This window comes from Canis lupus, chromosome 9 (genome assembly GCF_011100685.1).
Source record: "Canis lupus familiaris isolate Mischka breed German Shepherd chromosome 9, alternate assembly UU_Cfam_GSD_1.0, whole genome shotgun sequence".
Lineage (NCBI taxonomy): Eukaryota > Metazoa > Chordata > Mammalia > Carnivora > Canidae > Canis > Canis lupus.
Genome location: NC_049230.1, coordinates 17,091,508 through 17,228,984, shown reverse-complemented (window position 1 = coordinate 17,228,984; position 137,477 = coordinate 17,091,508). Strand labels below are relative to the sequence as shown.

Below are 137,477 nucleotides of genomic sequence, written 5' to 3'. Positions count from 1 at the left end.
ATACTGTTGAGCGTTGATAACACGCATATAAGGTTCACATTAGCACTTGAAAACACATATCCTTTGGAAAACCTGGTTTCTCCATAGAAGTCACTTGGAGAACTCCCAGTTACACACAGCCCCAACATGTGCGGAGTCGGTTGCACACAGTCATTTCGAGGGAAAGTTCTTAGCAGTTCAGAATTGTGAGCTTGTTTCAGGCGCTGTCTGCAGTTCCAGCTTCTCAGAGACTGCATAGTCCTGCGTTCAGAAATCAGGTTGTAAGTGGTAGCACAGAGGCCACCAAGAAGCTGAGGTACTTCGGTGCTGTCATTCCCTGGGGCCACTTGGGAGTTTTTATTTGTTTAAAATTTAAAACGGTAACACCGAGTGTGAACTGTCAAGGGTAATATTTTTGCTTGGTAAGTGTAACTTTTATTCACATGTGATGTATTTTACTAAGTTTGATATGTTTCAAATGGAAACTTCTTTTTCTTTTTTTTAAAGATTTATTTATTTAAGAGAGAGAGCAAGAGCAAGTGAACAGGGGAGGGGCAGAGGGAGAGAGAGCGAGCTTCAAGCAGACTCCACGCTGAGTGCAGAGCCCCACACAGGGCTCCATCTCACAATCCTGAGATTGTGGCCTAGCCGAAACCAAGAGTTGGACGTGTAACTGACTGAGCCACTCGGGTGCCCCCAAAACTTTCTAAATTGTTGAGTTATAGTGTTTAAAAAAATAAGCAATAAAGCAGTACATCTGTGGTACGATTTAAAGGTTGCTAAATTATAGGCAACTTTTGCAGATGTCTCACTTTTATTGAACTTCACTTACTAGTGAACAGTGATTTACATAAATTATATCAGGTTGCAACCAGCGATCAAAATTCAGTGGTATAAAAAACTAATAAGAAATTGTGCTTTTTCCCTATTTTGTACTATAATATTTACTTCTTCTTTACATTGTGGCATAATTATATGTGTACAGTTCAATAAAAGAAACATTTTATTATTTCTGTTTCTCTTCTGAGTATTATCTGATCACTTCATGACTATTTCTCCAGATAATTCTGTTGTATAAAGGTGGGGACAGGAAGTGGCTTATAGCACTGTTCTGGAAAGTGGCTTGATGAGTGAGCAACCCCCTTCAACAATCAGCTAGGTGCATTCATCACAGATCTGCAAGAGAATGAAGATGAATTCTTCCCCAGACTATAAATTTCCCTGCTAATGCTCAACATTCCCGTCTTTAAAAACCACATCACACAGTAGCCACAGTGACAGTGAGTTCTGGAATGTAAAACTCAATGATGTGAAGGTTCATGATAACTTTTCAGGGCCAGAGATGAGAAACCCAAGTAGAACCCGCAGAGAGTGGTGCTCCACTGGGATCTGGCCCCTGCCCAAGCCCGAAACCAGAGGCTGGCCCTCACAGCAGCCAGAGCATGTGGTCCCTGCAGCCATGACCTACTTCCCGGTCTTCCAGCAGGGGAACCGGGCAGGCATGACAAAGCAAAATTAAGTGAATTTGGAGTGAGCCCACATCAGAAAAGCTTCTAAACAGTGTTCACCTTTTATTAGGGACAGAAGGCAGATGTCATGAATAGAGGAAGAGTCTAATCTTGGAAATTAAAAGATTGATGGGCGGGGGAGGGAGGGAACGCAGAGTAGTAGAAAAAACACAGGCTTTGAAGATGAAAGATCTGGGTTCAAATTCTCATTCTGCAATTTATTGGCTTATGATTTTGGGCAAGTGACTTAACCATTCTGAGCCTCACTTTACTTGTTTGTAACATGGAGATAGAACCTCATTTCTCAAAGCTGTCCTGAAATGAAGCAAAATCGTATCTGAAGTAAGATGTGAGACCATCTTACTTCTCCTTTAGTTTTCCATAATGACATAAAATATTCTATAGGGACAGAGCCAAAGCCTCATGGGGCTAATGTATCAACCCCCCCTCACCCCGGCCAACCACCACCCAGGGCTGCCTTGATGTTCGGGCAGAGACTTCTCTAAGAATGCAGAGTACACCAAACTTTTCCCAGGAAGGAACTTAGCTTGCCAGAGGGTACACAGCTTGCCAGCAAGGGCTGGGCACCCATTACCAGTTCCCCTAGGAGCCTGTGCTCCAGAGATCTGTAGCAGCAAACAATGGCCAGGTATTTCTGGGATTTTAAATAAATAAACACGTGCAAACTGTGGGTAATGAAGTCATCCAAACACTCTGTACTTAGAAGGGGATTGGATGGCAGGTGGGAGAAAGTATTAAGACAAGAAGGAAGGCCATAGTTGTTATTTAATAAGTAATGGAGCAGGGGGCACCTGGTGGCTCAGTCGGTTGAATGTCTGACTCTTGATTTTGGCACAGGTTGTGATCTCAGGGTCATTGAGATGGAGTTCTATGTCAGGCTCAGCACAGAGTCGGCTTGAGAGTCTCTCCCTCTGCCCCTCCTCCTGCTCGCTCACTCTCTCAAATAAATAAATAGGTAAAATCTCTTTTTAAAAGAAAGTAATGGAAATTTTGTTTTTGTTTGATGGAGGAGCTAACATCTATTGAAATCCTTTACTGCCTATTTGTACCCCCTTCACCTGCAATAACTTCTCCTTGTCTGTACAATGGGTATAACCACATTGGGCACTGGGCCTGCCTCTCTGTAGGGTGCATAACAAAGCTTGGTTGAAGTGAAATATGAAATTTCATGAAACTAACATATTGTTACCTAGGAAAATATCCTTACCATCCTGCTTTTTGAGGAGGTTTAGGGAGATAAAATTTACAGAGATTTATTTATTCATTCAAAAAAAGTTATTGGGTCTATTTTTTTTTAGTTTTTTTTTTAAATTTTTATTTATTTATGATAGTCACAGAGAGAGAGAGAGAGAGAGGCAGAGAGAGAAGCAGGCTCCATGCACTGGGAGCCTGATGTGGGATTCGATCCCGGGTCTCCAGGATCATGCCCTGGGCCAAAGGCAGGCGCCAAACCGCTGCGCCACCCAGGGATCCCAACTTATTGGGTCTTAAGCACAATGCGGATTGGTGGTTTTCAAGCCTGTGCAGACAATTCCCTATAGTGTTTTTGAAAAAATACTTACCAAAAAGAAGAAGAAGAAGAAGAAGGAGGAGGAGGAGGAGGAGGAGGAGGAGGGGGAGGAAGAAGAAGAAGAAGAAGAAGAAGAAGAAGAAGAAGAAGAAGAAGAAGAAGAAGAAGAAGAAGAAGAAGAAGAAGAAGAAGAAGAAGAAGAAGAAGAAGGAGGAGGAGGAGGAGGAGGAAAGAAGAATATAACTACTGAGGTCCGGGCCCACCCTAGGGATTAGGATTCAGTTGGCTTGGGGTGGTGCCTGGGTATCGTGTGTTTTAAAGATTTTATTTATTTATTTATTTTGAAGAGAGAGAGAGAGTGTGTGTGTGTGCAGGGGGAGGGGCAGAGAGAGAAGGAGAATCTCAAACAGACTCCATGCTGAACACAGATACATCATGTGTTTTTTTTTAATTTTTTAAAAAAGGTTATTCTTTCTCTATTGAATTGTTTTGACACTCTTTTTTTTAAAGATTTTATTTATTTATTCATGAGACACACACACACACACACAGAGAGAGAGAGAGAGAGAGAGAGAGAGAGAGAGAGAGAGAGGCAGAAACACAGGCAGAGAGAGAAGCAGGCTCCATGCAGGGAGCCCGACATGGGACCCGATCCCGGGTCTCCAGGATCACGCCCTGGGCTGAAGGCAGACCCTAAACCACTGAGCCACCCGGGCTGCCCTACATCATGTGTTTTAAAGACCCCTCAGGTGAATCTAACGTGTAGTTAGGTTGGCAACCAGGGTACAGGTACTAGGACCACAGCAGTGAGTGACACAGGTGTGTCCCTGCTCTTGTGAAGGTGCCCAGTAGGAAGACAGTGGACAAGTGAAATAAGTGTCATAAGAAAGGACAGAAGGTCATGGGAGCATAGAATGGACACCAGGTAGTCTGGAGGGTGGGAGAAAGCTTTCCTGAGGAAGTGATGCCTAATGTGGAGGCCTGAGGGAGGAGGGCAAGTTAGCAAGGTGAAGACAGAGCCAGAGAAAGACATTCCACACAGAGGGAATACCACATGTGACGGCTCCAAGGCAAGAGATGGCAGAACATTTTCAAGCATGACCCATAAGGCTGGAAGATGAGGGAAGCAGCGATGCTAGACGTGTGAAGCAATCTGGAATTTGGGGCTTGTTTGTTACTGCAGCATAAACCTGGCCCTGCTGACTAATACACAGATTACAGTAGAATGACAGAGGGCCAAGTCCAGCCTGGATTCAGCTGAAGAGAGCAGGCACACTGGGAGAACACAGAGGTGGCAAGAGTGTCAAGGATGCTTTAAGAAACTTGGGGTGCCTGGGTGGCTCAGTCAGTTAAATGTCTGCCTTAGGTTCAGGTCATGATCCCAGGGTCCTGGGATGGAACCCAGGCAGAGACTGCTCAGTGGGGAGCCTGCTTCTCCCTGCCCTTCCTCTGCTGCTCCTCCTGCTTGTGCTCTCTTGCTCTCTCTGTCAAATAAATGAATAAAATCTTTAAAAAAAGGGGGGGGGTGCTTTAAGAAACAACCTGGCTGGAAGAGGAGGAGCAAGCCAGGAGAGTTGGCTGAAGGGGGCATTTGTTTTGTTTTAAAGAGATGAATCATCGAAATCTCCTAAACACTGACATTGAGGAAGGAATCAGGAGAGAAGGGGAGGATAGAAACAGGAGAAGGGGAAAAGCAAAAGCTAAAGAAGGCTCCTGAATGGGGGGAGAGGTGGAGGGATGGAATTCAGAGAACAGAGTAGAGGGGAACTTGGCCTTAGCAGAGCTGTCCAGGAGGGCTGCAGGGAGAGGTGCACAGAGCGAACTCTGGCCAGGAACAGAACAGTGCTGAATTAGCACCTGCCACTCAGGTCAGCCTCACAGAGCACTTTGATACTCTCCCTGTGCCCCGCCTCCCACCAGGGGATGGACCCGCCTCCCACCAGGAGATGGACATTGGCTCCTCTTTCTTAAGACCACCAAATCCCAGCACCACCTCCCACCGCCCTGCAACATTTAAGGACGTTTTCCCATAACAGAAAACAGATTAAATCAACAAATGTCATTGGTTATATTTTTAGCACTCCAAATGAGAGCTCAGGGATAGGCCTGAGTACTCCTGCCTCCCTCCATTTTTTACTTTGAACATTTTTAAATTTACAGACGGGTTACACGAATAATACAATCAGTTCCTACATGCCCTCCTGAACTCACCAACTGTTAATATTTTCAGCATTTGCTTTCTTTCTGTCATTCTCTGTACATATGTATGAATAGTTATTATACATACATAAAATGTAGTTTCAAACAATATTTTTCTTACTATAAAAGCAATATCTGCACATGTAAGTAAGTATAGCAAAGTATACAAAAGAAGTACTTACCTACAATCCTACCGCTGGAGCCATCACTATTAATATTTTCACACATGTCCTTTTTGTTGTTTTTAAATTTTTTAAAATTTATTTTAAGTCTGCTCCACACTCAGTGTGGGGTTTGAACTCATGACCCTGAGATCAAGAGTTGCATGGTCTATGGACTGAGTCAGCCAGTTGCCCCCCTATACATCCTTTTTGGATCTTCATATGCATTTTTTAAAAGATTTTATTTATTTATCCATGAAAGACACAGGAGAGAGAGAGGCAGAGACATAGGCAGAGGAAGAAGCAGGCTCTAGGCAGGGAGCCCGATGTGGGACTAGATCCTGGGTCTCCAGGATCAGGCCCTGGGCTGAAGGCAGGCGCTAAACTGCTGAGCCACCCAGGGATTCCCTTCATATGCATTTTTAAAAAAGATTTTATTTATTTATTCACCACACACACACACACACACACACACACACAGAGGCAGAGACACAGGCAGAGGGAGAAGCAGGCTCCATGTAGGGAGCCTGACGTGGGACTCGATCCCGGGTCTCCAGGATCATATCCCAGGCTGAAGGCGGCACTAAACTTCTGGGCCACCGGGGCTGCCCCTTCACATGCATTTTAAACACAGTCAAGATTATACTAAATATACAGTTTGTACCATGCTCTTCTATTACATCAGAAGTGTTTTCTCGAGGGATCCCTGGGTGGCTCAGTGGTTTGGCGCCTGCCTTCGGCCCAGGGCGCGATCCTGGAGTCCCGGGATTGAGTCCTGTGTCAGGCTCCCGGCATGGAGCCTGCTTCTCCCTCTGCCTGTGTCTCTGCCTCTCTCTCTCTCTATCATGAATAAATAAATAAAAATTTTTAAAAAAAGAAGTGTTTTCTCAAGTCATGTAAATTTTCATAGACAATTTCTAATGGCTACCTACCATTCTTTTTTTTTTTTTTTTTAAGATTTTATTTATTTATTCATGATAGAGAGAGGCAGAGACACAGGCAGAGGGAGAAGCAGGCTCCACGCCAAGAGCCCAACATGGGACTCAATCCCAGGACTCTAGGATCGCACCCTGGGCCAAAGGAAGGCGCTAAACAGCTGAGCCACCCAGGGATTCCCTATCCAAACATTTCCTGCCACTGGCATTGTATGGGAGCAGACCTAAGTAAATGCCATCACTGAAGGAGGGAGGTAGGGGGTTGTGGAGGCAGAGGGAGGTGTGGCCCTGGAGGGGAGGACCCATCCCAAATCACCTCCAATGCTGGAAACTGAAAGAAGGGGTGGAGAAACCATGCCTCTCAGGGCTTCTCATTCTGGTCCATTGCAGGCACTTGAGAAATGGTCACTACATGAATAAACAAATCCACAAACGTGTATTTCTGCATTCCTATCACATGTCCAACACAAGCGACAAGGAGAGAGAAGCACGAGAAAAAGCAAGGGATCATGGGACGAAAGACACTAACTGGGTGTGCAGGACTCGAAATTAAATTCACCCACATACAATATGGGCAAGTTTTCTTAGGACAACCCGCCCACTGCTAGCGCTGACGTCTGCAGACCTCCCTCTTCTACAGGCAAGTCTCGATCTGATTCAGCTCCAGAATGCAAGCAGTTAGGAAGATGGGAGATGCAGGAGGGAAGTCAGGTGTGGTCTCAAGGGCCAGCCCCCAGTGTTGCCCAGGGAAGGGCAGCAACATTACCTAAGGAAACAGGGAGGCCACTCGCAGCTGCTTCTCTGCTGGGAGCTGGTTGTCCCAGAGCAGGCCTTGGCCACAGAGGTGAAGGCAGTTCTCCACCCCAGCACTTTGCAGCGGATGTGCTGTCACTCCATTGGGATGATTTTCCATAAGTGACTCCTGGTTGTCACCCCGATTCCAAACCAGTAGGAGCAGCCCCTATTAGTGGAGATGGGCTGAATGGGGGCTGCAGGGAGGTGGTGGGCACACACTGGTGTAAAAGTGGGATGGAGCTGACACACACTGGTGTAAGCTGGGATGGAGGCCCCAGGGCCAGGGAGGGTGGGCGTGACATCACAGTCAGCCTAGGAGAAAAGCCAGGTCTGTGAAGTCATGAAGTTCTGCGGCCTTTCTCCCCACTGCTTTGGGCACTGGTTTTTTATCTTTTTTGCCTTCGAATGGCAAGGAATGGGTGAACAGGCTGAGAAGAATGGAGTGGAGGAGGCTGGGACGCCAGCCCGCTATTCTCCGACATTTGGGAGTTGATATGCACTCCTTCACTCCCCATAATGCCTGCTAAGTGAGGAGGAACTGAACAGCGGAGCCTTCAGAGTCACAAGTGACTTAAACCCTACGCTCACATTTGAGTGGGCTTTGGAGATTCCAGACTTTGAGCACCCGACAGGGCAGAGAGGAGAAGGCGCGTCCTGGGTTGTCACTACTGTGGGCTGGGGGCTGCTGTCTTTCCTCTTCCTGCAGATTTGCATAGGCCTGTCTCACACATGTGAAGCAGAACTTTGGTTACAGTTCAAGGGACACAGGGTTTAGTTGTGAAATGCAAAAAAGAGGGCTTGTGAAATCCAGAGAATGTACTTAAGGATCTTTTAAATGCAAACACTCAGCTATCACTTGGTACATGCAAGCTTCTTTTCTACACACATGACAAGTCTGAGTACATTTCATTCTCTTCCCAACCCTATGAGGTGGGTATTATTATTTTTACAGCAATTATACAAATAAGGAAACAGGCACAGAGAGGTTGAGCAACCTGCCCAAGTTCACACAGCTAGGACATGGTAGGGCTGGGATTTGAACCAAGGTACTTGGCTCTGGAGTGTGTACGTGAAACCTCACTGCCACGTCAGAGAAACTGTAGGACAAGTTTTCCAGAAGTGATGGCTGAGTTCTACTTCCCCCAGTTTGTACCCTTCAAGAAGGGAGCCTTTCTAAAGAAGATAGTAGGTAGGTCAAGGTCCCACACAGTGGTGACAGTGGCTGAGTCAATAAACAGCTTCAGTGTCATGTGCTGAAGAGGTGAGAAAGACTTTAATGACTTTAATGAGAAAGACTCAGATTCCCTTTTATGGGAGGAAACCAGAGCACATGGAGCCCTGGAGGCAGGTTGGCTCCAGGCACTCCCTCAGCACCCACAAGCAAACCTGGGGTGGTTAGACCACATCCAGGCTGCTCCCTCCCTGAGTCTCAAGAGTAGATGTTATGGGGCTCCCAGGTTAAACCAGCTATGGAGGGGCCACTGTTTCCTGATGGCCCAGGACCTGTCCTAGCCCTGGCCTGATGTCCTGGTAGGAATCCAGTCCCAACATCAGCCTTATCTCTGGGCTACTTTCTCATTCTATTCTCAGTTAAAATTCCTGAGTCATGACAGAGGACAAGAAATGCTGGAGAGAAGCCTTCAGGTACTATCTGTTCTAGGCATCCTCTCTTTTAAGAGAACATCAAGATTCCCAATTTCAGCTCAGATCATGATCGCAGTCATGAGATCGAGCCCTCCATCAGGCTCTACACTCAGCAGGGAGTCTACTGGAGGATTCTCTCTTCCTCTCCCTCTGCCCCTCCCCAGCACTCATGCACACCCTCTCTCTAAAATAAATAAATCTTTAAAAAAAAAGTCAAGATACCTCAACATAATAACATAACACCTTTTCATTGCACATATAAAACTAATAAAACCACTGTGTGTATGTGTGTGTGTGTGTGTATTTCTTCCCTAGCTAGACTTAGCTTCCCAAAGACCAACACTGAGTGGTTTCCAAGCATGTAGCAGGCATTCAATTGGACATGCTGAACTTTTTCAGACTTTAAGGTATAACTTGTTTAGACACCTGGGCTGGGAATTTTGATAAAATACCCCCTAGTTAAAAGATGGCAACCAACAAGTATCAGATGAATGGAACCCTCAAAGAGCAAAAATATAAGACCTTCAGAACAAGAGCACAGAGCTGCCCAGAGTCAGCCATGATACAGACCAGAGAGAGGACTCGGAGTACACATCAGTCAAAAACCATTTGCCGAGGATCATGGGCTTAGGTGCTCTGAACATCCCTAATAAGACTCTTCAGTTCCTGCTCCTTACTTCCAGCAGGATGGGTGGCACCAGAATACCCCAAAATTGACAAAGAGCAGGGCTTGGTCACAGACGTGAAGGCAGTTCCCTGCCCCAGCGCTTTGCGGTTGGTGTGCTGTCACTCCACTGGGATGATTTTCCATAAGTGGCTCCTGGCCGTCATTCCAATTCCAAACCTGCAGGATCAGGACCAAAAACCCCTCCCCCAAGGTCTCAAAATCCCCACCTCAGGAAGTTCTTGCTGTCTAGCTTTAATTCTTCCAGATAGAGTCTAACCCAGACAAACAGCCTATGAGTTATATTACAGAGTTTTAAAGAGTCTAAATTAGTAACCTATACTTGAATACCAGGAACATTTAATCAAAGTACATTTTTTTTAAAGTTGCTAAGAGAATGCATCTTTATTTTTATTTTTTTATTATTTTTAAAATATTTATTGATTATGATAGTCACACACACAGAGAGAGAGAGAGGCAGAGACATGGGCAGAGGGAGAAGCAGGTTCCATGCACCAGGAGCCCGACGTGGGATTCGATTCCAGGTCTCCAGGATCGCGCCCTGGGCCAAAGGCAGGCGCCAAACCTCTGCGCCACCCAGGGATCCCGAGAATGCATTTTTTTAAAAAAAAGATTTTATTTATTTATTCATGAGAGACACACAGAGAGAGAGAGAGCAGAGACATAGGCAGAGGGCTCTCCCTGCAGGAAGCCCGATGCAGGACTTCATCCCAGGACCCCCGGATCATGGCTCAACACCTGAGCCACCCAGCTGCCCCTGGATTTTTTTTTTTTAAGATTTTATTTTTAAGTAATCTCTATACCCAATGTGGAGCTTGAGCTCACAATGGGTATAGCTCACAATGCAGAGATCAAAAGTCCCATGCTCTACCGACTAAATCAGCCAGGTATCTCCAAAGTACAATGTCTGATTTATGTTGAGAAGTTGGAATGATCTAGACTGGGCTCAACTTGCACAAGACACTATCATTGGCTGGGGCCTCCCCATTGCTACTCCTGTGTAGGCATTTGGTGACATGCTTCTTGTTTGGGCTCTTCGTACCTTGTCCCTGAGGGTTCTAAGCAATTTGTTGTCACCTACTTACCTCAGCAATCATGAACCCCTTTGGATCTTCCTCCAAGCCCAGTGACCCCAGGCCAGGCACTGTGCTTTCTCCAGGGCACACTGCCCAGAGTGGGTTGTTAAGGTAAGGAGGGGCTGGCCGCAGGGTCCTATACACTCAGAGCCAGCTGGTGTGCATCGAGAAGTGAGAAGCCTCCATGCCGTGACCCCGTTTGTCTTGTAGGATACACTCCCGAAATGGCTGCCAGGCCATGGCCTCTGAGTCTAGAGAAGAGGATTTTCCTGCAAGGGATACTGATTGCCCATGTCGGAAGAGAAAATCTCCCATGGCTCCTTTTACATTTGCTCTCATGGACTGAAAAACACTCCAAATTGATGCCCAAGTCTACATGGAGGAGCATAGAAAGATTCTTTCCCAGTTTTTTTCATTATAAATCCTGTTGCAAGGGTAACTGAAGGGAAATGATCCTACCTTTTCATTTAAAAGTCTGGGAAGGGCAGGAAAGAGTAAATTTCTTTGCAATCCGATTTTCCCACGTTCACATTTATCCCTTATTAACCATTAATGGCCTGTTCATCATGCTGGAGAACAACTGTGCAAAGAGGCATACATTTACCACATGCTGGCCTTTCGGATGTTCATTATGAATTTAATTATTATTAAGTACCCACAGTGTGCCAGGTGCTAAACAGTAAATGAGGGGCAGACAGGAGGAAGGCTTCATGTCACCAGTCAGGTGTCACTGTAACTGGTCAGCTCTGCTGCTAGCATTCCCAGGCCCTGCAGCTGGAGCCTGCAGAGCCACCCTGCTGTCTCAGGACTTCAGAAATGTCTTCTGTGGGTTAATGGGTGACTGAGGAGGGTGTGTCTATGGATCCCCAGGAACTAGGAGGCGTTTGCAGGTGACAGGGCCTGTGTAGCCACCCCTACCTTGCCAGAGCGCTCCAGTCTGATGTCCCTGAAGGACAGGGAAGGGTCAGAGGGCAGAGCTGAGTCCCTGAAGTCAGGCACAGTGTTGAAGAGCCAGGCAGGGGATCCCTGGGTGGCGCAGCGGTTTGGCGCTTGCCTTTGGCCCAGGGCGCAATCCTGGAGACCCGGGATCCAATCCCACGTCGGGCTCCCGGGTGCATGGAGTCTGCTTCTCCCTCTGCCTATGTCTCTGCCTCTCTCTCTCTCTCTCTCTCTCTCTCTCTGTGTGACTATCATAAATAAATAAAAATTAAAAAAAAAAAAAAGAAGAGCCAGGCAGGAAGCCCACGGTTTGGGGTAAGCACCCCCCTCCAGGCAGCAGTGCTTAAACTGGACTGTCCTCCAGGCCAAGAATGAGGAAGGGGCTGCTGCACTGCTGAGCATGGCCCCTAAAGGCTGAGGGACTGTCAGAAGGTCACCTAGCCATCCAGAGCCTGTTTCCTCGTATGAAAAAATGGATAGAATTGCAAATTCACTGGGGCAATATAGTGATGAAATAAGATGAACCAGGAAGATGAGATGAACCAGGCTAACACATGTTAGCCCTCACTGGTTTGGTTCTGTTTTGTTGTTACTGTCAACTCCAGCCAGGCAGCTGATTAACAGTCAGGAGACAGGAGAACAGAGGGCTTGGGGGAAAGCCCAATCCGCCTCCTGAAACAAACCAAACCAAACATGAAAAGGGGACCTGAGGCTTAGGATCCATATAAAGCATGTGCATTGCACAGTGAATTACGGTGCATACAGAGTCCATGAAAGACATCTTCCAGCACCTGCATTCTCCACCTACAGCTCACCTGAAATGTTCCCTTGTCTACAGCAGCCAGGTGATCAGGCTAGCCCACAAAAGCCTAGCAAGAGAGCCCATGGGTCTGAGATAGGCCTTAGTAGCTTTGAGCTATCAGGTCCACCTTGTAGCCCTGTGAACCCTTTTGAGCTATGAGCCCACGGACCCCAGCAGTGGAGAACTTAGGAAAGAAAAGTGAACAAGGGGGAGTAACTGGAGTCTGCTCTGGTTAGGTGCTCACAGGTTGCCACAAGCTCGTTTGTGGGCGTGGCCACAGAAACTAACCTGAGCCGAGCTCTCGGCACCGGCACCGGCACCGGGTCTGAGGAAACCTCCAGGGTCCCCCCGCAGGGTAGGGGCAGGTGAGGGACCAGGATGAGGACTCTGGCCTCAGCAGGGATGAGGGTGTCCTGGGAGGAGGGCAGCGGCGGCAGCCCCTTCTTCCAGGTCCTAGCGAGTTCGGGCACGCTTGAGGCGGGTGGACACAATCCAACACGGTGCCCAGGTGGAGGGGGCGTGGCCAGGGCGAGAGTGGAGAGATCCCAACCCGCAGTGCTAGGGCACTGCGTTGCCGGCAGGTGGAGGGGCCGAAAAGACGCAAAACCACCGTAAGGACGGAAGATGGAGTTATTCAGAGGAATTTTTTCAAAATGATATCTGTATTTTTTTTCTGATTATCAGAGAAATTCATGCTGCTGTTGGAATTTTTGATAATGAGAAATTACTTGTGTTACTACTATAATAGCAAATTTTCAGCCCCGCGCACACAAAAGAAATACAGACCTATTGGATTTGGGGGAAAATGCAAGTGCAGAAGGTACAAAGTCCCTCTGTAATCCATCTTCAGTTCCACAACCTGAACTCTAAAAGCTTTTTTTTTTTTTTTAAGATTTATTTATTTATTTATGAGAGAGAGAGAGAGAGAGAGGTAGAGACACAGGATGAGGGAGAAGCAGGCTCCATGCCAGGAGCCCGACATGGGACTCGATCCCGGGGCTCCAGGATCATGCCCCGGGCCAAAGGCAGGCACTAAACCGCTGAGCCACCCAGGGATCCCCTGAACTCTAAAAGCTTAATAACACAGGGGCATGTTTGCAGATTATCATGGTAGGTGTTCAGGAGTCTAAGGGCTAGTCACTCACTCTGCTCTGTCCTTTCTACGAATGGTTGCCACTCCTTACCAAAGCCCTGAAAGGGATATGTAACCAGGCTAAGAGAGGTCAAACTACTTACCCAAGGTCACACAGCTAGGAGGGGGCAGCCAGGAGCCAACCTTGGTCTGCCCTTCTCCCAGGTGTGGACCGTTGTCCCCGCATCCCATCCACAATCCAGGAATACGAGGGCAAACTGCATCTCCTATCCATTTCTTGAGTAAGACATGGTAACCATAAATGATTAAAACAATACTTGGGGAAAACTGTTTGAGCTGCTAAGAATAGGCCAGGCAGGTACAAGGAGGGCTGACCTTCCAGGAGCCCTCATAGCAGCTTTTGTGCTAACAGGAGGTAGGCAGGCTTTTGAAGGAAGGTGGCTCCAGGAGACAGCAATGGAGGAAATGGTCAAAGTGGACAGATGAATGAGCCCACTCCAGGCTCTCCTGGGCTCACCACATGAGTGGGTGAATGGGTTGGCCATTGTGCAGCTCTTGCTCATACTACGACGTGTCCATGGCTGGGAAGTGCTTCATCTCCGTGGGCAAGGAAAACCTCATTAACCTAATGGATATTTTCCAGCAACAAATGTTGCTTCTGTACTTAAGCATACCCGAGGGGAAAGCTATTTCACTAGGGACACCCAGACATCCTCCAGGAATTGTCGACATTCTCTAGGAAAATTAGCAGGCGTTTTTAAGCAGGGTGTATGCTTCTCCTTTCAAAAGGAGTGAAGTCGGGGATCCCTGGGTGGCTCAGCGGTTTAGCGCCTGCCTTTGGCCCAGGGCGCGATCCTGGAGTCCCGGGATCGAGTCCCACATCAGGCTCCCAGCATGGAGCCTGCTTCTCTCTCCTCCTGTGTCTCTGCCTCTCTCTCTCTCTGTCTATGATAAATAAATAAATAAATCTTTAAAAAACAAAAAACAAAAAAAACAAAAGGAGTGAAGTCACTTCAGCCTGGCTGCTTTAACGAAAGATGACTCCCCTTGACTGGCCACATGGGTCTGAGAGTCCCCCCAACAGCCCAGCCATTGCAGGGAGGTAATATGGGTCCTGGGACATGATGCGCAAGGGAAGGAAGGAGACCTGTGCTACTTAGCTTTGCCATGAACTTGCTGTGTGACTCTGGGGAGGTCACTTTACCTCTCGGGGCTGTTGCTTCATTTCTCAAGTGGCTCTGGCATCTGTTAAAATGCCAAACTCGTGAGCCTTAACACCTTGCAGTGGCACCTCTGTGGATTTTTCTCAGTATAACCTCAGACAGCAGGGCAGGTGTGGGAGAAGGAAGGTCCCTCAAAGAGGAAAAAAAAAAAGCAGTGAGGGGAAAGTAGTGATTCACTTTAAGGATGTCACACATTTGGGGCAGCTCCCAACACTTTCATCTTTCTCTGTTGGACCCTTCTTTTTCCTCCTTCCCAGTTCCCCTGTCACATGGTTGAGAGAGGCCATGAGCCACTATCACAGGAATGCTGGTGACTGTCAGGAAGGCAGCAGAGGAGATCTGGGCCATGGCTAGTTGGTGGGACCAGGTGGCCTCTGGGGGCTCTTACACCTTCGTGGTTCTGGGAGTTCAGAGTCCTATAGGTCAAGCAAGAGTGAGCCCTAACCAACACCCAATGGGAAATGCTCCAGCCTGGGGGGCAGGCAAGTTACATTCTAGCCTCAGCTGTGCCTATCAGCCTCTTTGGACCACACGGTAATTAAAACTGAAATGAAGCCCTGGGAGGATTGGCTGGAAGGTCTCTGAGGATTACTGTGTTGAATCTGAAGGAGGAGACTGGAAGTGCCTTTTTGCTTCTCTGGGTGTGGGAAGTGTCCCCAAAGAGCAGGGTCTTGGTCCGTGTTCTATGTCCTTCAAGGAACATGGGGGATTCAGGAGGAACTCCAGACAGGCCTTGGAGCAAGGTGGGCCATCTACGCAAGGAAGCGACTCCAGAAAAGACAGGCATCGGGGCCAGGACACAGGCTCCTGCCCCGGAGGCAGGGCTGCAGCCAGAAAAGTTACCACTGCTTTGTCCCCACTATGAGATTCTAGAATGGCAGCTTCCGTTTTTTCCCCTTCCAAACAGGAAGTGCCACCTTGCCTGCAGTGGGAGGATGAAATGAGGTCATTTGTGTGAAAACACTAAGAGAGAAAATAGCATTAAAGTTGTTTTTGATATAAAAGGATTGGGCATGAAGATCGTCAAGTGGTGCATCATCTGGCCTCCCCACAGGGAAGTCACTCGCAGGGGTCTCACTTGAAATGCAGGCTCTATCAGGCACTCTGGGGACCAGGGTGGCTCCTGGGGCTAATCTGGGTTGTCACAAACAACAAGGCTTGGGTATTAACTAACACAGTAGCCCACCTCCCTTTGTCTTCCTGCCCCCTTCCCCTCTACTTCCGAGGGAGTACTCCAAAAGGTGCTATATTCAATTACACACTTTATATATGCTTTACACGTGTGTGTGTGTGTGTGTGTGTGCATGCGCTTCCAGTAAATTGTCTTCCTACAACTCATCTGGGAAGTCCTCTGTCTAAGGCAGTGAAGTGCCCAGGCTAGCCCAAAAAGACCTAGCTACAGAGCTTCCCTCTCCCTGAAATTAGAGGGTGAAGCCAGATCAGAGCTTCTCCATTAGGGGTGCCATGTCTATCAGCTTTGCCTGGGGGGGCCTTTGAAAGAATGTTTCTTCCAGATATTTTCATTCCTCTGAAGTGAGCTGGGGCCTAAGCATATATATGAATGTAGCTTTAAAAACATATACACATGGGGGCGCCTGGGTGGCTCAGTTGGTTAAGCATTTGCCTTCAGCTCAGGTCATGGTCCCAGGGTCCTAGGATTGAGCCCTGCATCAGGCTCCCTGCTCAGCAGGGAGTCTGCTCCTGCTTCTCCCCCAACTCTTGTTCCCTCTCTCTTTCTTTCAAATGAATAAACAAAATCTTTAAAAATATATATACACATGATTTAAAAAATCCGTAGTAGAGTACAGAGTGACAATGGTGTCTCCTGCCTGCACCCACGATTTATCTTCCTGGAGGCTACCATCAAAACCTGATTTTCATCTTTCCTTCCAGTCGGGCTCCATATATGTGGCCTCATGCACATACATTCTCTTTCTTTTTCTTTTTCTTTCTTTCTTTTTTTTTTTTGGAATTTTTCTTTTTATGCAGGTGGGAAAACATGTACAGCTGCCTTGTGTTAGCGTATCTGAGAGAGTGTCCACCCACAGCAGTGCATTCTGGGGGGACCCCACTTTAGCACCAACCAGTTTCATGTCAATTATTTCCAGACTTTTGTGGAACAGATGACTCCCCAGTGAATCCTCACACAGATTGCCCTTGCTTACATAGAAAGGATAAATTCTTAGAAATGGCAATGCTCAGTCAAAGGGTGTTTGCTGGATTGGCCACATTTCTGTCCAGAGGAGGTGACCGCACACCCTGGCCAGCTGCAGGTTACCTCCCCTCTGGATCTCCACCACCTGAGTCACTCACAGTGGCATCTTGCTGTGCTTTTATCAGTGGTCCTTTATCATTGGTGAGGTCGAGTATCTTTTCAGTCCCCACTGAAAACTTCTGCTTTTTTCCTGTAAACCCTGTTTTTCTCTTTGCCCAGGAATGGTTATTTTGGCAAAGCATCTGGGGGCAATTCTGGAGTATCCTAGGACTCCCCTGCTTGCTCTGGATGACCCAAGGTCCCTTAAAGTGCTAACATTGTGGATTCTGTGAGCATGATTAAAAACCCAAGAATCCGGGGACCACCTCATGTTCTGTATGGGCCCCAGCAGCCCTCAGTGGAGGGGTGCAAGATTCCCCGGGGCAGCTCTGGTATCAGAAATGTACCATGAAATTGCCTGAGCTCAGTGATTGGCAATATTTCATGTGATTTATCTTGCAGGGTTTGTCATGGATGGGATTAATACCCAACTCCTCCACCCTTACACAGAGCTGTTTTATAGGAAATGCTCAAGTGACTGTTGACAGAATAAATCATTAACACCTGTCTAATTGCCCCCCTCTTTTGTCCAGAGGGCGATTAGTAGGGTTCAAATGGGTTCAGTGGAACTGAGCTTACAACGACTCGTAGTGTAAGGAAGTCCACTTCCTGACAGCCTCAACCAGCTTTCTTGCAAATTTCTAAAGGCCCTGTCTTTGGCCCTGGCAATCAGGGTTGCCAGATAAAATACAAGGCGCCCAGTTAAATCTGAATTTCAGATAAACAACTGTCTTAGTGTTAGTATGTCCCCAAGACTGCATGGGACATACTTAGTGTAATAGTTTCCTGTGGCTGCTGTAACAAATTGCAAACTGAGAGGCTTAAAACAACGGATATTTATTCTGTTACAGTTCTGGAGGCCAGAAGTCCAAAATCAGATCACTGGGCCAAGATCATGATGTTGGCAAGGTCTTGCATGCTCCCACCAGAAGTTCTAGGAGAAAATCCTTTGCTGCTTCCAACTTCTGGTGGCTGTTAGAATCCACATCACTCCAACCTGAGCCTCCATCATCAATCACTGGGTCTTCTAATCTCTTTCTGCCCCCCTCCCCTCTTTTAAGGACACAAGTAACTGCATTTACCACCGGCCTAGATGATAGAAGATAATCTCATCTCAAGATGCTTCACTGAATGACATCTGCAAAGATTCTTTTTCCAAACAAGGTCATATTCATAGGTTCTGGGGATTAGGATCTGATATGTTTCGGGGCGGGGGGGGGGGCATTTTGTTGCCTATCACACTCATACTAAAAAAAAAATTTGTTGCTTATCTGAAATAGAAATTTAACCAGGCCTCCAGGGTTTTATATATATATTTTAAAACAGAAGATTTTTTTAAAAAAGATTTTATGTATTTATTTGACAGCAAGAGAGAGAACTAGCACACAAGTAGGGGGAGGGGCCGCAGGAGGGAGAAGCAGTTTCTTCAAGGAGCAGGGAGCCCCTATGTGGTGCTTGATCTCAGGATCCTGGGATCATGACCCTAGCTGAAGGCTGAGGCTTAACCGACTGAGCCACTCAGGGGCCCCATCCAGGGCTTTAATTTGCTAATTCTGACAGCCTTTCCTGGGCCTGAGTTTCTTTTGAGGTGGGAGAGACTTCAGTGGTTTGCCTTCACCTGCTCACCATCCCTCCTGGTATGAGCTTGGGGAGCAAGCCTTAGACCCAATCCTGCTCATCAAAATCTTCTCTCTTTGAAGTAGGACCCATGGTTTATGGTGGCATTCCTGTTTTCAGGAGAATCTAAAAGCTTAGACTAATCCACAGTCTTAGCTTTTTAAAGGATTCTAGCAAACAATGCATGCATTTCCACTTTTAACACTCAAAACTCCTGTTTCTCAAAAATGCTGACCTGTACATCCTTTCCTACTTCAGGTCATTGTATGAAAGCAGTAAGAGAAAAAATAGTGTTGATTATTTTCTTTGTTTTTGTTTTAAAGATTTTATTTATTTATTTATTTATTTATGATAGAGAGAGTGCTTGGGGGAGGGGCAGAGGGAGAGGGAGAGAGAATCTCAAGCAGACTCCCCACTGAGCTTGGAGCCCTTATGGGGGCTTGATGTGGGGCTCAATCCCGTGACTCCCATGATGACCTGAGCTGAAACCAAGAGTCAGACACTCAACTACTCAGCTACCCAGGCACCCCAGTTGGTGTTGTTTTTAAAGACTTTACTTTTAAGTAATCTCTACACCCAAAATGGGGCTTGAACTCACAACCCCAAAGTCAAGAGTTGTACACTCCTGGATTAAATGAATGACAGGTATTAAGGAGGGCACTTGTTGTGATGAGCACCGGGTGTTGTACATAATTGATGAATCACTAAATTCTATAACTGAAACAACATTACACTGTGTTAAGTAACTGGAATTTTTTTTTTGTTTTTTATTTGAGATTTATTTGTTTATTTTGGAGAAAGAGAGAGAACACAAGCAGCAGGGGAAGAAGGAGAGGGAGAGAACCCAAAGCAGCCTCCTTGCTGAGTGTGGAACCTAACATGGGATCGATTCCATGCTTCTGAGATCACAATCTGAGTGGAAACCAAGAGTCTGATGCTCAACTGACTGTGCCACCCAGATGCCCCAACGAACTGGAATTTAAATAAAAACTTGAAACTACAAAAAAAGAAAAAAAGGAGACAAAAGAAAAGAAAAGAGTTGTATATTCCACCAAGTAAGCCAGCCAGGTGTCCTAGAACTATACTTAATATAAAAGGATTGGGTATTAAAATCATAAAGTAGGGAGCACCTGGGTGGCTCAGTCAGTTGTTTCTGACTTTTGATTTTGTCTCAGGTCATGATCTCAGGGTCACCAGATGAAGCCCAACATCCAGCTTTGCACTGGGCATGGAGCCTGCTTAGGATTCTCTCTCTCCCTCTGCTTCTCCTTCACAACTCATGCATCTGCACGCTCTCTCTCTCTCTAAGTAAATAAATAAGAAAATAATCATAAAGTGGCACATCACCCACAAATTTATAAGTTAAACACCTGTTTTCCTTTCTGTTCTCGTCTCTTTTAAGAAAGGCCTTAAGTTTTAATCCAGTATTGAATTCATTCAGTCATCCATATATTCATTTACTAAACAGTTCTTGAGCGTATATTCTGTGCCATGTGCTATGCCAGGCATTGAGGATACAAAGATGAACAAAGCACTGCCCCACAGATGGACGTATTAAGGAGCCTGGCTCCCCGGGGAAGCCCAAAAAGTGGAATCAGACAAAGTTGTGGGAATTAAACACAAAATAACGGGCACTAGTGATGTGAAAGCAGAAAGTTTTAATCAATTTACTTTGAAACTAGTAGTATAGAGAGAAAATCAATTAACTTACTAATTATCTTTAAATTCTAGGAACTATTTTTAGCCATTAGTTATGGAAAAAATAGCTTGTGTTACAAGATGGGTTACTTAGGCATGATGGAGGTTTTTTTCCTCTCTCTGTGTCTTCCGGTCCCTGGAAATGCGAGTGATGGCGGCAAAGTAAATCATCGGGGCAAATTGTCCAGTTCAGCCCAGAACGGGGTTGCTTGGACTTGGTGATTTCTCCCTTCACCTGTATTGCCATTAGCTCTCCATTACTAGGGTGCAGGGTGCACTTTTGGGGGCACAAATCATGGTCACACCCCAAACACATCTTATGCTGAATAGATTTTGAGGAAGAAAAAGCAATAATTTCATTTATTAATCATAAAGCTAAAATTCCAGATCGCTGGCCTATCTATATATTTATGGGAAAAAAAAAAACCTTTTTTTGTCCTTGGGTGGGGTATGGGGAGCAGTGAGGTGTCTTCTCTCCCACCTCCTACGCAGGCACTGGCAGTTTAACAAGTGGTAGGATCCCTGAGGCTAAGGCAATGAATAGAGAACCAATGATGTTAAAGCCAGGGTGAGGTCTGCTTTTGAGAAGCAGAAGTTCTGGGTTCAAATCCCTCATTGGTATAAAACTAGCCATGTGATTTGAGGTGCCACTTAATTTTCCTGAACCCCACTTAACCTACATGAACTTCAGTTTCATAATCTGTAAAAGGGAAAAGAATTTTTACAGGCTTACATAAAAAACTAAATGAGATCATATAAACTGTAAAGTACTTTCTGCTTGTCAGCAATTTGGGTAATGCAGAGACCTCCTAGCACTCTGGCACCACATCATGTAGGCCACCCAAATGTGAGCCCTTCCCTGTGGCTAGTGTTTAAAAATGTCCCCAAATACTACTCCCCTCTCCCAAATACCTAGATGAGAGTGTTAACTCCGCTTTTTAAATGAGACTGACCATTCCCTAATTAGTCCAAATTAGAACAATTAATGTATTCAGAAGGCCAGATCATCCCAACTCTTCTTTGTAAACTTGGGCCCACTGGGGACAGGGTCTGTTCTACCAGAAGGGACCAATCCCAGGAGCCTCATTCTTGAAGTCCCAGTGATATAGGGTCTGGTGTCTATAACGTGGCCATAACCTTTGATGATGAGATCCCTGCAGCCAGCATGCCCTGGCCTGTCCAATAGGCAAGAGAGCTGCCCTCTGCCCAGTGTTCCCAGTCTCCTAACTTTGCATCCAGGGCTTTGTGCAAAGGGGCCCACACCCTACAGCTCCCACCTGGATCCAGGAGAGATAAGCCAGCCTGTGCTCAGTGCTGACACCAACAGTGTTCCTCCAGGTGGCCCCATCTTTCAGCATGGGGTGCTTTTAAGAATTGTCTTGAAGAACTAGTTACACCCTGAATACAATTTGTAGACTGAAATGATCCCCCCGCCCCCCAAAAAACCAACAAAACAAACTGGGGTAGGATCTCACATATGGCATACAGTTTACTTTATAGCTAGTGGATTAAAAAAAAGGTGGGGAGCAGAAAGGAGGCAAGAACAGAACTGAGAAATGGCTCTTGTTTTAGTGAGATGCAAGAGTGGCTGTGGGAAATGTATTTCGGTACCATAAAAGTGCCTGATGAGGTTGAAAATTCTTTTATATTTTTAAAGATTTTATTTATTTATTCATGAGAGACAGAGAGAGAGACAGAGACATAGGCAGAGGGAGAAGCAGACTCCCCACAGGGAGCCCAATGCAGGACTTGATCCCAGGACCCCAGGATCACGACCTGAGCCAAAGGCACTCAACTACTAAGCCACCCAGGTGCCGCGAGGTTGCAAATTCTAAATCTCCTGTATGTGTGACCCCTAACCCTACCTGTGTAAGCCCCTCTTCTCTGTTCCCCATCACTCCCCCTTTTCCTGGTCCTAGAGCGTGAACCATAGGGGTGCAGATATGGGGGTAATAAATTGGACTGACCAGTGAGGGGAATCAGATGGTACATTAGGAGTCTGGATAATGTCACCTATCCCCCTGCCTCCCTCCCACTGTGACCCTTTTCCATAACAGCCCAGGGAAAATACCCACTTGGAATTAAATTTCTCCCCATGGACACTGCCTGGGAACCTGTATGTCATCTCCCCTGAGTTTACACACCCAGGCCCCTCCTGGTCACCTTTCCCAGCCTTCCGTCACACATACCACTCCGTAGAAGTGTGGCAGGTATGGACATTTTTCATGTTTTGTGTGAAATGGAAGAAAAATGAGCTTCTCTATTGGATAAGTGTCGATCTGCCCACTACACTAAATTTGGTTCTGCCGTCACCGGCGACATGAAGCAGCAGCCCAGTTTAGAGGCTAGCTTTCGGTTTAAAATACTTTCTCCAGGATCGGGTTACATATGACCCATTCAGGGAGGCTGGAGGGCAGTTTCTCTGGTCATTAGTACTAAGGACACATCTGTTGGCATGGAGAGTGGACCCAGAGGGGAGGCATTGGAAACATGCAGGCAGCAAGGTTCAGGAATTGGGGAGAGGCATGATCTGGCTCCCTCTCCAGCTGTGAAATCTCTGTCCCTCAGTCTGCTCCCCTGCAAAGTGAGGATGATAATCCCTGCCTCGTGGGGGGAGTGAAGGGTAAAGGAGGCAATGTTTTCAGTGAAATAAATGCAACTGGCTGGTACCATTATTATCAGCATCTTCATATAACAAAACTAGTTTAGACCAATAGGGAGTTTATTAAGCTGATGTGAAGTAGGGCAGTCAGGCTGTCGGCAGGCTGGGGTTACACACATGCCTTGAAATACTACCCACCATCCACAAACACGAGAAGCCCTCCACTCCCAGGGCAAAGACAGCTCAACCATAATCCAGTTCCAGCTCAATTCAAATTCCAAGTGCAAGTGCTTCAGTGAATGACACCTCGCAGAGCTTCTTACCACCAAAGTCAACTCCAGCCTTTAATTTAATCACTTTTGCCTTAACCGGTTCCCAGGTTCCCATTCAGGGCTAAACACTGAGTACCCAGAAGAGGCTACCCCTGGGCATAATTAGAATAGGAGATCCTGTGCCAAGTACCTGTCTGATTAGGAAAAAACTGAAAACCCCATGAGAAAATGGAAAGGCTCCCAGGAAATTCCATCTGAGAGTCACAATAAAGGTCAGGGAAGCCCCAGCCCCTCTCCTGAGAAGTCCCCCAGAGATATCACTTGAGGTTATGCTACAGGCACAACCACCCACTGCCCTGTTTTGCACCCTGTCTTTAGGCCTCCTCTGCAAAGAAGGGAACAGACAAGATCAGTACAGGCTGGACTGCAGCCACCTGTCCATCCATCCTGGGCTCAGGTCCTACTGATGGGCCACTTACCCCTGGGAAGGAGCTTGCACCATCCTGCCAGCAAGAGGGGAGCAGAGTGGCAGGAGCTGAACTAGCTCAGGCACCAGGCTCCACTCAGCCCATAGAGACTTCAGGTCAGTCACCTGAGTCTGGCTCCCCAGAGGCATCCCCACTCCCTATGGCACTTGTCTTCTGGAGCAGCTCGAAAGAATTCTCATAGATGGCTTTACTTCAGTTCTGCAACTACCCAGTGAAAAGGGAGCCCACACTATCATCCATTTGTGGGGTGAGGAGGTTGCATAATCCCCATTTTACAGATGGAAAAATGGACGTATAAGAAATCTTCAACTTCGCCACAAGTCTCATAAGTGGGTAAACAGGGAAGATTGCGATTAAATTCAGGGTTTGGCAAGCCCACGCAACAGGTGATAACAGGCCCACAAAATGAGGCGATGGCTAGCCTCTGGAATTTAGTCTTGCCAGCAATAAATGATAGGGAGAGCTTTAAAAAAAAAAGAAAAGTTCTTTTTCACTTGGCCCAGATTGTCAACTTATAACATGAATCCTGCTGCTTAAAAAAAAAAAAAAATTTCCCATGCATTTCCCATCAGACATCAAGCATATTGGTTCATAATTATTTATAGCACTTTAGTGACACTGAAAGGGAATTATTTCAGTTTATTCGGCCTTTATTAACAGTCTGCAGGGAACAGAGCGCAGCCAACACCCCCTGCAGGGTTAAAAAGGGAGGGACTTGAGAAATACAAGAGGAAGAACTGAACCTAGTGGGGCCAGCAGGCATGTCCCACAGGATTAACCCTGAGGAAAGGTTAAAGCAGGTTCAGGTGAGTTTGACTGATCACTCCATTATTCAAGCAGATTTAGGGATGTTCTGTGAAATCCTTTGTTTCTAAGCTGGGCTCATGGTGACAGCACAGTCAGAAGGTGAGCTGCTGCACGTGGGTTGGGGCCAGGGTGGAATTTCCCTGTTCCAAGGAAAAAGACAAGACAACATGGATGGCAGGAGGGTTGCTGACTCTTCCAAACAGCTATTCCTGGTGATTCTTGGCAATGGGAGTGTTGAGAGGGACAGGTTCACACGAATTTATGCCGCAACTATTACTGCACCCCAACACAGCAGGTTATATACAAGTATTTTACTCATATATACAGCCTTTACTTGGCTTATTAACATACCTTGATTTAAATTCTGATGCATTAGCATCACTGAAGTTAAGGGCCGTCAGGGGTTCAGCAAACCTAATATAAAAAGTCTCAACATACAACAAATAAGGCAGTAAACGTTCACATTTAAATATATAATTACGGGGCACCTGGGTGGCTCCGTCAGTTGGGCATGGCTCGGGTCACAGGCTTGGGGTCCTGGGATCGAGCCCCATGTTGGGCTCTGGGCTCAGTGAGGAGTCTGAGATTCTCTCTCTCTCCTTCTTCGCCCTCCACTCCCCTCCCCCCCCCACACACATGCGTGTGTGCATGTGCTCATTCCCTCTCCAATAAATAAACAAATCTTTAAATATATATATATACATACAATTATAATATTAATATGTATATATATTTTAAGCCAAAGAGATTCTTTAAATTGTAACTTTCCCTCGGGCATTAAACCATTTGGTTTTAGATTATTAATTATCCAATAAGCCTCTTTTTGAGGGGTAGGCTGTGGGAGAAGGCATGAATTAAGAGAATAGTTTGGTGCCAATGGCCAACTAAGAACAACTGGACATAAGCACCTCTGAAATGACCTACAAATCAATGGCTGAGCTGGATTTGGTCCAGGACAATTCTGTTGACACATAATTTAGAACACAGGTTCTCATTCAGGTCCTTTACCCTGGAGGAGGGACACAGTTCCACAGTTTCATGAATCGGTTTTTGCCAGCACTTCCTTCTTGGCATTTTGTGTTGGCTGGAGATCACATGACAGCAATTATGCTCTCAGGGGTCTTCTAATATCCTTGGTGTCCTGGGGAGGAGGCCATGAAGATGAAAGTGCATCCCTCGGATTTTTTATGCTACAACTGCAGACTAAATCTGAAAACATCATCACCCAGCCTTCCTGGGAAAACAGAAAACCGGGCCACAGGTTGGTAGGCAAACTAGTAGCTGGGACCAGAGATCATTTTTTTTAAAGGATTTTATTTATTTGAGATAGAGCAAGAGAGAGAGAGAGCGCGAGAGAGCGAGAGAGAGAATACAAGCGGAGGAGGAGGGGGGAGAGGGAGAGGGAGAGGGAGAAGCAGGCTTCCCACTGAGCAGGGAGCCCAACGTGAGGCTCCATCCCAGGATCTTGGGATCATGACCTGAGCTGAAGGCAGATGCTTAACCAACAGAGCCTCCTGGCACCCCTCAGAGATAACTATGTTCCTCTTAGATGCCTGCCTGATGGAGCAGGAGAGTGGATAGGACCAAAGGAAAGGCTGTGAATGGAACATCATTTCCAATGGCTTCAGATTTAATTCTACCTTGCTGATTTTTAATCATTGGAGCTTAATCTAAAATCCCTTCACTAAGGAGAGTCAATATAATAAATAAGATTTACATTTATTTTGGGTCTTATGGGGAGAATTTTGCAATACCCCTTAACCTGGGGTTCTATGTGAATGAATTCAAAGTGCTGAGCAGTTCTGGAAGGCAGGCAAAAATGGGGGAGGGAGGATGACAGCCTATCTTTCACTTAATACCGAAGTCTCCACAGTAGGCCCCATCCCAGCTGACACTGTGTAAGAAATGGAAAGGAAGGACTGTAAATATTCAAGGCTGAGTTCACAGGGCCTGATGTCCACAGCCATGGCCTCCACCTACCACAGCCAATCTTCTATTTTCCGTCACACTTATTACAATAATCCCATAATTTAAGTAAGATGCAAGCTGATGTGTTTCAAGTACAAAACGAAAGACAAACTCTTAAAATCATTAATTGGTTTTAGGAAAATCAGGTTGAACACTCTGGAAAGACTTCATAAAAATGGTTTTTGTTTTTGTTTTTTTACTGTCAAACAAGATGTTAAAGACTGTGAATGAAATAGTAAAACTCTAGAGAGATTCTGCATTCAGATTACTCTGTAGTGTAAGCTGCTTTTACGAAGGAGCTAAAATCTGAAGTCCTAAACAATGTATTACGAGTGTGGCTTAGGTGAAAAGGACAAGAAATTCCAACTGGCTGGTCCGAACAGCAAGAGTATCATTTTGTAATGACTTTTCTGATTTAATGACTTTTTAAAAACTAAAGTATTATGACCCTCAGTCTTCATTTCATAGGTAAGAAGTCTTCTTAAATCAAATTTAGTAATTCAGATATGAGCATGCTCATAGAATGCTTGGAGAGTTCCTGGATTCAGAACATGCTGTGTTTGCTTTATTTAGCATCTTCTGCTTTACTCTTCTCTTGACCATGAGGTCCGTTTGCCAGTTTACCAACTTCAACACCCTGCTTATTTCATTTGTTAATCCTCTCCTCCACTGCCCTCCATTACTTTTCCAATCCCATCTGCACTCACTTTTTTTTTTTTAAGATTTTGTTTATTTATTCATGAGACACACACACACACAGAGAGAGAGAGAGAGAGAGAGAGAGAGAGAGGCAGCGGGAGAAGCAGGCTCCATACAGGGAGCCCAACGTGGGACTCATCCCAGGTCTCCAGGATCAGGCCCTGGGCTGAAGGCGGCGCTAAACCGCCAAGCTACTGGGGCTGCCCTGCACTCACTTTTAATTCAGTGAGTAAACTAGTCAGATCTCTGGACCCCACACACTAGCTAAGCCAGGACACCATTCCCAGGATGGGGGGAGGGCGTGGTTCGGCTCAGGCTGGTGGGGAGAGTACACAGTCTATTCCTGGCATGGAGCGGATTTCAGGAAGGAAGAGGACAGAAGTAGGGACAACGGATGATAAGTCACTCTGCTTGCCTGTGTCAAGAATTCTGTCTCTACATTTAAACACGGGTGTGTGGGATTTTCCGGGGACCCACTTCCACCCGAACAACAGCACCTGGCTCCAGGGGAGCTGGCCAGCTGCCCACTTCTATCTTGATCCCTGTAACAATTTATCTGTTACAAGTGATTCTATCACCAGGGTCAGTAGATGCCTTTGCATAGTCATCCAATCACAAGTCAACACTTGTTGCAACACCAGAGGCTGCTGCTCTTGAAACCATTCACTAAGCAATTTACTATGTGCCAGGCCCTGGGTTAAGTACTGCATCACCTCCTTATCCCCTTTAAACTCCACAGCAACCAGTGAGTTAGGTCCTGCCATACCCCCAAGGTGCAGACAACAAACTCTCCAAGAAAGAAGCTCATCAACACAGCTTGGGTCCCGTAGTGAGTGGGAGAGCTAGGATTTGGACCTAGGAGGTCTGATCAGTGTCTACACCCTTAACCACTGGCCCAACCTAATACCTCTATCTATAAGACACTGTCCTGTACCAACGGTCTATCAAGGAAGAAACAGTGCCTGCCTTCATGGTATTTTCACAAACCTTCCTTGAATACCTGAGGCACAACATATATTTTTTTGGGGGTGGATTCAGTTTTTTTTTTAAGATTTTACTTACTTATTCATGAGAGACACAGAGAGAGAGGCGGAGACACAGGCAGAGGGAGAAGCAGGCTCCATACAGGGAGCCCGATGGGACTTGATCCTGGGTCTCCAGGATCATGCCCTGGGCTGAAGGCAGCACCAAACCTCTGAGGCACCCGCGCTGCCTGGGGGGATTCATTCTATAGTGTCCCTAATTTGAGCAAGTACAGAGCCCACTGAAAAATCAACACAGCAAAAAGATATTCAGATAATCCACTTGGAAGTCACTCAAGTTTGTATTTTGTGGAAGCTGATTCTAGCTGCACATCTGCAGAATGTTTCCTAATCAAAAATTCCAGAAAGTTCAAAAATCATTCCAAGGTGGCCTCACAATGCTTCCCCACACTCAGGTGGAGGCCATCTATGCAGGAAAGGAACCTGGCTGAGGTGGCAGGGCATGGGGCCTGGAGACAGGAAAAGTGTTCTTAGACAGTAACCCCTTTGGTGAGGTAACTGGGGTGAGAGTGGCATGCATGGTGTATTGTATGTCTGATTGCCCACACAGGGTTCAGGGGAGGTTGCAGAATTATAGCAGCCTCCGATTTTCTCCCAAGGCAGAGTAGCAGTGAGTCTTGGGGACGAAGGACTCTAGGTACTTCTACGTCTATGCCACAGCATAAAGGAATATTTACTGCAGAGACTGGGCCCCAGGAAGCAAGAAAAGCCTCCAGGCCCACTTCCACCAAGGAAGCCCTGAGATTCTTGCGTGAGGCCGTTCCTATGTCCACCCAACTCAACTCAGCCACAGGCTCAGAGCTGGTCCCACAGGCTGGTGCCAAGGCTTTGATCCCTCTGGGGGATCTAAGATGAGGATCTGCTGTCCCTAAAACTTCACTGATTTGACCCGGACCATAGCTAAGTCTATGCCATGATCTCCTGATCTTGATTTCTAGCCTTCTCTGAGCCAATCAGAACCAGCTGCTCCTTTGTATGACAGAGGGGTCTTGAAAGCCTGGGTCTGGGGGAAGAGGTTTCAAGTTCCTGGAATATCTTCTCTTTGTTTTATAAACAGAGACACAGAGGTTGAGTGAAATCCCTTGCTCTGTGTGTCAGGGCTAGATCAGAAATTATGAGCTTTAGGTTGTGCTCCAATTATGGACTCTTTCAAAAGTTCATTTTGTGAGTCCGTGGCTTTGGAATTTGAATCTTCCACTGAGTCAATGTTACAAATCATGCTTGGGTTCCTAAGCTAGCCCACAAAGGCCTATTAAAGCCACGTGTAAGCTGAGAAGGGGAGGGAGCTAGTGTCAGACATCCAGCTCTACTACTCACCGGCTGTGTAACCTTTAGTGAGTTACTAAACCTCTCTGTACTTCAGCTTTTCCATACATAACAGAGATAATAACAACAGCACCTGCTACAAAAGGAGGCTGTTGGATGAAATGAGAAAATCTCTGGGGAGCACTTAGAACAGTGCCTCTGGGGGTGCCTGAGTGGCTCAGTCAGTTAAGCATCTGCCTTCAGCTCAAGTCATGATCCCAGGATCCCGGGATTTAGTCCACACTCAAGGAACATAAGCTGCCATTATGATAAGAGTGCCAGAGTAACAATGTTTCTAGAGCAGGGCTTCTGACACTGCCATGAGTGACATTTTGGACTGTATATGCTTTGATGTGGGGGACTGTCCTGTGCATTACAGAATGGTTAGCAGAATCCCTGGCTTCTACCCACTTGGTGCCAGTGGTACCTTCCCCAGGTGTGAAAATTAAAAATGTCTCTAGCCATCTTGAGGACCCAGGGGGCTGAAAACCACTGTTTTACAGGAAAATGGCTGAGAGTCCCAGCTGGACTATGGGGGTCCTCTCCTGGCTGCAGCTCAGCTGGTGAGGCAGTAGTCTTCCCTTCCCCACCTGCTCAGGTGCCCCTCCATGCTACTGCTCCTGCAAATCACCCATGCAAGCACCAAGGGTGTCAAGCTAGGAGCGATTAGTCAGGTGGATATTTTGGGGGATGTGGAAGGATTGAGGGGCAGTTTTTGAAGTAGGATAATGAAAAAGTCGGGGGGGGGGGGAGGGGAAGGGGCAGAGCCAAATGGAGTTTCCCACCTTCATGCATCCTTCTGACCTCTGGCACCAAGAGGTCTCAGATATGGCTGGGCAGGGCCTTCTTTCCCCCTGGGGTATTGTGTGCTTTCTGCCCATTCCCTCTTCTGCACTCTTCCAGCCAGCAAGGGTGAGGTGCTCAGTGGGGACCAGGGCTCTGGAGCCAGGGAGTGCTGTACTGAGAAGGGAGAAGTCTTGGCAGCAGAGGAGGGAAGGTGTGGAGATGCACCAAGGGGCACAGGCAGCTTCCTGATTCCATGACCTTGAATATAGCCCCCTCCCATTCTATCTTCTCTTTACCACCTTTTTGACCTGCATTTCCCCATTTTACCCATTTATTTGTTAAATGGGTATAGACCAAATACCTATTGTATGTCTAGCACTATATTAAGCCCTTGGGGGTGTTTTTATTTGTTTTTGAGCGATTCTTTTCCGTTTTTATAAAAGACTTTTTATTTACTTATTTGACAGAGAGAGAGAGTAAGCAGGGGAAGCAGCAGGCAGAGGGAGAAGCAGACTCCCTGCTAAGCAGGGAGTGCCAAGCAGAGCTCACCCCAGGACCTGGGGATCATGACCTGAGCTGAAGGCAGATGCTTAACAGACTGAGCCACCCAGGGCCCTGAGTGATTCTTTTTCAAGGTGGGATTAAGTACAATACTATCTAGTTGTAAAACTATCATGTGTTTAGTTAGACAACTAATATACATACACAGAGCTGCAGAGACACTCAAGCCATATATGTAAATGCTGAGGGAAGGTGTAATGAATGAAACACAATTTCTTAAAATCTTCAACAAACGGGCTTCATGAACTGATGTTAAAAGGGCAGAAAGAAAATTCAGACCAAACAAAGAGCACCGCAATCCTGTTACATCTCTAGGCTGGCACTGCCCTCCAAGGGCATGTGGGCCAAAGCACATGTTCAATAAAAGGGTCTCTTTCCCCAAATGGAATAAATCAGACCCCTTCTCACTCTGATTCTACATTTTCTTCTTGCAATTTGTGGGAATAATCCATTTCTTTTGTTCTTGTCAGGGATGCTGAGCCTGATACCTGAAACCAGTTAAAAGACACGCCTTTTCACAGTGGGCAGGTGCAGAGGAGGTTTGTGTGGGGCAGGCACACAGAGTCATGGACTGTCACTTGTCCAAAACCCAGCAAAGCCAACAAAACTCTCCTGCCAACTATCCAAAGGCAACCCCAAGAGCCAAGCCAGGTTATTGCAGTCAACACAAGCTGTTACAGAAGCAACTGTTGGTCAAGATATTGATAGGCTTCAGGAGTCTCTGGGGACCAGGTACTGGGATGGGGGTGGGGTGGGGGTGGTAATCCATTTATTGTTTAGAGGAAGGGTTTGGAGATGAATAAGCAATTCTTACCTAGCAAACCTAAGTAGCGTTATAAAATGAAAAATAATACCTTCATTAATTTTGGTAGGAAAGACATTTCTCTTTCTGCTTTAGGGAAAGGGATTAAAAAGCCATTCTGCTGAGCCTGAGCACAGACTCCAGAGCCAGCACCCCCGCCCCTCCCCCCCCCCCCCCCCCCCCCCGTTGCTGTCCCAGGTTCCATCATCCATCCCAACTGGCCCAACTGGGGACGGGGCCTGGAGGTTCCTGGGTGCCGGATGCCAAGTGGGGTCTCCTGGGACGTAAGTGAGCTCCCGCCTGATGGGGATTATCGGGGACAGGAGTCGATGGCCCTCGGATCCGTGCCTGGAGATTTCCCGTGTGGGCGCAAATGCTGGATCCCTAGAGATCCCCGGGGGTGGGGAGGGGGGAAGCCGTTTAGTTGGAGCAAACGGAGAGGCAGGGATGGTGTTTCCAGATCTGCTAACGAAGATCCATTCCCCGGCCCCTGGGATTCCTCCATTAACAGCCCCCAAGCCTTGCGGACCAACGGAGAGCCACCCCAAAGCCGCCAACACATTTCAAAATGGTGCAAAATCGCGGACATTTGGACTGCGCTTTGTTCCCGGCATTGAGCTAAATGTGTTCACTCCCGCCAAGCTCCCTTTCCCCCAACAGACAGGACGTGACCTCTCCGCCTGCGGTCCACCCCGGGCAGCTGTTGCCGTGGGCTACCGGCCGAGACCCTTGCTCTGTCCGCATCCCGAATTCCGCGTCCAGCTCTAGGGTGGAGGGGTGCGAGCGGAGAAGATGCTCGAAGCGATCCTTGAGCCTCTCCTGCAACCCGCCCTCGGCGGACTCAATTCTGCAGGGACCCCCCTCATGACCCCGGGCTCCAACCTCCCATGCCACAGACAGGAAGGTTCGGCGCGGCCCCTGGTGGGCTCTTGGCCCCGGAGCCGGGCCATTCCCTGGACACTCAGATCAATCTGTGCAGCTCGCGCGGATGGTTCGGCTCCGGAGATGCTCATCGGGCTCAGAACTGCGCCCCCGCGTCAGTTTTCAGCGATAGAATTAGCCAGAAAGCCGCGCGGCCGCTGCTCCACGCAGGAGGGCGAGGCTCGGACCCCTTTGCCAGGACCCCGCTTTCCCGCCCCCCACCTCGTTCCTAGGGTGGCGGTGAACTCAGGCTTTTAAAAATCTTGCACGTTCCCAAAATAATACTCGGCCAGAATAATAAAAATACAAGAGACGCCGATCTGGGTGGTTGAGGCCGCCGGAGGCCAATTAGGAAGAGCCACCGGCTCAGGGTTGCGGGGAGGGGGGTCTCCCTCCTGCGGCCTCCGTTAGACGGAGGGGCTGCGGCCTCGCCAGCCCCTGGGGTTCTCAATCTCCAGGGAAGGGGCGGGGCAACGCCCAGAGGTCCGTTCTTGGGACGCGTGTGGTTTCTATAGCAACCTCCCCTCCGCACCCTCCCTCCCCTAGTCGTGTCAGGAAAAATGGGTGTGGCCCGAAGCGCAGGAGGACCCCTCTTGCCCCCTCCTTACAGTCTCCCGCTCCGCGAAGCAACAGGGCAAGAAGCGGAGAGGGGTTCCGCCTGCGTGCTGTCCCCGCCACCCGCCCCGCGGGGGTAGCCGGTGCCCCCTACTGGGCAGCCGGTGGGGGGTAGCCCTCAGGCCTCTCGGGGTGTCGGGAGGGGCTTCCTCCCTCTGCGGCCACCCGCACGGAGCGCCGAGACCTCGAATCCAGGCCTCCGGCCCCGCGGACGCTTCTGGGCGCGCCGCCCGCCTCTGGGAGGGGGCCCCGCGGGGTCACGCCCGTTCCATCCGTGCTCTCGGGGCTGTGACTCGAGTTCCCTGACCCCTGCAAGCCCGAGATCTAACAAAGAGCTCGAAAACGAGGGGCGGAAAATAGGGGGAGGGGCGGGGGCCTTGGTTAAACACTCTCATAGAGAAGAGCCAAAAAACCAGGGCGGGCAACGCAGATCACGTAAGCCCTACAAACAAAGCGGCTAGCCCCCGAGAAGGATTCGGGTGAATGCCCCAGGGCGCGAGCCCACCGCCGCAAAACGCCAAGATTTCAGCGCTGATTGCCGCCCTCCCCCCATTAATTACAGTCCCCGCCCTGTCCTCCAAAGCCCAGCCACCCGGCTTGGCACGGTACAGTAAAGACATGACACGCCGCAAAAAGATGGCACCTCGCGTTTGGAGGGGGGGAAAAAGGCAGGGGTGGGAGTGGGAGGAGGCAGAGCCTACGCTCCCCCTCCTTGCCCACCCGGGTCCACACCCACTGCCGCAGTGAGGGGCGAGCCCTGCGCGCCAGCCCCGCGCCTCCGGCAGGGAGCGCACACGCCGGACGCCAGGCGCAGAGCGCAGAGAAAGGGGCCCGCCCCGAAATGCACCTGCAGCCCCCGCGCGCGTCTGCGAGGGGCTGCGGCTGCCAGCGCCAGCGAGCCGGCATCCGCCGCCGTCGAGTCCTTCCACATCGCAAGGCCAGGTGACCCCAGCCTTTCGCCATTCCGAGCCTCCACCTCGGGACCGGCGCACTACCTTTTCTCGGGCACGGCGCTGCTCGCGTCCCGGTGCCAGGCGCGCGCAGGGGGAAGGGCAACTAAAGTGACAGCGCCTGGACCCCTCCCCATCTCCCCGATTCCACTCCCAGCCCCCAAATGTCCCCTGCGGGTTTCTGAAGGAGGAAAACGGGGAGGGGGTGGGCCACCGCCTTAAATCAGAGGCAATGAAAGCCCCATTGGAATTGCTACCGGGGAGGTGAAGGGAGGGGCAGGCAGGGAGTCATCTTTTCTAGAACCGGATCCATACCTTCCTGAAGGATTTACGGCAAACCGAGGCGGATAAATCGGATTACAGGTTCGGTTTCGGGGGTCGTCATTGGACACCCCCCAACACACACACATAGACACACGCCCATTGCGGCAAAGGCGACGGTCGAGAGTGCACAGCAGCCCCCTCCCCCAGGTCACCACCATCCGGGCCCCACCCTTCGGGCACAACCTCTGCCCAGGTCCGCGCGAAGCGGGTCTTATGGACACCCCCCAGCACACACACACACGCGCGCGCGTGAGTGCATCCCTTGCATGGATCCCTTTCCAAGCCGCCCTAGTCCCAGCGCCCGAGCGCACAGGGCGCAGGGAGGAGCCCCAGCCGTGGCCCCCGACCTATGCTTACCTCGTGAACCCCATCTCTGCCGCGGGGGACGAGGGGCGGCAGCCTGGGAGTGCAAGGAGGAGGACGGGGAGGCAGATTTAGGAGCCTCGCGCTTACCTGATAGTCGACAGAGGGCGAGGACAGGAGAGGAAAGAGGAGAAAGTGGCTGTGGTGGCGGCAGCAGAAGGTGGGCGGCGGCGGCGGCGGCGGCGGCGGCGGCGCTGCTGCTGCTGGTGCGGGAGCTGGTGGGTGGCTGAGAGCGCGAGCGCGCGCACCAGCGTGAGGGCGCGCTCCCGGGGCCGGCAGGCGGCGCAGGCGCGAGCAGCGGGAGCGCGAGCCTCCCCAAGAGGGGCGGGCAGCGAGGCCTTCCTTCGCGGGCGTTTTCTCCTCCGGCCGCCAGTGGGCGCGCGCGAGCGCCCCCACCACGGGGCCCTCCCCCGCCTCCTGGCTCCGTCCTTCTGGCGCTTCCCTTCTCCCGTGTCCCCTCCCCCCGCCACCTCGGGCCGCGGCGCAGGCCGCTATGCGCATGTGCGTTCCGTGGCGCACGCGCACTTGGCGTCTCCTCCCGCGCCTGGAGCCTTTGTCTTGTCAGAGGGGTCTCCGCCCTTGGGAGCCAGCCTGGGTTGCCCCCTGGATTTGCCTCTTTTCCTTCCTGCCCCGGAGTGATGGCCTGTCTCGGTCCTGGGCGGGTTTCCATAAAGCTCCCCAGTCGGCCCACCGCGGACCTCAAGGCCTCCCCCCGGCTCGCCCTGCTTATGGCTGGCCGGGCCTCCCGACCCCTTGAGATGGGCTCCCTTGTTGGAGATTAGTTTCCCCGGGTCGGCTTCCTTTCCACCTGCTATCTTTCCACCTTTGTTGTTGACCAAGGTGAATTCTTAGTCCACTTTAAACAGGCTCGGTTGTCATATAGTGCAGGTTTGGTGTTCTGTTCTTTTTTTTTTTTTTTTTTTTAAATCAAGGAGCATTCAAATCTATTGATCTAACCGTAATCTTAGAATAAAAATTTTAATTGGACGAAGTTCCCAATAGCGCTTATCACGTTGCAAAGCATTTTCATATATAGTTATTTTTTACCTTGCTTGTTGAAACACCCTTAGACCGTAAGTAGAGCTTGCAATCCAAATTTCCAAGTGCCTGCTAGAGATTCTCACCTGGAGAGCACACCTCAGACTGAAACTGACCAGTGGCTTTCCTTCCCCCCGGTCACCCAGCCCCCATCCATATAAAGCCTCCCACTGCTAAGGCTTTAAGTTAAATGTGTTGGATAGACCAAGTAATTAATTAATTTAATTTAATTTCAAATTAAGTCCCAGAGAGAGGAAGCATCATTATATACCTTTTTATCAGAGGATTTTCAAACCTTTTTATTTCCATATCTCCCCAAGGGCCAGGCAGGCTGCTGTTGGGCTGGATCATAACTCATCTTCTTCCTCTGCTCAGTCCTGCTTCCTTTTCCATCTCTCTCAGGTGTTGACTGCATGTCCTAAAACACATTTGTATCCTAAACTCTGGTTCTTGGACAGCTCAACCTAGGACAACTGGTGTCAGGAGTAGTCTAAGAAAACAGATGATAAGATGCAGTTTGGGAGCTGAAAAGTTTGCTACCCTACCATCAGTGAGGCTCCATCACTATGGTAGGTGGAACACAGATAGCTCCTGGCACGAGGTGGGTCCAGTTGTTGAAACTATAAATTGAGATGGGGTGCTGGTGGAGGGCAGTGCACTAGCTGGTGTGAGATATCAGGTGTTTGAAGAATATGGGAGAAATAGTAACTAAGGATAACATAATTGGGTGACTGTTGCTAAATTTAATTGAAGAACCATGCTCCAAAGAAGCTTAAACTGCCAACCAAGGGAGGCCTGCTATGACTGGGTCAGACCCCTTTTTGGGGAAGGATGGGCTCTGGCATATAAATTGGACATTTAGTGATGCCTTGAAAGTTCCAGATTCCCAGATTCCCTTGGACTCTCTAAGCCTGCAGGAGTACTCCCTCCCCTTGCTTGAAGAAAATGCAAAGTCATCTTCCCACAAGTCAACATGGAATCCCTCCGGATTGTCCCTTGCCATCAACTCCTCTCCAGGCCACTAAACATAACCAGGATTAGTCACTAATCAATAAGTGGATTGGTGACTTAACTCAACCAGGGAAATGACTTGAGAGAGAGAGAGAGAGAGAAAGGAGAAAAGGGATGGCACCCCAAAGGAGCCGCAGATCTAACAGCACATACCATTGAGAATCTGGAGGGTACATGTGGGACTGGATTCCAAGGGGGACAGGAATTTGATATCCAAGCAAAGACTCCCAAAGATAGTCTGAACTCCTTCCTAGAAGCATGAAAAAGACAGAGGCCACACTAAGTGGCATAGAAATGCCAGAATTGCCATGGTGGCCAGTAGAAGAAGGTGTTCAAAGGTTGAGGGCAGCGGGCCTGCTGAAGTAGATATTTGGTGGAAAGTCCAGAAACCCCACCAGATGATAAAGTTCCAAGAGAAGCACAGAAGACAACCGTATCAAGGCCATAAGGAATGTGTTGATAAGAAGGATACCAGCATCGGTAGGTTGACAGGAAACTCTCCTCTGTAGGCCAGGTCTGCAGAAGAGAGGTTCTTACAGAATTAGGCTGAATGGGAACAATGATGATGACGGGACCCAAAACAATAGAGGCCAGATATGGCCTTGAATCATCTATGTAGGTACAGGGTTCATCTTAGTTGGTTTGTTGCAGGCCTGAGCTTAATTTCAGGGGGAACTTAAAGAACTGGTGCCTGCCCTTGACTCAGCCAGAGTAAAATTTACAAACTAGTGACTAATGTAGTTCTGTGCTGAGTCCACAAAACACTAGGGACAGTCTGTACCAGCTTGTCACCATCGTTTATAGAAAATGTACAGATTGATTGTTTGTACCTGCTTTCTGTTATGTAATCTTAGTTTCCATTATGAACTGAATCATGCAGGCCAGTTTGGGCTACGTGACCAGAAGTAGGTTAAAGACCTACCTGCTGATGAGACTCTTGCCTCCTTGAAATCAAGGCATATTGTGTATATCCTGGTGGGTTATGATCCTAAGATGAAATACACTCTATGTGACTGATGAGAAGCTAAGCCTGGATGTCTTGGACAACTCTGATGTTTACCTGTCATTTCTCAATCATACTACATTATTTCCTTTACTTTTATTAACACTGTATGTGAGTGTTACTTTCTGGAGTCTCTTAAATCCTTTCATTAATCCATTAATCCAAAAAATCATAATTAATGCACTATCAGAAGCTGGATGAATGGATGCATTTATTGTAATGCCTAGTGAGGCTGGAGTGGCAGTCAACGAGATTGACCCACAAAGAGTTAGGAAATCTGATAGTGGAACACAGATTCCCTGGAAGCAAAAGAGATGGGCAGCCAGAAAGGGCACTATTCAGCTTGCACCACCAGAAGAAAGCAAGGACAAATGATCAGGAAACTAAGGCAGTCTGCTCAATAAAAAGGTATGCTCCCTTGCCCAGTTCTCAGACCTGAGCCAGTTTTTAGATCCAGAGCCAGTTGATTGAAAAGAAGACTGATTCTCCATTCAGAAGATCCCTGTACCACTATGGCAAGTGTACAATGGGCAAAGAGGAAAGCCCAAGTATTTTGAGGGCAGTTGGAGTTAAGGTCTGAATTGACATTAATATCCAGAGACCTGAAGTATCATGTTGGTCCTCATTATTTTTTTTAAAGATTTTATTTATTTATTCATAGAGAGGCAGAGACACAGGCAGAGGGAGAAGCAGGCTCCATGCAGAGAGCCTGACGTGGGACTCGATCCAGGGTCTCCAGGATCACACCCTGGGCTGTAGGTGGCGCTAAGCCGCTGCGCCACCCGGGCTGCCCTGTTGGTCCTCATTAGAGTGTGGGCATGTGAAGACCCTGGCCAGAGTCCTGCTGACAGTAAGTCCACTGGGTCCATAGACCCCACCAAGTCATCATTCCCATGGCTTACACTTCCTTCTCTGACTCAGACATCCCTGCCTCCATGGTTTGCTTGTAATCCTTGTAATAACATTGGGCCATATAGATAATCCAGGACAACCTTCCCATCTCAGGATCCTTAATTCAATCATCAACGTCCATTTATCATCTGAAAAAACACATTCACAGTTTCCAGGACATGGACATCTTTGGTGGGGACATTGTTCTGCAACCACAGAAGGCATGGTGACCAAGGCACAGCTCCCCTCTGGGAAGATTGCCTGGGTCATGCCTTCAGGGAAGCCCCAAGACCAGCAGAAATGCTAGCTGAGGATGAGGGGAATCTAAAGTAAATATTGGAGTAAGGGAGTGATGAGTATCAGTTGGGGCCCCAGCACCTGTTACAGCTGCGGGGGCTGAGAATTAATAGAACTAACTTTCCTAAGTTTCTTCCAAGAAGAAAGGCCCACCGAAATGTTGAAAAAGCTGCTCTCTGAACATATATGGAAAAATGGATCTGAATAGTGCAAGGGGTGAACTGGGATGGACATGAAGATGTACCACCTGGGTCCACTCTCGGGAAGGACTTGTGCCCCCAGCTACAGTTGATATGAAACTATCTATTAATGACAAAGTCACAGGTACTCTTAATACTACATTCAGTACTGAAATGCTAAATTCCAGTTAAGGTTGTAAAAATAAAGATGAATTTTTTTCCCTTTTAGGCTCATGGACCCCCAGGTTAAGAACCTCTATATTCCTCTTCTTCTATGTAGTGAGGGATTTAATAAGTCCATTTAATTGAATTAAATAAAGTCTACAATGAGATGAAATGAGCATTTCCTTTATAATTCAATCAGTCTGCGATTCAGCTCTGAGTGAAAAAAATACAGCACAGCAGTGGTTTAAACAAAAGAAAAATGTATTTCTCTCTTACATTGAAGCCCAGAAAGAGGAGTCAAAGGATAATTTAGAAATTCCCAGAGCTTTTTAGAGCTCAGGTCCATCTGTTTGGATTCTCTACCATCCTTAGCATGCTCCTGTTGGGAGCAAGAATTTCTGTGACCTTAAAGGTCCTTCTAGCTGAACTAAGACTCAAATTGACATGAGACAGATTAACAGGAGAAAATCAAATTTACATATATATGGGGAATCCACATAGACATGGCAATTCCAGAGCTGGTCAGGCAAAATGAGGTATATATGCCATTCTGAACTAAGAAGTGAGTAGGGGTCTCAGATTTCAGAGGAAAGAAATGCACTTCACAGGCAATGAGAAGAGCATTTCTCTAATTTGGTAATTAGATGTTTGCCCTGCCATACAAATGGGTCACTCAGATAACATTCATCTCTTATTATTAACCCTTATTCTGGGAAAGACCCCCAATTTAGATTCTTCTATGTAGTTAGGGGAGGCTAAAAAGTTTCTCTTGAGTCTCAAGTTTTCAGGTCAAAATAATCCATATGCCAAAGTGGTACATTCAGGAGGTCCTGAACCCCTTTTCTCCCTCACAGTCCAAAATGGCTGTTTAAACTTCAGGCATCACATTCCCAGAAAGGAGGAGAAGATAAAGAAGGGAGCATCTCTGTCCTTTAAGGGTATTTCCTAGAAGTCACATATGACATTCTTGTTAATATCCTATTGGCCACGATTTACACATGGCTTCACATCACTGCCAGTGAGGCTGGGAAATATAGTCTTTATTAGAGAGGGCCTTGTGACCAGATAAATACCAGATCCAGGGGGAGTTGGGGGATGTCAAGTAATAGCTACAGTAATGCTAGGAAGCCATCTCACTTGGTAATTCCTCTGAATGAGCAACCCATTCTTTCTCTTTCAAATAGATTCCTGGAAATGTTTTTCATAACAAGACATTTGCTCTTAAGACATGACAGCCTTCAAGACCAACATTTTTTTTTAAAGATTTTATTTATTTATTTGAGAGAAAGAGTATGTGTGTGAGTGAGAAAGCACAAGCAGGAGGAGCAGCAGTGGGAGAGGGAGAAGCAGACTCCCTGCTGAGCAGGGAACCCAATGCAGGGCTAGATCCCAGGACCCTGAGACCATGACCTGAGCTGAGGACAGACACTTAACTGACTCAGCCACCCAGGCACCCCGACCAACATTCCTTTATTCTCAACGTAAAGTCGAAGGCCCAAATTCATGACATATTTGGCTAGCCTCAAATGTATTTGTCCTGCCTAATTGTCTGCTAGGCAAGGTGTTTTGACGAGACACCTGTAGTTCTCGCTCAAAGACAATATAGGAAAATATCAATATAATACAGCTAGAGGTTCCTGGGTGGCTCGGTCGGTTAAACAGCTGAGTCTTGATTTTGGTTCAGGTCATGTTCTCAGAGTCATGAGATCCAGCCGGAGTTGGGCTCTGTGCTCAGCGCAGAGTCTGCTTGAGATTCTCTCTCTCTTTCTCCCTCTGCCCCTCCCCTCCGCCCCCCCCCACTTACACTCTCTCTCTCACATACTGTCTCTAAAATAAATAAATAAAATCTTTAAAATATATATAATACTATATATACATACATACGTTAAGACACAGCTAAATTAGAAAGTGAGTATTACAGACAAATGCATCATAATATAGAAGGAACCATCACCAGATTTCTCTATAAGTCAGTTCCTCTGTTGCAGTTGAAATGCAGGTTGATTTACATGCAAATTCATAAACACTTTAGTTATATAAAGTGAGAGCGATTCATGTTGTAATTACTCTGGACTTACCTCTCACTAATCATTGCTCAGGCTCGAGTTTTCCTATCTGTTTTTATATTTTCCAAATGCCTCTTACCACCTTGCTTTCCCTCCATTGCCCTGCTGAGGCTGTTGCTCCTTGCCTAGGTCCTCTGGGTTCCAGCAGGGAGTAGGATGAACTGCAGAAGAGGGTTTAGGTTACACATGACTCAGCAGTCAGCTCTATTGTCCAAAAACCAAAGATGATTCTGGGGCTAGAAATAGGGACAACGCATAACGGATCCGTGAGGTCATTCTCTCCTTATATTTGGCTTTGCTCAGACACCCTGGATAGCCCAGCCTAGGGGAGTGTCAGGTAATTTGGGGAGTGCTCAGAGGTGAGCTCAAACATAAAACTTGAAAAATTCACTAAGCAGAAGTTCCTTTCACTTAAACTATGCCATCAGATGGAAGATCCCAGTCTATGGAGGATATAGTCAGAATTTTAAGATATGAATCAAATCTCATTTATCTATCTATCTGTCTATCTATCTATCTATCTATCTATCTATCTATCTACATACCTATCCATCTATCATCTATGGGGAGAGAGAGAGAGAGAAAGAGAGAGAGAGAGAGAAAAAAAAACGAGAGGGAGGGAAGGAGAGAGAGACAGTTGGCATTTGTACCTTATTTTTTACATGCTGTTCGTTATTCAGAATGAATATCATCATCATTTCTTTTCCCAAGTAATACTAAATTGTAAGTACTACCACTGATTGTTATTAGTGTTCTGATTTTTTATTTTATTTTATTTTATTTATTTTATTTTTTTGTGTGTGTGTTCTGATTTTTTTAAATTGAAGAATCTGCTTTTTTCTTTTCTTTCCTTTTTTATAATCAGAGACCCATCCATTCGTGCTTTCAACAAACATTTAAATGCTTCCTCTAGGGCACCTGGGTGGCTCCTTGGTTGAGCATCTGCCTTTAGCCCGGGTCATGATCCCGGGATCCTGGGATTGAGTGCTGCTTTGTGGGGAGCCTGCTTCTCCCTCTGCCTATGTCTCTTCCTCTCTGTGTGTATGTGTGTCTCTCATGAGTAAATAAATAAAATCTTTTTTAAAAAAATGCCTCCTCTGTGCTGGGAAGACATGTATGACCACAACGTCAAGCTACTCACTGTGTGGTGATTTGCAGATGTCTCATTACACATTCAGGGTTGGCCAATCTGAAGAGGCTGCATACTGTCTGATTCCAACTATATGACATTCTGGAAAAGGCCAAACTATAGAGACAATAAAAAGGTCAGTGATTGTTGGATTGGCAGGGAAGAGGTAGAGCACAGAGGATTTTTAGGGCAGTGAACTATTCTGTATGATGCTGTAACAGTAGATATGTGCCGTTGCGTATTTGTCGAAACCCATAGAATGAATAGCACCAAGGTTGAACCCTATGGTAAACTGTGCAGTTGGATGGTAATGATGTGTCATTGTAGGTTCATGGATTGTAACAAAGTTATCACTCTGATGCTGATGTTGATATTGGGCAAGGCTGTTGGGTAGGGCAGGGGTGAATGGAAACTGTGCTTTCTACTCAGTTTTGCTGTGAACCTAAAACTACTTGGAAAAAAAATCTATCATCTACAAAATTACATTGAAAAAATTGGGGAAATGCAAAAAAAAAATTACCATTAAATATCACCTAGGCAGTTTGTAAAATATATTTTTTCTCATTTTTAAAGAAGACTTTATTTATTCTTTTTTTTTTTTTAAAGATTTTATTTATCTACTCCTGAGAAAGAGAGAGGCAGAGACACAGGCAGAGGGAGAAGCAGGCTCCATGCAGAGAGCCTGATGTGGGACTCGATCCTGGGACTCCAGGAACAGGCCCTGGGCTGAAGGCGGCGCTAAACCGCTGAGCCACCTGGGCTGCCCAAGATTTTATTTATTCACTTGGGAGAGAGAGCACAAGCAAGGAGAGGGACAGAGGGAGAAGTAGATTCCATGCTGAGCAGGGGGCCAGATGTGGGGCTCCATCCCAGGACCCTGGAATCATAACCTGATTCAGAGACAGGTGCTTAACTGACTGAGCCACCCAGGTGCCTCTATAGCATACATTTTTAATTTTTAAAATTATTTATTTATTTTTAAAGATTTTCTTTATTTATTCATGAGAGACACAGAGAGAGAAGCAGAGACATAGGCAGTGCAGGCTCCCTGCAGGGAGCCTGATGGGGGACCCGATCCCAGGACCCTGGGATCATGACCTGAGCCAAAGGCAGACACTCAGCCACTGAGCCACCCAGGCATCCCATATAGCATTCATTTTTTTAAAGATCAAATTCTAAGTAATGAAGTACACCCTTGAATGATAGAATCTCCTGATGAAGTCAGGGAGCTAGGAGATTAGACTGAGGGAGCCGTTCTACAACTTTTTTTTTCCTGTACTAGAGACTACCTATATTTTAAAATAGTAAATAAAACCTATTAGTTCCATGTCTAGCATTTCAAATAAATAATTGCCCTGGAAGTGTCCCTGGGAAGTTATTTATCACGATGTTCCAGAAAATTCTGAAGCACCAGGCTGCCCAGACTGTTCTCGAAACACATCACTGGGCAGAGTCCTGTCACATTTCTGCCAGCAACTGGCAGGCTGTGCTTTCCTGATGCTCCTCCACACAGGAATACAGACAGCGCCGTGGCTGACAGCTGACATAATAGAGAAGCCCTCTGGGGCTCTGAGGCTCTTTGCTTTGCTCCAGTCGGGAATGATTCTGCTAGTTAAGTAGTCTGGTTTCCCTGGCATCAGAGGATGAACTGTAAGTCACCCTCTGACAGGCTGCCCTTCTGGAATGACACAGGACAGTCTGTTGCAAACACTGGTTTAGTGTAATGTGGCTTTACATGAATTCTCAGATCTTTAATCTTAAATTCACGGTTCGCCCTAAATTCACTCATGCCTTTCTCCTGTATTACAGGAGAAATCAAAATGAAGAGACTCAAAATGTCTCGTTGCATATAGTGATCACCGGCAGTTCCAAGAATTGAGAGGTTTGTATTTATATTTCTGAAATACAGACAATCTATCTTATTCGTGATCCCTATTTGTCAACGTGCCTGCTCCCTGAAATGTATTTGTAACCCCCGAATCAATACATGCCGCACTTTTGCGGTCGTTCACGGACGTGTGCAGGGTGGCAAAAAATGTGGTTGGTCCAACTGGGCACGTTCCCAGCTGAGGTCAAACAAGGCAAGGCTCTGCCTTCTTGTTGCAGCTCTCACGCTGTAAACAAGTGTCCTTTTCATCATTTATTTAGTGCCATGCTTTTTGCATTTTTGTGGGGTTTTTGTTGTTGTTGTTGTTGAGTTTGCCATTTAAAATGGCCCCCAAGGGCATCTGGATGGCTCAGTGGTTGAGCATCTGCCTTTGGCTCAGGTCGTGATCCTGGGGTCCTGGGATCAAGTCTCGCATCAGGCTCCCCACAGGGCGCCTGCTTCTTCCTCTGCCTATGTCTCTGTCTCTCTCTGTGTGTCTCTCATGAATAAAAAATAAAATCTTTATAATAAAATAAAATGGCCCCCAAATGCAGCACTGAAGTGCTGTTTGGTGTCTGTAGGCACAAGAAGGCTACGATGAGCTTCACTGAGGAAATACTTACATTAGGTAAGCGTCATTTCGTATGAGCTGCAGTGCTGTTGGCCATGAGCTCAATGCCAATGAGTCAATGATATGTACTAAGTAAGGTGTTTTAAAACAGAAATACACATAAAACAAGCATACATATTGCCCGGTTGATGGGAATGTTGTGACCAGAGGTCTGCAGGTATGCTAGCCTGTATTTCCCCTAGGAGCAATGGCTCAATATTTGCTAGTTTAGTGTTCGTGGCGGCTTTATAGAACATAGCTACTGTGAATAATGGGAATGTGAATAATAGGAACCAAAGTTTGGTAATGAGGGCCATGGCCAGAGGCCCGGAGTAGAGTTCCTGGGCACTGTGGACGTGGGGTGGCCGTCCCAGGCCAGCCTATTTCCTGTCTGAACATTACTGTCTGCTTACAATACACTCTCTATGATTAGACAAATCATCCCACTTTCTCTTGGGTTTATGCCTTTCATAAGCCTGGATCATCCTCTCATCTCTGCTCAAGTAACTCCTATTTGCCCTTCAACACTTAGCTCCCCTGAGGCCTCTCACCACCCTGGGGTGTCGCTTATGTACATGCCTGTGCCTATCTGAGGGTGGTGCTCTGGGAGGCCAGGGCTGTATTCTATTCATTTCTGTACCCTCAGCCCATAACACAGTACTGGACACACAGCAAGTGCTTCAGAAACAGCTGATGAGTGGCTGACAGACTGCATGGATAAAAGAACAACTTAGATGAAATATTTCTCTTTAAAAATTTTTAAAAAGATTTTATTTATTTATTCATGACACACACACACACACACACACACACACACACAGAGGCAGAGACATAGGCAGAGGGAGAAGCAGGTTCCCTGTGGGGAGCGTGATGTAGGACTTGATTCCAGGACCTCAGGATCATGCCCTGAATCGAAGGCAGATGCTCGTCCTGCGGGGAGCCTGATGCGGGACTGGATCCCAGGACTCCACTGAGCCACCCAGGTGCCCCTCTTTTTTAAAAATTTAAAAGAAAAATGATTTCATTTATTTATTTGAGAGAGAGAGAGAAAGAGAGAGAGCAAGCAGGGGGAAGGGCAGAGGGAGAGGAAGAAGAAGACTCCCCGCTGAGCAGGGAGCTGGATGCGGGGCTTGATCCCAGGACCCCAGGATCATGACCTGAGCTGAAGGCTGCCACTTAATCTGTTGAGCCACCTAGGTGCCCCTGGATGAAATATTTCTAAGGAACTGATGCTGACTGTGGATATAGGATAGCCTGGGAGCTCAGTTTATTAGCAATCCAGAAAAGTGTTAATGTAGCTGAAAGAAAAAAAAAAAAACAAACAAGTACAAATCGAACACACAAAAAAGATATGTATACACTCTTGGTAGGGGCTCTAGAGTGGAAAAGGCTGTCTGGCCTGTCTCTTCCAGCTTTCAAAAAGTCCTGACTCATTGTTCAGACTGAACAGCCTTTTATTAAATACCTCTCACTCCCTTTCCAGTTTCACTGTCAAGCTTTATTGGATTCTGAGATGGACCAGGAGGAAGTGTGGGTGGCAAGGAACAGGGGGCACCTCTCCCTTTCCTCCTCCCACCCCTTCTTGATTATGGCTGAACCAGAGTCAAGACGCCAATAAGGGATCAGCAAATCTAATCAACCTGTGATCATGACTTTTTAAAAAGCTTACAGGCAGTTTCAGGCTGAATTGAAATTGTCCAATTTCTCTTGCCATTGGTAAGGATGCAAGAATGGCGTGTGTGTGCACATGCACGCGCATGCGCACACACATACACACTTCCCTCCCACTTTCAGCAGCATTGTTCTTTCCACTGTATACAACGCTTGCTATTTATCCTCTTAACTTCTTCTTCAAAAATCCTTTACCAGGGGGATCCCTGGGTGGCTCAGTGGTTTAGCGCCTGCCTTTGGCCCGGGGCGCGATCCTGGAGTCCCGGGATCGAGTCCCGCGTCAGGCTCCTGGCATGGAGCCTGCTTCTCCCTCCTCCTGTGTCTCTGCTTCTCTCTCTCTATGTCTATCATAAATGATAAATAAATATATATTTTTAAAAAATCCTTTACCAGCCCCTGTCCATCTCTTCTATGCCATAGGTCGCTGGTGATTTTTTAGCGGGGAGGCATGGGGTCAGCCCGGGAAATGCCTTTTGGCACATTCGGCACCTCCACTGTTGATGCCTTTTCCACATCTTCCTCTTTCTCCACTGGCTGTTGGTCTTCTACCCTCTGTGGTCCCCTCACCAACTCTCTCTTGTCATCTGGATGCAGCTACTGTGGCACCTGAAATCGTTGCTCCACTATTGTTTTGGGTAGAGGGTGAGGCTATATCTGGAACAATGTTAGAATGAAAAATTTCAGAACCTGAGCCCTGAGAGCCTTAGAAGTTCTGAACCCACTTCAGGAACTGTCTTGTTCAATCCTCTCATTTTACAGACCAGGAAACTGAGGACGGAAGAGGGAAGCCTCTCGGTGATACAAAGGCAGAGCTGGATTTAAAGGCAGGTCTTATAGTTCCCTGCTGAGGTTTCCCCTGCAGCACAACTGAAATGGTATCGTCTGCAAACCTGGACCTTGTTTCAGATCAGGGTTCTCTCTTGGGAGAGATTCTGCTCTCAGGGACGTGTGATGCTGTCTGGAGACATTTTGCACTGTCACTGCTGGGGAGGGAGGGTTACTGGTATTGGGAGAGTTGAGGCCACTTATAAAGCAGTTATCAGAAGCGAGATCTGGTCACCAGCCTCTGCAGGGCCCAGTGCAGCCCACCTCATGGACGCTTGTGTGTCCCTTCTACACTGGAGGTACAGCCTCTCAGATAAGCCGGTGTACAGGGCTATAGCCCAAGGAAGGCTTTTTGTTTGTCTTTGGTTTAGGGATTTATTTTTGTTTTTGTTTTCAGAATGTGAACTTTGCATCACCCTAACATAGGGCTCTTGACCATGGCACAATCTTGAACCAGGTAAGTCTTTGTTGTGGGGCCTGCCTTGAGCACTGCGGGCTATGTGGCAACATCCATGGCTTCTACCCACTAGATGTCAGTAGCGCCTCTCTGACCTCCCCTCCAGCACCCCTAGCCCCATGGAGGATCAGGGCAACTTTTTTTTTCTTTTATATTGAGGTATAACTCATATACAATAAAATTAGGTGAACTTTTTTCTATGATTTCTATGACTTTGGTCGTCTAAAAACTTACTCCTTATTCCTCAGTCCCATCCAGGTCTTGCTTATAGTTAGTACTTAAATGTTTGACCAGTGATTTGGCACTGGGCTGTCCTCAGAGAGCCTTTTACCTAAACCCATTATAAAGATGAGATTCTTGTGAGCAATATGCGTGTGTGTGTGTGTGTGTGTGTGTGTGTGTACACGTGCTGAGGCCAGTATGGCCTCTCTTCTGAAAAGCAAACAGGTCAATGGGCTTCCTGGCACCCTACATGGGATCAGAGGGTTACTTCAGACCAGTGAGTTGTGAAGGGAGGTGACAGGTGTCACTCCTGGGCTGGAGCATTCAATAGTTTGTGAAAGTCCCTCCAGAGTTTATACTGTCTGCTGGGGTGAGTGTGGAAGCACTTGTTTAGATGGAGTGTCTTTCAGTGGCTCCTGAGTGATTACAATAAGCTCCAAGCTCCCTCCTGATTCTCATGGGCCATATAACAGAAGCAGAAAACAAACTTTTGTCCAGGCATTGGTGTTGGGGTATTGTTTGTTGCTGCACCATAATCTAGCCAATCCTGACTGTTACAAGGCAAGTAGAAGGAAATCAGCCTCTGTTCAAAGAAACTATCCAGTTCAAACCAGCCAGCAGAGTCCCTTCAAATGCAGACATAATCTGGGGTTAAAAAAAAAGTTCATGAAGTTAATTAACAAACATTTTATTGAGTTAAAAACACCAGCAAGCTAAAAAAAAAAAAACCAAAAAACAAAAAAAAAAAACCCACAGAAACAACTTGTTTGTGTTATGTTTCAGTTGTTTACAAACTCTGGAGGGTTAAACAGAGCGTGAGCACAGTGAGTGCCCTTCTTCTGTGCTGTGTGATGTGGGGGATTGACTCTCACAAAGTCATAGAGGGGCTTTTGTGTGCAACAATAGCATCTCAGAGCCCACGTGCTTTGCTTGTTCATCCACAGTAACTGCTTTCTCTTGCAAGTTCGGCCAATGACTTTCCATTTGGGATATGGAATAAAAATTATGAACAGATGAAAGAAGAAAAATTGTGCTAAATATTATAAGTACAGGGGAGTATGCCTTTTTAAGGAAGACAAATGTGAAGACCCAGACTAGATCAAGCAGAAAGAGGGACCAATGATTGAAGCAACTCTTTTATGAAGAATTCTTCTGTCCTAATGCCCTCAATGTCCTGAAGTGTTTGCCTCCAGGTCCCTAAATACCTGAGTAGGAGGTAAAGGGCAGGGAAATGTAAAGCCCATTGAGTATCAAAGGCATGTGAAGATAAAGCATTTTGTAGATGAGTTCACAAAAGATAAAAATTGGATCCAATATTCATCTAGTTAAAAAAAAAATCCATGGCTTAACCTTTGAGCCTAAAAAAAAAGTGAGGCATACCTGTCTAGGATAATTTTCATTACCATAATTGTTTTCTGAAACAGTGCACAAACAGGTGGAAACCCTGAGTGTTGATCCATTTTTGGGATTCCTAGTGTCAAACTAGGAATAGTTTGCTATAACTGGGCAAAATGCTCAACTTCTCTGAACTTGTTTCCTCGTTTGTAAAATGAAGGGGTCAGAGGAGAAGACCTCCAGGGGTCTCTTAGCTCTAAACAAATCTGATTCCTTGAAAAGTAGAGTCCTGGAGGTAAGCAGGCCCATCCTTCACATACAAATGATGCATTTTTCTGAGACAATTGACCTTCCAAATCTGACATTTTAAAATCTAAAATAAAATTCTTCCAGATAGGCTGGCTGCTGAGAAAAATCAGGTTTGGCAGCATCCAGGATGCCTTAGAAGAGAATGCCTTGGGCTGGGGGCTAATGGAGTCAGGAGTCAGGGCACTCTGGGCATGTCCTATGGACAGTAGCAGCTGGTCAAGGAGATAAAGCAAGAATAACTGGTGGTCCCAGCCAGGTCCCCCGAGGTCTTCCTGTCTGCTGAGGAACCAGTCTTCATATACAGGAAGGTCAGGCCATGGACTGAACATGGGGGAGTGTGGACATATCCTGTTTTGTCTGCCTAGGACTCTTTCCTCTTTCCTAGGACATGGATGTCCTCTTCTTTAGGAGAAGTATCACTTTTGTCCATTTGAACCACGTGGTTCTGATGGGGTCCCTATTACAGTGTCCACCTCTCTGGTCATGCAAATGGGCACGTGATCCAAGCTGGGCTGACCCCTGGACTCTTTCTAGTTGGAAGTGGAGGAAAAGGCTCCCTTCCCCTCCACCCCTTCCAGGGTTCTAAGCTCATGAACAAAGTGCCTCTGAGAGCAGCAGGAATAAGAAAGGGAAAGGCCTGATGGGGTCCGGGTCCCTGCCTGGACCTTTCCCTGCCCTCCCTGCAGCTGAACCCACTACCTTCCCTCTCCACCCAAGTGAGTTGCAGGTAACCATTTGCAACTTATGAGGCTGGGCTTGTGGAAGAGGAGGAAGAGAGAGGAAATCCTGGAAGCTTTTCTTGGTGTTCAGCTTGTGGAAGCTAGCCTTGGAAAGTGCTTGGAGCCAAAGTGATGGAAGCTGTGTCCAGCCCAGTGACCACTCAGGAAAGACAGGCAGGCCCAGCAACGAAATCCTGCTGGGAAGGGGATTTATGGAGGGGTGGTGGGTCTCAGTGAGTGTGGAAAGAAAGAAGGGGAGGAGGAGGGAGAAATGGCCAAAATCAGGATGCTGGTGGCTCAGTGGTGGAGCGTCTGCCTTTGGCTCAGGGCATGATCCGGGGCTCCTGGGATCGATTCCCCACATTGGGTTCCCCACAGGAAGCCTGCTCCTCCCTCTGCCCATGTCTCTGCCTCTCTCTGTGTGTCTCTCATGAATAAACAAATAAAGTATATTTTTTAATTTTTTTTATTTATTTATGATAGTCACAGAGAGAGAGAGAGAGAGAGGCAGAGACATAGGCAGAGGGAGAAGCAGGCTCCATGCACCGGGAGCCCGATGTGGGATTCAATCCCGGGTCTCCAGGATCACGCCCTGGACCAAAGGCAGGCGCCAAACCGCTGCGCCACCCAGGGATCCCTAAAATATATTTTTTAAATGGCCAAAATCGTAGGAAGTTTGGGGAAAAGAAGATGTGTGGAAAACAGTGGTCAGGGGAAGAGGTAGAGAGGCAAAAAGAGAAAAAGAGATGACCTACCATTGTGTTGAGGGACATTTTTGAGAATCGGATCTGAAAAGAGGTCAAAACAGGACACCTAATATCTTAAGTGAATTTAGGAGGGACACTACTACCCAGGAGATGGAAAAACACTGTACTACAGAATGTAGACATACTTTAACAGGAAACTCACCTGAAATAGATTCACTCTTACACTTCCTTCCTCTTCCAGCTCTGTTTACCTGGAGATGACCTCCAATTGCTTGGTGACAGGTTCTACCTTATGTCCTATGTTCTTCCCACACTAGGTTCAGCTTGACTTTTGGCTTTAATGAGGTGTGGAGCTGGCCTGCAGGTCACCCCTCCCTCTTCCCCACCTCTCCCCTCAGGCTTATCCCTCCCCCAGCATTAAATCCCTCCCGACTTCCCACCCACCTGAAGCTGAGATCCTCACTCCTTCCCCTCATCTCCCAGGCCCCTCTGATCTGGTGGCTGCTTTTTTGTCCTCCCCACTGTTACCTTGGGGGCGTCAGGGAGGCCTCCCTAAGGAAGTGACCACTACGCTGAACTCTAAATGACAAGAAGGAACCAGCAACATGAAGCAATCTCAGCTTGAGATTGTGCCAGCAGGGATGGGGCACCCCAAGTGCAAAGGCCTTAAATCAGGAATATGCTGGAAAGTGTGAGGACTAGAGAGAAGGGGATGGGGGCATGGTGGGGAGGACACTGTCCCCACAGCCTCAACTTCAAGTTAAAGACATTCAGAACTAGAAGCAGCCTCAGAGGAGCTCTGACCCAACTCCTTTGTTAAATTAAATCAATTATTCAGTTTAATTTTTAAAAGTTGAGATAAAATTGACAAGATTGTATTACTCTTTTACTTTAAAAATAAGGAAACTGCAGGTCAGAGAAGGTTGGCCCCTGGATGACTCAGTGGTTGAGTGTCTGCCTCTGTCTCAGGTCGAGATCCCGGGGTCCTGGTATTGAGTCCCACATCAGGATCCCCGTGGGGAGCCTGCTTCTCCTTCTGCCTTACTCTGTGTGCCTCTCATAAATAAATAAATATAATCTTTTAAAAAAATTATCATTAAAAACAGCACAAGTTATACATGAAAACCTTATTGTTAAAAACGCGAAGAATATAGAAAAAGCGAAAGTCCCTTTGGCATCACTCTAACCCACTCTGCCTGCCTCAATCCCGCTCCCATTGCCCTCTCCAGTCAGGAGGGTATCTTACTCAACTTTTGGACTGGTGTATACATTTGTACACATATGTTTAGGAATATATGCTTTAATTTGTGCTTTTCCTTTGCATCAATGAGATTATGTTAGTTTTGCTTTGGAAGCCTTTTCATTTTTGTTCATGTGGATGTCTTACATTTCTTTGACCTGCCGTATAATATTTCAGGTCTGGGTGCATTGTATCATTTCACCTTCGCTATGTTGGTGTCTTTCCTCGATTTGGGCATTTAGGCATTTAGGTTGCTCCTGGTTATTATAAGTAAGGCTATGGCAATCACCCTTGGACATGCCTCTGAATACAAGTAGAAAGATTTTGGTAGGGTAAATACCAAGCTGTGGCGTTGCCGGGTCCAGGGGCACACACAATGGCATTGTAATCCCTGCTGCCAAAAAGTCCTCTCCAAAAAGGTTGCACCAAATCAGACTCCCACCAAAGGTGCATGACACAGCCTGCTTCTCAGTACTGCCACCTCCAGTGCTGGATCTTTCTAATCTTTGTAATTCTTGTCATTCTGTTGGGTAGACAGTGATATCTCTTTGTTGTTCTCTGCCATGGTTGTTCTAGTGGTTCTTGTTTACTTTTCTACATTGCAAAAAGTTCAGGCTAACAGAAGAGTTGTGACAATACAGAGTTCTCAGAGAGCCTTCATCCAGCTTCTTCTAATATTAGCATCTTAAGTAACCCTAAGACAGTGATCAAAACTAAGATGTTATGTTTCCTCCTCTGCTTATGTCTCTGCCTCTCTCTCTCTCTCTCTCTCTCTCTCATAAATAAATAAAATCTTTTTAAAAATAAAATAAATAAAAAAGGGATGCTTGGGTGGCTCTGCGGTTGAGCGTCTGCCTTTGGCTCAGGACGTGATCCTGGAGTCCCGGGATCGAGTCCCACATCAGGTTCCCCGCATGGAGCCTGCTTCTCCCTCTGCCTCTGTCTCTGCCTCCCTCTCTCTTTCTGTGTCTCTCAAGAATAAACAAATAACGTCTTTAAAAGTAAAATAAAATAAAACTAAGATGTTAACATTGGTACAGTTCTATTAGCTAAATTTTAGACTTTATTCAGATGTCACTGACTTTCCCACTCATGTTCTACTCGTTTTCAGTTTCGCTTCCCTAATTACTAGAGATTGAACATTTTTTCGTGTGTATTTTGGCCATCTGTGTTTCTTCTGTTGAATGCCTGTTCAAATTCTTTGCCCATCTTTTACCCTTTCGGATTGTTTGTCTTTCTCTAATGATGTATAAGAGGTTCTGTATTTAAGAACACTTCCAAGCTCACACACTAGTGGCCAAGCTGGCCAAGAGAGCCCGAGTCTGATCCAATTCCCTATTTCCACCATGAACACCCTGTCCTCAGGTCTCCCGACTCTCCTTTCTTTTTCTCCCTTGGTCCAAGCTTAGTGGTCTCCAGCTGCGAGATCATGTTCTTGTCAGCATCCCTCAGAGAAGCACAGTGGGGCCAGGCTAGCTCATTCATTTCACTCATCATTTTTGGGCTAATGACATTAGCAGCCATCTGGGATGGGCCTTTTCTGGACACCAGCTCACTTTCTGGAAAGTCTTATCTTCCTTGGCCCTGAAACAGACTACACAGAATGCCGGCTGCCGAGGCCCAAGAATGCACCATTTGGCCAATTGTCCTCTCCTTAATTGCCATCCTGGCAATCATAAAACGTCCTGCACTGGTAGAACGGAAGCTGGGGAATGGAGCGCTGGAGGCCCTGCAATTCCCAGAATGCCACCCAGGATGCTTGGTCTTCCTCTCTCACCCTCCAAGTGGAGCTCCAGAAATTGGCAGAAGATAGCGGCCAGAGTGGGTGGTGCCATGGGTGGGGGTGTGAAGGTAGCCTCCCCCTTGGCTGTTCCGGTCCCACTCAAGCATTAGTGCCTTGAGAAGAGGGGCTGTGCCATATTCTTTTCCTTCTGGCTCAAACATGGGGTTAACCAGAAATCTTGTCATTTGTAGTTACTCTGGACAAAGATGGGGACGAGACAGGGACACCATTTGTCCCCAGTCTGGTCCCAAACATTTGGCAGGGTGGGTGGAGTAGTGTTTTGAATGGTGCCCCTCCAAAATATATGTCTACCTGGTACCTGTGAATGTGACCTTATTTGGAAAAGGGGTCTTTGTGGAGGTAATTAGTTAAGAACTTCAAGTTAAAATCATCCTGGCTGATCCAAGTGGTCCCTAAGTCTAATGACCAGTGTACTCATAAGAGAAAGGCAGAGGAAGCTGTGAGGCACACAGAACAGAGAAGAAGGCCACATAAGGTTGGAAGCAGAGGCTGGAATTAGGTGGCCACAAGAACGAGGAATGCCTGGAGTCACCAGAAACTGGAAGAGGAAAGAAGGATTCTCCCTAGAGCTTTCAAAGGGAGCACAGCCATACTGATATCTGAATTCCAGACCTCTGGCCTGGAGAGAGGTCTGTGAGAAAATAAACTTCCATTGTTTTAAGCTGCCCAGTTCATGGTATTTTTTACAGCAACCACAGGATACTAAGACAGGTGGGAACCAACCAGGGCACTAAAACCCGTGATCCTTTGAAGGGACAACAGAAATCATTGGCCTTGATGCTGTCTTAATAAGAAAATGAGGGCCACAGGGAGAGGTGACATGCTTTTGACCAGCATAAACAAAGGCGAACATGTTACATTTATATAAAGCAACTGTGTGGCAGTTTCTCTTTGGCAGCCTCACAGGTGACAGGTGAAAAGCAAGACACTGGCTCTCCATCATGGAATAGAAGATGAGCATTTTCTCTGTGGAAAACAGAGGGCAGAGGATGGAACTTGCTTAAAGCACCTGTGTGAAGCACCCAATTCCTTCCCAGACACCTTCCAGGCCCTGGGGAAGAGCCTCAGAATTTGCTTTTCTGACGAGTTCCCAAGTGATGGATCAGAGATCATTCAGAGAACTGCTGCTCTATGGCACTGTTCCCGAAACTTTCATAAATACACAAACAACATAGAAGTCCTGTAAAAATTCAGATTCTGGGATCCCTGGGTGGCGCAGCGGTTTGGCGCCTGCCTTTGGCCCAGGGCGCGATCCTGGAGACCCGGGATCGAATCCCACATCGGGCTCCCAGTGCATGGAGCCTGCTTCTCCCTCTGCCTGTTGTGTCTCTGCCTCTCTCTCTCTGTATGACTATCATAAATAAATTTAAAAAATGTTAAAAAAATTCAGATTCTGACAACAGTTTGTATTATCTGACCCTGCTCTCCCTACCCTTCTTCTCTAGCCATAGCTGATTAAACCAAGGATAGATGCCCCAGTCAAGGGCCCATGGGCTCACCAACAGCCAACAGCAGGACCCTAATCAAATAGAATAAATCTAATGGAGTAATTCTCTCCCTTGAGATTCTGAATGGTGTCTGATTAGAGGCCGTTGCCCATCAGTGGTGATCCCTGGGCCAAGAGATCGTGATACAGAGTTGAGACCAGTGCCACAATAGGCCAAGAACAAAATGAATGTGCAGAGGCAGCTGGCTCCGGGAGGGGAAGGGAGAAAGTGGATGTCCAGAGACTATGCAGCCCTGAGAGGCAGAGAGGGCAGCCTTGCATTCTGGCAGCTTTCGAACTTAGAATTCCCACGAGCCCCAATTGGGTTGTTGGCCCATGTGCTCTGTGAAATCTTATATCCTTCCGATAAGCTCTCCTTTTTGCTTGAGATACTTTGAGTGGGTTCTTATTTCTGGAAGCTAAAAGGTTCCTAATTAATCAGAATGTATCTGTGTCCTTTTGCACCTGCTTTTGACAGCAAAACCCTTTGAGTCAGGAACTATATCCTGCAACTGTTCATCTCCAGGACCTTGGACAGGGCCCTGCACATGGGTGCTGATCTCCGTGGATACCATGTACGGAGGAATCAGGAGCAGGTGGAAGAAGCACATTCCAAGTGAGTGGAACCATGCAGCAGAGGCATGGAGTGTGGGTAAGCATAGGGAACCACACACACAAAGTGGCTGGGGGGTGGTAGGAGGCAAATTTGGCTGGCAGAGAAAGCTGGCTGTGGACGGCTTTCAACACCCAGCTGAAGAGTTGAAGTTGATTTGACAGGCAGTAGGGAGGCATCTGAGGTCTTTCAGCTGGAGGGATATTACCAAGAACAATTGTGCTCTTTTCTGTAACAAAGATCTTAATGGTTCTCGTGAGAGACAACATCTTCAAATAAGTCCGTAAAAGTAGGAATGAGAAAATGGATCCCAGAGATTTTTTCCTGGAGCAGAATCGATAGGAAGTGGTAACTGGTTGGACTTTTGCTAAGCCCCAGAATGGAGAGTATTCTGTTAATAAACCAAATAGAGAAATAAAGATCCAACCGCACCATTATTCAGAAATAGGCAAGTTTAAAGGGATGCTATTTATCATGATGTCACATTAGCAAAGATGCTGGTGAGGCTGTGGCAAAATGGCCACATCCATATTTTACAGCATACACAAGGGATGCATCGTCACAAGCTTGATTTGGAAAGTAATTCAGTGAAATGAATGACAACTTTCAAAGATTTTTGTATCCCTAGTTTCCTGGAAATAAAATGATTAGATCTACCTTATAGACATCTTCTAAAATCTATAAAATAAGTTACAGCCAAATATATTTTTCATGCTGCTGAGAAGCAGACCAAGCATCTGTAAAAGAATGTAAAATCTATATAGTTCTATCTTCTCTAGGATACTACATAGCTCGCTCCAAATATAGGTTCAAAGGTTATTTTTTTAAAGGTTTAATTATTTAATGGAGAGAGAGAGAGAGAGACAGAGGCAGAGACACAGGCAGAGGGAGAAGCAGGCTCCATGCAGGGAGCCCGACGTGGGACTCCATCCAGGGTCTCCAGGATCACGCCCCGGGCTGAAGGCGGCGCTAAACCGCTGAGCCACCGGGCTGCCCAGGTTCAAAGGTTATATAGAATATTTATAGCAAAATACCAATGTGTAAATGAAACATGCACAGGCCTATGAAAGGAAAAGAAAATGACTAGATGGGAATATACCAAATTTTAATGGTATTTGTGTGTTCCCCCCTGCTTTTTTGTCCTTTCTACTTTCTCTCCCAAATGAAATAATTTAACAGTAAAAACAAGTCCCTGGGAGCCTGAATTGAGAATACGCTCTTTGCCATTGTAATTGACACCTTAATTCCTGCCTCTCCTTCACTGACTCCCCTGTGCCTGGCTGTCCCCTGCAGAAAAAAAACTACAGACTAGGAGTTTTGCTGTTTTGCTGTTTCTTTGTCCCACCTGTTCTACAGAATGTTTAGTTCCCAAGCACAGTTCTGGGCACATAGGAGCCTGTCCTATGAATGTTTGCTGACAAGTGTATGAACCCCCTGTGGTTGCTCTAACAAATTACCACAGAGCTGGTGGCTCAAGACACCAGATATTTATTCTTTCACAGTTCTGGAAGTCAGAAGTCTGAAGTCAGCAATCACCCCACTGAAGTCAGGGGGTCAGCAGACCAGCACTCCTGGAGGCTCCAGAGGGAATTCATTCTTTGTTTCTTCCTAGTTTCTGGTGGCTGCTGGTGGTCCTCGGCTTGTGGCTACATCATTCCGACCTCTGCCTCTACTATCATAGTTTTCTCTGTGTGTGTAACACTTCTCTGCTTCCCTCTTATAAGGACCCTTATGATTACATTTAGAGCCTACCCAGATAATATAGAATGATCTTCCCATCTGAAGATGCTTAGCTTAATCACATCTGCAAAGTCCTTTCTTTCCCCATCATACTGGGGAACATTCATAGATTCCAGGGATTGGGATATGGATATCCCTTGAGGGGACATTATTCAATTGACCACAGTCAGTTTTAAGGATTAAGCAAGGAGAGTGGAGATGGGACCCTCCCGTGGCTTATACTCTGGTGGCTGCAGTGGTGGTTGGCCTGGAGGACCCCGTGGACAAGGAATCTCGGGAGGGCTGTCCCTCCTACCCGAGTTCACTTCACTGTCTGGGTTGGCACTACAGGGACTAGTGAGGCTTTACCCAGCCTTGGTTATGGGAGGCCCAGGATTTTGCCCAGAGGAGTTCTTTTTCTCTGGACCCAGGCACCTCCTGCTTTAAGAAGACCAAGTATGTGGGGGAAATAGGACCCGAGGAAGCAATCCCTGAAAAGCAAGCATTTACATTCCAGAAAGGGTCTCCTATTTGCGAAGAATTCTTGGGTTCATTTCCAGGTTCCTGGTTGTCTTGGCTTTGTCATTGGCTTGCTGTGTGACCTCGAGCAAGCTGCTTTCCCTCTCTGTCCTCAGTTCTAGAGTTCTGGAAGGCATCTGGAGTCTCTGCCAACACTCTCACTCAGACCTCACACACTGCTCTCTCCTCCAGTCTTCTCTACCATTCAAGTATCTAAGAGGATGGGGGAAGCTATGAAAGCATTTCTCAGAACAACATCCAAGGGTCTCCCAGCAGCAGCCTCAGTTTCCCTTTCTAGCCTCGCTTCCTGGGATCTCTCCAAGACCGTGTCCCATGATCCCACGGGGCTCAGGAATGAAGTGTAAGACCTGGACTCAGGCTTACTCGCCTGGTGGAGCTCTAGAGAGTCTAGGAAGAGATACTCCTAAAGGTCAAACTAAGCATTTGGAAAGTGAACCAGTGGGGGGCAGTGATTTGTTCCCAAACAAAATGAATGATCTCTGAGGAATGTGGGAGGGGTGTCTGTGAACCTCTAAGAATAAGGACTAGGTCTGGCCTCAGGGTGGGAGACCCTACGGAGAGTCCAACCTCCCAGCAATGGTCCACGTGCTGGCAGCCACAAACACTTCATCATGGTGGCCTGACACTGTGACATGGGATAAGCGTCAGAGCAGGAACCATCTTCAAGCATCAAGGACATTCAGTGATGCTGTGTCGGGGCTACTTCATTTCATAAAATAACAAAATACTTTCAGACCCTTCTCCAGGACACCTCCACCTTCTCACAACAAGCTTCTAAAGAGTTAACCCAGGAGCTCCAGAACTCTGCTGATGGGTAGGTTATTATATATATTTTTGAATACCATCCCTAACTGTAGTTATTCCAAAGTTCCCTAATGGAATGCCCCTCCCGGACCCGAGAGTGGGAGCCCACCTGCTCTTATCTTACTGACCAGCAGGTGGCAGCACAAACGCGCTCATAATTCAGAATTGCAGGGAAAAAAAGGCACAGAACCTTTTTGGTGTCCGTAGAACTAGGGAAGGACCCCCTCTTCCTTGCTCATGGTGGTATCCTTGTTCACCCATTCATCCACCACATCCCACTGGGCATGAATGAGAGGACCACAGGAAGAAGATGACCCCACCTCTGGGAGCTGGGTCCTGCGAAACTGTAACCTGATCTGGGAAAGATGGCATTTGGGTGCATGCCAAGTGCTGTCCTGGAAGCTCCTGCTGTAAACCTTGGGTGTCATGTGATGAGCGGTAACGTGTATATCTAGCCTGTTGTTTGTGCTTGGCAAATGTTAGCTGATTTATACACATACCTCACCTTATTTAATCCTTACAACAAACCTACAAGATTAAGTCTTAGCAGACCATTTAATGGACAAGGATATTGAGGCACAGACGGGTGGCCTTGGTTGCTCACAGGGCAAGTGCAGAGCAATGCTGAGCTTTGAAGTCTCAGTGACTTGGAATCCAACTGTGTCCCCCTGAGCTAGCTGAGATGTTTTACACTGAATCACAAACCTTCCTTATCAAGCAACACACACAACTACTCAGTGGGAATGGACAGCTGTACCTACTGAGGGGTACAGGGTAAAGGACTGAGTAGACTCCAAGTTTTCCTGGGAGATGATTGCTTTGCAGACCAGAATGTGTGGAGGAGAGAAGGTTGAGGCATGGAGCTCGCCCTGGCTGTTGTGCTGGGCGGCAGAAGACCAGAGTTGTGTTCTATTTTTGCTATCTCATTGCTGTGTGACCTTCAGTACATCCTGACCTTCTCTGGGCTTTCCTTTCCTTAGCTGTGGATTAGAGCATCTCATGGGCCCTTGCTGGTTCTCGCTCTCCAGGGAATCCAGAGGCTCCAACATCAAACTCTATATTAACTTAAAAAAACAAAAAACCACCAAGGCTGTAATTATTCCCCTTAAGGGGTTCTTGCTGGGACTAAGGGAGGCCACAGAGAGAAATGTCAGGTAACCTGAACAAAGCACAGCCCCAGAGCCAGGGTTCTGCCACCTGGAGCCCTGCAGGTGGCCTCAGGAAGCTTGTTTCTGGCCCCATCTTAGCCTTCACCTGTCAGAGGTTGAGCTCTGCCCCCCCCCCCAAGCAGATGCTGAGATGGAGTCAGGAATGCAAAGGAAGGGGAAGGGGAGGGGGATCAGGCTGGGATGCAGGCCTGCCCCTTCTGTGCCACTGCAGTGGGGCTCAGAGGGCAAAGGCTGCCCGTGTGAGGATCCCCACGTTGGGTAGAGATGTCCAGGCCCTGGCACCTGGTCTTATTCCGTTATTAGCCGGACTTTTGTATCCCCCCGTCTTCCTGCAAAGTGACCTGGGCTGGTAAGCTGAGGTGGCCCCAGAGGGGACTGTCCACCAAACGCCCTCCTTAAAGGGAGGTCTGAGCAGTGTCCTCTCAAAGTCTGCCCCACAGGGAAGGGCCGCTCGGTCCCGTGGGGTGGGAAGTCCAGGCATCAGCACCCCTGCGTTCTCAGGCCCAAGGCAGGCCTGGTGGGGCAGGGCTGAGTCTGAAGGGGACAGCAGCAGCAAGTCAGAACCTGGCTGCGTGTACGTGTGTGCCCGCGTGGAGGGTGTGCATAGGTATGTGCAAGTGTCCAGTACAGGGGCATGTGCTTGGGCACGAGTACACACATGCATGTGTGCAGGGAGTGGAGGTATGTATGTGTGAACGTGTACCTGAGGGCCCTGTATGGACCGTGCGTGTGTCCACGTGCGTGTTCCCTCATGTACGCACACATGCAGTATCCTGTTTCCCTCTGGCATTCAGGTGGCGGCTGCTAGCTCTGGGCACTTCTGACAGGTGCCACCTGGATTCAACCCAGGCCCTGAGAATGGAAACTGGCAGAGTGAAGCAGAACCCACAGCTACAAGGAGACACTGGCTCCGGGGTCAGGGCAGGAGCAGGGGCCCCTGGGCGGCCAGAGAATGGCGGCAGAAGCGCTGCAGGCTTCCTGGAACCCAGGCTCAGCCCCTCACCGTTTGGTAGGGTAAGGTGGGTAGTATTCTTCTCCCCACTTTACAGAGAGCATGCTCTCTGAATGTTTGCCTCTGCAGGGGGAGCAGTGAGGACAGAGCCAGACTCCCCTTTCCCTGAGTGCGGGATGTTCAGACATGAGTGGACGGGGAGGGGCTTCTCTCCCCTTGAGAATCTTCTCCTGGAAGGCAGGCATAGTTCCCACCACAGGGAGCCACTCTGACTGCAAATTCCTGAGAGGGAGAGGACGTCCTTTGTCCCTAGTCTGGGGGTGGAGGGGGCCCAGAGAACCGCCCCCCCCCCGCCCCCAGGCTTGGTGGAGGGGTAGAGGCCCACCCCTGGCAGGCCCAGTGACGCAGGTCAGCAGTGGGGAGGCCGCCCAGGCTGGGGGTGAGCCAGGGCCTGCCGAGGCCCCTCTGTCCAGGCCAGATGGCTGCCGGCTCCAGTGGGAGGGGCTGCCAATACCACCGGTCAGTGTCCTGGCCCAGGTTCCACACTCTGCCCTTGCCTGGCCCAGGCCTTCAGGTGCAGAGCGGGCCAGTGAGGGGGCTTTCTTCGAAGTGCCCATTTACCAGCACCCCCCTGCGCTGGCCCCAGTACTCCCCACGCCCAGGCCCCAACCAGCCCCTCAGGGCCCCATCTCTGCACTGACCAGGCCATGCAGGAACCCAGGAAAGTGGCCTGGGCAGTGAGGCCTTCTTCATGGAGTCTCCTTTTCCTCCGTAGTTCAAGCTGGATCAACTCCTCATTTACTCATTCCTCCAACAAACATAAATCAAGCACCCACTACACCCCAGCCCTTTTCTGGGCTCTGGTATCACGCAGATGAAAGAGACAGAGTGGTCCTTGCTCTCGTGAAGCTGACGCTAGACTGGAGGAGTTGAGAAAACCAGCAGGCAGGTGTACAGCAGTGTGACAGAGGCTGGGGTCTACTTTAGAAAGAGGTTATCAAGGAAGGCCTCCCTGAGGAGGGAGCATGTGAGCTGGAGCTGGAGAGAAAAGGAGTTGGTCAGGCCCAATTCTGGGGGTGAGAGGAGGAAAAAGTTCTAGGTGAGGGGAGCCCCCTGGGGGGCGTGTGTGTGGGGTCTGGTGTGCCCTCTCTGACTACAGGAGGTAGGGGCAGGGGTGCTGAATGTGGAGTGGTTGTTGGGGGGAGTTGGAGCCAGGACTCAGAGTCTTCGTGGGAGTTGGATTTAGGGGAGTGATAGAAACAGAATTAACATTCATAAAGCATTACGTCCATCACCTTACATAAGCCAACTCATTCCAACCTCCCCCAAACCCTATGATAAGTAGGGTTTTCATTATCATCCTATTTTACAGATGAGTAAACCATGGCCCTGAGAGGTTAAGTCACTTGCTCAGTGACACACTATAGGCCAGTGGTCGAGCTGGGATTTCCGGTTGGGCAGCTGGTGCAAGAACCCTAACCATTGTAGCACGCTGCCTCTGTGGATGTGATTCCCTTACCTCCAACAAAACTTCCTCCAGGAGGCCTTTCCTGACACCAGAGTTTATTTCTCTTGCTTAAACAACATACTAACCGTTACATCTGGCTTAAAAAACGGTGGGGTCCTCAAGAGGTCATCTTGTCCATGCCTCTGCCTCCAGTGGACACGGTACTATAAGTACTGTTTTGAAGATGAGACTACTGCAGTCCAAAAGGACCAGTCTATGTCCAGAATCAGTGAAGGGAGTGTGGGGAGCTAGAGCCCTGGTCTCCTAAATTCTTCCATGCAGGTTCCGATCTCTCCCTCCCCGCTTTGAGATGATTTTCGGGTCGTTCTTGTCTGTTTTCAACTCCGAGCACCCTTCCCCAGCTAGACAGCAACCTCCTTCTGTGCCCACCACGGGGTGGTGCACACAGCAGGTGCATACCCAATGCCTGGGCTCTAACAGGTGGCTGAGTGCAGGAACACACTAGATGCATGCTGCAGTCTGGGATGCCGGGAGCAGGGATGTCTGGGGAGAGGGTGGATGTGAGCGGGCACTCGAAGGGTGTCTAGGAGTGTTTCAGTGAACCCAGGTTGGGATATTTCTGTCTGGGCTGAGAAGGGCATCCCCTCCAGAGGGAATAGCATGTGCAGAAAGACAGGGGCAGAGGATGTGGTGTGATCAAAGACCGGTGATAGTGCAGTTGACTTGCAGAAGAGGCAGAGATGGGCAATGAGGTGGGGGTGGGGCTCCAGGGATGGGGCCTGTCAGTCAGGCAGGGGGGTGAGGTGGGGGGAGGAGGGGCCGGGCTGGGGCCCTGGCTTGGACAGTGGGCGGATGGCAAGGTGGATAGTCCAGTGAGCCCTGGGAGCAGATCCTGACCTTGCCGAGTAGCTTCGAGTAGCTTCGTGTGAGTCATGGGCCCTCTCTGGGCCCGTCTATCACTCTGCAGAATTGGGGACTGGCACCTATCCTCAGAACCCGCATGGATTTGTTCTGTGGTCACCGCTTTCTTACAGCCGTAACAAACCACGAAGCTCTGCTGGGTGGATATGGAATATCTTTAATGCCCCTATTTCTTTTCGGGCTGCGTGTGGCTGTGCTCCAAAGTACTCTGCCATCACTCCTTGGGGCACAGGTCTCGGGGTTCCGGTTCACAAGGGGGCGTGGGTTGACATGCTCCTCTGCACCTTCCCGCCCTTCCTCTTGTGGAGCCCCATCCAGGGCAGGCCAGTGTCATGGGCCTGGGCCTGGGCCTGGGCCCGGGCTTGGCCCAGCACTGAGGGCGGTGGCATCAGCGGCACGAGCTCCTCCGAGGACCCGGGGGAGGCCTGAGGCAGCTCGTCGGGGTCCAGGTTGGCATCTCTCCAGCCCTCGGAGCTATCACTGTGGACATCCAGACCACTGGCCTCATCCTCAGATGCGGTGGTGGCCTCGGCCTCGGCCTCTTCCAGGTTGCTGTCCAAGTCCCCTGCCAGGTGGCCGGTGGCCCCCTCAAACTTGCCGGCTGTGTGGACGTCTGCCGTCTCCTCCTGCTTCTGCTCAGAGCCAAATGAAGGGGCGTCATGGAGCCCCGCCACGGGCTGGGCGGGCGTCTTGGCTCTGGCCTGGCCGGTCCAGAAGAGGGTGAGCTCTTGGCGGCAGGCGGCCACAGCCAGGCTGGTGAGCAGGGTGCTGGACACCAGGTACAGTAGGGCGGGCTGGCCCATCTGCATGAGGACCATGGCGACGAAAGTGACCAGCAGGCCCACGGCGTAGGCCGCGGTGCAGGCCACAAAGTAGACCTGGCGCGACTGGATTTGCACATCAAAGCGGTGACAGTAGGCCACCAGAAAGCCAGGGACCACGATGTCACCAAAGCCGAGGATGGAGAAGGGCTGGTCGCACAGGGTCAGGGCTGAGAAGCTCAGCCGCGGCACCCTGAGCACCATGGGCAGCCTCTCGTGGCTCGAGGAATCCACGGGGCCCGAGGCCACCTCCACCATGATGCTCTCCCCGGTCCTGGTGAGGAGGGGCGTGATGAAGACGAAGAAGACGTCAAAGGCCAGCAGGGCCAGCAGGAAAGAGGCGCAGTTCTTGAGCGTGGGCAGCCGCACCCGCCGCAGGACGAAAAGGCAGTAGGCCACCCCCAGGGCGTCCTGCAGGAGCCAGGCCCAGCGGTCCTCGTTGCGGTGGGCCACCCAGGCGGCGGTGACCGCGGCGCACAGGCCGGCCAGCAGCAGCAGGGGCAGCCGCGGACAGGCCCGCGGGCCGGCCGGGGGCCGCGGGGAGAGCTGCAGGGGGCAGGCGGCGCGCCAGGGGCGCCAGGCAGCTGTAGAGGCCGGTGCCCGCGCCCAGGCCGAAGGTGGCGATCAGGACGTAGACGAAGCCGTCGTAGAAGAAGTAGAGCAGCAGCATGATGGAGCAGGACATGGTGACCACGGCCCCGGCCACGGCTGGCGTGAAGTCCACCGACGCGTCCTCGGCTCCCTCCGCCGCCGCCGCCTCCCCCGGGGCCGCCGCGCCTCCCCCGGCCCCTCGGGCCCCGCGCCGCAGCCGCTCGGCCTCGCTCAGGCCGGCCCAGTAGCCGCCGGCGGCCACGGTGCCCACGGCCAGGAGGAAGAGGACCACCACGTTGCAGTCGAGGCCGGGCTCGGGGGGCGCGTACAGGGCCGCGCGCACCGAGGCGCTGCCGTGCGTGTGGCTGAGGATGTCGAGCAGGTCGGCGTGGCGCAGCTCGGCCACCGGGATGGTGAGGCCCGGCCGCGGCGCCCGGCGCTCCTGGGGGCCCGGGCTGCTGTCCGAGCACTGCCGGCCGCCGAGCCGGCTCACGATGAGCAGCCCGTGGGCGCCGCGGCCCTGAGCCAGCCAGCCCTTCGCGTGGAGGCTGCAGTTGCCCCTCATGACCATGGCGGTGGCCTGGCGCAGGGGCCGCGCCCGGGCCGGGGAGTCCTTGCCCGGGCACCAGGGTGCCGCGGTGCCATCGTGCAGGGGCAGGAGCGGCGCGTGGTGCAGGTCCCGCGGCAGGGTGACGTGGTTGGAGCTGAACAGGACGCAGTAGTCCTTGCTCCAGTTCTCTGACACCACGTGGACCACGCCGTACTGCCTCCGGGCGGTGGTGCTCGTGAGGAGGAGGAGGAGGAAGCCCAGGCACGCCATCCTCCCCAGCCACCCGCGCTGCGCCCCAAGGTGGCAGCGGCTCCCAGCCCCGGCCTCCTCCCAGGGGCTGGGTGTGGCCCTCTGTCATAGAGCAGCCTTGCCTCCTGTCTGGGAGCTGGAGCCACACCTACCTGGTCACAAAGCCTGCAGCCTGGGGCCTAGGGCACTGCTTTGGAGCACTGGGTCCCTCTTAGATGCCTGTCCCACCACCCCACCTCCAGTAGAGAGGTTGCCCAGGTCCCCGCTCTCTGCTCAGCCCCTGGCGGGCCTGGATCAGGTAATTTGAAATTAATGCCGAGGGGCTGGGGTTGAGGATCCCAGACGTGAGTTCTGGACCAACTTTGGCCCTCACTGACTGGGCTCCGGGGCAGATGCCTCTCCCCTCGGCGCTTGTTTTTCCAGCCGCCCAGAAATGAGAACATGGGACTTGAGGGTTCCTGAGGGCCCTGGGAGCCCTGACCTCAGTGACCTTGCCAACTTGTATTGAGCACTTACTAAGTGCCACATACTCTTATCTGTACTCATTACGTCCTTGCAGGGAGGTATTACTGTATCCAGCTTGGGTGGGGAGGCGGGGCGGGGAGGCTGTGTGCCCTCCTTCAAAAGCCACGCTCTTTTGTATTGACACATGACCAAAATTTCATTTCTAGCTTCCCTTGGAGTTAGGAATGGCCATATGGTCAAGTTCTTGCCAATGGAATTGAGCAGAAATGATGTGAACCCCTCAGGAGCCTGGACGGAGATCATGAGGCTCCTTGTTCGTCTCTTCCCTTCTCACAAGCCAGTCATAGGCAGACCATTGTCTCTGGTGAGAGGACGCTGTCCTAAGGGATGGAAAGAGAAGAAGGAAAGGAAGCGGGACCCTGGATGTCTACATGGAACAATGGTATGGGACGCTTACCACAGACTCTTGGATACATTGTCTTCCTTAAGCCCTCAGCTTATTGTGGGTCTCTTTGTTATAGCAGCTTTACCGTCCCTGAACACCTCCACTTCATGGCTGAGTAAACCTGAGCTTAGAGAAGCCCACCCCACAGACCCCAGCCGCAGGCCTCAGATCCAGCCCCCACAACTGACACCTCCCTTAGGTCTTGCCCTGTCCAGGGTGCTGCCCGGCTCCCTGACAGCATCAGGCTTCCTGGCCATGCAGCTCTGCCTCCCACCCGAAGGCCTCACCTGCCGCTTGCTCTCATCCTAAAGGCCTGTGCTCCAATGGTCTCCCCCTGACCACGGCCAGGAGCAAACACTTCTTAGCACTTGTTATCACAACTCAAGTCTTTGCTTATATGTTTCCTAGTTTATTTTCTGTGTCTCCCTGGTTGAGTTCCATGAAGACAGAGACCTTGTCTATCTCTCTGCCACTCTCAGATTCTGGAAGAGCAAGTGATAGAATTCTAATATGTGTGGGATGTGTGAGTTCATGACCTTGTTTTCCACTAGAAGGGACTGAGGCATTGGGCAGTGAAGAGACTTTTCCAAGGTGACACGTGAGTGGTAGAGACAAGATTAAAACCCAGCATGCTGGGTGGAGGAGCTTCTGGCTAACCCTGCTGTGCTCTGCACAGTGTACTCAGGGAACTGTGGCTGGCCCACTTGTCTCAGAGGATGGGGATTGGCCAGCAGATGTGTGTGTTGAAAAAAAAAATCGGTTGAAGAGGGGACCCATTAAAAAGTCATCTCCACACTTTACATTTAGTATTTGGAGGTGAGACCTTTGGGAGGTAAGAGTGTCATCAGAGTGGAGCCCTCAGGAATGGGCTTGTTTCCTCATAAGAGACACAGGAGAGAGGATCTCACTCTCTGCTTTTTGAGGATTCAGTCTGATGGCGGCTGTCTGCAAACCAGGAAGAGAGCTCTCCCGAGGAACGCTCTTAGCCAGCCCCTTGATCTCACACTTCCCAACCTCTTGGAACTGTGCAAAATTGTTCATGTTGTTTACGCCCCTAGCCTATTTGTTATATGGCCTGAGCTGACTGAGACAAAGTCCAGGATCAAGGTGTTGGCAGGGCCATGCTCCGTTGGAGACTCTGGGTAGGACCCTTCCTCATACCCTTCCCCAGCCCTTCTTCATCTGGATGGTGGCTGGCAATCTTTGGTTTTCTTTTCCTCGCCTACAGCCATACCACTCCCATCTCTGCCTCTGCTGTCACCGGACGTTCTCTCTCAGACTGCATTGAGGGCCCATCCAGTGACCTTATCTTAACACGCTTATATCTGCAAAGACCCCATTTCCAAATAAGGTCACATTTACAGGTCCTGGAGTTTAGAATTCCAACATATCATTTTGGGAACACAATTCAACCTATAAAACACATTTTATTTTCACTTTGATGGAGCGCACAGTCACTGATCTCCTTAACACGTCTGCATCGATTATGGGCCCATCCCCCAGCATTCCAAGTCGCCTTCCTTACAAAATCTGCGCTGATGCGACACCATTCCCAACATCCAGCTTTGGGTTCATTGGGATGGAAGGCAGGCTGAAAGGACCTTGCGAAGTGGTTGGCAACTAGAACCACATAGACTGCCAATCTCTTCCCACCCAGGTATTTACATTCGTCTCACCCCCACCTGGGTTGACAGCTAGTTGTTTGTGTGACTCAGATTGTGTCTTTCAATAGAGTTTTCAGAAGAGACAACATTTCTCCTTGTTTGTACAATTCTGTTTCATCCATGGCTCTAACGTTTAATTCGATTACAAACAGTAATTATAATGACAAGGTAACTGTCAGAAATATGTTAGGGAGCAAAGCCAGCAGACTAGTGAGCATACTCCCAGCTGGGGACAGGGACACGTGGCAGGGCCTGGGGCCTGGGGAAGGCTGCCAGCCACTCCTGCCATGGGATCCCATTGCAGGGAAGCACTGGCACGTTGGTCAGGGGCGGTCAGGAAAGTAAGACCTCTCTGCATTCCAGCCAGCCCCTTCCTGAGTGCTGTGATAATAAAACTGTCTCGGCCTCAGCTGATGTTGCTTTTATTCTCACTTGGGGCTCTGCTCTCCCAATAGGGGGTCTTGGGTTTCCTACAAACAGACCAGCACACCCACTGAGGCAGCTATGGTTAAAAACACAGAGAGTAACAAGTTCTGGTGAAGATGTGGAGAAATTGGAACTCTCCTACGGTGCTGGCGGGAATGTGGAATGGTGCAGCCACCAGCCTGTATGTAGAAAGCAGTTTGGCGGGTCCTCAGTAAGTGAAGCGTAGAGTTACCATATGACCCAGCAATCCCACCCTCTGGGGGTACCTAACAAAGGGATTGAAAACAGGTGTTCAAAAAAATGTACATGAATATTCATAGCAGCACTATTCGCAGTAACTTGGAATAGGTGGAGAGAAACCAAATGCCCTTCAACGGGTGAATGGATAGCACGGTCTCTCCATACAATGGAATATCATTCAGCCGTAAAAAGGAACAAAGTCCTGATACCTGCTATGATGTGCATGAATCTTGAAAACACTGTGCTAAGTGAAAGAAACCAGACACGAAAGGACACTATTGTATGACTCTAACTTTTATGAAATATCCAGAACAGGGAAAGCTATAGAGACAGAGCAGGTTCGTAGTGGCCAGAGGCTAGGAAGGTGGGATGGGAGGTGACAGCTTAATGGGAATGGGATTTCCATTATGGAGATGAACACGTTCTGGAACTAGACCAGCCTGTGCCCCTATTTGGGGTTCAGAAACACAGGATTCCCCAAAAAAGCCTGCTCCCACCCTTCTTCTCTGATCTACCCTGGGTTCCTGGTGTCCTGGCTCAAAGAATTCTCTTGAGGCTCATTCCCTCTGAGGTTCTTCCTGGGACCCGGCTCACTGAAGGCTTTTGAGTGTCTTTCTAATCGCTGCTTCCCCAGATCCTCCGGATCCACCCCCAGCCCCCACAGCCCTGGAGTTGGTCTTCTCTGTGGCTGCTTGGGCCCAGACAGTGCCCTGCACAATGCTCTGGGAGGTGCCATCATACCAGTGGCCGATGCTGTGTTTCTGCTCCAAGACTCTGCAGCCTGGCCCACCTCTCTCTCCAGATTCCATCCCTTTCTTTGAAGGCATCCCCCTGTATCTGCAGCTTCTGCTCCCTCCCTGCTGTTCCTCTTAGCTATGGCCTGGGCTCTCAGGGTCACTGTCCCAGGCAAGCCAGGGGCAGTGTCTCTGCCTTCTGTCTGGGGACTTAGGGGGGCACCTGGAGCATTTATCTTTATCCACTTGGAGCAGCAAGGACAGCTGACCTCACAGCAGGACTTAGCCCAGTGTGGCTGCTCAGGAAGGGAGAAGATGGTGCCCGGCTTACCTGGCCACTCACTGCCCTTGCTACCTGGCTCAGTGCTGGCCTAGATGCATGTCTTAGAGGTGGTATAGACACTGAGAGAGGACTGGGTCACCACCTGCTCCCTCCCCAACTATCCCAATAATGAAGGCAAGAGGCAGGAGCACCTCCAGGTCCACCTCCACGTCGTCCACCCCCCTAACTGGGTGCCCGCTCCACTCTCCCTTTTTCCTCTTGGCACACTGAGCACAGGGCCCCCACGCCTGCTTCTGCCCCCACCTGCCTTGGCCCAGTGGGGCGATGAGGCTGGGTGGCAGGCATCTGTCCAGGACCCCCGGAAGGGGCAGAGAGAGTGGGTGGGAGTCTGGAGGCTGAAGATAGTCTCTGGAGTTACCTCTAAACAATGATCTCATCAATGTTTCCAACACACTTAGACCTTTGAAAAATATATGTGTTGCAGGCCTGTCTTGAGCCCGAGCCTGACCAGTTGGATCTGCAGAGGTTGGTGGGCTGTAAAAGTAGGGGTAGGAGGCAATGCTCTGGCATGAAACAGCGACAGGGCTGGGACCCTGGGAGGCTGGCAGCCTGGAGGCTGGGCTGCTTAGGAGTGGCCCCCCGAAGCCCATGCTTTGCAGGTGCCAACTTTGTCTCTGAATGCTGTTTGTCCACAAACTAGGGAAACTGAGGACTTTCCCTAGGGAGGGTATTGGAGGAGGCAGTGGGGCAGGGAGAGGCATTCTACAAAGAACTCCTGCTGCATACGGCTAAACACGGTAGAGGCTGAGTGAGGCCAGCCTAGGTGCACATCCGGCCATGCCAGCCACGCTGGGGGCTCTGAGGCAGGCCTCAGGCCCTCTTTGTGCCTTCTTTTCCCCATCTGTTAAATGGGGATAACAGCCCCTGCCTCACAGGGTGTGGTATGAAGAATAGGTGAGCCGCTGGGCTGTGCCTGGCACCCGAGAAGCACTCAATCAACGATAGCATTGCTGGTGTTGGAATGCAGAAAACAGCCCTCGTTTCTCTTTGGACTGAGGATGGGCAGTTGAGTTTAAAGTCAGAGGACTCCATGAGATGATCCTGAGACCCTTAAGCTGGAGGCTGGTGACCCCCTTCCCTGGGCTGAGCAGAGCCTGGGTGGGTGCAGGGAGGCCCACAGAAGCTTCTGGTGCCCTGGGTTGCACTGTTCGCAGTTAAGTATCATTTTAAGGAGTGGAGGGGTGGAGGATGTTGGGAAGGTGGGAAGCGTGTGCTGGGAATCAGGATAGTTGTACAGAACCCTCGCTGCTCCCACCCAGCTGAGCTCAGCAACTGGACACTGGCTGTGCCATCTTTGGGCTGGTCCCATCTTCACCTGGGACTCGTCCCCAACCAGACAATCTGAAGCCCTGAGGCCTCCTGCTGCCCCCTCTCCCCCAGAGCTGCTCTATCTGTCCTGGCCTCCTAAAACCCAAACCCAGGGGGTGGAAAGATCCCTGCATGTGGAGCCAGAGGACCTTTGATCTCAGAGGAATTACCAGGCCTCAGTGTCTTTGGCTGTAGAATGGGAAGGTTCTGCCTCCTTGAGTTACTTGAGGATTAGATGATATCATAAAGGATTATACAGATTGCAAAGCAGTTTACAAATGCCCACAATTAAGGTGTTATTACCTGGATTCTAAAACCTCCCTGCCTCCTTAGCACATGTTTTCCCACATCTGGCTCCCTCCCCTGCCCTATCCTAGGGCATCTGACCCAGCAGCAGCAGGAGGACTGAGGAGGCCTGAAGGGGATGCTGAGGACCCCAGGGCAGGGGCCTGTCATCACACTTAGAGGTGGAGGAGCCCGAAATGGAAACCACACAGTGGGGATTTTCCTCCCCTGGGGATCTGTGCCCATGAAGGAGGGTCCCAAGGAGAAACGGGCTCGGATGGGGTACTCCAGGGGACTGTGGCCTCCAGGCTTGAGGGAGCGGTCTGTCCTGCAGTGACCCCCTCCCCCTGTGGTTGCCAGGCCTCTGCCCCAGCACAGTGGCATGTGTATCCATCCCTTATACCCTCAGGCTGAACCTCAGGGAACAATGACCCTCAGAAACCCCATCTGGGGGCCTGCCTTCACCCTGCTTCCTGAGCCCTGGGCTGTGACAGGCTTATACCCTGGGCACCTGCCCTCCCCCACCCCCGCAGAGGAGTTACAGTTCTCTGGGGCCCAGATGTTCCTGAAGCAGCCCCTCCTCCCTTACAGTCTCTGAATGGGAGGTGTCCTGAGGCTCATCTGGACCAGCCCCTGCCTGCCCCCCACTTCCCCCAGGAGCTCCTCTGATGACTGTCAGCCCCGTCCTGGAGGTGTCCTCTGATGGCTTTCAAGACCCGGCAGCTCCAGGCTTTGCAGTTGGCTGCTGGCACTCATCTCGGGGGGCTACTCATCTCCCCGCCTTGTGCTGGGCCTGGCAGTTTCGAATGCACAGTAGGTGCTTGGAAGGAGGCACAAGCAGAAGGGACACTGCCTCAGCTTGCCCCCCACCCAGGACCTCTTGTCCAAGCAACCTCCTTACAATGTCCTCTCCTCCTCCTCCCAGGCTGCTCTGTCCTTGGGGAGCCCTGTCCCCACAGCCCAACTCGTACAGGAGAAGCCTTGCTTTCTCACTTCTTCACTGGGCGAATAACAGTTGAGAAAGATGCCTCAATTGTGGCCCGTTTGAGATTCCTCAGGCACTTCTGGTCCCTTCCTGGGGCCATCAGCCTGTCTCTGTCCTGGTGCCTCTGGTCCCCTCCCCGAGTCCCTGGTCCCTGTGTGCCAGGGTGGAGTTTCCACGTCCCACCCCCTCTCCTGCCCTCAGGCTGCCTCCCACCACACCCTGCTGTGCCTGTGCACGCTCCCTCAGTGTGTATCTCTCTCTCTGTGTCTCTGTTGTCATGTGGCCCCTGTGCTCCCTACCCCCGGGGGCAGCCTTCCTCCCCTGTGGCCCCTCAGGTGGGCTGAAGGCGGGGATGCCCCCTCGGGCTTCTGCAGTAGGATTATGCTCCAGCTGCCCCTAGTAGTGGCTGTGGTGTGGGCACCCCTGCTCCGGCCGCCTCCCTGGCCTGGCCTCCCGCCCCCACCCGCTCCCCGTGCTCCCCTTCCCTACTTGGTTCTGGAAACCTTGTCTCTGGCTCTGTTTCTGGGGCTCTCAAGCTGAGACAGTGTCAAGGCCTCCTTAACTCTACTTCCTGCTTCCAGCTTGGCCCTTCCCTTGGGGCTGGGAGACATTCCTGCCTGGTCCCATTGCCACACCTTGGCTAGAGCTGTCGCCATGGGCCCTGACCCCTCTAGTGTCCTTGGCCAGCACTGCTCACCTGTGGCCCTTCTCTCCCTATGACTCATCCCTTTTAAGAGCCGTCCTTGTCAGCTGCGTCCGCAGGCCCATGCCCCCAGTGGCTCACCTAGCACCCCATCGGGATGGGTGTGAATGGTGTCAGGTTTCCCAGCCACAGGCTGGCTGGCCCCAGACTGAAAAGTGGCCTCCATTTCTCTGCTGTGCCCTTCCCACCCAACCCCGCATAGTCCAGACCTTCACAGATGCTGGTTGAAAAGATAAATATTATTATTTACAGCAGCCACCCCCTCACAGCTGACACCTTATCTCCCAAGGCCTGGCTCCAGTGGCCCAGTACTCTGGACACAGGAGGGTCCAGTGGGGGCTGCTGATTGCCCCGAGAACCAGTTGTCTTGCTCCAGGACACTCAGGCAGAGAGGATCCAAGTCCCCTGCCCCTTCTATCTTTGCTTAGCTAATCATGCTGCTCCAGAGGTCATCCAGGCACCAGAAACCCCCTGTACCCAGTAGAGAGGCTGCCCCAGATGCCAGACCACTGACACCAGCAGGCAGGATGGCCCAGAGCATTCTCTGTTCTCTAAAAGGGAGACTGGCTTTGGCTGGGGCACACCCTGGTTCTTGCTCACAGGACACTCCATCTCCTTCCAACCCCCACTTCCCACACAGGGGGAGACACCAGGGGCAGGAGGTGACACATCAGGGTGTGGGTATTGTGGGTGGTTAAGGACCGGGGCGGGGGGCTGAGTGGCCTGCAGGGCATAAAGGTCCAAGGGTACAAGGCAGCGAGACAGGGCATTTCTGATGGCAGTGCCACAGTGCCAGATGAAATTATGGTGGCTTGGGAGGATTTCTTGTGGTGTGGCCTACTGTCTGATGATGTCACCTGGTTTCTAATGACATGGCCAGGGCTTTCTGGTGACCTGGCTTTGGTTCCCACTGGTATTAGAAGGCATTGCCAACACCCAGAGGCATCATCACGGTGGTTGGGATGCTGTCACAGGAGTTTCCCATGATGCTCCTAGGGCAGCAATTGGTGCCTTGCAGTTGCTGAGGACAGGCCCCAGGTCTCCAGGAGGCTGGCCATCTTGTGCTCTGGGAGAAGACGCCTCTTGGAAGGACCTCTGTGCTGCCTTGGATTTTCTGGCTGGCCATCTCCACTCCATTCTCATTCCATCTCCGGGGAGGACTTGGGGCACAAGGGAGCCAGAGGCCCTGGGCCCAGCCCAATCCTATAGGTTATTTCCCATTCATCCCATGGCCCAGACTATGGCTGCTCTCATAGGCCTAGAACTCCTGCTCATTCCGGGGCCGGGGGGGTGGGGTGGGGCCCACGCTGTCAGTGCCAGATGCTTCTGGGGATACAGATTGTGAGAAGGATTTGGTCCCCTCCATAGATAGGGCAGCTGGCCAAGCCTGGAGACCATCTTCCGCTCCGTGGCCCTCCAGCTCAGACTGCCGTGGACTGCTTGATACTGTGGAAGCTGACACGGGTGGGAGAGGTGGGGATGGACATGGCGCGGGCCACGCGGGCACGGATCGAGTGCTTGTCCTGCCATCGATGCCACCTCTTCCGGATGGCAGAGCGGACCTGTGGGCACAGAGCAGAGCATGGTGTCTGAGCCTGGATCTCAGGACTCCCTTCCATCCCCTAGGGCTGCCACAAGCAGCAGTACACGTGAGCAGTCTGCAGGCGTGCAGTACGCAGGTGTGAAACGCAAAGGGGGCCACACAGGAGGAGGTGCCATGCATGTCATCAACATTATTTGCCTATTTGTTAGGATGATTTTTGCAAGTATTCTGAGAAGAGAAGACTTTTTCCCATCCACACAGAGGCACCGATGGCCTTTGCCACAAAGAATTCCTACCTTCAGCACATATGCATGCCCTGCCCAAGGGCTTAGCCCTTCCTGTTTTCAACAAGCATTTTCACAGACTCATCGATGGGACTGAAGCCCTGACTTCTGACTCCCTGTGCCAACTGCCTATGGGAGCAAAGCAGTGGGCTTGCCACTATAGGAGCAGTGTGGGCAGGTGTCAGGGGCCCTCCTGGGGCTCCTGGCTGCATCCTCATTAGGGACCTGGGGGCAGGGAGGAGGAGCTGGCATGTGGAGGGCAGGAGGAGGCTATAGACAATCTCAGGTCCCAGAAGTCCCCCACCCCCCACCATCCTGAGCTCTGGGGCCCCGGCATCCTTACCTCACTGTTGAGGAAACAGTAGAATACAGACACAAAGAAACCCTGGGGTGGACAGAGAAGGCGGGTCAAGGCACAGGGACAGGTATGGCCCCACCTAGCCTCCGGGCCACCCCCTTCCTCTCCACAGCCTCCACCCCTCCAGACCCTTGTCTGAAAGAATCCCCACCCAAGCAAGTGCAGAGCACAGCCAGGGCCAGAGTGAGGGGTGGGTGGCAGTACCTGGAAGGATTCTAGGAAGGAGTTGAAGTAGATGAAGATGACCCGGGAGACCTCGTCCTCCCCGGGGTTTACGAAGAACAGCATGTACGTGATGCCCAGGAGGGGAAGCAGCACCAGAGTGGCCTTCACAGCCTTCCTGAGGCGGGGCAGGTGGGGAGGCCCAGAGTCACAGCCCACCCCAGGATGGGGCCGGGGCCTCTGGCTCCGTGAGGAGGGCTGGGCCTGGGGCTGGGGTGCCAGGTCCCCAGGAGGTCTGAGATGGGGAGCTGGGCTTTCAGGAGGGGCTGTCGGACCTGTGGAGGGGGGGACGCTGGGTTGGAGGCTGGGGTCTCTGGAGCCCCCTGTGGTTGGGGGAGGGAGGTGGGCCAGGTTACCTGTACTGAATGGTCTCAGATGTGGTGGATGCCCGGAGTTTGGTCATAAGAATGCGGACGATGTTGAAAAGGAAGATAAAATTGATCTGTAATTTGAGCACACAGTGGGATGGTGTGGGGATATGTGTGCACAAGAGATTGGAGACAGGCTGGGTGGACAGGGCAGGGCCTCAGTGTCTCCAGGTCTGGTCTGCACGGGGACCCTGTCAGTCCAAAGTAGGTACTGATTGTCCCTCTCTCCTGCCCCCCTACCCAGGTTCTTACCAGCAGGACCAAGATCATGGGGCCCTGGTAGATGTAGTCAGTGTACACCCCAGGTCTTTTGCCAAACCAGCACCTAGAAAGCCACAGAGGAGAGGTAAGGGGGGAAGGTCATCCGGGTCCAGTTAAGTGGCATGGGGAGGGGCAGTGCTTGGCCAGGGCAGGACTGGGGCCAGAAGCCAGGCTCTGGGTACCTCAATTCCAACCCTGGAAGAAGGTCAAGATCCCAACACAATGCCTCAGTTATTCCATCTGCAGAATGGACAGATAGCACCTTCTATTAGACGTAAAGCAGGAAGCAGGCAATGTGGCAGGGGGGCGGATTGTGGCAAAGACCACTATGTAGAACAGACGGGGGCTCAACACACCACTGCTCCCCTGGCTCCCCTCTGGGGGTCTGGCACAAGCCCCCTGGTGGTGCCTGGTGCCTGTCACGCAGGGCCCCCCAGCAGCTAGCGATCTCTGAATCACTTTAATTGCGGCCTGAATGACCCCAAGGCAGAGATTCCATAGGTTTCACCTGTAGAAGAAGCAGAACTGCTCTTCCTTTTCTTGAGCTTCCCTCCAGAGATCTCTTGGGGGTCTAGGGAGTGGGTGGGGATGCGGCACACGGGAAGTCCCATGTCCTTGTGCAGAGACCATGGCCTCCAGGGGATGAGACCCACAGTGCCTAGATCTCATGATGCTTCTATAAGCCAGAAACTGAGACTTTTATGTGAGACGTCTGGACTTTTTAAAGGTTTGAAATGAATTCAAGTTTTCAAAAAGCACCATGGAGACCAAATCCCAGCTGTCTGGGGCCAGGGCTAGTGGTTGATCCCTACAAGTTCTTTCTGGTTGTGTCACACCGGGATCCCTTCTGCGGCAGTGTCAGCATCGTACCACTAGATGGGGATCCAGAGCCACTCAGACAGACTTTCTTAAACCAGGCGCATCCTTTTTCCTCCAACACACCTACTGGGCAGCTTTTTGAAACCTATTCTTACTGTCCTCCACTGTAGTCACTTCCACACCTGCAGGCCCAGGCACCATGGCCCAGGGCTTACGATGCTCCTGTGCTGGGACCCAACATGCTGGGCATGACTCCCAGGCCCCCAGTGGTGTCTGGCAACTGCCACCCTACCTACCCAGCCCCCCACCCCACCCCACCTGTCGGCTGTGCCAAGGCAGAGAGAGCCAGCGGGCCAGAGTCAGGAAGGATCAGCCTGGTAACTATGAATATCAGTTTCCAGGCTCGTCGTCGAGCCCAGTGAGGTGTTGGCGGCCTCCTCCCCTCTATGGGGGTGGGGAGGAATTGCTGTGATGGAGGCCACCTGGCACCCCACTCAGACAGCAGGTTCCTGCGAACGCCTTGGCACGGAAGGTCCTGGCACCTCCTTGGTTGGCTGTATCCACATTTTCTGCCTCTTGCTCAGTGATTCTCAGTCTCAGCAGCTAAAAATCCCAGTGCCCCGGGCACACTCCAGACCAATTACATCCCACTCTTTGGAGGTCAAGCCTGGGTATTGGTACATTTTAAAGCTTCCTGGGAGGTTCTAACATGAGCCAAGGCAAGAACCACTACAGCAGAAATCTAATTTCCAGGGGGTAATTGGGAATACCTTAGACCAAAGTCAGGACTTCAGAGCTGGAAGGACTCTATGAGACCATCAGGATTTGTTTCTATTAAATCCATGGAATCTTTTGTAAAACAAATCTTAATATTCATTAAAAATGTATATGGACTTTTCTATGTACCAAACATTCTAAATGCTTAATATTGTATGAACTCATATCATTCCCACAAAAACCCTTTTTTGCAGGAGGTGGTTTTATAGGATTCCCATTTTACAGATGAGGAAACTGAGGCACACCGTAATAACAAGCCCGGGGTCATATAACTACTTTATGATGGGTCTGTGATTCAGAACCTGGGCCGTCTGACTCCAGAGACTGCCAGTAACCCTTATGCTGTTTGTGAAATCCCAAGACAGATAAGGGAGCCCGGATCCACCTGGCTAGCCAGCTCCACCTCAAGGACAGCACTGCTGGGGACACTCATCGAACCCAGCCCCCAGCACCCTTCCTATATGGACAAAGAAACTGTGGCCCCAACAGGGAAGGTGATGTGGCCCAAGGTCCTTAGGAAGCATCATGCAGAGCTGGGCTGAGAGCCTGTACCTCGGGGCTCAGGGGAGGAGGTGACTTACTTCTCATTGTCGTAGTACAGCTTCCCGATGGCCCAGGCCACGATGATGGGGAAAGGCACACCTGGGGAGAGACTGGCTGTCACAGAGCTCATGGGTGGGAGACACAAGGCCTGGAAGACCCTAGTGCAGCCCAGGGCCTAGAAGTGCGAAGGGGTTCTCCAGGGTAGAGCTCGAACTCACTCATCCGGCATGCTGCACTCCATCCCCAAGTCGGGGCAGACTGCAACTCTCACCCCACCACCCTGACCTGGCCCCGGGCTCTCAGGTCCCTTAGCCAGCTGGCCAGAGTCTGGGTGAGGAGGGGGCGCAGGGCACTCACCCCAGCCGATGCAGATGAACATCCACTTGCGCAGCCGGTCAGTGGAGTAGGTAAGCACAATGGCCGTGTGCAGGTAGCAGCCCTCCCCAAACATCCAGAAGAAGTTGGTCACGTGGAAGTAGTTGTAGGCAGCTGTCACCAACCTGCACCAGCCCTACCACCCCACCCCCACCAGAGATGACACTTAGACTGGGGATGGGGTATGACGGCAGCAGCACCCCACCCTGGGCCTGGGACCTCCTCTTAATAGGATTCCCCCCATTGTCCCCCTCATCCTGCAGGGAGCCACTCCCATTATACTGGGCCTCAAGGCCTGTGCCTGGCCCATTTTCACCAGGGCACAGTCCCACCCAGACCTTCCCTCTGACCCTGTGCCTGCCCCTCCAGGACACACCACATTGCTCTGGTGGACTTCGGGGCTCATGGTGAGCTGGACCACAAACCACGTGGCATTGCGCAGGATGAAGGCCGAGATAAGGTTCCAGTGGATGATGTTTCTCAGGCACCGGATACTCCTGGGAGGCAGCGGGGGAGGGTGGGAGGGTGATGGGAGCAAGGGAGGAAAGAAGAAATGAGGGACAGGCCACCAGCCTCACTCCAATCCAGATGTATGGATGGGGAAACTGAGGACCGGGCTGACTGGCTGAGTCACACTGGGAGGTGACAGCAGAAGCTCTCTTGATGCCCCACAGACCCCTTCCTACCTGAGACGCATCCAGACCTAAGGTCTGGGGCAGAGTCTGCTACATAGCAGATGCTCCAGGGACCAGGGGCTTCTGGCTTACTGGGGACCACCTCCTCCCATAGCACCCCTACTTTCCCTGTAGCTCTAGGGTCCAAAGACATAAAAGGTTTCCAGTGGGATGCCTCTCTCCCAGCGTTCAGGCCTGATACTCAGCTCCTGCTCCCACCCCCATTCCTGGCACAGACCTGCCTGGCACTGCTAGCTGCCTCCTTCCAACCCAAAGGCTCCCCCTTCCAGGCCTCCCAGATGGGTGCATCCATGCGTGGGTGGGGGTGGCACAAGGCAAGCCTGGGCTTCAGCCATCACTGGTCCCCCCAGTAGTTACTGGGCTGGGTGGGGGGCAGAAATGGCCCTGCCAGAGGTTCCAAGAGACCTGGAGCTCCTATGTCTGTCCCCCTCCCACAGAGGTGAGGGGGCAGGGGCCCGTCTTGCCAGCAGCCCCTCCCCCAGGGCTGCTTCCTGTGTCTCACTTTTCTACCCTGCTCAAGGCCAGAGGCCAACACTGAGTCTTTCTCACCTGAGCCGCAGAAAGAGGACAAAGGCCACCAGGAGGGCCACCAGGGAGATGCAGTGGCCCAGGTAGTTGATGATGACAGCGACATGGTAGTGTACCTTGCTCTTCTTCTGAAGTAGGGGAGAGGAACAGAGGTGAGGCTCCTATATAGCTGCACCCCTGCACCCGCTCGCCATGTAAGGACACCCCCCTCAGCTGGTGGAGATGGAGTTGGTACTAACGGTAGTTATTCCCCTTCCCGAACCCGGGCTGGGTGTCGAGCATGGCCCTGGAGTGGGGCTGTCCAACTTGAGCCTGTGTCTGTCTCTGAATCCCATGCTCTGCCCATTGCTCCATGCGGTTGGACAAATACCAGCTAACTCGGGTCTCCACGTCCCACGGGGTTCCCTACTCCACGTGCACAAAGGTGTGTGCACGCTTCTTACATGCAAGTTTCTGCTCTGCCCAAATACCACATGGCCCTCGTGACCGCGGACACCAACCCTTTAGGACTCTTTTCCTCACTCACTTCCGAGTGGAACCACTAGGGATGATTACCCCCAAATCCCTCCTGCTGCAGTGGGAGCCTGCTCCTATCAGCCATGGGAGGGATGGCAGGTGCACCCACAGAGCCATTACAGGCCATAAAAAAAAAATCTCTCTTCGCTCTGTAACTCACTTTCCAGGCCCTGCCCCCTGGCCCTGGGGAAGAAATGGGCTCCCTTCCCAGGATTGTATCAAAGTCCCCGATGTTACCACTGCCTTCATTTCATAGACTAAAGGAAGCTGAGAGATGTGGTGGTCTCCTGTTTCCAAGGTAAGCTCCATAAAATGATGAAGCCTTTCCATGTACAGGGTATTTTCATACTGGTGGTCTTCTCAACCTGTCAAGGCCACCATGTAGGAGGACCTGGAAGAGGGTCTATACCTTATTTTGCAGAAAACCAGGCACAAAAGTATGTTGACTCATTCAAGGTCCCTCAAACTCAAACCACCTCTGGACCAGCACAGGCAGACCGGCAAGGTGTCTCCTACCCCATAATGGGGGACCGATGGTCCCCAGTGCCCAGCTCTATGCAGACTCCTGTCCTCCAGTATCAAAGCCTCCCTCCACCCTATCCTAGGTCCCGAGAGGGCAGGGCCCAGGGACCCAGGGTCTGGCACAGCAGAGCTCCGTAACTGTGTGTTGTGTGAAGGAAGCAAAAAGCAACCTGCTTTGCAAAGGGGGTGTGTACGGGGGTCCTTGTTAGCACCTCCTCCCCTTATTCTTTCCAGGTTCTGGAGTGGGGCCAGGCCATGAGTCACACAGAAACTGGCTAGTGTTGAGAAAAGGGTAAGTTCTTGAAGGCCTTGTTCAAACTTTCAGAGATACCAAAGAATGCCTGGCTCTCCCTAGACCTTCCTGTCAGAATTCCAGAATCTGTGGATGTCAGAGCTGGTCCTAAGCATCGAGTCCAATCCTACTCTTCTTCTAGATGAGGAAACTGAGGCCCCAACTCACTCACCCAAGATCAAAAGATGTACCTCTGCAGCAGGACACCTAGCAGGCATCGGAGAGGAGTCCAAGCCCTCCCTTCCCCGCTCTTCCGAGTGCCCAGCACAGGGCCCTCCTGCAGGCACATCCTCACTGAAGAACCTCCGAGGTTCTGGAAGGCCCAGGGAGCTCTGTTCTAAGGGGCTGATTTTCCTGGCAGAGGCTTTCAGGAACGTGGCAGGAAATCACATTAGCAACTCTGCGCTCAGAAGGGTTGAGACTCACTGAGGTGTAAATGAAGACAGAGAAGCAGGGGAGAGAGAGGGAGAGAGAGAGGGAGGGAGGGGAGCAGAGGGTACCCATCGCCACCGTGCAGATGGGAAGGGTCTCGGAGTGCCTGGCAGTAGATGCCAAATCCAAAGACTCCAGGAGATATGAACACATCCAGCCTGTCTGGGAGCTGCTACTTAATTTCCTTTCATTAGATTTCCCACAAATCCATGCTGTGGAGCTCCTGAGTAATAACGATGCCTGGGAGCTAAAGGGCGTGACGCCCCAGCTTTGTCTGCAGGCCCAGGTGGGCAAGACGAGCGGGGTGTGTGGGGAACCCCTTCACCACCACGTGCCATCAGCTACCCCCTGCCCGCCGCGACCCTGCTGCAGGCTGAGCCTGGGTCATTGGGTTTGAGGCAGGATGAGTGGGGTTTATTAAGCACCTACTGTATGCTGGGCACTGTGCCGGGTGCTTTATAGATGCTACAGCTTTCCTTTCTCACAATAGCCCTCAGAGACTGTCCTTCTGTCTCTGTTTTTCCAGTTGAAGAGGCTGCATAATTAGCCCGAGCTGCCCGGCCAGCAATGGGAATCCAGGTCTGCTTGGCCTTCTAGATCCCCTCCTCCCCAGTGCATTTCTAGGAGACAAACGGGCTGAGAACAGGCACTCTCACTGTCTGGGGCCCAGGATCCTCAGAGGGCTTCTGCAGGGAGGATGGGGGCTGGTGAAGGGTTTTCTCCACCAAGGCTGAAAGGGGAGAACTGGGCCAAAGCATTCAGGGGGCTGCTTCTGTGTGACTCCTCCAGCTGGAAGGCCCTGGCTGGTCGGAGCCCTGGGGCAGTCTGAGAGATGGCAACCAGCCACAGTGTTACAGTGCAGAGAGCCCAAGACAGCATGGTCACCCCAGGAGACAGCCAGCTACACTCAGGAGATAGCCTGACACCCTTCGAGACGGTCAGCAATAGCCTGAGATGTGGCCAATGACACCCAGAGAGAGCAGCCAGCAATATCCTAAGAGGCACCCAGTGATACTCCAAGAGACCCTACTGATGGCCTCCATTAATGGCAGAAGCAGCTGGGACAGCTGAAGGACAAATGGACAGCGCCAGCCCCTGGGAACCTGACCAGCACTCTGTCCCTGTTCAGCTTGGAGACCTAGTGCCCGCTGGTAGCCTGAGGAAGGTGTCATGGTGTGACACTGGGCACAGGCCACTCCACTGTGCTCTTCAATGGCCAGAATCCAATAAGAAATTAGTGCCTGGCCAATTTCGACCACGACTCTGAAAGACACACCTTGTCCCAAGTGGTGGCAGTGTCAGACCTATCCCGAAGCCATGGGTCCCCACCACTCCTGCCGAGCCTCCCAGCCCTGGTCTCTCTCCCACTGTGGTTCTTCCTCACCAGCCGGTTTCCTGGGGTACTCCCTCACCCCACCAGTGGGCACTCCAGCCCCTTGCTCCTCGAAGTGTGGTCCCCGAACCAGCAACACCACCATCACCTGGGAGCTTGCAGGAATCTGAAGACTTGAAACATCTCTTAAGCCCCGCCCCAGACTCACTGAGCCTGAATCTTCATTTCAGCAAGACGCCCCAGTGATTCTCAAGCGTTTCAGAAATTCTGGTCCTTGAACCAACACCGCTGTGAGCAGTGAATCTCAGCCCACGAGCCTACACCTCAGGATCCCTTTCTTATCATATCAAGATGTGCCTTCCCAGGACGTGACCGGGCTCCCCAGCTCAGCAGAGTGTAGGAGGGGGAGCCGCACGGAAGTGTCATAGGAGGTGGGGGGGGGGAGTGGCTGGGGAGGATGTCACTGCTGTGAAGGGAGACAGTGTCTGGAGGGTGTTGATAGGCAGCATGGGGATCAGTGCAGGGTGGTACTGAGTGCAGGGGGGTCAGTGCCATTCCCGGGGCTGGACCATGAACAGGTCCAGCTTCCCAGATGGGGGCCTGTCCCCTGGTGGTGGTGGTGGCTGTAGGCAGTCTCCTTCCTCCCTGGCCTGGCCTCTGGGTGCCCTCACAGTCCCATTTCACATTTTACAGGGCAGCCCTTCTGCAAATCCATTATCTGCAATCCCCTGGGGCACTGGTGCTTAATTAGGGCTTAGCCCAGGCCTGAAGCTGAGAAACCGGCTGCTCCATTAATTGGAGACTTTTCTCTTCCTCTTCTCGATAACTAGGGAGTGGATGGAGAATCTTGAGAGTGGGGAGGGGGGCGAGGCTAGAGGCTGGCGGAAAGGAATGGCATTTTCAGTAATTAAATTAATTGATTACCCAGAGTGCCAGGCAAGCAGGGGCTCCCCGGGAAAGGGGTAGGTGGCAGCCCCCACCGAGTCACCAACCAGAGGAAGGGGGTGCTAGTGTTACCTGGTGTTCTCATCAATGCCCCCTATCCCCCAGGTGTACCCTACAACCTCCCCTGGCCCCAGGTGCGAGAGAGGCAGAGGCATGGCAGGTGGATGGAGTGCCCTCCACAGGCAGACGTGACCCTCCCTCTACCAGGAGGCAGACACTGTCTTACTCTGCGCCCTTTGACAGAGAGGGAAGCCAGGCCTTGGTGAGGCTAAGCTACCTGCCCAGGGTCACACAGCACATGTGCTGGGACCGGAGTTCACACTGCAAACCACCTGCCTCCAAAGCCTGTGCTGTTCCTGTTATACTTCCAAAGAGGGACTGATGAGAAGCTGGTGTTCCCCAACACTCCTCCTCCTCCTCCTAACCCCGCTGGTAGAGGGAGAGACCCCTGTCATGAGCAGAAGGGGATGGAGCTAAGGACAGTGCCAACTAGAAGGATGGGGCTGAGATTAGAGCAGGAGGGATTCGGGTGAACCATTGAGCTTCTCCAGACGTTCAGGGGGCTCCAAAGCAGGGGGAAGGTGGGGAGCAGCTGTGGCTCTCCAGCTTTGCTCCTGTTCAAGAAGGCGACAGACACCTGCTCCTCAGGGGTGGGGGGAGAGTTGTTTTAAGCCAGGAGGCTGGTGACCTGATGTGCAGTCGGAGATACATCATCTGCCTCAGGCTCTGCAGACCTAGCAGGACACAGTGGGGTGCAGTAGAGGGCTGGAGACTTCTTGCCTTAGCTGCACCTTCCCCCTACCATCTCCCTGTGGGCGTGAGCTGTGGTCTAAAAGTTGCCCACAGCGCAGACCTGCCTTTCTGCCTGTGAGCCCCATCTCCTGTGTGTCTGGGAAGGAGCTCCCCACCAGGCTGAGTGTTCTTGCCCATCCCTCCTCCCCCGCCACCAAGCCCAGATCTTCTGGCCCAACTATGTTTCCTGATCCCACTTCATTCCCCCAATGGAGTGCGGGTGCCCTCATCTGCAACCCCAGGACTTCCCAGGCTGGCTTATTGTGTGTGGGCCTAGCACCCTGCTAAGGTCAGGTCATTGGGTGGGGGACAAGCCAACCTACTGTGGCCTGTGGGGGACTATGTGGCTGGCCTGTGAGTAGAGATGCCAGCAAACCTCTCTCTGGCATCCCTAGTAACTCACCCCGGTGAAGCAGCCCCACCAAAGAATGTGCCTTACTTCTAGGCTAAACTTTGCCCTGTCTGTGCAACTTCAGGAAGGAGAGGGCAAGCTCCCAATGGCTCAGTGACAAGAAGCCAGGCAGCCTGGGGAAGGGCATCACTAAAGCACAAAGGGCCAGGTGGGGTGCAAGGTGGGGAAAGCTGCTCTTCCTCCATCCACCTCGCTTCACACAGAGCACTTGGTGGTGGGCAGAAGAGAGCCCGGACTCTGAAGCCCAGGTTCCAGGCTGTGACTCACTTTGGCTGTGTAACCTTGCCCAAGTCACTCCCTCTTTCTGGGACTGTCTCCCCACCTGCAAGGTGAATGGGTTGCACTAGATCTGAGTTATTCACTTTTTCCCCCATCAGAAAGTCTCCCGTGGCTCTTGTTCAAAACAGATTCCCATGGGACGCCCGGGTGGCTCAGTTGGTTAGGATCTGTCTTCAGCTCAGGTCATCATCCCAAGGTCTGGGATTGAACCCGCATAGGGCTCCCTACTCAGCGGGAGCCTGCTTTTCCCTCTACCATTCCCCCTGCTTGTGCTTTATTTCTCTCTCACTCTCTTCCTGTCAAATAAATTAAATCTTAAAAAAAAAAAAAAAAACATATTCCCGGGTCTTCTTGGAGAGTTTCATTTATTGGCTGTTGCCCCTGGGGCCTGTATTTGAACACGTACTCTGGGTGGTTCTTATTACCCCGCAGATTAAGAGGGGATGGAGGGTCTCCAAGGTCTCTTCCAATTTAGATCTTTTAGGCGCTGGAATTCTCAGGACTGAGTGCATCAGCCCCCCTCTTCCATGCCCCAGAAGCCCAGGGCCCTCAGACAGCTTGGGGTGCCCTCCTGTCTCCCCTTTGCTTTCTGCTCACTCACTTTTCTACCTCCACCACCCTCTCCTTCCTCAGCACCCACTGAAAGGGTCTGTGGAGATGGAGGGAGGAGAAATGGGGGGGCAGAGGTAGCAGCAACACCAGATATACCCACGCCTCTGCCAAGTGCCACCCTTAAAAGATTATTCATTGTGGTGTTATTTGTAATAACCAGGCCGAGAATAAAGATTGGTTAAATAAATGATGGCACATCTGCACAATGTGATATTATGCAAATGTGAAAAAGAACGAAGATGCTCTTTATGTATTGATACGGAATAATCTCCAAGATGGATGATCATATGCAAAAAGCTAGGTGTCAAACAGTGTGTATAACATGCAATATTTGGATAAAAACAAAAAAGGGTATTATATATATATATATATTAATTTTGTATAAAATTTATATATATATATATATATTTAAAATCACTCACACATGCAGGCAATGTCTGGAAGAGCACCTAGAAACTGGCATTACCTCCGGGGAGGGAACCCAGTGGCTGGGACAGGGTGGGAAGGAGACTACTCTGTGTTCTCATTTGTACCTTTTGAATTTTGTATCATGTGTAAGCATTATCTTCTCAAAAACATTTAAATATTTCAAAGCTCTCCAAGGGCTCTTTCCAACTGCACTGCTTCCCCGCCCCCATCTTTGATTCTGACACAGTGCCCCCTGGTGGGTCCCGGATGTGCTATGCAGGTGCGTGGTGTGGAATGGATGAAAATCTGTCCCAGGAAATGCAGGTGGAAGGAGGGAAGGAGCATGGACCCAACTCATCTGTGTCAGAGCCAGCTGCTGCCCTCTCAGCTCAGCCTCCCTTGGGGATGGCTCCTCACAGGCCCGGGGCCCACGTAGCAGGTCCAGACCTGAGCTGGGGCTTGACCTACCAACCACATGGACAGCCTCACCTCCCCACTGAGGATCTCCTGGCACTCGGAGTAGTTCACGCGGGCGGCCCAGCTGCCATTGGCCAGGCACTCCCTGTAGCCATTGTCTGGAAGAAGGAGAGAGAGTCAGGGTAACCCATGGGCTCCTCTCCCAAAGAGCAACCCAGGTATCCATCTGTCCATTGGTTCGTCCATCTATCCATCCATCTGGGCCAACACAGGGCCTGCTTGCTGGGGACTCTTGGTTGAAGCTAAGGAGAGTGGCTTCCTACTACCCCATCTTCTAGCCTCTTTCTGCCCACTGGCCCCAGTAAGGGGCTCAGTGGCAGCCCCAGTGCCTGTCCATGGGGCCATGGTTCTGCCCACCCAGGCTGCTATGATCATGTCCATGGGACAGGTTCATGGGCAGGCCTGACCAGCTTGCTGGAGCTGTTTCCTTGCAAGGCCTTCTACGGCAGCAGATTATGTGGTGGGTGCCCTTCTGAGAAATGTCCCATTTTGGCATCTCGCACGGCAGCAGAAGGATGGTGAGATCTGATGAGTCAATGCTCCCTTGCCGAGGCTGGGCATGATATGGTGGCAGGGTGTGTGGTGACAGCTCACGTGGCACACTGAAATGATGGTCTCATATAGTGACTACCCGTGGTGAGGCTTCCCGTGGGGGATCCTCACACGGCAGTGTTCACATGGGGTGGGCCTCAAAGGGCAGGTGTTGGGGAAGGGCCTTGTGGTGGCATTTCTCCAACAGTAGGATGTATGCTAGAGGGTCATGTGGGGGATTCTTAGTACAGAAAATGATGCATGGCAGGAGTGTGCTGGGGATGTCACAGGGGGTGGGTCCCACAGGATCCACTACAACTAGCTCCCAGCCTGGCACATGGCACTTAGGGGGAAGGCAGGAGGGCAGCCCAGGGAGGTGTAGGGTTCTGTGCAGCCACCCAACTGGACTGTGGCCTGGAACCTGTTGCCTTCTAGAGAGATGGGCAGGAGCCCTGTGCTCTGAGATGAGGCCTGGCTTCAGGGCTCTGGGGTGATTGGAACTGCATCCGGGGTCCTTCTCACCCTCCCTCCTGCCTGTACGCCCAGCAGGCACCAGGGCCCTAAAATCCAGTAAGGAAGGGACCAAGGGAGATCCAAACCTGGAGTCTTTTCTCCTTTGCTGGCAGAGGTCACCCTGCCCCACCCTGTACCCCTCTGGCATTGGTGGCTTTAAATATGTTTCCTAGAGTTCATTCTGGCCCTGAGTCCAGGCAGCACTGGCTAGAAGAGAAATTGAATCTTGAGCCAACCCCTTGCTGCAGGCCTTTTCATGGCTCACACTGACTCTCACGCCACATCCCCACCCCAGCAGGGCTTGAGGATGGTTGGGGAAGCTGCTTGAGTCCCAGTCCCTGAACCCGGAGCCTGGGCAGGGGCAGCACACTGCATGGGAGACAGAGTGGGTGCCCTAGGCCCAGTTCAGTGCTGCTGGGCTGCAAGAATGACCTCAGCCCACCAGCCTCTGGAGCCGCTGAGGCCCCTCTTGTCATTTGTAAGGGGAAGGGCTTGGCCAGCTGATCCCCCAAGGGAGCAGTCTAGCCTGGGCCTGCCTCCGTGCTGGCAGCAGGACAGGAGAGAGATGATGGGGAGGGTGATGGGGGAGCTATTGTTGCCACCAGGAAAGAGGGAGCCGTGGTCTGGCCCCAAGGACCGCAAGGCTGAGGCCTCTCTAACGGAACGTGCTCCCTAGCCACACTGCTGAGAGGCTGTTCAGGCTACAGCATGCCAGTGGGGAAATGAGGCTAAATGCATTTTTAAAGCTCTGCTCAGCTTCCTTTCCCAGCGGAGCTGAGCCCTTGGGCAGAGTTGGCCAAGGAGCTGCTGATTCTCTCCTAATTGCTAAATGAGGGATAAGCTACTAGAGGGCTGAGGGCTCAGTGACTGGGATTTCAGGAAGGTCTGGGAGGAGGCAAGAAGCCAGGGGAATCCAGTGTACCTTCTGTAGGACCAGATGTGCCTGGGACCAGGCCACTCTGGAATGTCTGCAGAGAAAGGGACTTTGGGCAGAGATCTGGTTGGAAGAGGCACAGGTAGGGGGCAGGGAAATAGGGAGGTGGTCTTGCGTTGAGAGAAGCAGCATGGAGTAGTGTGAAGAGCACGGCTCTCAACCCAAGTAGCCCAGGTTCAAATCCTGGTGCCACTCCTTCCTAACTGTGTGACCTTGGGCAAGTCACACAATCTCTTGGTTTCCTTATCTGCAAGATAGGAATAAACTTAACAACGGCTCCTTCCTCAGTGGCTGAGTGTGCCGAGGGCTTGGAGCTCTACCTGGCACGTGGTATGCACTATTATTTTCATTATTATTGTCTTTGAACTGTTACTTATATAATGTCATATAAGATTCTGGACACATTACGTATCCCTCTCAAAGGGGGTAATGGAAGGGGGTACAGGAGATGCCCCGTTGGCTCAAGCTCCCCTTTCGCACCCCACATGTGGGGCAGGAGCCAGGATCCCCTCCCAGGCCAGGTCATCCAGAGGGAGCAGGCTTTGGTGGGAAGGGAGGAGGTGATCTTGAAAGAAAAAGCAGGCCCCACCCGCAGCAAGTCGTTGCCAGGGAGGATGCGACCTCCTTGTCTTTAATTGCTGAGCTGAGCAGTCCTCCCAGAGAGTCTCGGGAAAACGGATATTTTTGGAAAAGCTTCCCATCCCTTTGAAGATCAGATGCAGCAAGAGGGAGGGCATTATGGAGAAGGCCTGGAAGTCCTGGCAGGGCCTCATCAGTAAATGAATTAATTAGTGCCTAATGATTAGGTACAATTCTGGGTTCCCAGGCACTACTGATTACAGGGTGTGTCCCTCATCTTCCTGGCAGTGGGGGGCACCTGCAGAGGGAGAGTCTTCTAGCCCTGCGTCCACGTCCAAGGACCATCACCCCCAGCTCTTCTGAGATCAGAGAGGGAAGAGCAAGGGAGCAGAGAGAGCATCTCACCCAAACCTCTCCCCCATCCTGCAGGTGGAGAAACAGGCCTGGAAAGGGCAGTGCAGGGGGCTCCTTAGCCAGTTACAGGTGGAGCTGGGGCTAGAACCCTGGATGCTTGGCTTCCGCTTAAGGCAGGGCTGGCTAATTGAGCAGCAAGTGCCCAGGCACTGAAGTCTTTGTTGGGGTCATGTCAAGTCACCCCTGGAGATAAGAGCTCACGAGCTCACGTGGAGAGGCAGGGCTTGCAGCCACAGGGAGCCTGGCCGGCCCACTCAGGAGTGTGGACACAACCACGGAGTCAATAGGGCCCCAGAGAGCATTGACTCCAAGCAAGAGCATGCTAGGATGGGATACCAGGATCAGAGAGCCGGTGCCTTGGACCAGGGCAGTGGTGCACCCATGGGATCTCCATCCCATGAGAAAGTTGGCTCAGACAGGAAAGTCACTTTGGAGGTGAAATCGACAGGACCAGTGCCATGGAGAGACAGAAGGGCCTCCTCCTGGGAGCAGCCTCTCTGTCCCCCACCAGGCAGCAGCCCCTGGGAGCTCCAGGAGGACTGGATGCATGCACTGAGTGCAGCTGTGGCCCTGCCTCCACACTTTGTGACCTTGGGCAGCTGTCAGCCTCTGCCTCCATTTCCTAATTGTAGAATGGGCCTACTAAACTGGAGGCTGGTGGACAGCGCACACCAAGCTCTCTTAGGTCCTCTTGCCCTTCCCCCTACCTGCTCTCAGGGTCCCCCACCCTCCTCTTAGGGTCCAAGAAGTGGTTGCAGACACATGAAGCTGTGTGGTCTGGCTGTTCCAGCCTCCTGCTGAGTCCCAGTGCCTCCCCAGGGCCCTCCGGCCCCTTCTTGTTTGCAGCTACCAACCCTAATGTTCTTAATCTAGCTGGCAAAGCAGAGGGGCAGGAGGAGGAACGTGGGGGTTCTAAGCTGAACTAAGTCTTAGAAGCCATGCCATCCAGCCCTCTCCATTGTCAGACCACGGGCCAAAGGGCCATGAGAGGGAGAAAATGTATTAAGGTTACTTGGCAAGTTTCCAAGTGAACTATTTGGTATCTGGGCACCCTTGGTCCCCACCTTGGGCCTCTGAGCCCAGGCTCACTGGACCCCAAGAACCCACCTAGGGACCCCCACCCTTCCCTCAGATAGGACAGGGCCCCTGGCCTGCAGCTGTTTCTCTCTTCAGGAGCAGGAGCTGTGAGTCATTGACAGGGGTGAGCAAATTAATTCTGAGGGTGACAGGTGGTATAACAAGGAGCTGCAAAGCCTGGAGGTAGGGGCTCAGGGCCTCAGGGTAGCAAGGTGTTTACATGGGAATCAAGTATCCAGAAGACCCTGGGCAGTCCCCCCTCACCCCTACCGGACCTGTGAGCCTGCTTGTAAGGCTAAGCCCCCCGCCTGTGGCTCTAAAACTAGGTCCCCCACCTCCTGGCTGCAGGGCCCTGGACAGACCTCCTAATCTTTCTGAGCTCAAAGTGGGGGCTATTCTGATGATCCCTGCCCTTCCTCATAGGGTGGTTGCAGGCTTATCCCTGACCAGTTTGTCAATTGCCGAAGAAAGTGTCAGACAGACCTGCAGGCAAATTCCAGCTTCACCTCTTACCAGCTGGTGACCTTGGGCGAGTTCCCTAACCTCTCTGAGCCGTGGAGGCCTCAGTATATAATGAGAACTATATGGTTACATGTAGCATCGCCCAGGGGTATTGTGGGAATCGGCGGTAAAGAGCACAGAGCTGGCCTTTGGTAAATGGTGGTTGTATCCATGAGAGGTATTATAGTGTTGTCATTGTCATTATTATTCCCCCCACCTCCAACAAGTCCCAAGCTCTCCCCATTCTGTCCCGCCTCCCAGCAGATGGTCCGCCCTCCACGGGCTCCCTTACTTGTGGTGTTGTAGCGGACACCGTAGAAATAGGCGGGGCAGGGTCGAACCACCAGCTGCCCTGCAGGGCTCCGGGGCCAGCAGGTGCCAATGAGATCCACGGATGCATTGCACTGCAGTCCTGGGGGGGCAGAGACAGCTGGTGAGCCAGAGCAAGATCCCTACTCCGGGATCCTCCCCACCTCCCCACACTCACACACCAACTGGGAACATCATGGGAGCAATGAGCTCAGTGTAGAGATGAGCTCATACTAAGCAGAGGAGACAACAAGGAAAGGAATCTGAATTTGATGCTATGGCACTAGGGATCCAGCATTCGTTCCAGAGTAGAGGAGGAACAAAGACAGCCGAAGGTGGTGTTAAAAGCTGAGGTCTTGACTGGCATTTAGAGAAAATGCTGGACACACTTCAGGTCCTCTGCTCTGTAGCCCGAGGACACTTCTCTTGGGCCCTCATTTGGTATAGATTGGACCTCTGAGACTTCACAGTCTGGAACAGCCTAAAAGAGACCAGTCCTTGATCCAGCCCCCTCCCACATCCAGGAAACCAAACCATATCTGCTCTGGTTCTACAGTGAGGAGCCAGTTAAACGAAGTTGGCTGAGCTTTTCTGTGGCCTGATAACCACATTTAATGGACATACAGTGTTTGTGCTTGGACTGTGCTGGGCCCTAGCAGAGGACTGATCAAGAAGGGAACCATAGGGAGAAAAAAGAGGGAGAGATACCCGGGGTGGGGGGGGCGGTGGAAAGGGACAGTGAACCAGTAGTCTGGAGCACTAACTTCACACTGGGCTCTGCTACTAACTTGCTGTGTGACCACAGGCATGTCGCTTGCTTTCTCTAAGCCTTCGTGTCTTTTCTTTTCTTTTTTTCTTTAAGTTTTTAAAAAAAGATTTAAAAATTAAAAAAATAATATCTTTATTTTTTTATTTTTTTAAAAGATGTTTAAAAATGTATTTATTTGAGAAAGACAGACAGGCAGAGATCATGAGTGAGGAAGAGAGGGAGGAAGAGAGGAAGAAGGAGGCTCCCTGCCAAGTAGCTCCCCCCGCCACCACCACCTCCCTGACTCAGGGCTCAATCCCAGGACCCCAGGATCATGATGTGAACCAAAGACAAAGGCAAAGGCAAATGCTTAACTGACTGAGCCACTCAGCTGTCCCTCTTTTTTTTTAAGATTTTTTTTTAATATATGAGAGAGAGTGAGCTGAGGGAGGAGTAGAAAGAGAGGGACAAGTGGACTCCATGCCAAGTGCAGGCCCTAAGGCTTGATCCTAGGACCCTGAGATCATGACCTAAGCAGGAACCAAAAGTCAGATGCCTAACCAGCTGAGTCACCCAGGTGCCCCAGCCTTTGTGTCTTTATAATAAAATGAAGAGGTTGGATCTGATGGGAAATTCTTAATCTCAGTCTAGTGGAAGCTTTAAAGGTTCATAGAGACTCTGAAGTTAGATGAAAAAATTGGTGTATATGTGCATCTTAATTGGGAAAAGGATGTGCTTTCATTAGATTCTCAAAGAGGTCTGTAACTCAGAAAATGATGTCAAAGTCTCCTTCCAAATATTTTCCCTTTTTGAAGAGCTTTTTGGAGTGGAGTGTGTGCACATGTGTATGTGTGTCCATTGGGGGAAAGTTGAGGCCACAGTAATACTTCTGGAGATAGGGAGGCTTTTAGTCTCCAGTGAGTAAAGGCTGGACTGAGGATGGCCCTGTCACTCCTCCTGATGCTGCCCCTTCTTTCTCTGCCTTTTTTTTTTTAAGATTTTATTTATTTATTCATGAGACACACACACACACACACACGCGCGCGCGCACACACACACACACACACACAGAGAGGCAGAGGGAGAAGCAGGTTCCATGCAGGGAGTCGGACGTGGGACTCGATCCCGGGTCTCCAGGACCACGCCCTGGGCCGAAGGTGGTGCTAAACTGCTGAGCCACCCGGACTGCCCTTTTCTCTGCCTTTTGATGCCCTTCTTCCACAAAACGCTGGCACACCAGTCCTGTTGAGACCCAGTGTGTTGATCCCAATGGGAAGAGTTGTGTAATTCTTGGGACTGGTGCAAGAATGCACAGACAAGCCAGGAAGAGCCATGAACCAATACAGGGGCAGCCTCTTCAGGGTTGGGCGTCAGCAGCTGCCAAGCCCTGGCTGGGGCCCACCTGCCTGCTCCTCCCCACCGTACTCAGTCTCTCAGGAAACAGCTCTGGGTTAGATTGGCATCTTTTCCCTGACGGATGCAGGGCAGTGCCGAGCAGCTCTGGTACCCAATGCTGGCTTTTCTTTCTAATCAAAGCTATTCATAGGGTGTTCCTACAAACTGGGGCTTAGGGGCAGAGGCTTTGAGACCAAGCGGTTTAACTGAAGAGAAAGAAGTCTGGATTGGAGCTTCATGGACACGAGGAGTTGGCGGGCCAGGCCAGGCCTTGGCGTTGAGCCACACTGCAGCCTCCGTGAATGGCATCACGGGGCGGTAAGGAGTGGGTAGGGGAGTGAGAAAAGCAAGTTGCGATTGTAATCTCTCATGGGTCATGCCCATTGTGCTGAGCCCAGAGGCGGGGGAAGCTAGAGGCAAGTGGCCACGAGGAAGGAGGGATAATACTATGGAACATGCTCTGCTTTTTCAAGGCCCATCCTCATCTATTTCATGGATCCTCATCCACCCTCCAATGTCATCAGTCCCTTTTTACAGATGAGGAAACTGAGGCACAGGGAAGTTGAAGTGACTTGCTCCAAGTCATGGGTCAATGAGTGAAAGAACCAAGAAGTATAGCCAGGTGTTTTTGACTCTAAACTACATGCTCTTTCCATTATGCCATGTTTTGTGCCAACAAAGGGAGGGGAGAAAGCCAAGGAGGCAGCGGGGAAGGGAGAGACATTTTTGAGGGCTGTGTGCCAGGCACATGCCAGGTACCTTGCATATACCATCTGATTTAGCGACATCATTGTCCCTTCCTCAGACGGTTGTTCATTCACTTACTCGCTCACTCATTCACTCACAGTGTCATCTGAGCTGGGGGCGGGGAAGACTTCATGGAACATCATGTGTGGCAGCACCCAGAACTTGTCTATCATGCTTTCTCAGTGTAGGAGCTGCCCTCCACCCCCCTCCCTCTTCTCTCTCTTGCCCTGGACACTTCCCCAGAACCTCTTTGGGAAAGAACAGAGGGTCAGGCAGGACTGGGCAGGACTGGGCGCCAGCCACAACCAGGACCAGCTTAGAGCCAAGGTGGAAACCAGCTACCAAGCAGGTGACCTTTCTGACCTTGATCACCAGTCACCAGCAGATGGCCAGAGCCCTGACCCACCCACAGCTGGAGGGGAGGTATCTGGGAGGAAATAGAGCAGATGTTATTTACTTCTAGTCTCCTATGGATTAGGGTTCCCTAACACCTGCCTACGTGAGTGCTAATTCTCTCCGATTTACACGTAAGGAAACTGAGGCCCCAGTAGTCACACAAACACTAAGAGGCAGAAGCACGATTTGAACACTGGCTTTGACACCTGACCTGGGCTCTTCCCACTGCACCACAGAGGTCCCCAGTCTGGGCCACTGGCCCTCATAGCATTTGGTGGTACTGTTTCTAGCCCCTGCTGCCCCCGCAACGTCCTCTGTGTGTGTGTCTTTTCCACTCCCTCTTTCCCTCTCTCCTCTCTCCCTCCTGCTCCCCCGCAGCTCACAGAAGGCTACGTGGGGGGTAGGGCGTCGGGCAACACTGCGGTGGACATGACCTTTACATTAAGAGCCCAGAAAATCCTGGACGGAATGGAAGACTATGCGAGACAGGAAGAAAGGGAGGAACAAGGCTTCAAGAATGAACAGAAACCACCAGCACCACTCCTGCCCCCGGCAGAGCTGGGTGGGCGGGGTCTGGCGGAGGGGCGTGGCCAGAGGAGGCGTGGCCAGAGGCACAGGGCCAATCAGGAGCGGCGGAGGGGCTCAGGCTCTGAGACACCAGCCCCGGAGGGGAGGGCTTGGGCTTGTGGACGCAGCGAGAGGGCTGCGGAGCCAGAGGCGGGGGTTAGAAGAGGAAAGGAGGCCGGAAGAAGAGGGTCGAGGAGGGCCCAGAGGTCGAGGGAAGGGAGGAGGCTGCAGGACAGGGCCTCAGGCGCCGGTCCTGGCAGAGGGCGCTGCCCCCTGGACTTCCCGGCCCGACTGCCCCGAAGGCGCCTTCCTGCAAAGTGCCCTACGTCGGGGCTCCCCGAAGAGTTCAGCTCTTTCAGCTCCGGCCTGCAGGCACGCGGTCCCGGGGGATCCTGCGGAGCCCGGCCTCGAAGGGGAAGGGCGCGTGGGACTCCGGGCCGGAGAACCAACAACCAACGATCTTTGGACACTGCTGTGTCCTTCATACCAGGCAGTGTGAAGGGCGCTTCAGGAAACTCACCCCGCTTAGTCAATCCATTTAACCACGTGAAGAGAAGAAAAGGGCGGGGGGCGCAGGAGCAAGTGGGGAAGGAGAAGTGGAGGGAGTGAGAGGAAATAGAAGGAGACAAAGACACAGAGAGTAAAGCAGGGAAGGGTAGGCTGAAAGCTGGGAGAGAAAAGTACAGGGAAAAACTATTCCAGGGGTGCTGAGGGTGGGGAGGGATGGGTGTCCTAGTTGGGAAGGGGGAGAAGAAGGAAGGGAGGTCTCAGTGTCACTTGGCATGAGGGCTAGGAAGACCCAGAGGTCAGAGCTGTTGCGGACTCTGATTCTTACCAGCCAGGAGCAGAAAGCCTGAGCTACTATTATAAGTCAACTCCTCCCCACATCAACCTATCCCAGGACAATCCTCCTGGCCAATTAAGTCATAAATGGGAGGAATAATAAGTATTCTTCATTCAACAAGTTTTTACTGACCACCTGAGAAATTTTTTTTCTAGGAGCAAGGGACACGGTACCTGTTCTAGGGGCTAGGAATACAGTAATGAATAAAATAAGTCCTCTGCCCTTGGTGGGAGGCAAGGGGTGTGGCAAACAGACAGACAGACATATCTGTTAAGCAGTGAGAAATGCTATGAAGAAAAAGCAAGCAGGGAAAGGAGGTAAAGACTGACAGGGATGCTATTTTAATTTGGTGCTGGGACACCTGAGTGGTTTAGTGGCTGAGCATCTGCCTTAGGCGTGATTCCAGGGTCCTAAAATCGAGTCCTGCATTGGGTTCCCCTCAGGGAGCCTGCTTCTCCCTCTGCCTATGTCTCTGCCTTTCTCTCTGTGTGTCTCTCATGAATAAATAAATAAAAATCTTAAAATTTGGTGCTAACCTTTAAGCAGAGACCTAAAGGAAGGGAGGGAGGGAGCCATGTGCACATCTGGGGGAAGAGTGTTCCAGGCAGGGGGAACAGAGAGTACAGAAGCCCTGAGGCTACTGTGTACTTGGCGTGTCTGAGGTTTTTACATTTCTGTCACTTGGTAGCTCACCCCTTCATTCATGAATCTAGGAAGCTAGATTCCTTCAGCATTTTCTCTGGAGGCAAGGGTGGAGCCAAGTGGGCAAAAGTAATACCTAAGACTGGTCCTGCATCTTCCTCCATCCCCGCACATGCACACTCCAATGCTCATTGGAGCACTGTGGTTAGACCACCCCAAATCCATGCAAATGGAAGGAAGAGGAGAGAGGAACAACATGGAGAGCTCCCTCCTGCCTCTGACAAAACCCCTGCTCAGTCAGGGGCCTGGGGGGCCTATTTTAATGAACCTGATAAGAATCCTTTGAAGGTGGCCTGCTTAATGCTTGTGTACAATCGGACACTGGTTTCTCACCCCAAGTAGATTACACAGCTCCTTCCGCAGCGGGCTCAGTGTACAAAAGCGCTCAGCAGATCCTTCTGTAGTAGGTAACTTCAGAAGGAAATCAGAATCTGCTTCCTGTCCCCAGTTACTTTGAGTCCCATCAGCAGTTTCTGAATGAACCAGAGTAGGTGGGCACTTAGCAGCAGCCCTGCAGTTGTGTGGTTAAGTTCAAGAGAGGAACTCAGCCAAGGCTGCCCAGAGTGGGGGAGCAGCCAGGTGGCCCAAGAGCAGCCTCGGAAACAGACACGCTTGTCCATTCGGAGGAAAGCACTGTTGGGATGAATGGGCAGGGGCTTTGCCGGGGTCATCCAGCATGGAGAGGGTGGCAGAAGGCAGGCAGAGGGTCTTGCTCTTGTCTCGGCCACCTTGTGGTTGGGCTGCCTCTTTTTGGGCTGGGTAGAATGAAAAGAGGCCTTTGCAGGGTATGTGACTCATCAGGACCAGTGGGTGGGAACCTCCATCCTTTGGGTTTTTGAGCTCTCCATTTTTGCATTCTTGGCACCTAGTCTACTGCCAGGCACATAGTAGGTCCTGAGGGAAATTGGGGGCTGTGTGTGAACCCCATTTAGGTGTGGCAAACTGCAAGGGTGACTCTGCACACCCACATGACAGGCCACAACCGGCCCTGGGCACTATGGCTCTCTTGGCAGCCTCCTACATGGTGGCCCATTTGGTTCAGATCTTGGGGCTACTGCTTAGTAACTGTGTGTGCTTGGGCAAGACACTTAACCCCTCTGAGCCTTAGGTTCCTCTTCTGTAAAATGAGGATAAAAGTACTTCCTGACAATGTTGTTATGATGATTGAATGAGATTAAAGTACTTAGAATGGTAACACGTAGCAGTTACTAAAGAACTATTAGCTATCATTATTAACATTCATGACCTTGAGACAGGGGATAGGAACGGATTACCCTGGGTCCTTGTCAACAATATGGTTTCATTTGTCTCTGATGTCATCAGTCAATAATTCTATTACTTTCTGCTATTGTCTTATTCATGCCATGATTTTATGAGCTGCCAAGTCTGTGATCTGCCACATGATGGAGCTTTGGCCCTGGGGACCCACCCTCTCCCTGCTCCTGGCATGTGAGAGGACCCCCAAAGGCCCCAACTCAGTGCCAGCCACCCCAGCCAGACGCCCATCCATCTGTCCCGGTCCCTCCACCCCACCCTCACCATCTGTCTCTACCAGTGCCCATCGGTCTAGGTAGGTCTTGGCACTGGAAGACAAATAGCTCGTTAGCAGAGGCTGTTGTGGAGGGTGATGGATTGTATGCCATGAAGCTGGCCAGGCTGGTCTGGGCTGAGGGTAGGGGTGCAGGGTACAAATCACTGAGGAATGAACAACATTCATCATGGCCTGTTGCCTCCAAGGCCAGGTGACACTTGCGTGGACTCAGAGATGTCACTCCTCTCCTCCACGCACAGTGAGCAAGTGAATGGAGGCTGACCTGGCCCCAGTGCATGGAGAGCTGTGGGCAGGGCCTTTCATCTCAGACTCAGCTCCTGAACAGGTTGCCCTCCGTGTCGCTCTCTGCTAGAACTCCAGACTCTTGCTCAAGAATTGTCTTGTTCCCCATGGCCTAGCTTAGCCAACTTTACAGCCAGATGCTCCAGGCTCCCAATAACCTCCCCAGGTTTGCTGCTCTTCCCTCCTCACTCCTCCCCTGTCTCCACCAAAGCCACCTGCTGTTCTTCAGTCAACTCTAGCTTTGGCTCAGAGCATTGGCTCTTCTCTGCCCATTCACACTCTGGGTCTCTCAGAGACTACTGTGAAAACTACTCCTTTAGGAAGCCTTTCTGGATTCATGCCACCTCTGATCTATCCTCCCTGCCACCTCCAGTGGAGTGGGCAATTCATGGCAAATGCCTTCTTCTCATTCTAGCTACACAGGTAGCACTTTCAAAAGCCTGCCGATGTTAACAATAATAAACAATACTCAGTAGTGGTGTGGTTCTCTACAGCTTGTGACATATTGCCACAAAACTTAGTGCATTTATTTGTTATAGATCCTTGAGGCTGGTACCACTCACCCCCCACATTGTAGTTTGGGCAAAGTGAGGCTCAAGGGGGGCAAGAGCATGCTCATCCCTGGGGCTGCTAGAGGGGCCCCAAGGGCAGAAGGACAAGACATCCCCATGGTGAGCATGGCACTCAGTTGGCCATCTCCAAGTCCGGGGCTCTTCCTCTCCCCCAGGCTCCTCCCATAGTGAAGGGCCAGCAGGCCGGATGGCAGCCTCCTCTCCCCACAGGCCCAGGCTCAGAAGCTAATGTCTTCTACTTCTCTACTAGCACACTGTGTCCACCACATAGTTCATGTGTTTGTGGGCTTGACTTCCCTCATGCTTTCCATGGGCCTGGTGCACAATAGATGCTCAATTAATGAGTTGGATTGAATCAGGGAGAGACCTGAAGAGGAAACCGAGTCACCAAAGAATAGCACACCTCCCAAAGACCTTCAGCTGCAGGGGCCTCCCCACCTTTGCTGGGCAGCAGCATCCCCCAGGACCGTGGTTCAAGTGGCCAGGGTGAGGGCCTAGGGACCACACCCAAAGTTAGAAAACACATGGCCTTGGAAGCCAGAGGCCTGACCTTCTCATGCCCCAGCTTCCTCGCCTGCACAAATGCTGACTCTTAAACTCTTGTGAGAAGTAAGATAATTCTACAGAAGTACTTTGCAAATGGTGTGCCTATACGAGCTATTAGTAATATTTGTAGTTATGCAGTATTTTCTATTGAGGGGGTGTAGAGCACGGTGTTAAAAAATGTATCTGGAAGCCAGGCTGCCCAGGCTCAAATCTTGGCCCTGGGACTTACTGGGTTTTTTCTTTGCCTCAGTTTCCCTAGGTGTAAATGAAAATTGGAGCTAATATATCTCAAATACTTCCACCAGTGCTTGCCGTGTAGGTCGCACCCAGCAACACTGTGCTTTGGGCATTTTTGGCAGCAAAGCACAGCAGCTGGGGGCCTGAGTCACAGCCCAGCCCTCTGCTCTGTGGGTTCCCACAGCAAGGGCTGGGGGGACTGCCCCTGTTGCCCACCCCACAGCCGGCAAGATAACAACGTGGCACACTTGCCACCCGCCCCTCCTGTGCCTGTGGCAGATGCTGTGACCTAATGGCAGCTCTCTTTCCCACCACACTTCCACCAACTTCAGGATCCTCCTGAGCACAGTCCTCTGTGGGGAGGTGATGGATTGCTGGGGGTGAGGGGGTAGCTCTAAAGAGGAAATCTCTACAATTCCTGCCTTGGGGCCCGGCTCTGTGTGCAGGCCCTGGGAGACCTGGGGTCCGAGGACAGGGGCGGCTCTGGAGACCTGGAATCTTGCACCACTGGGGGAGGGGGACTCACCAGAGACGTTGCTGGCCAGGGACAGGCTCTCGCAGTGCTGGTCCTGGAAGGAGGCGGAGATGGGGTTCAGCCCCAGGAGGAGGAGAGCCTGTGGGCACAGACAGGTGAGGGAAGCAGTTAGACTGTGCCTCCGTGAGCTTCCTGCTTCCCCTCGCTTCCCCCTCATACCTGTCTCCTCCCAGCCAGCCCAGCCCACCCCGGCCTCCCCCGCCCCCTCCTCTCATGTCCTCTGTGTCTGGAAGGTCCGGAGCTGCGGAGCTCTAGAAGGGCTTGGAAGGGAGGCAGTAACAACAGCAGGAACCCAGGTTCCCAGGACAGTGGGGAACCTTCTCTCTGAGGGCTGGGGCCTTCATCAAGCCTAGGATCCCAAGGATGGCCCAACTGTGTCCCAACAGGTGCACATGCACACACACGAAGGCACACACAGACACATATGAACTCACGTGCACTCACACCCACCCTTCCACCTACCCTCGGAGCACTCATGGGCTCATAGATGCCCTTCGATGGCGCATCTGCTGGCCTCCCTCCAGAGCAGCAGGTGCTCCTCGGAGGGCCCTCATCCCCACCCAGCTAATTACCAGTCACTGCAGACTGTGCCTCACCCTTCACCACGCCCTTCTACACCTGCCATGGCACTTAATTCTCCCCCTCCCTGGGGCTGCGATGGCTGCCCAGTTTGCAGATGAGAAACAGAGGCCCACAGAGATGAAGGTGTAGACATGTCTGGAAAGATGCCTGGCTAACTCCAGGGAGAACCGCCCCTTCCCCTCCCAGGGTGGGGCGGGGGGCTCCATGTCACTCTGACTCCAGAATTTCAGCCCACATGGGAGGAGTGCGCCAGGCCCACACCTGGAGGGCTGCCCCTTCAACTGACACCCTCACAAAATCATTGCGTCCCCCTCCCTTGAGGTCACCCCCCCCCTACAGATTTAGAGTCAAAAGAGACCTGGCATCCAGCCCTGGTTTCACTGTGGTGCCAGGGGCAGGTTACTTGACCTCTCTGGGCCTGTTTCTTTACATGCCAATGGTCCTCCCTCTCAGGTTCCAAGGATGCAGTGTTTGTAGAAGTCCTTTGTGAGTCGCACAGCATCTCCACAAGGACAGGGATTTTGTTTTGTTCACCGTGCTCAAATTTGCTGACTACGTCAACGAATTGCTTTGTGTTTCAGGTCTACCGCCGGCACTCGATAGGTCATGATTGATTTGAACTTGGTGACTTTTATTTAGTCAGAGGTTGGAGGCAAGGCACGTGTGTTTCCCCTGGAATCTGGTTTTCAAGGGGACAAGAAACACATGGTGGGCTGGGGTATGGAGAGGGCATCGTAACCAGCCCCTACTTCCATTTGTTGGGATGTGGGTGCTGATGACCAGCGAAGCTCTGTCTGCCTGAACAGGCTCCGGAGACACTGAACCTCACAGGAAGTTGCTCTCCAGCATCACCACCCCTGCTCCCTGCTCTTTCTTCCTGGGGTCTCCTCCCTGGGACCCTCTCCTGGGCACCCCTGGCAAAGGTATCTCAGCCCCAGCCCATTTCCATACAATCTTCAAAAATCACTCCAGAACTTCAGAAACAGACAGGCAGATCTAGAAGCTGTCTTAGCCACTTCCCAGTCAGGAACTAGGATGGGGAGAGAAGTAGGGGCTTGTCCTATGGAGAGCAGGTCTCTATCTAGACTAGAGCCAGGGTGGTGGCCAGCTCTAGCAGCACATAGCTTTCATGCACAGCTCTCTGGGACTAGGGTGAGGAAAGCAAGGTGCTCATCTTGGGTCCACAATTTAAAGGGCTGCCAAAAGACATATAATATTTTAATGTAGTATTTTTTGAAACTCTAAATTAGTGCAAAAAAATCCTTGATATGAACAAAATATCAAAAACTTTTTTAAAAAGGTTCTATAATAGTGCTGGGCATATTGGAGCTCGGGGTAAAAGGAAAAATCAGTAATAACACTAAAATACTGTTTATCTTCATTATGAGATTCGGGACACCCTTAAAATTTGCGCTTGTGAAGAATGCCTCACTCACCTCACACTAGTCCCTGCCCTGCCTTGCTCTCCCTAAGCTGGACACCCCCATCCCGCCCCTCCCGATGTCTGTATGTCCCACTTCACTTGGACTCCTCCCCACTCACCCTTTCTGGACCTCAGGGACCTTCCCCCAGTCCTTAGAAGCAACCTGACCTGCCTTTTCTCAGAGGTGAGCTTTCCTTGCGCACCTGCCAAGAATATCCTCTCCTACCTTGCCCCCTCTCAATAGTGCCACCCACCTTTCCCAGTAGCTGCCCCTTCCACTCCTGTCTCATGATAGAGGCAGGCTCTACTCCCCTCTCTCCCATCTTCCACTCCAAGGTGGAATCAAATGCTCCCCACTCTGGCTAGAGTCTGTCCTGCCCCCAACCTCCAACAGGAAGCACCCCTCCAACCCTAATGATTCACCCACATGTCCCCTCAGTGTGTGCCTGAGTCCTTAGTGGGCTCTGTTTAATCTATTCCCTTGCTGGCACACTCCTGTCACATCCTAGAAGTTCTTTCTGCTCTTACTGGGCCAAACTCCAGTCTAAGAAGGACATCCCCAGCCCTGTACCCCCACTCTTTGCCCAGTACTCGGGACACTCAGCTTACTCGTTCCTAGGACTTGGAAGTGATTAGAACAAACCCATTCATCCCTCTGGCCCCAAGGAACTTCCAACACTTTATTAATCACTAATTAAACTTCACAGTCCCCAGAGAGATGGAGAACCATCTTTACTCTTCTTTACTCTCATTTTCCAAATGAACACGCAGGAGAGAGAGGAGGAAGCCCCTAGACCAGCCAGCAGCTCTTGCTAGATAAGCAAATAGTAGTGTCCTCGCCAACAAACCTGCACTGCTCAGCTCGGCACAGAGCTCTGTGCTGTGCCCAGGGAGGGACCCACTCTGCTGGGATGGCCAGAGCAGACCCCTTCTAGAAGGGGGCTAGGAATCCCTGCCTCCAGCCTGTCACCCCACCGCTGCCTCTGCCATCTCCCGACACACAGACATGCAGAGAATGGGAGAGGGGCTCCCAGAGCCAGGCCAATTAGAGAAACTGGAAACACCATCTTTGACACTATTAGCCCCGCTGCCTGACATTCCACCATTATCCTTCTAATCCTGAAACCGTGCTTTGTGCCTGATCTTTCAAATCCCCCTTGAAAGCACACCTTGTTCTATTCACATTGAATTGCTTATCAATGCCCAGCTGCTGGACCCTGCTGGTGTCCACACACCTTTGTCCTTGTGTTTCTCTGCGCCCCCCAAACCCCCCTCCTGGCCTACCAGCTCACCTGGAAAGCGCTATAGTCCTCAAAAGCCAGTTCCAGAGCCCTCCCCTTGGCAGCACCTTCCCCAGCACTCCAAAGCAAAGCAACTCAGTCACTTCGTCAATGTACTCATGCCCCCCCTGCACGTGGCACTGGACCCCGATGCTCACAATGCTCACAAACAGAGCATGAAATCACCCCAGTACAAAGCACTAACTCCCCTCAGTTCTGACTCATGACAAATACACAGGCCAGAAGATCTTAGCTTCCCACCTTAATGTCCTAGGATGTGCAGAGGAGCAGAGCAACTCTAGATTCATCATAAAACCAGACCAAGAGCCATGCAAAGGGCAAAGAGCAAGCCTGTCCTCGGCTGGCTGCCTGGAACCCTGACCCTTGCATCTTGGATGTGACGGTTCACAAAGTCACTGCCTACCAACAGGGTGTGCATTGTGCAAAGAAGAATGCTTCTTAAAATTCCTGAACCAACCTCTCCTCTCAGGAAAGGTCGGCTCTGTATTGAACCAGTGCCTGTGCCACCTCTTGCTCTGCAGAAGGATTTGTAAAGGCTGCTGGCTTATTCTGAATCACACTTCCAGGAAAAGCGAGACTTTCCTATATATTTCCCCCCACTGCACGATGATCTCTTCTTCCACGTTCACCGGATTTCTAGCCCCATCAACAGGTGACTACTGCATTGTGGGAACAGGCCTCCAGACTTTCCAGAATATTGTTTGCTTCCTTCTAAGGCTGAGAGTTTTTTTTTTTTAACATTTTTTTAAAAAATTTATTTATTTACGATAGTCACAGAGAGAGAGAGAGAGAGAGAGGCAGAGACACAGGCAGAGGGAGAAGCAGGCTCCATGCACCGGGAGCCCGACGTGGGATTCGATCCCAGGTCTCCAGGATTGCGCCCTGAGCCAAAGGCAGGCGCCAAACCGCTGCGCCACCCAGGGATCCCTAAGGCTGAGAGTTTTTAATCAGGGGTCCATAAACCCACGAGAAGGTGTGAAAGCCTGTGATGAAATGCAGTGTGTCGTGTGTAATGACAGCCATTCTCCTGGGAGGGCATCCCCCAAGGCTCAGGGAGGCCTGATGGATGGATGGGTGGATGGGGTCACATCAGAGGCCCAGGCCTCCACCACATCCGACATGTCATCCTCTCTCACAGCAAACCTAAAGTGGTTTAGGCCTGGAGGAACCACCACTTCCTTGGGCCGCTTGGCTGGCTTCTCCCCTCGGTCATTAACTCTGGCTGAGGGTTCCCCTTTCAGAGCCATTTCTGGCAAACCAAGCTTTCAGGACGTTGTGAGGTTTACCATTTCCCAACACATGGTAGACAAAACCAAAATGGCCCTAGGAATCTGAAGCTGGCCAAGCGCCAGTCTCACTCACTAGGTGATGCCTCATTCGTGTTGCTAGCCCAGCGGCCGCAAGGCCCAAAAGAAAACCCTGTACCTCAGTGACAAATCCCTCTACTCAGCCAAGAGCCAAACCTTGAACATTAACTCTGAAGAGGCCGAGAGTGTGCTGCTGCTCGATTCCAGCATCACAGAAAATGACTGTCTGAGGGCCCAGTGGGTCCCTGGCAGGGACAGACACTGCTCTGTGGAAAGCCGATGAGGCAGGTCTCACCTTTCCTATTTTACAGGGGGTGTAGTTGAGGTGCCCAAGGTCACAAAGCTGTTTTCAGCATCTGGGTGGGGACGAGGAGCCAGGGGGCAGGCAACCGGGCATCTGACTTCCAAGTGGATGGAGGCTGGAGGAAGGGGATGGCCCTGATCAGGGCAGGGCATGGAAAGAAGGGATGAGCAGAGAGAGGGAAGGGTGCAGGGGCCATCAGAGAGGGAGGTGGGGGGGTCAGGATCTGACAGCTGCTGCCCATCCCCACCCCCCCAGGCCAGCGCGGTGGCTGGAATTGAAGCTGCCATCCCCATTCCCAGTGTGACTCTGGCATAAAGGTTAATCACACCCAGAAAATGCTTATTAGAGGTCATAAATAACTATGCTGCTGAAGCTCAGACCGCTCCTTAAGGCACAAAAGTGCAATTTCCTTTGATGGGATGATTGGGTAATTAACCTTTTAGGGAGGGTCTTGAAGGGCCACTGGAGGGAGAAGAGGGGTGGCTTGGAGGCATCAGCGGCTGCCCCGATCCCCTGAAAATTCATGATGAGCAAGGAGAAAGGCCTGCCTTCCCTCCCCTGGCATGACTACCTCTGACGCTGGGTTTGGGAGAACCCCCCAAAGCCCCAGGAAGACCTCTCATGGGGCCAGGGATAGAGCCACAGCCACATTCCAGCGTGAGCCCTCAGCGAGATCCCTCCTGCTTCTGCTGAGTTCTGAGCCCAGTCCTGCCATTGCTTTTGTGACTTTGGGTGAGTCACCTGGGCCCTCTGAGTGATGAGCTTATCTGCATCGCAGGGATGCGGGCCACTTAGGGAAAACACAGAGAGAGATGACATCTGAAATTTAAAGTTCTCCGCACATGTCCATGGGGTCACAATCACAACTCGGTCACTCTGGGCCTCAGAGTCTTTTTTGATTATCGAGAGAGTTGAACTAGAGCAGGGTTCCTGCAGTATCTATCTACCATCTATCATCTATAATAATGCCTTTCTTTATTCCTTTGTTCAATGGACACTTGGGCTGTTTCTATGTCTTGTATATGATGCTGCCATGAAACTGGGGTGCACATATCTCTTCGAGATAGTGATCTCATTCCCTTTAGACACATACCCAGAAAGTAGAATTGCTGTCTCATACAAAAGTTCTATGTTTAATTATCTGAGGAACCTCCATACTGTTTTCCATGCTTGCAGCACCAAAGTACATTCCCATCAACAGTGCACAGGGATTCCCTTCTCTTCACAGCCTGTCACTTGCTATTTCTTGTCTTTTGGAGTTTTATTGTTGTTGTTTTTAAGTAGGCTCCATGCCCAGCGTGTAGCCCAATGCAAGGCTTGAATTTACAGCCCTGAGATCAAGACCTGAGCTGAGATCAAGAGTTGAATGCTTGTGGATGTCCAATTTTCCCAGCACCATTTATTGAAGAGACTGTCTTTCTTCCAATGGATAGTCTTTCCTCCTTTATCGAATATTAGTTCACCATAAAGTTCAGGGTCCACTTCTGGGTTCTCTATTCTGTTCCACTGATCTATGTGTCTGTTTTTGTGCCAGTACCACACTGTCTTGATGACCACAGCTTTGTAGTACAACCTGAAATCTGGCATTGTGATGCCCCCAGATATGGTTTTCTTTTTTAAAATTCCCCTGGCTATTCGGGGTCTTTTCTGATTCCACACAAATCTTAAAATAATTTGTTCTAACTCTCTGAAGAAAGTCCATGGTATTTTGATAGGGATTGCATTAAACGTGTATATTGCCCTGGGTAACATTGACATTTTCACAATATTAACATCCACATGCAGAAGAATGAAACTAGACCACTCTCTTGCACCATACACAAAGATAAACTCAAAATGGATGAAAGATCTAAATGTGAGACAAGATTCCATCAAAATCCTAGAGGAGAACACAGGCAACACCCTTTTTGAACTCGGCCACAGTAACTTCTTGCAAGATACATCCACGAAGGCAAAAGAAACAAAAGGAAAAATGAACTATTGGGACTTCATCAAGATAAGAAGCTTTTGCACAGCAAAGGATACAGTCAACAAAACTCAAAGACAACCTACAGAATGGGAGAAGATATTTGCAAATGACGTATCAGATAAAGGGCTAGTTTCCAAGATCTATAAAGAACTTATTAAACTCAACACCAAAGAAACAAACAATCCAATCATGAAATGGGCAAAAGACATGAAGAGAATCTCACAGAGGAAGACATAAACATGGCCAACATGCATATGAGAAAATGCTCTGCATCACTTGCCATCAGGGAAATACAAATCAAAACCACAATGAGATACCACCTCACACCGGTGAGAATGGGGCAAATTAACAAGGCAGGAAACAACAAATGTTGGAGGGGATGCGGAGAAAAGGGAACCCTCTTACACTGTTGGTGGGAATGTGAACTGGTGCAGCCACTCTGGAAAACTGTGTGGAGGTTCCTCAAAGAGTTAAAAATAGATCTGCCCTACGACCCAGCAATTGCACTGTTGGGGATTTACCCCAAAGATACAGATGCAGTTAAACGCCGGGACACCTGCACCCCGATGTTTATAGCAGCAATGTGCATAATAGCCAAACTGTGGAAGGAGCCTCGGTGTCCATCGAAAGATGAATGGATAAAGAAGATGTGGTTTATGTATACAATGGAATATTACTCAGCTATTATGACAAATACCCACCATTTGCTTCAACGTGGATGGAACTGGAGGGTATTATGCTGAGTGAAGTAAGTCAGTCAGAGAAGGACAAACATTGTATGTTCTCATTCATTTGGGGAATATAAATAATAGTGAAAGGGAATATAAGGGAAGGGAGAAGAAATGTGTGGGAAATATCAGAAAGGGAGACAGAACGTAAAGACTGCTAACTCTGGGAAACGAACTAGGGGTGGTGGAAGGGGAGGGCGGGAGGTGGGAGTGAATGGGTGACGGGCACTGGGGGTTATTCTGTATGTTAGTAAATTGAACACCAATAAAAAATAAAAAAAAAAAAAAAGAGTTGAATGCTTAACTAACTGAGCCACCCAGGCGCCCCTTTCTTGTCTTTTTGATACTAGTCATTCTAACAGGTGATATTTCATTGTGATTTTGATTTGCAATTCCCTAATGATGAGTGAGTTTCTTTTTGATGTACCTGTTGGCCATTTGAATATCTTCTTTGGAAAAAATGCCTATTCAGGTTCTTTGTCAATTTTTAATTGGGTTATTTGTTTTTTTTGCTATTGGGTTGTATACATTTCTTATATATTTTAGATATTAACCCCTTATCAGATATACGGTTTGCAAGGCATAGCCTGTTTTGAGCAAAGCCAAGAGAAGAAAATCTAAATGTGAAAAAGAGGACAGGTCATAAATCAGGATTTCTTTAAAAGCTGATTCCCCTGTTGCATTTAAAAATTAAGATCTGGGGGTGCCTGGATAGCTCAGTTGGTTGAGCTCCCAAGTCATGATTTTGGCTCAGATCATGCTCTTAGGGTCATAAGATTGAGCCTTGAGTTAGGCTCTGTACTCAGCAGGGAGTCAGCTTGCAATTCTCTCCCTCTCCCCCTCCCCCCACTCACACATGCTCTCTCTCTCTCAAATAAATAAATAAATCTGTAAAAAAAAAAAATCCTAGGATCTGGTTTGTAGAAATAAACATATATCCGGTCAACTCTTCAGAAATCTGTCTGTGCCTACAGCACATACATCTATAGATACAGAATGATGGTGCGGGGGAGAAGCAGGGCCCAAGTGCAGTCATGGGGCACGGGGATGCCAAGCAGGGGGTCACTGGGGGCTAGGATGGCAGGCTGCACCCCAGCAGAACTGAGACCCTCCAGGGTGAGTTTTCTGATCCATGTGGAGGCGCCCTGAAGACTAGCCAGGGTGAAAGTAGACTTGGAACAAAGGACAGCAATGCTGTGCACATTTTCTCTGCCCTCTTGATTGCCCAAGGCCTTTGCCCCCTGTGTGGCCTCACTTCCCCATCCTGCCCAGACAAGGTCCTCCCCTGACAGCCTCTTTCTAGGACAGCCACAGCCTGTCCCCACCTCAAGGCAAAGAGCCTGTGCTTTCCCCCAAAGTGGGTGTGAAGTGAAAGATTATTCTCGGCAGATGAGAAATAATTTATTGTTACATTTAATTAACTTAAATTGCTGGTGTGCAGAGAGGAAAAAATGGAAAGGAAAATCTTCTGCCTACAGATCCGGGAGGGGGGCTCACCCGGGGGGTTCCTCCCTTCCACCCCTTCTCCCTGGGGCTCCCTTCCCCTTCTCCCTGCTATGTCACTCCTCTGCTCCCCTAATGAGTCCCCTTGGCACTGCCGAAAGCAGTGGGGGCCTGCTTCACCCACCCCTGCAAGACCCCAGCTCTGGATTTACACAGACTGCTCCCAGGACCCTGGATACACCTTCCATTGAATTCTAAGCTCCCTGAGGGCAGGGTTTGTGTTCGGCTGCCTTTGGACCCTCAGTGGGGCCTCGCGCAGAGTAGGCTTCACTATACCCGAATGAATAAATGATGGGCTGAATGAAAGAAAGAACAGGTGGATTTCTACTCTGCCTCCTTTGACCATAGAGTCCCTTTGTCATTCCCACCAGGACACCTATTCCTCATTTTCCTGCATCTCTTTTCTTCCAGCCGCCAGGCTCTCTGCTCTCTCTTGGAGGGGTTCCTAGTTCCTTAGAGGGGTGTGCTGAAGGGAAAAAGCATCTGGCGGTGGGAAATGTAGTGCTGAGATCTTATCCTGACTCTGGCAAACTCACTCTGTGGACAAGTCACTCCCTTGCCCCTTTTCCTGCCTCAGGTTCCTCATCTTTAAAATGAAGAGGGCAGTGTGTTCCGTACATGCCTTTCCAGGTCTGAAAACGCTCTGCAGAATGTACAGGAGAGTAGAAATCAGACCTCTAGGGCCAGAGAAATCCACACGGGGATCTTTGATCAGCCCCTTCCTACTTGTGTGACCTTGGGTGACTTAACTTCTCTGAGCCTCAGTCTCCCCATCTGTAAATGGGGCTAATAGGGAGGAAAGTTACACTACAAAACTCTTGAAGAGAATCAACAATATGGTACATTTAAAACAGCATGGGCACGTGATATCATGAGCACTGGCTGTTCTTTACCTCTGAAACCAATAATACATTATATGTGAATTAATTGAATTTAAATAAACTAAGGTTAGAGTAAAAAAAAATAATAAAACTAAAAACAGCATGGGGCAGAACACAGAGTAAGCAGTTGACAGATGGCAATGAGAACTCTCATTCGATTTTGTGCAAGTGGCTTCCTTCCTGACTGGGCCTTTCTCTCCAGAAGCACTCCTGGACGGATCCCCTGCCCACCCGGGGCATGTGCACCTACTATCCAGCACCACTCCACCCCAGGGCCCAGCAGCCACCTGTGAAAGTGGGATGTGCCTCTCCCTCGGGATTTGCTGGGCACCGTGCCCCAAGTTCTGCTGACCTTCCAGCCTGGTCTGCTTGCCTTTTCTGCTTCTCACGCATTCTTTCTCTCCCCCTCTTTGTAGGGCTCCCCCTCAGATTCACTCATTAGTATCTTCCCCTAGCTCGTGCCTTCCAGCCTCCCTGCCTCCCTCCCACCCACCTTCCTCTCTCCACTGCTCTTAGCCTCTCCAGCTCTTCCTCCCTCCTCCTTCCCTCCTCCCTCCCTCCTTTCCTTCCTTCCTCTAAATTCCAGCTTTTGTTGAAGGCTTGCACAGTGCCAGACTCTGATTTTTCACATCAATTCCTGCTCAACCCAAAGAAGTTGGAGATTTTACTCTCTTCCCATTGCACAGATAACAAACTGAGGCATACACAGATGGTAGGTAACCTGTTCAGGGTCACTTACTGCTCCATAACTGGAGAGCCTGGGATGGAAGCTGTGTTCCAGGGCTGGGATGGTGGCCCAGGGTGGGACAGCCTGTTTCCCTGCCCGCCCTGCTTGTCCTGCCTCCCTTCCTGCTCCCCATCCCTCAGCATGGATCCCCCAGAAGAGGAGGTACAGGTTTCCTTTGCTTCTGATCTCTAGCTCTGGGCTACAGCCTGGCTCCCCAAGAGCTGGCAGTGGGAATTGGTGGTCGGGGAGGGCAGGTAGACACGGGTCGGATACTCTTAGGGAATTCAGGAAGGATTGAGTTTGGTTCTTGGAGACAAGTGGAACCAGGCCAGGACTCTGATCCAGCCCCTTGCTCCTGGGAGCTGTGAGTGGCTCCCAGACACTGGGAAACCATTCCTGAGGGCGTGGGAGAGGCATCTGCTACTCTGGGAGATAGAGCCGAGGTGGTGGGGACATGGTGCGAAGACACCAGCTATGCAGGTGTCACTATCAGCTGGGCCCTCGGATTAGCCGCTCCCTGACAAGTGTGAATTGAGGAGGATTTCAGTGTCAGCATAAAAGGGATGTCCTTTAAGAAGCTACATTTTAAAGGGGATGTGAAGAGGACCAGGAAGGCAGAGTGAAATCATCTGACGTGTGGAAATCAGGTTCTATTAGAAAACTGCTAAAGGTTTTGAGGCTGTTTTTTTTTCTGGAGAAGCAACTGCCTTCCAGACCAGGAGGTATTGGTTTAAAGGGGCTTCTGGACCACCAAACCACACTGAGCAGGGTAATTTAGGGCAGAGATTAGGAACAACCATACTATCGTCCGTAAGATAGACAATGGCCCTGTTTCTTTGTCTGCAAAATAAGTGAATTAGATGAAGTCAGAAGTTTCCAGACAGTCCTTGGCATCTGGGAGATAGAAATTTCTATTTCTCAGGCTTCATCCTTGAGATTCAGGTGCAGCAGGCCTGAGGGAAACTCAGAAGTCTAGGTTTTAATGCCTTCCAGGTGATTCTGCAGGGCCACCAGAACTGAGGGGGTAGCTGAACTAGCTCAGTGGTTCTCGACAGGGGGCAATCTTGTCTCCCATGAAACATGTCTGGAGACATTCTTGGTCACCACAACCGGAGGAGTGCCACTGGCGTTTAGTGGCTAGAGGCCAGGGCTGCTGCTCTACATCCTCAAATGCACAGGACAGCCCCCACAGCGAAAAATGACCTGGCCCCAAATGTCAGTCATGCGGACACTGGGAACGCCTGTGCTGGAGGGTTTTGTAGCTTCCTCTCAGATCTGAAGACATGCACCTGCCGGCCCATGATGGAAGCTGGAAGGGGGAATAGCAGGTGGGGAAGAAAGGGGGACCCTGGAAAGAATGGGGGAACAAAGGAGACAGGTCTGCAGGACAAAAAGAGGCCCTGATCTCCCTCTATCCAGCAAATGCCCCGTGGGACCTTGGACCAGTCACTCACTCACCTCCTGGCCTCGGGCTGAAAGCAGGGGACCCGTGGGAATGATGGCACCTGGCCAGCTGGGCAGATGGGAGGTTGTTCCCCTTACTGTGGTCCTGGTGATGCCCAGTGGGGGGTGTGCAGCCAATGCTTGAAAACTAGCAGCACAGGAAAGGGCGAGTGGCAATCTCTTCCCTAAAACCAGGGAACAAGGCTCACCCAGACGAGGCTCCAGGGCCGCATGGGCCTTGGGCCACCACCAGTGGAGGCGGGAGGCAGAGTTGGGCCCTGGAGCAATGCAGAAGTCAGGTTCCCTTATCCTGGGCAAGCCCAGGGCCAAGGGGTACAACCAACGTGGGGCTGACTTCTGTGAGCTTTGGGGTGAGCCCACCACAGAGGAAGAGCTTCCCTTGTCTCGCCACAGCTCAGCGACCACGAAGGTCAGGAGTCTTCCCCAGAAATCAGTGACAAAGTGCAGGTTGGTGAGTGAGAAGCAGGAGGGGAAGGGGCCCACACAGAATTGCCAGGGGCAAGGGCTCCGAGGAAACCAAATGTTTCCATCCTCCTGGACATGAGCTGCTCCTGCTTCAGTCCCCCAGCCCCCCACCCCTCCCATCCCACCCCCACGGCCAGAAGACAGCCGCTCTGTCCCCGGAGTCCTGACGGCAGGAGGCGCACAGGTGCAGAGCATGGCCGGCAGCCCAGCTCCCCAGAAAAGTGAACCAGGGATTCCAGGTCATAAATTCCGGCCCCAAAGGAGGGTTTTAGGCGGTTCGCAAAGGGAAGTTGGGTTGGGTGCTGGGCTGAAAAGCGTGTGTCACTCGGAGTAAGCATTTGGAAACATTGATGTGACTTGTCCTCGCTCAGACATCCTCACATGTTGTCAATAGATGCATCTCATTGAACAGGGTTAGACCAATTCAGATGCTGTCCACCTCTCCAGGGCAGGCGTGTGGTACAGGCTGCACAGTCATCACATGCAATGGGGCCAGGTGCCAGCCTGCCATAGATTAGAAAAATCCATGGGGTCCTTCCCGTTTGAGAAGCCCTACCTTAGCTGGAGGAAAGCAAACTGGCTTATCATGGAGGCCCCATGGAGGAGGCGCCCTGGTTGGGGCCAGTGTCCAGGGAGGAAAGAGGCTAGAGGGGCACCCCCCCTCGCCCGCCCCCATAAAAGCAGCAGGTCTCACTCAGTGCATTTTACTGGGGGCGGGCCCCTCACTACATAGCATTTCCTCCTTTATTTTCCTTCATGGTCCAGAGGAGGACCAAGCCGGGGAGGCTGTGTGACTTGCCCAGGGTTACCCAGGCAGGACGTAGCAGAGCTCACTCCAGCCACAGGCCCCCTGCCCCCTTGGCTTTAGCGACAGTGCTCCTTCCTCGGGGGTGCTCGGCTTCTCAGGGGCGCACATGTGCCCTGCCATGGCACCTGCGCCCTGCATGTCACAACCTGGCAGCAGCATTAATGGCAGGGCTATGGGGACCCAGCAAACTGGAGAGAGAGAGAGAGAGAGAGAGACACACACCAGAGGTTGCCCCAACCCTTAACATAAGGACCTGGGGGGTTGGGATGTGAACTGAAAGACAGGATCCCCAGGCCCACTCCCATCCTCTGGTGTCCTCTGCCCCCTTCTGTCTTGCCTGGTTATTCCTGCCTTGTTACCAGCAGAACCGGGCCAGCGCTGCAGAGGGAACCCCAGGCACCACCATGCCTCCTCCTCGGCCCCTGCTTGGGGACCAGCGCCCTGCTGTCTGAAGACCCCAGGTTCTGAAAGGGTTCTTGCCCCTTTGTCCTCAGCCCAGCTCCAAATCTCCCTCCAGCAACGTTTCCCACCAACCCTGCCCAGAACCCCTCAAGAAGCCAAATGCTGCCCTGGCTTTCACACGTAGACAAACGTCCCCAGTGCTGAGGGGATGGGGGTGGAACACAGGGCAGGACTGGAATTGCTCGATGTTCCTAAGTGGCGCCGACAGCGTGGCACTCGATGCGCCATTGAGTCATAAATCCACACGCAGAGGCAGAGGAACTATCTGTCTAGCTTGTCATTTCTGTGTCTCCTGTCGCCATAGCACCTCCACGCGCACAGACAAACGTGCAGCAGGGAGCAGGAACCAGGAGGTGCCCTCCCCCAAGTTCCGCATCTGTGGTGTGCTGTGCCGGCGTGGGGCACTGGCCTAGGTGCCGGGGACCTTTGATTTTGTTTTTAAGGGACTCCTCCTGGAGCTAGCAGAGCTCAGAATCTATGGGAGGAACAAGGGCTCAGGGGATATGAGTGACTAGGGGTCTGTCTGGGGTCTGGTTAGCAATCGTTTTGAGCCTTCTGTGGGGGGCAGGGGTCACACCAAAGAACCACAGGGTCTCCTGTTGTTTGAGAGCCCACCATGAGCTAGAGGCTCACACCAGGGGGAGGAGACACAGCAAGCACAGAAACAACCAGTGAGGGACACACTTGGATTGGAGGGCTTCCTGGAAGAGGTGGTAGGGATAGTTCAGGAAGACTTTGGGGGACATAGCAGACAGGACTGGTGCAGAGACTGGAGGGCAGCCCCACAAGGAGCAACAGCATGGCCAAAGGCAGGGTAGCCATTAGAAATGAGTCTTCTGGGGGTGAGGAGTGGGTAGAAAGGAGGACAGTGTGACTGGGTGGAGGGCCAGAGGATGGATGGATGCCCGGAGTGTCTGATTCTTTCACCTCTAGAATGGGGCAGGAGGACTTAGTAGGGCCGTGTCTGTGGGGCCAGGCACAGAGGCAGCTCAGTACACAGCACATCTGGCCAAGAGAAACTGGGTGAAGAGAAAGGCAGGAGGAGGGGGGAAGGGCAGGGGCTCAGACCAAGTCCAAGGACACAGGCCTCCCTCCGAGGGCCAGCCTCTCAGCCTCCGAGCCAGGCATGTGTGGCCCAGGGAGTGACCATGGAGACTGTCCACCTGTTGTGAGCCCGCAGCCCAGCCCCCGGGTGCCCAGCTGCCCCTCTGGGAGTCTCCTCTAGCCCTGGCCTCAAGCTGGTGGCTGCCACACACCAGCCTTGCTGGCTTAACTGTACTTGGAGAAGACAGGATGGGGCAGTGACCATCTGAGGGGGTAGCAGGTGGGGGCATGCTATTGCAAATGCTGCAACAGTGGCTCACTCCCTGGAATTCTGGGGTGTGTGCATGAAAGAGACAGACCGACATACAGACCACACACTGGGGGGCAGGTTAGAACCACAAAGGCAGCAGGTTCGGTTCCTTCTGAACTTAGGGAGGGGACCTCAGCCCTGGGGGCAGCGGGAGGCTGGTGAGGGTAAGGGGAGAGCTCCTTTCTACGCACAAGCATCAGCGGCCTCCGCAGTGAGCCTCAGAGCATCTCTGCTCTCCTGGGTTCTCCAGTCAGCTGACCAAGGCACCAAGCAGAAGGCTGGGGACAGAGGGTGATGATTCTTATAAGAAATGAAGAGGGATGGGGCACCTGGGTGGCACAGTCGGTTAAGCGTCTGCCTTTGGCTCAGGTCACCATCCCAGGGTTCTGGGATGGAGCCTCATGTCAGGCTCCCAGCTCACCAGGGAGCCTGCTTCTCCTTCTCCCCCGCTTGTGCTGGTGTGCTCTCCGCGCTCTCTCCCAATCTCTCTCTCAAATAAATAAATAAATAAAATCTGAAAGAAAGAAAGAAAGAAAGAAAGAAAGAAAGAAAGAAAGAAAGAAAGAAAGAAAGAAAGAAAGAAAGAAATGAAGAGGGAAAATGCTATCTCTGGCCTCAGAAGCAGGGGCACACATTCCCTGGGCTGGTAGGGAGTACAAAAGCACAAAGCAAGAATGACCCAAAATGACCCGCAGTTCTTTTTTCTTGCTTCCACCTCTTTCTCTCTTTTCTTTTCTTTCTCCCTTCTTCCCTTCCTTCTTCTCATCCTCTAGGCCTTTCTGTCCTGATCTCTCTCTCTCATGCCGACTTTAGCCAGTGGTACCCACTTCTGCGTCACCTTTAGGTTCTGTCTCTGTCTGCCTCTCGCTGTCTTCTGCAGGCCCCCATCTTATATAATAAAACTGTTCACCCTGAACAGCCCCATGGCCTGCAGGGCCTTTGCTTCTGTTAGTGCGATGGGGGAGGGGGACCAGGAGAGGGGGCCTGGACCACTGAGAATGGTGTCTTAGGCAACTCAGGGCTTTCCCTCCACCCTCCCCCAGGGTAGCCACACCCCTCCTGGACCCAGTCTCCTCCCCCAGCCTGCAGAGTTCAGCCCTGCATCCCTCTCCCCCCCCTGCTCTGTCTGGTCCCCATGCTGTCAGGGCTGGCACCTCTGGAAATGACCAGACCCTTCCCACACTCTACTGGAGGGAGGCTGGGGAAACACGGATCAAAGGAGAGAAGGTCCCTGCCGTAAATGAAATGTTGCAGCCGTCTCTTGCCCTGGCCCATCACCCAGGCTCTTGGGCTCCAGGTACCTGCCAGGCACGCTGAGCAGTACATTGTCCCAGAGGCCCTGCCTCCCAGGTCCTAAAGGCTCAACTAAGTCTCCCACTGTGCCTCAGGATAGCCCCACTACCTCTTAAAACTCCAAATTGTAGTCTGACAGCCTAGAACAAGGCTAGGAAAGCAGCTGGACCAGTCTGGCCAGTTTCTGTCCTGGACTCTGACCTAGGTGCCCTGGCTCCCAGTCAGGTTGGCTAGAGGTTGGAAACAGATTGACCCTAAGAACCCCTCCTCAAAGCACCTCACTGGGGCTGCTCCCTGAGGGCCCAGGGGGGCCAGAGTGGGATCATGAAACTGCCTGTGTTTATAGGGCAGGCAGGGTACTCACAAATATCTTCATCTGTCCCTGAAACAGTTTCATGGCTGCTGCGTGGACGGTTGGCCAAAGAACACGTCTGGCGAGAGCATCTGAGTTGGCAGTTCTGTGTACACAGGACCCATCTCCCAGAAATGCATCTCAACGTGGCCATTTCACAGAAAAGGAAGTTTATGTCTGTGCTCCCCAAGGCTTCCCCCACTACACTGCCTCACCTTCTTCATTTGCTGAAGCAGATACCATTGAGTCTGGAAAGGAATGGTTAATAATCTGATGCTTAATAGACTCCAGCTAGTTGCTTTAGAAATAATTGCATCAGTGAGTTAATCATTTTGTAGTACCCTCCCTACACGTCTCTACTTTTATTATCAAATGTTTTTACGTGTCAGATGTTCAGAGGGATAATCACAGGCCCCTTTGTCCTTTGACCTTTGTGTTCAGCTGACAGCCGGTGACTCCATCCCTTCTCCTCAGGGACTGTGAGAAGGACTCTGGGACAGGAGGAGATTCTCCATTGCCAAGCACTCCCTTCTCCACCTCCCATTCCCTCATCTCTCCTTTGATGGTCTTCTTTGGATTGATAAAATTTGGTAAGATTTATTACGTGACTACTCGAGCTAATTATTTATTAAGCCAGACATTGTGCAATTGTGCTTAATTTCACACCTGACATCTCGTGAAATCATTAGGATTAATCTCATAAAGTGGGTACTATTTTCTCCCTTTTTGCAGATGAAGAAACTGAGGTTCAGAGTGATAACCTAACTTGCCTGGAGCCCACATCTGCTTCACCTGATGTTCCCACCCATGCAAGAAGATGCTGACCGCCACATTGGGCAGAAGTGAGGGCTGGCTGGCCAAGAGCCAGTCTGAAGACAAGCGCTGAGAAAGGACTCGGTGATGTTAGTTCCAAGGGACTCTGAGAATCTAAGTAAACAGGAGTCATTTGTAATTAAGAAATTCATTCTTTGAATGTAAAACTACAGCTAAAAATGAGACTTGGCCTTAGCTCCAAAATGGGTTCACTCATCCTTTCGTTGATTCCATGGTTGATTAGAAGAGAGTCAGAGCTGGGATTGATCACCCCACCTCTCTCTGCACCGAGAAGGAAACATGAAAGACCCCAGGTCACCCAGCTACCAACTAGCTGTCCTCCAGACACAGCAAAGGCGATAGAGCCAAGGCTCTACCCTCCATGGATCCTCTAAATCACTGGGGTGCTGCGTTGGCTGTTTGTTGCTTGCTCTCTGCCTGCCTGCCTTTCTCCTTTCCATTTTTAAATAGTGGGCTTAAGGGGCAGTTCCAGTTTTCTGCATCAGGCATGGCTTTTCTTTGTTTCTTTTCTTCTTCTTCCTTTTTTTTTTTTTTTAAAATTTATTTATTTATTTATTCATGAGAGAGAGAGAGAGAGAGAGAGGCAGAAACACAGGAAGAGGGAGAAGCAGGCTCCATGCCGGGAGCCCGATGCGGGGACTCCATCCCGGGACTCCAGGATAGCACTCTGGGCCAAAGGCAGGCACCAAACTGCTGAGCCATCCAGGGATTCCCCCCCCACACACCTTTTTTTTAAGAGGGGGTGTAGGGAGGGACAGAGGAAGAGGGAGAGAGAGAGAATCTGAAGAAGGCTCCTATGCCCAGCACGGAGTCCGCAGGGCTTGATCTCAAGACCCTGAGACCAGGGCCTGAGCTAAAATCAAGAGTCCGACGCCTAACCGACTGAGCCACCCAGGTGCCCTGAGGTGGCTCTTCTGCTACGGTGGTTTTGACATGACATCTGCATCTCGTGGGAGCCAGCAACAGATCCACTCTGATCATACAATAGTAAACTGGAAGGAGCAACAATAATGCCATCCATCCAATCAACAAACATTTGTGAAATGGCTACTACGTGCAGTGGATTATCAGGTTCGGTGCTGTGAAAAGTGAAAGATGCAAAATGCTATATATTGAGCATCCAAAGGCCCTTCCTAGTTGCTTTCCTGCATTATCCCATTTCGTCTGAAGAGCAGTCACCTTGCAACTTTTTCTGAAAACAAACTGTGCCAAGTGCTATTTCAGGTACTTTCTGCATATGAACCCTCTCATCCTTACCTCAGCCTTGCGGGTAGGTATTGCCTCCATTTCATAGCTGGAGATGCTCAAGCTCACACAGAATACTGAGTCCAAGTACCAAGGTCCCACAGCTGGGGAGGAACAGAGCTGGGAAGTGAATCTACTGCACCTCACTCTTCCTGTGTAAGGTCATGGCTCTAAGCAGTGTTTGGAAACAGATCTTGCCCAGAGAAGTGAAAGGTACCAGGTAATCTAATTCAATACCCCTGTTGACAGAGAAACTGTGGCAGGGAAGGTGACCTGCCTTAAGTCACACAGCTGATCGGAGGCACAGTTAAAACCGAAGTCAGGTTTGCCAAATCCCTTTGGGGGTCCTTCCACCCCCAAAACTGCTGAAATAATCGGCCCTGTGCCTAACACCTTCCTTCCAGGCCACACCATGGCTGGGGCCGGGGCCCATGGCCTTGGCACACATTGTGGGCACGGCATGTGTCATGGGCGCCTGAAGTGCTGCCGGGGGCACCGTGGACCCCCCCAAACTCCTTCTTCTGTGCAGCTGAACCCCGCTAGCTGATGATGCTTTCTGAGGAGCAAATGTCAGAGAGGGTGAGAAATGGATTTTCCACTTGAGCTGATCCTCACTGGCTCTGGGTCAGTGTCCTGCTTTTCCATGGGTCTGTACCCTCCTTGAAAACTGGACTGACCTCCCCCTGGAGACTTATATAGAATCCGAAGGGCCCCGGCTGGCTTTCAGCCCCGCTCTCCTACTTTGTACCTGGTCTGTGGCAGCCCACGGCCCCACCCTGGGCTCACTCTTTTGCCCTCCTGCCAATGCTCCCCTCAAAAAGTGGCTCCATGTTATCTGTCAAAAAAGAACTTGAAATAGTCCAAATGCGCGCCAGTATAGGATCCAAAGTGTATCCACTCACAGGCAACATGCAGGTGTTGACAAGCTCCCTCTGGAGGCTCAGGAATCACATGGGACAGACGTGGGCCGTGACACAGTAAGACGATGTGCCCAATGGTAACGAGAGTGCCCAAACCTGCACTTGAGAAAGGGCCTACAGGGATTATCTCAAAAATGATCGCACAGCTGTGTTAGGAGGGTAAGGAGGTAATAATTGCTCCCTCTGATTTCTAGACTTTGTGTGACACTGCTAGATAGCTCTTATGATAAGAACAATAATAGCAATAATAAAACCAGCGCTGCCTTCAGAACTCAATCTCCTTTCTATCCCTCTAGGCTTTGCCTTCTCCACCCTCACACCTGGAGCCCAACCTGGAGCCCACCATTGGGAGCCACACTCAGGTCTCCCTACGAGGAGCTGCAGCTGGTGGGTAGCTGACCCAGAGGTGCTCAATTTCCCTCTCTCCTGGAGGCGGAGACAGTCTCACCGTCTCTTCCTCTGCATCCACTTTCCCCCCAGCCCCCTGTAACTAGGGCAGTGCAAGCCTCAAAATAAGGGCCCCAGAGTGAGTCCTTTCCCAACGCTGGGTGACCTGCTGGGGACCAAGCTGGATGTTGGATTAACTCCTCTAGATTCAAACTAACAGAACTACCTGAGCTCTCATCTGGCAGAGGTCTAGGGTGAGATTTAAGTGGTTTAGAATATTCGCTGATTGAAGCTAACAAAACAAACCCTTGGAACAACAGTGCCTGGGTTTGAATTCTGGTCCCACTACTCACTAGGCTGTGTGACCTTGAATAAGTTACTTAGCTTCTCTGTACCTCAGTAATAATCCCTACATCCTAGGGCTGTTATGAAGACTACGTGACTTAATATTTGCAAAGCAGGTAGAACAACACCCAGCAACTCATACATGCTAATAAATAGAAGAAAAAAGTAATTATTTAATTGAAACCAGCATTAGCTGCCCATTCATTCACTGCCTCTTACTCATTCGGTATTTACTGAACACCTACTGAGTTCATTAGGCCAGACATAAAGGACACACACCTCACCATCTAGTAGGAGAAACACACACGAAATAACAACAGGAAAAAAAAAAGTCTTTTTCTTTTCTTTTAGAAAAACGTGACAATTCTAAGCAGAGAATGGCACAGGATTCTAAGAAAGAACGGAGAAAGAACATTTACCTATTACCATGTAATCTTAAAACAAAACAAAACAAAACAAAAAACCCAAACCTATAGTTCAATTCTTTGAATCCATTTAAAAGATCCAATTCAGTCTGATTAGTGAATTCAGAGCAAGGTTGGGTACACACTAGCCTTCCGGAAAATATTCCCCATTTAATGCCATCTATTCAATCTCCCTCGATGTTTTTCTTCCTCCCTCCCTCCCCGGTCCCCTGATTACCCAGAAAATAAGTCTCTGGGTTCACCCCTGGTCCTCAGTTAACGGGTGGGGGAGGGGATACGGGTTCAATCAGACCAACCCTCAGCCGTTTTGTTTTTAAAAACCTCTGATAAATATTTGGGAGGGGAGGGAGGGAGAGAGGCTGGAGACAGCCTCAGTAACTGGTAACGTCTCCACTGCCCAACTGGCAGCTGTTACATTTTAAAATTTTGGTGGTTTCACTCAAACCACTGTGAGCTGGTATATCGTACAGTTGGTTTAATAACTGATGGAAAAATGAAATTCAGTCAATCCGCACCCCTCCCCCAAATCCATTCGATTCTTTTCAGTGTAATCGCTTTTGAACGCCCTGAGCCGGGTCAAGCTGGTGTGGTCGGTGTTTGCAGCCCAGGTCGTCCGCAGCGACCCTGCAGTCCGGGGCGCCGGGCAGCGGTGCCGGGCCCACCGACCTCTCCCTCCGGTGCGGCTCCCGCGCCTGCACCCGGCGACCCCAACCGCTTAGGGACGCGCTCGGCGCTGGGAGTGGCGGCTGCAGCCGCCCGCGGGCCGGACCGACGACACCCCCAGCCCTGCCCCCTGCCCCCTGCCCCGGCGGACGCAGCCCGCGGGCACTCCCGGTCGCCCCCGAACTTCGGCCGGCAAACACTGCGTGTGCGGTCCGGTGACTTTTCCTGAACTCGGGGCGCCGGGGTCGCGTCGCCGGCCCGGGCACAGGAGAGGCGGGCGCGGCGCGGGGACCCGCGAGGTCAGGGCTCGGGCAGGGCTCGGGCAGGGCTCGGGCAGCGAGCGCGGGGCGCCAGCCCGCCGGCCGCAGCGCAGGAACCGCGGCCGCCGCCGGTGCTCCGTCTCCTGCCCGGGGAACGCGATGTGGACCGAAGGCTGGGAGACACGGGGGACATTCATCTCCCCGACTCGCAGCTCTCGGAGCAGGGGAAGGGGCAGGAAGGAGCTCCCCAGAATGGAGCGGGGGCGGGCGCAGTGGGGGAGCCTCCGAGAGGGTGCTGGGGCCGCTGGGGAGCCAGCCCCTCTCCAGATCCTCCAGCACCGCGGTCGGGGTCTGCACCGCGGACAGGGGGCGGTGGATCCAAGTTTTCGCTCCCGCAGCCGAAAGCGATGCTCCGCACGGAGCCAGTGGCCCGGGTGGGCGGACCCCTTCCTCCGTCAACATCCCAGCAGCTTCGCCACAATGATGCCTTTTTTTCTCCGGAGTCCTCCCCGCCCCCGCCACGCCGGCTCCAGAGGTCCGGGGACGGGGACCCGTGCCCAGCCCTGCCGGTGACCCCATCACTCCCGCAGCCGGGATGGGGGCGCCCGCGCTCGAGCGAGGACCGGCTCGCTCTTACCTTGACGAGCCGGAGCTGCGGGCGCCGTCCCATCGTCGGGCTCGCTCGGTCACCGTCCCGGGCGCCGGGGTCCCTCGGACATCCCAGGGGGGCCGGCCAGCCGCGGCGGGCTGGGGCGGGCTGGGGCGGGCTGGGGCGGGCTGGGCCGCCGGGCTCCCGCGTCGCTGCCCGGCGCCGAGGTGCCCGGCCCGGCCCCGCGGCTCCCGCGCTGCCGACCCCGGGCAGGTCCCGCCGCCGTCTCCTGACTCAGCCTGGCCGGCAGCCGCCTGGCGTCCCCGCCGCCTCCCCCTCGGTCCGCGCAGCTCCCCGCCTCGACTCCCCGCCCCCTCGCCTGGCGTCCCCTCCCCGCTCCAGCCTCCTGTCCCCTCCCCTCCGGTCCCTCCTCCGCGCCGCGCCCCTCGGCTCGCTCCCCCTCGCCTCCTCCGCCCCCTCCCCTCCCCCGCGGGCTCCCCGCGCCCCCGCGGTGCTGACCCCCTTTCCCTGCGCGCGGGGTTGCGGCAGGCGGCGGGACGCACAGGCAGCGGTGGCGGCCGCCGCAGCCCGGGATGGGGGGGCGGGGGCGGGGGACCCAGCAGCCTCCCGCCTCCTGCCTCCCGCCTCGCGCGTGGCCTGAGGTCGGGGCTTGGCAAGTCCAGGGAGCCTGGGGGGCACCGGGGGGGCTCAGGTGAGTCCGTGAGAGCGAGAGGATTGGAGACTGTAGAACAGGGCAGACCGAGCAGAGGCGCCGCGGAAACCCGGTGAGCTGGGAACTGCGTTTGGGCAGCTCCCCCCCCCCCCCCGCCCCCAGCGGCCGGGAGAAGGTCCCCGCCGCCCCCACTCCAGCGGGGCCGGGAGCTGCATCTGACCCTCAGAGTCGTTGGCACCCACACACCAGGTGCCCGCAGAGACGCGAACCTCTGCGGGACGAATCCTTCTCATTTAGCCGTTCGCTCATTTTCACTCATTCGTTCATTCATTCATTCATTCATTCATTCCACAAACTAGGCGCCAGCCCAGTTTGGTCCAGGCAAGGGGCTGACGCTCGGAACCCTAAGGGGAAGGGGAGACGGCAGTGCCCTGCAGGACCCGCTGGCATCCGAGCACGGTGGCGGGGACAGCAGCTAGGCATCCCGCGAGCCGGGCGTGGAGGAGGCCGCAGCGCCCCCTGCCGGCCGAACCCTCGGGGGAGGGGTCAGCCGCCCCGCGGGGGCCCGCGGTCTTCACCTGCGCGGCTCCCCAGCTCCCCACTTCCACGCCCAGCTCCGGAAGCAGCTCCCACCTCCTCCAGCCCCTTAAGTTTTTCTTCTCCAGCCCTTCCATTTGGACAGAATTTTTGACTTCTCTTACCCCTTCCTTCCTCCACGGGGGAGCTGAAGAGAGAGGTGGAGCCACCAGGCAAAGCCTCAGCCTGCAGCGCCAACAAAGCCCCTTCAGAGCAAGCCCGAGGACTCCCTGGCAGAGGATGGAGGATGGTCGCAGACTGGTGGCGAATCGGCTTTGAAGTCAAACTCTGAACCTAACTGCCCTGGACTCCATGCGCTGCTGCCCCCACACATCTGCCCTCCTCCTTTCCACTCACCTCTCATCACATTAGGCAAGAACAGCGTGTTCATGGGTCCAGCTGATTCTTCACTCAGAAAGGGAGCTACTGTAAAAGGTGGTGTGATTCAACAGGCAGTTTCCTTGCGGGGAAACTGAGGTTCAGACTGGTGATGCCCAAAGTCCCATAACTGGTGAGCCTTGTACTCAGGTTCCTGATTCCCAGCTCAAAGTGCCTGGAGGACTGGGCCCTGAAAAGGTTTGGGCCTTCAGTGGGGAGGGTCATTGCCCTGGAAGCCAGCTGGTCACACTGGCTTAGCCTCACAGGGTGGCACTTTCTAGATGAAGCACACAGTCCTGAGTCTTGCAGATCCCCCCCATTAGGTTAGGGCTGCAGAGCTGGTCATGCTGAAACCAGGACACTCATGCCAAGCCCAAAAGAGATGGATGCACCAGCCAGACTGCCGATGTTATCATTCTCAACAAAAATTAAATGCGAAGTGGTCTAGCCTAGTGCTGGTTCTGGAGTCAGGGAGCCTGAACTTGAGTCTTGGCTCTTCCACTTTACAAGCTGTATAAACCTGAAAAACTATTTAACAGTGCCTCGGTTTTCTCATCTATGGAATAGGGATAGGAATGCTTACCTCACAGAGTTGTAGGTTGGTTTGGGTGAGTTAATATTTGTAAATGGCTTGGAATGGTTTGGGGCACATAGCATGGACTTAGGGAAGGTTAGCTTCAGTCACTATTACCATCATCATCATTATCATCATCACTGAATGGACCTGATGCTCAAATGTATGGGCCTCATGGTCCCTCCTTTCTAGGCAATTCTTTATGGGAGCAGAATTCTTGATTAGAAGGCCACAGCGGCAGTGAATTGTGGAATCAGAGGAGAGGAAGCCTGTGGGCCCTCAGGGAGGTTTGCCCAGGCCCTGTTAAGGCCTGGCTCTTCAGCCCTGCCCAACCTTACAGCTGAGTCTCCAGCGACGAGACAGCTCCAGATTTCCAGATTCTGTGTTTCTGAATGTTTAATAAACACCAGCAAATTTTTCCTTTCTGAGTCCCACTGTCCTCCCCTTGACCTGATCTTTAAATATGCTAATGCCATCGATTAAGCTGTAATGAAGTCTTGCCCTTCCTGCCTTTTTGGTGTGGGATTCAGACCTTCTTTTTCTAAAAGAGCATCTAATGATGGTACAGTTCCTCCCCCCACCCCCATGTTGACTGTCTTGACTTCACTGACTTAACATCTTCGCTCCATTCCCACCCTGGGGTGAGAGGAGGGGGCCTTCTGTATCACTCCATTACCTACTTATTTATAGTTTTGGCCTTGACCACTTGCTTGGGGGGAGTTATGAGAGCCTCCTGTTTAACATCTTTTCTGTAAAAGGATTCCATATTCCCTTTCATTTGTCCTGAAACTGCTTCCTTCCACCCTCAAGAGCCTGGCTCTTATCTGCTGATTTTGGTGAAGACGCCAGTTCAAAGCCTTCTGTGCCCTTCCTCCATCTCAGCCCCAGCTGCTCCAGCCACCCCACCTGACAGCTCAGGATGGTCTCATTACCAGCCTCCCCACCCTCCTAAGGGCAGCTCCCTGCTCTATCTGACTATTCCCTTCCCAGACTCTCTTCTGACCCCTCCTTTGCCCTCTCCTCTTCCTGTCCAGGCCCAGACCAGAGTCAGTTTTCATTCATTTAACCTGCCAGATTTGGAAGAAAGGAGAAAAATGAGGAATTTAAGCAGGATTAAGAGACACTTCCATGTCCTTCCAAGCATTAGGAGAGACAGATGTGAATAAGCAGTGATGGGTGGGATCTGGCAAGGGAGGGTTGAGCACAACCCTTCTGCCTGTGGGGTTCTTCTGGCTTTATCTCTGGGTATCCTAGTGAGTTGATGGTCTGGAGCCATACTTCTCAGACTACTTGTGCAGAAAAACCGCTTCTTGATTTTTAAATTTCAATCTGTTGCTGAATGATATGATCGTAAAATACAGTGGGGATGACTTATTAGAAAAAAGAAATAACAAATAAAAACAGACAAAATAAAAGCCCAATTTTTAAAGCTATTAGATCCAGTGGACATAAAACTACTCTGTCAAGTTACCTAAAATTTTCTAAACGATTACTGTCAACTTCTGCACTTACCTTGTAATGGACTGACAACAAATTATTTTCAGACAGAACATGCTTGGAGTAGCACTGGTCTAGAATGCTTCTCAAGTGTGAGATCAGGAAAATGGCCTTTTGGTGAGAGTAGCTTATAAAATCACATGCATATCAGGGGAGATGGTATTAATTATCCCATCCATCTGTGCATTCATTCAACAAACATTTAATGAGCAGCAACTATGTGACAGTCACTGTTGGATACCAAGATGAATAAAGATGAATATAATAAGGGCCTAGCCCTCAAGATGTTCACAGAGTGGAAGGAGACACTTTGATAAATAATTAAAAGCTAGTGAAATTAGGTCAATAATAGAGCAACCACTGTGGCATGGAAGCAGAAATATTAATTCTGCCTGGGGCCAGTGGGGAAGGCCCTACCAAGGAAGTGGTATTGTGCTGGGCTCTGGAGGCAAAGACAGATGTTTAATCCCATATGTCCAGCCAGCACTCCATAAATGAGTTAATATATGTAAAGTGCTTAGCACAGTGCCTGGCATATGGGAAGTGCTTCAAAAATGTTAGCTGCTCTTATTGTTAAATCTTATAAATCACCACCATCATCATCATTCACCCAGATCTACCCACAACTGAGCATAACTTTGTCTTGGGATTTGGGGGCTATAGGTAGCTCATTTTGGGGAAGAGGGCAAACTGGTCTTCACCTACCCTCTTTGTCAGAGTTAAAATCTAGAGGAGGTAGACTGGAAGTTAGATATTAAAGGACGTGAGTATGGACAGGTAGAGAAGAGAGGAGGCCTTCAAGGCAAGAGGGCACCTTAAGAGACAGCCAGAGGAACAAGTATGGGGCAGGGGAAGAGACTGGTCTGATGGGGACAAGTGATGCACTGATGGGTGCAGTGACTGGGTGAGGCTGGGCAGAACTGAGGGGGGAAGGGGACAGGCTGTGGATCCCCTTAGATAAGAGACGTGATATTATTTCTTCTGTCATTTAGAACAACAGATAATAACAATAGTAATTAGGATTTGCATGGCAGTTTGTACCACACAGCTCTTTCACAAACATTTTCTCATTTAATCTTTATAACAACCCTATAAACAAGAGATATTAATAGCCTTTACAGATTTGCAGATGAGAAATCTGAGCTCAGAGGTTGATCCCTTGCCCAAGGTCACACAGCTGGCTTTGGCATAGTCAGGATTCCAGCCTGATGTCCCTAGCTCTCACTCCACGTATTTCCAATGTACCACAGAGACATGACCTGAGCCTAGACCCCTAGGGAGCTGTGATATCACATAGAGAAGGTCCTGGCTCCAAGAAAACGATCCTCTAGAATCATTCTTTCCTTTTACTTTCCCAGCGGAGAGACAAAGGGGAAGAGCAAAGGCAAGCCACAGGACAAGCTCAGCAGGGACAGCAGGCAAGGTGGGCCACTCAGCCACAGAGGTCTCAGGTGACCTACTGACTCCTCCACCTCTTCCCCCGTCTGAGCCTAGACCAATCGAGGGCAGGTGTGCTTACCCTGGGTACAATTACCATATTTTTGCACTTACTAAGTATGGCCAAGGGGCACCTGGGCAGCTCAGTCATTTGAGTAACAGACTCTTGATTTTGGCTCAGGTTATGATCTCAGGGTCCTGGGATCAAGCCTTGCATCAAACTCCATGCTCAGCATGGAATCTGCTTGAGGATTCTCTCTCTCTCTCTCTCTCCATCTGCCCCTCCCCTCTTCTAGCTGCAGACTCTCTCTCAAATAAGTAAATAATTAAAAAAAAAAAGTGTGACCAAGAGAGCCATTGAAGTTGTTTTTAAGAAAACTTTTTAAAGGAGCACTGAAGTAAGAAGCTTTGACACCTTAGGAACATTCTGGAATTGAAAATATATCAGAGGCGCTAGCTGGCCATTTGTGCAGAGTCAAAAGGAAGGGCACACACTCACATTTCTTCACAGAGAAATAGCATACCTCTAGCCTAGACTAGTGGTTCTCAACTGGAGGCTTTTGCCCCCCAGGGAACATTTGGCAAAGTCTAGAGATATTTTTGGTTTTCACAAGTGGGGAAGAGTTCCTGGCATCTAGTGTGTAGAAGCCAGGGATGCTGCTAAACATTCTCCGGTGCACAAGACAGCCCCACAGCAAAGAATTAATCTGGCTCAACATATTCACAGTGCTGGGGTCGAGACACCTCGGCCTAGGCAAGAAGTTGGTACCATGGACAGCAGAACCCTGGGTTTTCCACAGGGCTATGATCTATGGAATCCACCTTCTTCTATTCTGTCTGAAAACCACAGAAATGCAAGAGTTCACCATTCTACATTTCTTGAACTCCATGATTTCCAAAACATGAGGCTCCAGGGAAGGCACTGGGGTAACACCAATGCGGTGTGCATGAGAGGGTAGGATGGGGATCTGCTTAAGGGCCCCCAGGGTAGTTGGTTGAACCAGCGCAGGACTTCAGGACTCTGAGGTCTTTGTGAATGTTCCTCCCCTTCCCCCAGGATAGTGCTCAGACTTCCCACCTCCACCTCTTTTACAGGTAGAGTTTGTCCTTTTTCCCCCTAATCTTAAAATCCTATTTAAAACTAGGAAGTTCTCATACAAACCTGTTGGTCTAATAGGTAAGATGCTATTATTCTTGTTTTACAGATGGGTTCATTGAAGTCTAGAGGCTGAATATACAAGGTGCCTATCTATTTCCCTGAAGAACTGTGAGCTCCTTGGAGGGCACATACTGCTTCCTTTTCATTTCAGTAGTCCCAGCCTCTGGCAAAGTTCTGCGCCTCAGCAGATGCCAAATGAAATGTTTATAGTTGATGATCAGTCTTATCATTGGATTAGACCCCAGGATCCTGCCTCCAGAGCAGTGCACTCTGTAAGCACCTGTCCTCTTCTGGACCCTTCCTTCTCACCACCACTGTAGCTCTCCCTCTTCTGATTGGGGCCCCTCAAAACAAGCAGTTACACCTTCATGGTGGGGAACCACAGAACTGAGCCTCAATTCTTCCCTCCCCTCCCCACAAGCCTTAAAAAGAACTCAGGGCAAAGCAGATTTGCCCTCAAATTTGCTAGAAATGTCTTCACTTCTTCCAGAGAAACTCAGGGAAACTGGTCACCCTGACCTCCACTGGCCACTTAGAACTCACAGAGTAAGACAGGGAGACTGAAGGGACGTATTAACCAGCTACAATGTGAGGACCTTGCTTGGATTCTGATTCAAACAAATTGGAAAAAAAAAAGACCTATAAATAAGTAGTTGGAAACATGAATTCTAATTAGATATTTAAAAGTGTGATAATGGCGTTGTGGTTATGTATTTAAAATGAATCTTTATCTTTTGGAGATACAACCTAAAATATTTATAGATGAAATGGCATGATGTCTGGATTTGCTTTACAGTGATAGGGGAAGGAAGGAAGTGGGTGGGGATATTAATGAAACGAAGTTGGCCGTGAGTTGCTAACTGTTGAATCTGGGTGATGGGTACATGGGAGTTTTATGTAACATTTTGTCTGTTTTTATGCACTAAAAAAAATCATAGCATGTGAGGGCTGCCTGGGACCACTTAGGGAGCACATATGCCAGGGTTTCCAAACCATCTTCTTCTTCTTCTTTTTAAAGATTTATTTATTTGTTTTGTTTTGTTTTGTTTTTGTTTTTGAGAGAGAGAGAGAGAGAGAGAGAGCGCGCCCGTGAATGTTTGTGGAGGGGGGTATAGGGGGTGAGGAGAGAAACGGCCTCCTCGCTGAACTGGGAGCCCCGACTCTGAGATCATGACCTAAGTCGAAATCAAGATTAGGTGCTCCACCAACTGAGCCACGAAGGTGCCCCCAAACCATCTTCTGTGGAACTGCGGGGATTCTGAAGTGATGCCTCAGGGACTGAAGTCAGAGATGAAGTAGGGGGAGGAAGTGGTTATGGAAAGATTAAAGAGGGGGCTCAGAGGCTGCATTTTTGTTTGATCAGTTTTATAAATTAGAGGTGTATAGTAGAGGTCATTTTTCGAAAAAGTTTCTTCCCAGAGCAGCAAGCAGTGTTTCCAAGACCCAGTGTATTGGGGGCAGAGCTGGGCAGAGCCTAGTCTCCTGACTGCCAGATTCCTGCACTCCGCACTGCACCACACTGCCTTCCTCAGGCCTGGCTGAGGCCCTGTAGCTCCTGCAAGACTCAGTGCACCCGAGGCCTCGGTCCAGTTGGCCTTAGCTGGGATGGGGGCTGGGTCATGATACTCCTGCCTTGAGGTGCCTGTAGGCATGCTGCCTCCCGTGGGCCACTCACTGCCTGATTTCCAAAGCCAGGCCTGTGGCTCAGAGCCAGCCTTCGCTTTGCTGGCTGCCATCTGGCCAGGCCCCAGTGGCTCAGCTGGATGTGGGCCAGCACTTCCACGTATGCCTGAGCCAGAGAAGTGCTGACCAGGGCTCAGCCTAATGGCCACACCATGGCAGTTCATTTCAGAAGAGGAAGGCCTCATGCTGCACGGGCCTCTCCTGCATGAGAGGACTGGCCTGGGGCTGGCCAGACGGTTCCATCCCATGTGGTCAGGACAAGGGGATGAAAAAGGCTGAAGTTCTTTCATCCTACCTGCATGCTTGCTGGGGGGGAACACAGAGAGCTCCTGAGTCATGGGGCAGAGGAGACAGGAGGAAGAGAGGGAATTGCCTGCGAGACAGGTAGGAGATCCATTTGCAAGAAGCAGCCTGGCTGGACTCGCAAGGGCACAAAGGGAGCGTGGCTATGTCAGTGACAAAGGAGGTCATGGTGGTTGTGCAGGGACCTTCCATTTGCCTCTCCATATTTACCCTACACATTTCCCTACCTGCTGTGTGCCCCAGCCCTGAGTGGTGTGAACTGTACCAATTGACTTCCTCACCCTCCCACTTCCTGTTGGGCTCAGCCAATAGGAAGCCCTGGCTGTAGATCAGTTGAAGAGAAGAGAGTGAGTTGGGGTATTTATCCCACTCTCTCCCTGTGGGGTGGCCATAGCACGGCTATGTCCCTTGATCAAGGGCCCCTGCTAGCTCTCATGGCAACCTCTCTGGTAACCTCTTCCTCCCCTTGTCCCTTTGGATCTCAGGAGAGCCAGTTCTCACTGGTCTCAGGATACTGCATGACCCCTTATGGTTTCCCCATTCTGTGCAAATCTTTGTGAACAGTCTCTTTAATAAATCCCTCTCAATTTATTCAAGTGGGCTGTGCATTTCTTGCTAAGACTTTGGTCAATGCAGGCTGCTCAGAGGCTGAGTTTGCAAATGTGAGACAGTACACAATGAGTCTTTTCTTGCATGGGACTCCAGTGAACTAGAGAGATGGTGAGGCCTCCCAGGGGGCCTGCCTGGACGGACAGAGCAAGGGGTGGAGACAGGATGTGAGGCAACCTCCAACAAATGAGCAGAGACCCTCATGGAGGGAATCCAGCTGGAGGCATGGCTGGTAGAGATGCCAGGAGGAGGCCTGGGGGTCTCCCCAAGCCTCACTGGAAAGCTATTGCTACAGGAAAGGGGAGAGCAGGAGGTGCAGGGGCCCAAGACAAAGAACAGCAAGGCCAGGCCCTGCCTAGGTATCTCCCACCGTGCTGATGGGTACCCTGAGGGTCTGTGGCTGCTAAACTTCCAAGGATAAGCCCCTTAGCTGGAGAAGAGTCTCCTGCCCAGCCTATATCATGCTTACTTGGAGTCCTCTCCTATAAATATCCAGCCTCCAGGCTCCCTGCCTCGGTGCTTGTCTTCAAGTTCCACCAGCTGCCTGAGTGCCCTGCCCCTTTCCAGGACTAGAACCTCTACCTTGGATCCCACACACTCCAAGCGCACTTCTCTCCTGCACCAGTTCCCATCTTATATTAGGGTTGTGTCTCCAGACTTGCCTTTTCCAGCCCTGGCCCATAGGCCTTTTTGGTGTGTGACTTTAGCAAGTCACATCTCTTTGGAGCTCGGTTTCCTTATCTGTGCAATGTAATGGTAGCTAGAGGTATATATATATCAAGAGACCTCTCCTGTCCCCTTCAGACTTAAATGAATCCACAGATGTATGTCTTTTGACCTGCTGATAGATGATGCAAGAGAAGAGAGCACGCTTCACTCATTCATCTTGTGCTCCCACGGCACATAGCTGAGGGCCCCGCCAGCAAGGGTTGGATGGATGGACTGGTGGGTGGTTGGGTGGGTGGATGATAAATCTCTCTGGAGTGGAAAAATGCAATTCATTCCATGGCCCTGGGTTGATAGAAATGTCCCCTGGGAACTTCCCACTGCCTCTGCCCACCTCCTGACTAATCTTGCATGTTCTCATTTGTAACCTGGTCCCCAGAGCAGACTCTCCCTTGAAAGTGCATCTGGAACCAGCACCAATGGTTAGCCTGTGAAGGGACACGAGAGACCAGCAGCCACAGTCACCTCTAGGGTATGAGCTCAGGGGCTTAGGGGTGCTCAGGAGAAAGAAAACATTCCTATGTTCCCTTTTGTTCTCTTTGGACTTTTTAAAACCATGAATTACTTTTCTAATATAAAGGAAGTCTCTTTATTTTTTTAAAGATTTTATTTATTTATTCATGAGACACACACACACACACACAGAGAGAGAGAGAGAGAGAGAGAGAGAGAGGCAGAGACACAGGCAGAGGGAGAAGCAGGCTCCATGCAGGGAGCCCGACGTGGGACTCCATCCTGGGACTCCAGGATCATGTCCTGAGCTGAAGGCAGATGCCCAACTGCTAAGCCACCCAGGTGTTCCTAAAGGAAGTCTCTTTGAAGACAAAGTAATATACCAGAGGCTGATAATTACTTGTTTCTTCCAAAGAGAAAAATTGAGTAGCTGAGGATTCAGGCAGGGGTGAAAAACAGTGATGACACTCACTTGTCAATGTCTATCCTTTGGTGCCTTTAGGATTTCATACCATGTACATTGATTATTTATTCTAAAAACTGCATAAATTTAAGAAACCACTAACCTGTGTAAGATATTCTTATAGTGAAATGAGGTACTTTTACTTGGCAATAGCTCACTTAATCCTCATCACAATCCTGGGTACCTATTATTGTCTCTGTATTCAGATGAGGAAACCAAGGCTCAAAGAGGATTTATGTTTTGCCTGTATTTCCTTAGTTGGTATAATGTGGCATTGAGACTCACACCCGGCTTTCTAATCCTACAGCAGACTGCTGATGAGGCTCAGCTTACCAAATATACTTCCATTACAGAAAAACAAATTGGCATTTTGGTGTATGAGTCAGTCTCTGGAAGGTTTGTTTATTGTGAGTCAGCCCCACTGAGCTCTAGCCCAGTGGAGGCAGCTGAAATGAAAAAGATCCCAGTGCAAGCAAAGCTGAGGCCAAGACTGAGGGCTGAGGAGATGCCAATAAACTACACACAAGAGGAGCTCCCCATGCCACCGATCACATGCAACTCCTCATCTCAACTCTAGTATCCTCAGCTTTGTTTTTGGACATTTTACTTTAAACTTCGCTCACTCTAGGAAGCTTTCATTGGTGCTGCAGACTAGCTCTGCGAACACACCCTAGCACTCGAAACAGCCTTGTCCAAAGTCTGCTTTCCCTGCGACCCTACACTCTATGCCTTGATCACAACTACACTCCTACACACCTAGACCCGCACCCAGCTCATAGCAGGAACTCAACAGATACTTGTCAAGTGAATGAATAAACCGATGGCCAGGGCCTTGCTCCTGCCAGGCCACCCTACTTGTCTCATTTTTTATGTCCTGCATCTGTGCTGATCACAGGTGCTCAGGAGTGCAGGGGTGCAGCCAGAGGGGATGGAGGGGTCCCTGGTTGTCAGCTCTGGGTCTCTTTCCCGTGACAAGGACATGGTGTGGACAAAGTAGCTGCTCATCTTGTCAATGAATGAGCACTTGGCCCTCCCAGGCTGCCCAGCGCTCAGCTCTAGTTTCTCATGGGCCCAGGGACTTGGGGTGGGGGCAACCCCTCTCCTCTGGGGTGGACTGTGGGTGGCAGTGGTGGGAGAGGAACTGCGGGAGGCCTCAAGGGACCACCCCTGGGCCACCCCTGGGCAATGGCAACCTCTGATGTTAACCCAGCATAGCCTGTGGCAATTGCTCATTTCTGTGTCTCCATCTCTCATTTCTCCCTTTGCATGTCCCTGCCTTGCCTCTCATAGTAACACCCCCCCCCCCGCCCCCGCAGAAGCTCTTTCCAGAAAGGTGAGGAGTCAGAGGAAACCGAGTTCCATTTTCTCTGGAGCTTGTTCCTATGGGCTACAGCCCTCCTCACACCCTGACCCCCTCCCGGTCACCGTAGCCCCTGCCCACCTCTCACATCCCCTCCTACTGAGAGTACCTCTCTTCCATCCACCTTTCCATTCCACCCCGACAGCAGGATTTCTCCTCCATGGTGGATATCAGCCTCCCTAAGCCCTGGGAGAGCCCAGTCCTGCTAATGAGCTAAAGCTGACCTGGTCTCTGGGCTGAGGCCACTGCATTTGTTCATCAGTGGCAAGACCAGCACGGATCCCCAAACACTTTCTCATCATTGTTCCATCAGCCCAATGGAACTATTTATTGGACACCCACTAAGGATGAGGCTTTCACAGGGGAAGGGCCAGTGGTGCAGGCGACATGGCCCTTTTCCTTGTGGATCTATAACCTTGCAGGAGCAGCTGCAACATAAAGGGGTCCCTGTGTGAAAGGGGACATCACCGCTGTGAAGCCAACAACAGACCTGGAGTGTGGTCCGGGTCTTCCTACCAGCCAGCTGTGTGACCCTGGGCTAGTCCCTTCCTCTCTCTGGACCTTGGTTCTTCTATCTGCAAAATAAGGGTTTGAACGAGGTGGGCATTTTCCAAACTGCAGTTTGTAACCCATTATGAGATGGTGATATGAGTTTAGGGAGTCAGAACCAGCATTCAAATATTAAAGAAGAAAAAAGGGGCAAACATATCAGCACCATACATTGTAGGATAAGTGTTACATAAAGAAACTTCCTAATGTTGTGGGTAGGTGTGTAAACGTGTGTTTTGTACCCATGTTGCTCTGTATGTGCTGCACGATGGTCTGTCTGGGGGTTTGCACATTGATGTGTTGGCATTTCAGGGATCTTGATGTTTGTGAGGACATTTGGGACAAAATACCGGCGACTGGGAGTCTACAGTGTCTGAGAATCCAGCACGTGATCAGATGGGCTCACTTAATCCCTCCTTCTGTAGATGAGGAAACCGCAAACCAAGGAGAAGTGACCATGAGCCCTATTGGGCTAGAACCCATTCCGGGGCCCTTACACCCTCAAATGGTGGTGCGCTGCTGCTGGGCGGACGGGGTGAGATGGGCGGAGAAGAGTATTTCAGGAGGCCAACCAGGGAGTCCTCTGGAAAGCGGCTGCCTACTCAAAAAGCCTGTATTTAAAATAAAACAGTTCAGCCTGGCTTCCCTCCCCCACAGAAGGCCGCCTCCACCCCCGTCCTGCTGGATAACTCCTTGACAGACACATTAGTTAAAGCTGGGTTAACCCTTGACGCCCAGCCCCTAGCACCAGGGCAAGACCTGGACCCCGGAGGCCGTTCCCTCCCCAGTACCAGCAAAGATTGGATGTTGAGCAGGAGAAGGTGAACCCACAGCCACACTATTTTTAGTCCAAGAATTGGTTGCCAGGGACATTAAGCTAATTCCCTGCCGTATATCAGAGAAGCGACAGCGGTGCTGTTTGCAGGGTCTAATTGCGGGGA

General features: G+C 50.9%; 2 protein-coding genes and 2 long non-coding RNA genes across 10 annotated transcripts; 2 read left to right on the top strand and 2 right to left on the bottom strand.

Annotated features, from left to right (window-relative positions):
* Positions 1-64,059: 64,059 nt before the first annotated feature.
* On the bottom strand, positions 64,060-66,238 carry SPPL2C (signal peptide peptidase like 2C). Its single transcript, XM_038547003.1, is given in 2 exon segments — positions 64,060-65,298; positions 65,300-66,238. Coding segments are annotated over 2 exon segments (1,983 nt in total). The 5' UTR covers positions 66,155-66,238; the 3' UTR covers positions 64,060-64,170.
* A 33-nt stretch (positions 66,239-66,271) lies between these two features.
* LOC111097312 lies at positions 66,272-79,771 on the top strand. 3 transcript variants are annotated; one of them, XR_005364330.1, is made up of 5 exons: positions 66,272-66,431; positions 66,805-67,040; positions 76,751-76,852; positions 78,725-78,935; positions 79,651-79,771. It is a non-coding gene; the product is annotated as an uncharacterized LOC111097312 (long non-coding RNA). The 3 variants fall into 3 exon arrangements; XR_005364331.1 differs by lacking the exons at positions 76,751-76,852; positions 78,725-78,935; positions 79,651-79,771 and adding an exon at positions 67,123-69,116; XR_005364329.1 differs by lacking the exons at positions 76,751-76,852; positions 78,725-78,935; positions 79,651-79,771 and adding an exon at positions 67,120-69,116.
* CRHR1 (corticotropin releasing hormone receptor 1) lies at positions 69,655-124,264 on the bottom strand. Of its 3 annotated transcripts, none has more exons than XM_038547005.1 (13): positions 124,145-124,264; positions 101,497-101,584; positions 92,366-92,485; positions 87,537-87,622; positions 80,526-80,632; positions 79,658-79,778; positions 79,264-79,417; positions 78,945-79,005; positions 76,759-76,831; positions 76,495-76,580; positions 76,121-76,256; positions 75,902-75,943; positions 69,655-75,293 (listed from the first exon to the last, which is right to left on the bottom strand). In XM_038547005.1, exons 1-13 carry the CDS (start codon positions 124,175-124,177, stop codon positions 75,153-75,155), a joined length of 1,248 nt encoding a protein of 415 aa, XP_038402933.1. In that variant the 5' UTR covers positions 124,178-124,264; the 3' UTR covers positions 69,655-75,152. The 3 variants fall into 3 exon arrangements, with proteins under 3 accessions (XP_038402933.1, XP_038402934.1, XP_038402935.1); XM_038547006.1 differs by having other exon boundaries at positions 79,661-79,778; XM_038547007.1 differs by lacking the exon at positions 87,537-87,622 and having other exon boundaries at positions 124,145-124,199.
* On the top strand, positions 79,865-86,372 carry LOC119873241. Of its 3 annotated transcripts, XR_005364333.1 has the most exons (4): positions 79,865-80,656; positions 81,188-81,318; positions 81,777-81,834; positions 82,793-86,372. It is a non-coding gene; the product is annotated as an uncharacterized LOC119873241 (long non-coding RNA). The 3 variants fall into 3 exon arrangements; XR_005364332.1 differs by having other exon boundaries at positions 79,865-81,318; positions 82,793-86,371; XR_005364334.1 differs by having other exon boundaries at positions 79,865-81,318; positions 83,056-86,313.
* Positions 124,265-137,477: the final 13,213 nt, after the last annotated feature.

Coding starts and splice junctions, on each gene's coding strand:
- CRHR1 (XM_038547005.1), bottom strand. CDS start 124,177: ATGGGACGGCGCCCGCAGCTCCGGCTCGTCAAG. Junction 79,418..79,657: donor AAGTCCACCAGAGCAATGTG/GTGTGTCCTGGA, acceptor GTGGGGTGGTAG/GGCTGGTGCAGGTTGGTGAC. Junction 75,944..76,120: donor CCTTCCTAGAATCCTTCCAG/GTACTGCCACCC, acceptor TGTCCACCCCAG/GGTTTCTTTGTGTCTGTATT.